The 144,179-nt window shown below is 40.9% G+C and overlaps 1 protein-coding gene and 1 non-coding gene across 2 annotated transcripts; one reads left to right on the top strand and one right to left on the bottom strand.

Annotated features, from left to right (window-relative positions):
- The first annotated feature begins 2,670 nt into the window (after window positions 1-2,670).
- Window positions 2,671-2,789, top strand: LOC145390515 (5S ribosomal RNA). The gene has a single exon (XR_013895663.1). It is a non-coding gene; the product is annotated as a 5S ribosomal RNA (ribosomal RNA).
- A 44,254-nt stretch (window positions 2,790-47,043) lies between these two features.
- LOC145390340 (sulfotransferase 1 family member D1-like) lies at window positions 47,044-131,198 on the bottom strand. The gene is made up of 7 exons (XM_080265298.1): window positions 130,994-131,198; window positions 113,055-113,227; window positions 109,532-109,658; window positions 109,006-109,284; window positions 104,312-104,367; window positions 48,805-48,942; window positions 47,044-47,121 (listed from the first exon to the last, which is right to left on the bottom strand). Exons 1-7 carry the CDS (start codon window positions 131,196-131,198, stop codon window positions 47,044-47,046), a joined length of 1,056 nt encoding a protein of 351 aa, XP_080121424.1.
- Between the last annotated feature and the right edge of the window lie 12,981 nt (window positions 131,199-144,179).

Raw genomic sequence — 144,179 nt, 5'->3', positions numbered from 1 at the left:
GGATGGGGTGGAGAGGTATATGAGAGAGGGGTGTGTGAGTTGGGAACAGGGCAGTGAAATGGCAGGGGACAGGGCGACTTGGAGGCGATTTGTTTGTGGCCACCCCAAACGGGATTGAGGCGTCTGGCAATAGATAGATAGATAGACTAAATGCTCCCAACTCTCCAACTCGAATTCTTCACGCTCCTTCTGGCACCTTACCAAAAACCTTTCTAGCAACTTTACCTCATCATCCTTCCCTCCTCTTTCCTATTCTGATGGCTCGGTAGCTATTTCTTCTACTGATACAGCAGATCTCTTCGCTCACTTTCTCCTCCAATTCTACGTAGATTATTCCGGTGCTGTTCCTCCATCACTTTCCCCCTCAGACACCCTCATGGCTGACATTAAAATTTCTTCAGCTGATGTCTTTTCTGCCATCACTAGCCTCAATACTAAGAAGGCATATGGGCCTGATGGAGTCCCCCTTGTTGTCCTCAAGAACTGTGCTTCTCACCTACCTTTCAGACTCCTGGTCATCCTCCTTTCAGAATTTTTGGTGAAAGCTTTGCCATTGCACTTGACGTCTCAAAGGCTTTAGATCGAGCCTGGCATACATCTTTAATTTCCAAACTGCCCTCTTACGGTTTCTATCCTTCTATCTGTGCCTTCATCTATAGCTTCCTTCCTGGTCGTTCTATAGCCGCTGTTGTAGACGGCCATCGTTCTTCTCCTAGATCTATCAACAGTGGTGTTTCTCTGGGCTCTGTCCTATCACCAACTCTCTTCCTTTTATTCATCAATGTTCAATAATACCTAGCTCAATCCTGCATCATCCTTGAACTTGCTTGGGGTCTCATTCACTCGGAACTTATCTTGAAAATATCATATTGCATCTCTTGTAAAATCTGCTTCCAAAAGATTAGGTGTGCTAAGCCGACTCCGTACTTTCTTTACCCCTGCGCAGTTTTGACTTTATAAGCGGGTTTTATTCGCCTCTGTTTAGAGTACAACTCTCATGTGTGGGGTGGCTCACCACATACAGCTCTTCTTAATAGGGTGGAGTCAAAGGCTTTTTATCTCATCAACTCTCCTCCTCTTACTTGCTCCCTTCAGCCTCTGTCTCTTCACCGCACTGTTACCTCTTTATTTCTTTTTTATCGCTACTTCAATGGTCGCTGCTTCTCTGAACTGTCTGCTTGTATCCCTCCACCGCTTTGATGGCTGCGTAGCACCCGTCTAGAAACAAACTCTTATCTCTTTTCTGTCCAGCTGTCTAACGCAAGAGTTAACCGTTACTCACAGTCCTTCATTTATGCAACAGGTCAGCTCTGGAACTGTCTTCCTCTGTCTGTATTTCCTACTTCCTATGATCTCCAGTCTTTCAAACGCAGTGTGTCCAGGAATCTCGAAATGAACGGATCTTGAATTTGGCTCTTTTGTTTGGTTTTGTTTTTTCTTGGAGGGAATGGTTTGCGGGCTCCTGGCCTTTGGTTCCTTCTTTCTTGCATGAAGAAAAAATTATGATTTCATCAACAGCCAGTGCCTCCCCATGTATTATACAGTGATTGGAATAGCAGCTGGGAGCAACATCCTTAGTATTCTTGACAACACCTTTCTTTCCTCTAACCATTGCTGCAGCCCCATCCGTGGCTGCAAAAACACGTTTGATCCAGCTCAGATTATTATTTACCATAATTACTTTATTTTGGTGGATATTTCCTCTGCTGTTGTCTGCACACCTAGTGGTAAACAGAATATGAAATGTTCTGCTATTTTTTTTGACTGTCAGGAAAGCGGCAGAAGGCTAAGTGCTGAGCAACATTTGCAACATCAGTGGTTTCATCGAACTGCAGACCAAACCAGGGTGCTGCCCTGAGTCTTGAAAGAAGCTGATCCTTCAAATCTTCAGTGACTGCCACAGATCGACGTTTCACTGAGGAGTCAGAATCTTATCAAGTGGTTTCTTGCATCCATGAAGATGCTGTGCAGCTATTTCTAAGCATGGAAGAATGGCTTTCTCAGCGAAAATGAAAGGTTTCTTAGATATCGTAACCCCCTTTGTTATTTCCGCTGATTTCACTAGAAGGGGCTTCTCCCCCTTTTCTCGATGGACCATAACGCTATCGAAGGAGAACTGTTGCTTTTTGAGCTCAGCTTGAGTTGGTTCAAAGAACTCCTTTGAAATATATTTATGCTCATTGTGTTGCATTTTCAGATGAGACAGCAGCTTGGAAGGTACCAGATTTGAATGTTTATAGCCTACTTCGCAAAAGAGAAAACACTGAGCGCCTGGATAAGAATCTGATCCTCTTCATTTGGCATATAAAATCCTTACTTCACTTCGTCATTATTCCACTTCTTTCACTTTGATTTGAATTGAATGGACGTACTTGATGGATATTGTCTTTTCTGCTCGAAACTCGTTTCACTGCCATTTTTCGGGATTGGTAAAAGTGATCCAATTGTGTGATCTTCCTGTCTATTTTCATCACTTGTTGTTTGCCTTTTACCCAGCTCCTCAGGTCGTAGTTCATCAGTAACACCGGGTTTATTGCAGTACTTGAGTAGAGCCATCTGCAGGGGAAAAAAACAGTCTCCATTATTTTTTTTTTTTAATTACAAATCCTCCTTTGGCGAAAGCTTTGCCATTGCACTTGACATCTCAAAGGCTTTCGATCGAGTCTGTAAGCCAACGGCCATACCACGTTGAGTACACCGCTTCCCGTCCGATCAGCGAAGTTAAGCAACGTTGGGTCTGGTTAGTACTTGGATGGGTGACCGCCTGGGAACACCAGATGCTGTTGGCATCCCTACGTGTCAAGTGGAGTTGGTGGAGGATTAGTGCCCCTCCCTGTAAAACAATTAACTCTAAGCCCTTGGCCACCCCGTTCGGGATACATGGCGTCTGGCAATGAAAAAAAAAAAAAAAAAAATCTGCCTTACTATACTCTGCAATCTCAGTGTATTCTTGCATATAAATGATAATAATAATAATAATAAATAGCTTTAGTACCGTCTATCCTGGAAAAAATATCCTGCGAAGGGGCTAGCCACTATGAGTGACCCTGAAATAATTATATAATGCACCCAGTCTGATACTTCTCGTCCTCTACATGCCACACACACACATTAACTCATATATCAAGACATCGCGACATGCCGGTGTGGATGGAAGGAAACACGACACGGGTATGAAGATCAGAGTTAATTTCCTGATTATTTTCATTGTTGTTTCTTCAGGAGAAAGAAGCGACAACGAAACTAGATGAGGAATTGTCTGATCTACATGTCCATGTTTCCTTTCATTCACCTATCATTGTGTATTTATTTTTTAACAAAATCACAAACAGGCAATGCCCAGTTACTGTGGCAAAACCACACAACACTAAAGTAATACAGTGAATAAGAAATAAAGTAAGTGTAAGACAGTAGACAGTAGAATATAATCATATGGATGAATGATAATTACAAACCTAACCTTAAAACAATCCTGAGTATATTAATATAGTAGTTGAATAGCCTTTAAGACAAACTACGAGCTAATACAAGATGTTACTACTCACCAATATGCGAACGATTTTGTGTGGTTAAATCGGGATCCAACTTGACTGAGGGAAAGTGAAGGCAGAAAGAGGGTAGCACTGTATACTTCTGCTACTAGCGCCGGTGACACGTCTAATACGAGTACACCGATGCGGTCCACTAATGCGCCACATCTCAAACCCTTGAGGCGCGAGTTCGGCCACAAACTGTCGTGAAAAGCAACTACATCAAATTCCTCACAGTTTTCCCAACACTTTGGGGCATTATCGCCTTATTTTGGGGAAATGGCTCGGTTGATTATCACTGCTCTAGCTGGCATACGAGAGATGCTACTGGAATGCTATATTCTGGCTAGTACCAGACGATTGTATTGGGCTAAAGAGAGGCCCTTAATAAAGAGTATTACCGAAGGCTGTTTGTTGCCCTTCAAATTCGAAAAGTATCTCCTGAACTGAATAACATCGTCTTAGGATGGAAGGAATGTAATAAAAATTACATCATCGTGCTGGATACATTTATTTTTTTTTATTCCTTGTTCCTCGTCTTCTCATATCACTCATTTATGTTTGTTATTGATCAATTAGTAGCCAAAAAGAATAAGTATCTCACTACAGTGCAAGATCCATTATACACTTCGTTTAACAGCCCTCTCTCTTATAAAAATTACAAAAGAAATATAGGAATGCCAAGATATATCAATAAAAAATATATTTAAAAAAGAAAGATTGAACAACCGAAGGCAGCAGAAAACAGATAAAAGAAAAATATAGAACAAAAAGAGAAGGATAAAGAAAAACGCTATAAAAACGGTAAGCCATCCATTACTGGAGGCACAGGAGAGCCCAGGGGTTGGCTACCGTAATGCAAATCACTTAAACCAGGGATTACTCTGCCCTGATGACGGCTTTTCATATTTTTTTTTTCTGTCTTCTCTCGGATTTGAAGCATAGATCTCTTATTTCAACTCGATGAAATGAAAATGAGTGGGAAAAAAGGAGATTTTTAGTAAACAGAACAAAGAAAACGAATGAAATCAATATTTGACAGAGAACAATAATAAGGAAAAAAAGAAAAAAGAAAAACTACATTTACGACGAGGGTGGTCTTTCAAGCAACATCGACATAGCTGGAAAAATAATAACTTCCTTCAGTATTTCAAAGTGCTTGCCCACCTCAGAAAGAAAAACAAATATTTTTTCCTGCACACTGACTAGACTGTGTGATTAAGAAGAGAGCCTGTAAATCTTTCCATTAGTTGATTGTCAGACGCTTCCTGCCCCATGAAATAATGACGGTCATTTGATTAATGGACGCCTGATGTGTGTGGATTTATGAACTGCCTGCGTAAAAAGACAATCGTATCACCTGCCCTAAGTCGTTTTATATACAGGGGAAGGATAGCGAACATATACTGTAGAGTTAACATTGCTATTGTGGTAAGGGTGATGGGTGGATGACATTTTCATTTTACCATGAGTATTATCATACAAGTACGATTATATTCAACTTAGGTAGGACTTCTTGTAATGATAGTGCTACTGGAGACTCCATCTAAATCCCTCGGCTCGGTAAGTTGCTCCTACACTGAATGACCGTCTGAAAACACAAGTAGCGATATTTCAAAAGTTGTGTTGTTGAACAGTGGCTGATTTGTGAGGATTTATGAACATCCACAAGGAAAAAAAAATATTGAATCACCTTCCTTTCGATGTTGTACATATCTGAACCAAAGAAGAAAGGTAATAGCCTGAGATGACAGGTTCGAGGGCGTGGAGAGTAAGGAGTGATATCAGAAGCAAGTGTTGTCGGTTGTAACTGATTCACGAACAAGCGGGAGGAAAGTAGAGGTATGAGGGTGAGGTGTGTATGGGGTGGTTGGTGATTCAGCCCAAGAACGCCATAATTATGTTGGTGTTGCTTCCTCCACACGATTTTATTCACATCAGAGGAATCTCTCGATCTCGCGACAGGAAAGAGTATCGGAGCACATTATGGGGTTTTGTAGTTTAGAACACGCGAGACCACATCTTTTTTACGCTCGAACTGGCGGAGAGAAAGGGAGTGTTCGTTTTAGGTGTTCTTGCCTAATTGTTCTTACCTAATTGTATCTTTACAGGAATGAGTCAAGCTCGTACTGTCCCGTGCATTAAACCATTTTTATCATTCATATCCTTAAATTTGTGTGTGTGTGTGTGTGTGTGTGTGTGTGTGTGTGTGTGTGTGTTTCTTTTAGCAAAATAACCCAAACAGTACTTACCCCTTTTTAACCAAACTTGGTGCAAAGGTGGAGGAATTGACCATATGGAAACTACTGGTTTTGAGAACACTAAGTCAAAGGTGATGGTCACAGGTCTTAGTGAATCGTTGACCTAACAAAATCAACTTAAACATTTTTTTTTTTTTTTGTCCAGTTTTGACCAAACTTGGGGAAAAGTTGAGGGCAAGGCAATAATGGAGCAATTCCATTTCAAGAATACTCAGTCAAAGGTGAAGATCACAGAGCAAGGTCAAATCTCGATCCGTGGCTTAATTATTAACGACATAACCTAAACAGTTTTGTTCCGATTTTAGCCCCACCTGGTGGAAGAACTGAAGGTTAGCCAATGAATAAAGCCATTGTTTTTGTGAACTATAGGTCAGAGAGGTCAAGGTCATCCTGTAACGTCAGCTTTTAAAGTTTTCGTCTGATTCTGACGAACCTCTGTTAAATGTTTACCAATAATTCAGTAATCAAGTAATTTGGTTTTGAGACCCACAAGTGAAAGGCCAAGATGACTGAGAAACGTCAGAGACAAAGGTCACATGGCAACTTCAACTGCGACAGTCTTGATTAGATTTGAACCAAATTTGGTGGAAATGTTAAGGGTCAGGCAAGAACGAAGGAATTCAATTGACAACACTCATTCAGAGGTCAAGGTCACGGGTCAGGTTCATTGTGCGTTGTATTTTGTCTAAGTATTAGCAAAATAACTAAAGCAGCTTTGATCTGATGTAGATCAAATAATGAACTGGAGGACGAACCTGTTCTTTATAGTGCCAACAGGTTTAGGTCAAGGCCACATGGCAAAGTCGATGCAAACGATTTTATCCGATGTAGACTGAATTTTGTGGAAATGTTCAAGTAAGATTAAGGATCACGAGATTCGATTTTGAGAACGACCAATTAAAGGCCAAGGTCACCGGTAATGGCTCAAGGTCAAGGTTACTGGGAAAAGTCGACTCAGAAAATACTGATCTGATTTGAACCAAAGTTAATGGAGCAGTTGAAGGTTAGGTAAGAATAAAATAATTAGAATTTGAGAGTAATCTGTTGAAAGTCAGAGTTACAGGACAAAGTAAAATATTGGGTCGGGAAGCTGGTTGGTGAGGGCGGGTGTTGCACTCAGTGACTGCTGCTTGGTGTTGTATTCTTGCTGTCTCCACGTGATTGTATTGAGCTTTGGAGAGAATTTCCATCTAAGGGGTGGTAAAAGAAATTGAACATTCTTTGTATTTCAGCACAAGCGACGGCAGAGATTCGAGGATGAGGAGCCTGAGAGTAAATGGAGAGGATGCAGCCGGGAGGGAAGCTGTGAGAAACACTTTGTTCTTGGAAAGATTAACTGAGACTGACGATGGCTGTGAAGAAGCAGGTGATGATGATGAGGAGGAGAAGGAGGTGGAGGACAGCGGTAATTCAGCTAGTAGAGCTGATGATGGCGATGATGATGATGATGATGATGATGATGTATGTGTATGAAATGGTGATAATGCTGGTACTGTATAATGACCGTAACTGAAAACAGTGAGAATGACAGGGGTATTCACAATGTTAGAAAGACTACTACTACTACTACTGTACTACTTCTACTACTATTACTACTACTACTAACACTACTACTATTATTACAACAACTGCTACTACTACTACTACTACTGTACTACTACTACTATTAATAATTTATAATTACAAGAAGAAGAAGAAGAAGAACTTACAAATAAATGGTATTTAAAGCCCCATCAAAAGTATAGAGGTCCTAACCTTGTCTACATTTACAGCGAGTGATCAGTCGCCCTTCCCTGAGTGTCACTGTGTAAGGAATAAGCACCAACCATTTCTCAGATGTCAGTATTTATTGGCCATATGCAACTGCAACCCATTATCCCACCTAAATCACTTGACCATCCCCACATGCAATTGCAGCCCATTATACCAACTAAATCACTACACCAACACCACATGCAATTGAACCCCATTATACCTCACCTGCAGTGGTGCCTATACCAATCAAATTTGCCTATTCAGGCGACCTAGGCGTACCGGTGCTCCGCCTACCTAATTAATGGGCTTATAACCGAGCGGGCGACCTAGCTCGCTCTCCTTTTCTCTCTCAGCTTCACCCGGGTGACTACCTGCCTTGCTCTCCGTCTGTCCTGGTAAACCTGGCCACGCGGTATGACTTTACATATACAATACACTTAAACACATCAGCTCAGCACTCCCGCTCCACACTAAATTCATTGCTCATATATTAGTCTGTAACTATTTATCCAGTTAATTGATCTACACATGCCGTGAATGTAATTGCCTTGTACAACTTTGAAGTCATGCGGTAACTGTGAATTGTTCCAAGTCAATATTCACTGCCCTGACTATTTCTTCCCAGCACATTTGTGTTTATGTATCCTTACCATTTGTCTTGGTGTAGCCTCTAGTAAAATTCCCCCTAACCAAAACGCCACAGTATTACTTTCAGGGTGGATTGTCAGTGTCCCTGCACGGCGAGGCGACTAAATGGGGTTTTTGTGTCTCCAGTCTTTCTCGCCTTACTGTTCTGTTCAGCTCTTTTGTCCTAACTCTAGATATTTCCATTTTATTTCTGGCCTTTAATACCTCGCGCGGGCGGAGTCCGACGAGGTATTGTTTCTGGTTGTTTCTTTGTTTGTTTCTTTGTTTGTTATCACATTACGGAAAAATGGCAGAACGAAATTACATGCAACTTTCATGATATGTGGGCACTGGTCCCCAAAGAAAGTGATTACATTTTGGAGGTAATCGAGTGACCTTGAAAGGTCAAAAGTAAGGTCACGGATTTTCAGAGGGCTATAACTTGAAAACGGTTAAAGATAGAGATAATTACTAATAGAACATACAGGAACTCGTAATATAGGCTTTCATTTGGCGCGAAGACCTCTGACCATGAAAGGTCAAACTCAAGGTCACGGATATTCAGGGGGCAATAACTCGAAAATGTTTGAAGATAGAGAAATATTTACTATTATCAACATATGGGAAATCCCATACTGGTTTTTAATTGGGACCTTGACCTTTGACCGTAAATGACCATGAAAAGTCAAACTCAAGGTCAAGGATATTCAAGGGACTATAACTCGAAATTCGTTGATGGTATATTTACTATTATCAAGGTATAGGAAGTCTCATATGGGCTTTTATTTGGCAGCATGACCTTTGACCTTGAGTGACCTTGAACGGTGAGAAGCAAGACCATCAGAGGGCGTAACTTGAAAACATTTGTGCCATTACCGTAGACTTTAACCCATTAATTCACAGGGTTCCTGTGCGAGGGATTTTGCTGGAAGGGTACTAAGTGTACTACCCTCCGCCTATCGGCTCATAGTCGCGAAGCTCATAGGTCCCTACCCCAGGGTTCCTTCCTTTATTAATTTTTGAAAAACCCCAGTTCCGTCCTATATTGAGGACGCTGGGCGCAAATGGGTTAATAGTGCAATGACACTAAATGGCAGAAACGAGCCAGTATTTAACAGCAGTAAAATAACTGCTGTCTGGCGAGGTTTGTTGTGCCTGGCACCACTTGTTTTCCATCTACTCCTACAGTGCCATCTTGTATAGCCGTATCATGGCTTGGTGCTAATTCTTCATTATTCCTTCATTCCTTCCCTCTACTCCTTCTTTTCTCCAATAATATAATTACCTCATATAAAAAGATTATAACTGAATGTGGAATTGAAGCTGTTGTGGAAAGAGATCACCCCCAATAAAGTGAGAGATTGATCTTCCTGTGTTGTCAAATAATGATTCATATTATATTCTGATGTGGAGTTACAATTAACCAGTAAGATATAATCCCGAATTAACAACAATTATTTCCACAACGTATGCCGAAGATGGGAAGTTGCTACTATCTTCCCTGCTTCGTACAGTCATAATATAATTTGATGTGAAATTAAAACTGATTAAGTGATTCCTTCCACTCCCCTCCACACACGTAATATTACCCATACGGTAGGTGACTTATTATTTTCTCACTACAACTAAAGTGATGTAGAGATTCACTGTTTCCTCCTTCTTCAGTTAATATTAAACTGGATGTGGAAATAAAATCGTCAGGGTAATAAATACTCCTCACATCCCACTCTGCAATTATTGGCATAGAAACTATTATTTTCTCATCCAATATCAAAGTTTTCTACTCTTTTCCCTGTCTCGTCGGTTCATTTAATAACTGGATGCCGAATTAAATCATATAAATCAGATATGAACCCCATTTGTCAACGATAATTTCACCGTCACATCTAAGGTACTGCATTACATATCTCCTTCCTGGAACAATACAGTTATGTTGCATAATTCACATCATAATTGGATATGAAATTAACATCGTCCACGTAAGTGACGGCCTCCATTTAGGACCGATTATTTCCCCACAATATATCTAAAGTTGTCGTGGATGATTGTGATCCTCTTGGAGGTTATGGTTTAAGTATTCAAATGGAGAGGGCAGTGGTGATGCCAAGGTAAATGGAGACATAATGTATTAGTAAATAACAACCCTTCCAACCTGATGACGTCTTCAAATTTGCTCTTAAAACTACTAGACAAATATATTCATATAAGGGAAAAATTATCGAACTAAAAATGTTCGATGTAGCCTTCAATTACCCATTTAATTCTAGGCAAAATCACGAAGTTGAATATAACGTTACAGTAGTGAATGAGTTAAGTAGAATAAATAGCCCGATACTGAAGGAGGTGGTGGATGAAATAAGATAACTGAAGCAGCATAACATAAGTGATGACAGCCAGCATGTGACTGAAGACACTAGGGACATTGAGATTATTCATTTTGATGCCATATTCTTGTTGGCTTTAAACATTTCGTCACGTTCTCTTCCCAGCATTGTATTTTGCTTGTTATACCTTGACCATCTCAACCCGTGACGCCTTTTTAGAGGCACGAACATCTCTAGGAGCTGCTCTGTCTGTCTGTCACTAACTAATAACATTCGAACGCGTGTTGCTTCACTGCCGTAGACTCCAGCGACTACAAACGAGCCTACACCATACCATACAACATCACACCACACCTCACCACACAACACCACACCACACCAACACCACACAAAATCACACTTCCACACCACATCACACCAAGGGCATAAGCTCTGAAGCTTCCGCATCTAGTACTTTTGTACTTTTTTCTTTTTTGTCATACTAACACTGGGCGATTTCTTTTGACTTAGGAAGGACGTATAGTAGTAAAAGTGTTGATGAAGGCCACAATCTTACATGTCAAGTTTGAACTGTTTTACATGGAATGAACAAATTCTGCTATACGTGGCAAAAACGTGAAGATGATGTCGTGGATCAGATTTCATAAATTACATATACAAACTGTATCTATAAGTAAAAGACATACCTGTACTGTCAATAATATACTAGAGAGCATTAACCTTTTGGTTATGGTGGACTTCTGTGATCAGCTTTAAGAACCCTTCATTCCTATTAGGTATTTCCACACCCGCCTGCCCGATGAAAGCGCGAGTTGGGTAATATTTTGTTCAACTTGTATAAATGAATGTCGGTCTGTCTGTCTGTGAACAAAATAAATACAACGATTTTTGGCCGATTCTAACCAACCTTTGATGGATGAGTTGAGGTTCAGCCAAGGAGTTGACCTATTGTTTTATAGAACAATAAGTCAAAGGTCAGATCCAGCAAGGTCAACTTAAGCAGTTATATCAAGTTGATACAAGACTTGGTGGAAGGGATAAGTTTAAGGCCAGAACAAGGGCATTCGAGTTTGAAAACAATCGGCGAAGCGTCAGGATCACGGGACCAGGTCAAAGGTCTGCCCTTGTGTGTGTGTGTGTGTGTGTGTGTGTGTGTGTGTGTGTGTGTGTGTGTGTGTGTGTGTGAAAAAAGTGCCTAAACCTGTTAGTAGTCGATGCAGAACAAACCTGGTGCAGTGGTTGATGGTTGACCTGTTGTTTTTTAGAACAATACATGCAAGGTAAGGGTTACAGGGTCAGTGTTGGACCCAGCAAGGTCAGCTTAAGCAGTTTTTTATCCAGCTTAGATCAAACTTGGTGGAAGGGTTGAGAGTACCACAAGAACAAAGGGATTCCAGTTTGAAAACAACCAATCAAAGGTCAAGGTCAATGGACATTAAAATTTGAGCCTTGTGGGTCTGTGCGAGAAGTAATTAACAAACCTTTTTCATTTAATTAGGACCAACCTTGGTGGAAACGTTGAAGGTCAGCCAAGGGACTGGCCCATTATTTTATAGAACGATAAGTTAAAGGACGAGGTCGTATGGCAAGGTGAACTTTAGATTTAAGGGATTCCATTTTGAGACCAGTCATAGGCTGAGATTACAGGGCTGGGTCAAAGGTCAAGATCACATGGCAAGGTCAACTTGAACTGCTGATCCGATTTGACCTAAAGGTGATGGAAGGACTGAGGCTCAGACAAAAGTGAGTTTTTCAAGAAAACTGGTCAAAGGCCAAGACGACAGGGGAAATTCAAACGCTTTGTCAGTGCACCGGCTGAAAGAAGCGGTTGTTACATTCTATGATGCTCCTTCTTGTGTATTATATTTTGCTGTCTGCAGACAATATTCACCAGCTTAGGTGAGATTTTTCACCCAGGAGAGGTTAAATGTATCCTTCGCTTACATTTTTAGTACAAGATTTATTTCCAAAGTTGAATAAAAGCGTTTGAAAGTGGTAAAAAATAAATAAAATACGTAAAGGAACTGAAAGAGTTAAGGAGAGAATGTTATGAAGTGTACAAAGCCTGTTATGAGTAGAATCACCATTACCATCACCATCATTATTACCCTAACTCTCTTACTTACATTTACATGGCACGGGAAGAAAAGGTTAACATCATGAAGCACGTGACACCTTATAATATCTTCTTGCAACCTTCTCACACTTTCACGCAGCTTAGGGAAGACTTCTTATAAGGAAGGGGTTAATGCAGACTATATATAACGCCTCCATTAGAAATGTTCTCTCCAAATCAAGTACAATTATTAGGTGCCAGCAGGAACCAGGTATAAATAATGCTATCACGTTGGCCGCATTAAAGATATTCTTTGCCTGTTAAGACAAGGATCTGAAAGGAAATAAAGAAATCGCATATTCAGTAATTGCAGTAATGAACCTTGAACAATGACACGCAGTAAAGACACAATTTTTCGTGAAATGGAGAAACACGCCATTACTGAAAACACTTGAGTGGACGTGCTGAAGAGTGTCATAAAGATAAATCTGAATTACTTATCCTATTAACTGCTACGATGACATGTATAGCTTGTTCTTGCTACCGTTCTCGCCACCGTCAGACGATATATAGTTAATGATAAACCCTAAGTCTATAAACCCCCCTCCCTCCCCGTAGAGAAATGGAGAATGGTGGTTGCTTAATATCTCCAGTTCGAAACATACTTTCTTTGGAGAATATAATCGTCATGCATTTGGAAAAACATATCATCATAGCGAGGGAATTCATTATGGCGAAAGGAACTAAAAAAAATAATAATAATAATAAAAAGCGCAAATATAAGGCACTATGCCGGTATAGAGGTTGATCAGAGGTAGTGTGGTATAAATGCAGTACAGAGAGCTAGAGAAGATATATGATATAACGCAGATTCCTGCTGTGACTCACGTGCACCTAAGGAGATTGGATGGGGCAGGTGTATAAACTGTATATGTTGAACCAAGAAGCAGCCATCCACCTTAGGTATGTATATGTAGTATAAAAATGGTATCGGTTAAACCCTTATTACCGTAGTTAGAGTAATATAAACCGTAGGGGAGAGCTTATGTCTCTAGGCCACTCTCCCCTAGGCCCTGCTGGCCACTTCTTGAATTTAAGACGCAGGGCACAGCTATGTCCGACCCGAGACTTCCACCACGGTACCAACGAGGCGTTACATCGTACTAGAAGAAAAAGGGAAGAAGATTTGTAGTAGTGCCAGGAGGGAATGAACATGGTAATTCTTTGGTCGAGCTCAGTGGAGAACAGATTTTGGAGAAAAAGAAAGAAGAAAGAAAATAAATCCTGTTCCGGCAAAAAAACATGAACCCCACTAATTTCATTCTGTCGTCTGGCAGTAAGTTAAATGATTTTACGAAAAGTGATCGAAGCGAAATTATTATGGGATCGTGTTTCTAACCCGTCATAACGAAGTATCTTCATTAAGGTTAATACACTATGCTCTAAAATTTTCTGTTCCCTCCCCCCCACCTGTGTGTGTGTGTGTGTGTGTGTGTGTGTGCCGGTAGGAACTTGCTGAGGTATGGTGGCTTGTGACGCCTCTCACTGACGGTTGATATAGTGGACGGTGCCAGTAGAAGTGACGTCACTGGTACTGGCACATCCCATTGGTCGATGTAGGATAGTGGGCAGAGCTTAGGTGGGTGATGGGCTTATGTTAGGAGTACCTTCTGTCATTACCATGACTTTAAAAAGATGTCGTTGTGCTACTCAAGGCTTGAGCATGTGTAGATGAGTAAGGAAAAGGGATGGAGAAAGAAAAATAAAAGATGCTGGTTGATTACAAGTCATATAATAGACTACGGATCAGTTTCCGTATTATTACTTACTGTTTTCTTACATCCAATATGTTGCTGGTATCTATATGATATTGACCTAAATTGTATACCTGGCTTACAAGAGAATTTTTTGGTGTAACAGACAAAACAAATCGCAAAGGAGAGGTTTCACAGACTGTATTCAGCCTGAAAAAAAAAAAAAAAAAAAAAATGAAGAGGCTTAGCTGACCATTATGTAGTGATGTCAAACATCGACACTCAAATGACAGAAGTGTGAAGCATGTGCGGAACAAACAGTATATGGAAAGAGAAAAGTATATGAAGAAGTTTAAGAGAGAGAGAGAGAGAGAGAGAGAGAGAGAGAGAGAGAGAGAGAGAGCTTACATGGCCAAAAGGGGAGTGGCTAAATGTGCAAAGTTATGCAGGCAAAGAGAAAGAAATTGGGTGAAGTAAACAAAAAAAACAAAAATGTTCTGGAATGAAGTGGATTAAGTAAGATGAGTGTGCATAAATAATATAAACAGACAGGAACTGAAAACTGGTATATTTCACCTAAAGTTGTCCCGGATTTTCGCTTTCCTGCATCAGAGGAGTAGACTGTAGCACCAGTCGAGCAGGGCAGTACTCTCAAGGTGGATAGAAAACTAATGATAGGGAGAGCTGGAGCTCCCGTTTCATCAGCCCTCGGGACTAGTTCCTGACCATCCCCCTTTGCTAAACTTTATCAGTGTCTCAATAACACAGAGAATTGGCCAGCATGCTCTCCAATACAAGTCTCTCTAACTGTCAACACCAAACTACATGCACAGTACACACTACATTTTCTTTTCAAAATTAAAAAGAAAAACGGCACAATCAGATCTGGCCTCGGAATCGCCAAGGGGGGGGGGCATAAATTCCCCCACTATCCCCCGTCTCCCGGTGACGACTCAGAGAGATGCCTGCAACCACTGTCTGACTCACTTCTTCATTTCTGCAACATACGCGGCCTTTACTCTAACTTTCTCTCTGTCAAACATCATCTCTCCTCATCCAAACCTCACCTTCTCTTCCTGTCTGAGACTCAGTTGTCTGAGGCAACTGAGAGCAAACCCTTTTCTGTTTCCTCCTACTTTCTCTGTACTCATTTCAAAGCCAAAGATGGCTGTTGTGTATATGTACGCAACGACTTATCTTGCTCTCGTGTTCCTGAACTTGATTCTTCTAAATTTTCTACTCTCTGGCTTCGGCTTTCTTATCATTCTATGATTAAATATATCTGTGCTGTTTATTTATCTCCTAATTCTACTGACTATGAAAAATTCTTCGACTATCTTACTTCTACGATGGAACACATTCTATCCATTTCTCCTTTCTCTGAAATCTCCATTCTAGGAGATTTCAATGTTCACCACCACCTTTGGCTCTCCTATCCTTTCATTGATCCACCTGGTGAACAAGCCTACATCTTTTCTATCCTTAATGACCTAGAGCAGCTTGTACAGCACCCTACCCATATCCCTTACTGCCTTGGAGAGAGCTTCAACATACTTGACCTCTTTCTTATAACTAATCCTTCTGCTTTCACTGTTAATCTTTTCTCTCCGTTCGGCTCCTCCGATCACAACCTAATTACCTTGACCTGTCCTAGTGTTCCGGTACGGCCCCTCCAAAGAAACGTCGAATGTGGCACTTTGGAGTTGCAGATTGGGAGGCCCTCAGGCAGTACTTCTTTGATTTTCCCTGGAATGATTATTGCCTCCATGGCCGGGAGCCATCTGAGTGTGCCTTGCACATTATGGAGGTTATTCTCTCAGGCATGGAAACATACATTCCCTTCTCATATCCCTTGACTAATGCAAGAAAGCCTTGGTTTAATCATGCTTGTTCTAATGCTGTCCGCAACAATGAGAGGGCCTATAAAAGGTGCCAGAGCCAACCCGCCCCTGAATCACATCTTTGCTCATGTTTCTGCCCGGAATTGTGCTAAGTCTGTTCTTCGTTCTGCTAAAAATAATTTCATCCGTACTAAATGCTCTCAACTCTCCAACTCGAGTTCTTCCTGTTCCTTCTGGCACCTTGCCAAAAACCTTTCTAACACCTTTACCTCATCATCCTTCCCCCCTCTTTTCTATTCTGATGGCTCTGTAGCTATTTCTCCTACTAAGCAGATCTCTTCGCTCAGACTTTCTCCTCCAATTCCACCTTAGATGATTCCGGTACTGTTTCTCCATCACTTCCCCCCTCTGACTTCCTCATGGCTGACATTAAAATTTCTTCAGCTGATGTATTTCCTGTTATCATTGGCCTTAATACTAACAAGGCATATGGGCCCGATGGAGTCCCTCCTGCTGTTCTCAAGAACTGTGCTTCTGTGCTTACACCGTGCCTAGGTAAACTCTCACCTTTGTTTGTCAACTTGTACTTTTCCTTCTTGCTGGAAGTTTACTCTCATTCAGCCAGTCCCAAAGAAGGGTGACCATTTCCAACCCTCTAATAATCGTCCAGTTGCTTAAACGTCTTTATTATTTCTTAACAGAAAAATTTTAAAGCATCTTTCCTAACACAACCTTCTTTCTGATCGTCAGTATGAGTTCCCTCAGGGACGCTCCACTGGCGATCTTCTCACCTACCTTTCAGACTCCTGGTCATCCTCCTTCCGGGACTTTAGCGAAAGCTTTGCCATCGCACTTGACATCTCAAAGGCTTTCGATCGAGTCTGGCATAAATCTTTAATTTCCAAACTGCCCTCTTATGGTTTCTATCCTTCTATCTGTGCTTTCGTCTATAGTTTCCTTTCTGGTCGTTCTATAGCCGATGTTGTAGACGGCCATAGTTCTTCTTCTAGATCTATCAACAGTGGTGTTCCTCAGGGCTCTGTCCTATCACCAACTCTCTTTCTTTTATTCATCAATGACCTTCTGAGCTGTACATCTAACCCTATCCACCTTGTACGCTGATGATTCCACCCTTCACCTTTCCAATTGGTTCCTGCAACGTCCATCTCAGCAGTAACTTCAACAGACAAGGGATGAGGCTATGGCACACCTTATGTCTGACTTGGCACGCATCTCTGACTGGGGTAAAAATAATTTTGTTGTTTTTAATGCATCAAAAACTCAGTTTCTACACCCATCAACCCGACATAATGTTCCACCGGAGTAACCACTAATGTTTAATAATATCCAGCTCAATCTTGCATCATCCTTGGACATGCTTGGGGTTTCATTCACTCGGGACCTATCTTGGAAAGATCATATTGCATCTCTTGTAAAATCTGCTTCCAAGAGATTAGGTGTGCTAAGCTGACTCCGTATCTTCTTTACCCCGGCACAGTTGTTGACTTTATACACAGGTTTTATTCGCCCCTGTGTAGAGTACAACTCTCATATGTGGGAAGGCTCCCCACATACAGCTCTTCTCAATAGGGTGGAGTCAAAGGCTTTTCGTCTCATCAACTCTCATTCTCTTACTGGCTCCCTTCAACCTCTGTCTCTTCGCCGCACTGTTGCATCTGTCTCTTTTCTATCGCTACTTCAATGGTCGCTGCTCCTCTGAACTGTCTGCTTGCATCCCTCCACCTATACGACGAGCGCGTAGCACCCGTCTAGCAACAAACTCTCATCCCTTTTCTGTCCAACTCTCTAATGCAAGAGTTAACTGTTACTTTCAGTCCTTCATTTATGCAACAAGACAACTCTGGAACTGTCTCCCTCTGTCTGTATTTCCTACTTCTTATGATCTCCAGTCTTTCAAACGGAGTGTGTTCAGGCATCTCGAAATAAACGGATCTTGAATTTGGCTCTCTTTTGTATTGCTTTTGTTTTTTTTCTTGGGAGGAACGGTTTGCGGGCCCTGGCCTTTGATTTCTTCTTTCTTGCATTAAAAAAAAAAAAAAATCACGTAGCTGAGTGGCAGAATATGACGTACAGCGGCTCTATGTTCTTTTCATTACACTTCTTCCTGACAAACATGTTACTCTATTGTTATTCTGATTTTACAACTACGCATTCAGGATGAAGAAGGGGCAATTCTAAGCCAAGGTGATGTAAGAGGAAGAAAGTATGGTACAGAAGTGGTTAGTATGTAAGTCTACAGAGCTTACAAAACGTCTGTGGTACACAGGAGGTTAGAAGAAAAGATAAGGAAGGCCTTGGAGGAGGAATGTGTTAGTGAGAATGATGTAAGCCGTCATAGAGAAGGACTTGCCTATATCAGTCTGCTGACATACTTCCTTGCCGCTGCCATATGATTTGCTTTCAGCTTGGAATAGCGTTGTAGCACTTAAGGTAAATATAAAAAAAAGTTCTATCTGCATCTTCCGGTTCGTAAAGTATCTCGAACTGAGTAAAATCTGTTTGGTAGTAACAAAAATGTGGTTGTGAGTGAGTGTTCTTGATCTTCATAACTTCCGTACGATGGCGTCTTTTTTTTTTTCTTTTTTTTTTTCACCGGGCTATTTTATGCAGCTTATGAAAATTTTTTCGAACCTAAGATATTAGTTACAAACTTCATGAAACCCTAAAGTACAATAGCCCTCCCTTAAGGCGAATAAAATCGCCTGAGAACAACTACAATAAAATACAAAAGTAATCCTTGGGGTAGTCCCTTGAATTCTGCGACAATTTTATTCTTGTTACCTTCAAATGTTTTTATTCAGTCTTGGTTGAGACCGTTCGAACTGGAAGGGTTAGTTATAGTTGTCAATAATCCTTTTCTTACAGGAGGCATTTACCAAAAAAACGAAATCGTCTGATCGAAGCAACACTAGACTATGTCACTCGTACTGAAAGGGTTAACCCCTTAGGGCGTCACTTTCGTGACGCTTGGGAGCAAGGGATCATACCGCGGGGCATCGCTTTTGTGATTCTGTGTTATTTTGAATTCACCCGGGCTTCCAAGTGGGGGCTTGTATCATCTATCAGTACTGCCAATGTCCAACACTAGTCAGAACTCCTAATCTCATCTGTACTCCCATCCATTGTTGACAATTTAGCCATTTCTCCCCGTTCTTGACTCCCCTCCCTACCCCCCCTCCATTACACTATCCTCTCGCCTGCCCGGCCGTGCTACGCTAAGTAAATCTTCCCTGGAATTTTTCACTGATTTCATCCATTGAAATAAGCCCTATGCCCTATTCTTATACCAAATAATATATACAAGAAAGAAATAAGGTAAGTGAGAGTGCCATACACCTGGAATTGGCTAATTATCACCTGACAACACCTCACGTGCACTCGTTCGCTAATTTTCGCTGTTTTTTTCCCATTGAAATATGCCATATAATCTATTTTTGTAATAAATATACATATAAGGAGGGAAGGGAGAAGCCTAAGTGATATTTACATTCACCTGGAACTACCTAATTTATAATGTATTGTCTAGATTTCCTGCCAATCATTTCAGTGAAATACATAGCTGTTTCAAGAGCTACGTTGGTAGTGCTGAATAACCCTCAAGTAGGCCTCAACCCGGGCCGGCCCTCTTATCAGTTCTCTCTCAGATTCCGAAGAGGAGGTACGGCTCATCCTCTTGCTGACTTCAGGGCCTTTTTTCACCCCCATGCAAGGGCCCTGTGACCTTTACCCCCTACTAAACCTTGTGTGGAAAGAGGTAAAGGGCTGACAATTGATAAAAGAGTGACTACGATCTTTCTATTGAGTAAAACAGTGCAAGTGGAATTGTAAATAATGTGTAAATAATGTGTAAACAGCAAGTGAAAGTAATGAATGTAAATATACGTGAAAAATGGAAAATAGTTTTATAAGTTACTTCAAGTGACAGTGCATAACACAGTGTAAATAAAATAGAAATGTAAATAACGTAAATAAAATAGAGAACGTAAATAGAAATGTAAATGAGTAGTATTATAAGAATACGAGTATATACCCTAGGAGTAGTGAAAGTGAAAGTTTCACTATAGCATGTCTGAATACTATGAGTTATGAGAGTGAAGATGAAAGTGACATTCACTCTCAATGCCAGTATACAGGACGAGAAAGTGAATGCTACGTATTTTACTGAAAGAAATTGAATCCCTACAGTGGCAATAAACTAATACTACTGAAGGAAACTTATGGATAAAGACTGTAGATATATATAAGTGTTATGTAGTTATAGAAATATAAAGTGTGAGGGGTTTTATGAATAATAAATGACAGAGTACCAAGAGCGAACTAGCGGAAGTGCGGCGGTCAGACGCGCTCATAATTTTCATTGCTTTCACAGTGGTTTTTTTTTTGGAGTATGGATCCCAAACTACTTGAAAATCATAGAGTAGTATTTATAGTGTTAATATCTGGCTGTGGGAATCATATTACGGGTTGTCGGGAACTGTAAAGTGGAGACTTCGTTACCCAACTTCAGAGGTCTCCACAAGTCCTACGGTAACGACGAAGGCTCAACAAACATTCCAGGAGAAAGCTGAAGGTATGTGCCATAAGCATATATAATTTTAATATTCTAGGACTAATAACTGATTTTTGGCAAATATTTTTTGAGAGTCTGTCGGAGCCCGAATAACCCCGCGGCACACGCAAAACATCGGTAAACATGCCCGCGGTGTAGGGGTTAAGAAAGCGAGGTAAGACAAGTAGGCAGACACTGGAGCCATCCCAGGCTCCTGTGGCTCAATCTTAACTGGATAAAAGTCTGGTATTAGCTAAAATACAATACTAAAAGCGTCTCACCACCATGAGAGGGTTAATTTCACCATTATTAACACAATTAGGCTATTGAAACTCGATTTCAGTCGAATGAAATCGTTGTTGTTTACTTAAATAGATTGCCAGATTTGTCCTGACTGTGAGAAGGTTAACTTTGACTAAACTGCCATATGTCTCTTATAGTTATTGAGCTTTGACAAATGTTTAATATTTATTTATGATGCTAGTCGTGAAGAAGTGCTTTGGAAAGGGTCTAGAGTCGTACTGCTATCTTGTTATGTCATGGAACGTCTGGAAAGATGCTGCACAAGGTCGAAAATTTCTGCCAAGTTACGGTAGATGAACTATGCGAGTAGGTTATAACACAACAGGGTGTACGGAAAGGTAAGATTCTTCCTGCCTACATAACCGCCTCTGCTTCTTCTTTTACCTCCACTCTCTGTGAGTATGGCTTTTGTGTAGACTGACATATTGGACAAATATTAGAATTTCTGCTCTCTCAGGAGTTTTCTCTGCCACCCATTATAGCCTCAGTAACAAGTAAACATAAAGCGGCTCGTGACTCAAACAATTTGGAAGACAGTATGAAGAGCTCTAAAATTCTGTACTCTTTGTCATATTTCAATAACCTTTTAGTATTTTCTGCATCATGCATGAAAACATGTTAAATTTAGCTTTAACATGAATATTTTTTCTCCTAGAATTCTTAGGCAACAACAACAACAAAATATATGGAGAAGTATAAGTAACATCAAATTTCATGCAACATAAGTCTCGAAACTTGTGCCGAGTGTACATCTGCAGTAAAAACAAGTCATATATCCGTGGCTCCTTATGACCCTTAATGTACCTCAAGTTGTTTACCATTTCTCAATGAACAGTGATGATATTTTGGAACAGAATGTATTCTTTGTCGTTTATAATGTTTTATCTCAGTAATTTGAAAATATTGGTTGGTTGGTAAATGAAGTAGTTCGACTCAGTCACCACAGAATAATGTTTGCCCGGGATCATTTTTATATACTGGTATTTGATGGCCAATAAAAAGTACAGACTAGAGTCTACACACTCATATTATGATAATGCAGTGAATCACGTGGGCCATATACATCTCAGAGTGTAAAGAAGATTCCATTGTATTTGGGAGGGGAAGAAAAAGGCGTAGATACTTCTGAAATTCGAAGGTTAGATTTATTGTTACAATAAAAAAAAAAAAAAATCGTAGTAACATCAGAGGAAGCATTTCCCTCGCCATGTCGTTGGGAATGTGGGCAGGATTGCAGGACAATAATGACTGACAAGGAGAGCACTAAAAAACTGCGGGACTTCGGACCGAAATGTTAAAAATGAGAGCGCGTCGGTGTTTACATGACCCTATTTTTTTTTTACGATAGTGTGGTGGTGATAGAATAAGCCTGAACTTTCTGTGCTGCTGGTGAATCAACTCTGCTATGTGGGATGCAGGCTGATCATACCTAACAACAACAGATGTTCCATAAATGACCGTCATGTATTAAATGCTTGCTTATACCGTCGCGTACTCAGTCTCAATAATACGGAAATTCCTGCCAAATCAGGAAGCAGGGGTTAAAGGAAGGGCAGGTTAGTAAGGCAGTAACTGTCAAGGAATGCACTGAAACAAAGGCAGTAACTGTCAAGGAATGCACTGAAACATTGTGGGGTTTACCGCCAAATCGAGAGGAGAACACAGAGGAATGAAAAATGTAAAGAAGTGTATTTCATGAGAAGAAACAAATCGACTGGAGGACGACGGTGATGGATCTCAAGCGTAACTGACTAGGATAACACCAACGGGCTTTGAGGTGTACTGCAGAACTGGTAGGAAAGAAAGGAGGAAAGGGTAGATGGTAAACAGGTACTTGAAAATATCCAAATATCTTGGGGTTTACCATTACATTAAAATGTGAGGAGAGAGATATAGTAATGACTGGAAACATGCTAAACATCAAAGTATTGCAAGGTTTCTATCCAGTTCGGGATGAGGGAAACTGGGGAAGGATAAAATGGTGATGAACTCTCTTACGGAAGTTGGATGATGGGTTTGAGGGCCGTGCGTGGTTGACAAAGAAAACACTATAACAGTGTGAGATTTACTGCCAAATTATCCCCTTTTACTAAGCATTGTTCCAATTTCCAGTGATGGATGTAACTGTGTGGTTGTAGCGAGAGCGACTAAGGCGACAAAAGAGTGAAGTAATTTATTAACTGGCACTTCATATTGTGAGTTGCCACGTGAGGACATTCGGTTGCACTCAACTCAGGCCAACCGTTTCTCACACCAACCTCCACTGCATACTGTTGCAGCTTATCTCCCACTACTCTCTCGGTCTTTTGCTCCTGCTTCTAACCATCTCATTCTGATACTCTGTGATTTGGTTGAAAAATTAAGATTATAATGAAGCACTTTGGAGAAAGCATATGACAGGGTGGATAGACTAGGATTGTGGAAAGTGTTAAGAATATATGGAGTAGATGGGAAGTTGTTGAATGCTGTGAAGAGTATGTACGATGGTGCGAAGGCTGCAGTGCGTGTGGATGGCGAACTAAGTGAATTTTTCTCTTTGAAAGTTGGGTTGAAACAGGGATGTGTCATGTCTCCATGGTTGTTCAATCTGTACATGGATGGGGTAATAAAAGAGGTACAAGGTAGGGTAGTGGATGTTGGAGTGGCCCTGGTGAGAGAGGATAGTGTTTGGAAACTCCCTGTGCTGTTGTTTGCAGATGATACTGTGTTGTTGAGTGAAGACGAAGGGGAGCTGCAAGGCTTGGTGGATGAGTTTGGGAGAGTGTGTAAGAAACGGAATCTAAAGGTGAATGTAGGGAAGAGTAAAGTGATGGTCTTTGAGAGAGGTGAAGTCAGTGAATGTACAGCGAGGTTGGATGGTGAGGAATTGGAAAATGTGAGTACGTTTAAGTACTTGGGTAGTGTGATGAGTAAGGATGGAGGTTTGGAGGGTGAAGTGCTTGAAAGGGTACAGCAGGGAAGAAAGGTTGCTGGTTCTTTGAAAGCAGTGATAAGAAACAGGGAAGTGAGCATGGAAGTGAAAAAGTTACTACATGACAGTATTGTGATACCAACTCTAATTTACGGAAGTGAAGCTTGGAAGTTGTTGGAAGGACACAAGTCAAGAGTGAGAGCAGTGGAAATGAGTTATTTAAGAGGAGCCTGTGGAGTCACATGGAGAGACAGGCTGACGAATGAGGATATAAAGGAGCGTTGTGGTGTTGATGTGGATGTGATAGGAAGCGTTATGAGGAACATACTGAGGTGGTTTAGCCATGTGGAGAGGATGGAGGGTGAAAGACTGACGAAGAGAGTGTATGTGAGTGAGGTGGAGGGGGAAAGAGGGAGGGGGAGGCCGAGGATGAGATGGAGGGATGGGGTGGAGAGGTATATGAGAGAGGGGGGTGTGAGTTGGGAGCAGGGGAGTGAAATGGCGGAGGACAGGGCGACTTGGAGGCGATTTGTTTGTGGCCACCCCAAACGGGATTGAGGCGTCTGGCAATAGATAGATAGACTTTGGCATTAACTGGGGGTTTGGCTGAACCTGTCAGATTTTGAGTCTCTCTCTCTCTCTCTCTCTCTCTCTCTGTTTGGCTAATTAATAACAACTTCATTTTCATGATGTAAAGTAATGCAGGAACAGATATTGGTTCTTGAAAAATACTTCACATAATAACTATTATAATATCATGTACTGTGTTTTGGGGGGATAAAATAAACAGAACAGTTAAATACTATCCAGTCTTCTTAAATTAATTGGATTTTCTTGTTTTTGACTCTATTCCCGTAAGGACGTTAGTATATGGGAAGTGTTTTACCTGCCTGTGTGACGCGTGTTCCTACCAATGTATACTGTACACTTTTATGTATATTCCGCCTCATAACAAAACTGCCATGTGAGGGGGTGAGGGATTCTCAAAAGCCAGGGAACTCCATTTTTTCAGCGAGAGTAGTGAGAAGACGACATTTTAGAGCTGACTTGTTTGTATTCTCTTCAGCTAGAGGGCGCCATTTTTGTCTCCGTCGCTACGATTATTTAAGTTGGTCTACGGTAGTTGGGCACTTCAGTGATGGAGGTGTTTACGAAGGCCGTATTTAACCTGTCCGTTGTATAGGAAAGTCTCTCATAAATCGTCTTTTAAGGGAAACAGCCGGTTAACCTGGTGAATTGGATATTTTTTTTTCAACACAGCCCAGTGGCCCGGTAGCACAGTGGGGTATAGTGAAAGGATGAGTACTGTATTGTCCCGCCATCAATCCTACTCATTGCCAGTCACTAGGAAACGATGGGCTCGCTCCTCATTAACGCAAGCCTGCAAACACACCCATACATATAACACGAGATGCTGGTTTATCTCCTGAAGATCGATAGTCTAAAATTATGTAAATGCAACAGATGATGGCCTCTCGACATATAAACGATACTTTGTGCGTGTATACATGCATTCATCTATGCAATAAGTGTACACTTCCATACTTAGAACTCACATACATACATGCATACCGTTCATGTCCTCTCTAGCATGACCTCCCTTGTAATATCTGCTTCCAAAAGAGTAAGTGTGCTAAGCCGACTCAGAGCCTCCTTTACCCCTGCACAGCTATCGACTTTTTACGGGGAATCTTATTTGCCCCAGCGTTGTGTTCAATTCATAGTGTGGGTGTGCTCGCCACATGCAGTTCTCCTTAAACGCGTGGAGTTAAAGGCTTTTCGTCAAATCACTTCGCCTTCTCTCACTGACTATTCAACCTCTTTATCGTCGATGCACAGCTGAAACTGTATTTACTATGGATACTTCAATGGTTGCTGCACATTTGAACTGTCTTCTGAACTACTAGCTGGGCGCCTAGCACCCGTCTGACAGTACACTTGCACCCTTTTTCTGTTCAGTTCTCTAATGTTTGAGTTAGCTGATAGTTCTTCATTTATGCAACTGATCAACTGATCAACTGTTTGCCTTAGTATGCATTTCCTTCTGCTTATATCATTTAACCTTTAAAGATTAGACATAGTTTGTTCAAGTATCATGATTTGAACAGACCTTGACTCTCTCTCTCTCTCTCTCTCTCTCTCTCTCAGACTGTGCCACTGCTTATGAATAATAGATTAATTTTTAGTATATAAAGAAATGTAAGAACAGATATTGATTCTGGAAAATTGTTTTACAAAGCAAAACTATTAAACTTTATCTACGGCGATTTTTTTCGCCAGGAAAAAGCAAACGGTAAAATCATGTTCAGCCAAAGCTTCTTCAGATAACCGGATTTTCTTGTTTTGAGTATTCCTGTGAGGATGTTGGTATATGGAAGGTGTTTTATCTGCCTGTGTGGTGCTGTGTTCCCACCAGTATGTGCTGTACAATTTTATGTTAATTCCAACTCAAAATAAAATTACCATGTGGTATGGAACTTTATTGTTTCAGCGAGAGTAATGTGAAGACAGCATTTCGGAGCTGACTTGTTTGTGGTGTCCGCGGACGCCATTTTTATTTCTGTTGCACTCAGATTATTTCAGTAGAGCACTTCGGTGAAGAAGGGATTAATGAAGACTGCTTTTACCCCCCCCCTCCCCCATTGTAAAAAGTTTCTCCTTGGCTGAGAACCATCGTCTGCTGGGAGATATAAGTACCATGTCGTAATGAAACGGTTAACATATTCAGTATAGGATACCGACCAAGTGGTGCAGTACGGCAGGTACAGTGAGAAACTGTAATTGTATGGTCCTGCAATCGACCTCTGTCAATCCATCCATCTACATGCAGGCGCCTTAATCCCGTAAGGGGTAGCCACAAACAAATCGCCTCCACTCTCCCCTTCCTTTGTCATTTGGCTGCCTTCCCTCCAGCTCATATATCTCTCCACTTCATCCCCCCCATCTCATCCTTGATCTTTCTCACGCTCTCTCCCTCCCCACCTCACTTACATACACTGACATATGCTCTCATTCTTTGCCATCTCCACATGGCCAAACCATCTGAGAGTTTTTCTCTTGACAATCACATCTACAGTATATCAATACCACAGCCATTCTTTACTTCCTTATTTGTCTGTCTATGTCTCTGTGTACCGGCACATGCTTCTTTCATATAACTCGCTTCCACTGCTCTCACTCTTGACTTGTGTCCTTCCAACGGGATCCAAGCTTCGTCTCAGTAAGTTAGAGCGAAGGTCATTATATTGTCATACGGCGATTTTTTTCTTCTGAGCTAACTTCCTTGTCTCTTATCACAGCATTCAGTGAACAGGTAACCTTTCTTCTCCGTTGGTTGCCCTGCCAAACACTTCATTTTCTAATCTTTCACATTAACTATGTGCTTGAATGCACGTAAAGTCTCTGACTTCATTTTTCTCAAAACACACAGTTTTACTCTCATCTACAATCACTTTTATATTTCATGCCCTACAATCACTCTCATTCTCAGTCAGCAAGCCTTGCAGGTCACATTCATCTTCACTTAACAATACAGTATGGTCAGCTAATAGCAGTACAGGAAGTTTCTCACTCACTGTTATCAGATGGGAAATAATACGATCTCTCCTGATATGTAGTAGCCTACAAACACACAAATACATACATACATATATAAATATACAACACGAGATGGTGTGCTCTCTCCTGAAATACGATGGTCTACAACGAGTAACTAAAACAATAGATAATTAGCTTTCGCTCTATAAACTGAATTTTACAAATACATACTTACAAAACGCGTTCTTTCCTATACCTCTTGCTCAGATTTTTCATCTCCGCATGGGGTGGTGGTGCAAATATATGTGTGTGTGTGTGTGTGTGTGTGTGTGTGTGTGTGTGTGTGTGTGTGTGTGTGTGTGTGTGTGAATCAGTTGCTAGCGATGGAAGACCCAGACCTTAATATCCAGGCTGAAGTCAATACAAAGGTGGCGTCGTATTATCAGTAACTCTTAACACATCCTGGCGATTTACTTGGGTCTACAAGATCTCTCGTAGTGAGTGTTAAGCAGCCCCATTAGCCCTTGCAGTACAATGACGCCTTCCTTTTATTTATTCTTCCAATCTCCAGGTAATTTGTTTCGCTTTCAGAAATGTCTTTCCTATTGCATGAGTTAATATTCCCTTAGAAGGAAAGTGACACTATGAGTAAAAGATGGAGGTAAACAGACATAGATAGAAAATCAGACTGACTGAGTGAGAATGATAGATATTATTATAGAGATAAGCACAGAGAGAGGGAGGGGATGAAGGAAGTAGAGAGGGAGAGATAACATACAGTAATTTGTTCGGAGAGAGAGAGAGAGAGAGAGAGAGAGAGAGAGAGAGAGAGAGAGAGAGAAGGGGGATTAAGTGGCAAGCAGAGTGAGCAAGGGAGAGGTAATACAATTTGCTCTAATTCTCTAATCACAAAGCTAGTATAAACAAAAACTATTGTAGTCATAATTACAAAGAGGTTAATTATCCTATATGTCCGAGTTGTCACTTGGTATATAATAATTTGTTGCTGTGAATGTTGCCGGCCTTACACACAGATGTAGGTATTAAGTTAGTTAACACTGGCTCTGATGTAAATGACAACACTAATCGTCATAGTAATTAGAGAAGATTAGAGTTCCAAATTAACTACGCTGTATAAAGTTTCAGCTGAGGGATCGATTGAAATGCTTTTATCTTCCCGAAAATTATCCCATATCGGATTCGTTTATGTGAAGCTACAGAATGTGGTGAAAGTTTTTGGCGTAGTTGATAGAGCCAGGATTCCGAGGGCTTGAATGATGAGTGGTGGAAACGTGGCCCATTGGACTGGGCAAACTTGGACTGTGTGGACGTTTCTACTCCTCACCCTGCCCTAAAATGGGAAAGGAGGTCCACATGATGATGATGATGATGATTAGGGTAAAAAAGTATATGATGATTATGATGATGGTGATGATGATTAGGGTAAAAAAGCATATGATGATGATGATGATTAGGGTGAAAAAGTATATGATGATAATGATGATGATGATGATGATTAGGGTAAAAAAGTATATGATGATTATGATGATTAGGGTAAAAAAGTATATGATGATTATGATGATGATGATTAGGGTAAAAAAGTATATGATGATGATGATGATGATGATTAGGGTGAAAAAGTATATGATGATGATGATGATGATGATTAGGGTGAAAAAGTATATGATGATGATGATGATTAGGATAAAAAAGTATATGATGATGATGATGATGATGATGATTAGGGTAAAAAAGTATATGATGATTATGATGATGATGATTAGGGTAAAAAAGTATATGATGATGATGATGATGATGATGATGATGATGAAGGTAAAAATGTATATGATGATGATGATGATGATGATGATGATTAAGGTAAAAATGTATATGATGATGATGATGATGATGATGATTAAGGTAAAATGTATATGATGATGATGATGATGATGATGATGATGATGGTTAAGGTAAAATGTATATGATGATGATGATGATGATGATGATGATGATGGTTAAGGTAAAATGTATATGATGATGATGATGATGATGGTTAAGGTAAAAATGTATATGATGATGATGATGATGATGATGGTTAAGGTAAAATGTATATGATGATGATGATGATGATGATGGTTAAGGTAAAATGTATATGATGATGATGATGATGATTAAGGAGATAGTTTTCGACACTCTCCGCCTCGATGGGTCTCCCTGTGAGGAGTAAAATCGTATGGCGTTAGCCAGAGACCCAGAGTAAAATACCAAGTGTTTCTATGTGGCTGAGAGGGTAAAGGTTAAAAACGACCTAATATTTAGGTCGTTTTTGGCCATACCTACTGTTGTACAACACCTACTGTTGCAAACAACTCTTCTCCAAAATGAAGTACACGAAGTCTCCCCTACGCTCCCAGCTCTCCGACCGTCACCTCAATGACATTCTTCTCTTGTCTACTTCATCCATCAAGCCGGACATTGAATCAATTCTTCATGGCAAGCAGCACCAGCCATTTCATTGATTTGCATGTTTTCCAATAAAATTCTTATATGTAGTCACTTCTGTGCTCTCATTTGTCACTCTGGCCCACGGGCTGCTCCCGAAGGACTCATCTGGCCCTCGCTCTGAAAAGGTTGCCTGCCCCTGACACATGATTGTTTGATCACTAAAATGTAGCAATAATTGTAGTGCATTTCGTTAATTTGAGCTACTGAAGATTTCAGTTTTAATTTTCATCTCTATCTATGGATTTTACTTCAAGGTATAGCTAAACACCGAAATAATCGCCGAATTTTAAATTTGACAAACCAAATTGTTAGTAGTCGCAAAATGGGTGGTGATGTGTTCCTTTACTGTGGCTTTTTTACCGTTATTAGTGGTTTGATTGTGCTGCACTCGGGTGAAATAACACTGATGGACCCTCTATGCGACTTTTTCGATTCCCCTGTGATGCATCAAGAAGGAAATTATGGGATATTAAGGTGTGAAGACAGCTAGCTGGTCTGCGAATGAGCATCGTCTGCATTGCTAGGCAACTTTTATTCATTTTAGATGTATTTGGCCCACATCCACATAGAGGAGGTAAACCTAGATAATATCCCGATGGAAACCGCAGTTACAGCTATAAAAGAGAACAACAATGTTTAACTTCAACCAAAACTCCATGAAACTTAAAAACCGCGGCAAAATAAGTAAACAGTGCTGGTGTTAATCGATCTAGCGTCGTCTGGCAACTCAACCAGATCTTTGTATGTCTCGAAATTAGCCTAGCTGATACATAAGAAAATCTCATTTTATACAGCTTTACTTATTCAGAAAACACCACTTGTGCAAACATAGCATAACAGATATGCAAAACGCGCCGTATAATATGAAAAGCAGTTAAGTGGCCTGGTGTTATCTAGCAGTGATCACTGATCCTTATACGTACTTCAGTGTCAACAGTGTTGCCAACCATGGGGAATTATCCCCAGATTTAGGGAATTCGGGGTTCAAATGGGGAAATGGGAAAATCGGCTTTCAATCTGGGGATTTTTTGCCAATGGCAGGATACTTAACCCATAAACTGAGCTGTAGAAATTGAAATAGGTTATATATAATTATCGTAATTTCAGAGTGACTTTATATTTTCTAAAATGAAACAATAATTCATATGTTTTTCTTCATCAGTAAAGTCAATATTTCGTATGCATTCGAATGAACGAAAATGGGTGACAACAGCAGCAGCAGCAGTAGCAGAGATCAGCTGACTGTTAATAATGATAATGATGCCTTCCACTAACTGTACCCATTATTATTTTTCCTGTCCAGAAGTAACTGTACAGAAAAAGAAATTAGACATACCCTAAGTTAACTCAAGAGAAATTTGAGTGATGTTAGTTTGTGTAATGTTTTTCTTCATTATTTTGGGATACTTTGACGAAGCATAATCTATGTTTGTTTCGCAGATTGCATATTCCAAGGCTATCCCAAAAGCAATATGGGTGATATTGTTTCTACCATTCATAAGTGTAGTGTAATACTACCCAAGAGTATATTGTTGATACTATATGCTTACTGTTCGTCATAACACAAAAAGTACATATCTTCTATAGCCATTGTATTTATTTCCCTCAAAATAATAGGATATCTCAGTACTGGAACTTGATTCTCCCGAAATTGCCCCACTTAAAATACAGACAAGATACGTAAAATCCATCCTAGACAATTTACCTACCAACAAAGCTCCAGGCCCAGATGGAATTCCGCCAATTGTTTTGAAAAAGTGTTCCCCTGGACTTGTCTCTGTCCTAGCTAAATTATTCAGACTATGCATACGTACTTCTTTATTCCCAAATTCATGGAAAGAAGCTAATATCCACCCAGTTCCGAAGAAAGGAAGTTCGTCTGACCCCTCCAATTACAGACCAATAGCTGTCACATCTTCTCTTGGTAAGGTATTTGAAACTTTAATTAATAAGCATATTGTTAAACATCTTGAATCCAACAACTTAATTAGTGATAGACAATACGGTTTTCGCCACGAAAGATCCACCATTGACATACTCAATCTCTTAACTCATACCATCCATCAATCAATTGATCTTTTTGGAGAAACTCATGCAGTAGCTCTTGATATCTCTAAAGCTTTCGACAGAGTATGGCACCGTTCCCTGCTGTCCAAACTCCCTTGCTATGGACTAACGTCTTTTGTTCCTTTGATTTCTTCTTATCTTAGTGACAGGAAAATAAGAGTAAAAGTAGATGATGTATATTCGAATTTCCACTCAATTAACGCCGGCGTGCCGCAGGGATCAGTTCTGGCGCCAACCCTATTTCTGGTTCATATTAATGATCTCTTATCTGTCACTCACAATCCCATTCACTGATATGCAGATGACTCAACACTACATAGTTCATTCACACTCAAGACATCCATTTACAAAGTCTAATATCTCTACCTCTCAACTCAGTACAGCCATCTCCATAAATCAAGAGCCATCTACAATCAGTGAATGGGGACAAAACAACCTTGTCTCTTTTAATGCTAGTAAAACTAAATATATATAGTTTACTAATAGACAAATATTGCCAGATTCGTACATTACCTTCAATGCTACTAATATTCCCATCTCCAAAAGTATTGAAATTCTTGGTGTCTCACTTAACAGTGCCCTCAGCTGGACCTCTCATGTCAGATCACTTGCTAAAACCGCCTCAAAGAAACTTGGATTATTGTACAGAGTCCGTAACTTCTTCGCCGATGAGCAGTTAGCTATAATTTATAAGAGTCTTCTTATAAATCATGTGCACTCTCAGCTTGAATATTGCTCACCCTTGCGGAATGGTTGTGGAGAGGTTGCATTAAGACAACTAGACAAAATTCAGAATAAAGCCGTTAGAATCATTAACAACCCTGCCATTACATATAAACTACCTCTCCTGCAAGTAAGAAGGAATGTTGCCTCCCTTGCATTATTTTACAGATATTTTTTTGGCAAATGCTCAGACGAAGTTGCGTCCATGGTGCCACCTCTCCATGCCTTCCCTCGTGCTACACGGGCATCTGGTAGCACTCATAACTGGAATGTCACTCAACCATATTGCAGAACTTCTGCCTATCAGAATTCTTTCATTCCCCGAACTGCATCTCTTTGGAACTCGCTTCCCCAGAGTTGTTTTCCTCCAAATTTCAACCCACAGCTGTTCAAGTCTAACTGTTACAGATATTTTATGAACAGAGGACACCAGTAATCTGGTGTATGGATGATTTTTTTTACCCATTTGTTTTTCCTTCCTCCGTTCTGTTATTTATAAAAATAAAAAAAAAATAGGATACACAGTTGGAAAAAACTGTAATTTAATAAATCAATTGTGAATAACCATTTCTTCTTAATATGTTTGCAGTATTCTGTCTAGTAGACTACACCTGTACAATAATAATTAGAGATTATATTATTACTGAATGAGGAATTTTGGGGAATTTTAGCCTAGAGCTGTGGGGAATTTTGGTTGTCACTGGTTGGGAACACTGTTCAGTAATGCCCAGCAAACATCCATTCGCTGAGCCAACATGCTGGCTGTCCAGTCTCTCTTTCTATTGGGTTTCTAGCTCTTAAGTGCGTAAGATGTCGTATGCAAGATATATCACAAAGGAAACGATGCTATACTTCCACCACCTCAACTTAGCCTAATCTGCCATTTCTCCGTCTTGAAACTTGAACTGCAGCTAAAAGATCAACATTTTAATATGGTGTTAATCACAAGATGCGCTATGGGAAGGATACAGAGCCGTAGTATTGTCTTATTCTGCCACTGAGCTACACAGTGTAATCTTCAAAAGGACGAACATATCCGTCAAGGTTAGGTGGATGAATTATAGTAAATCCTAAACCCAAAAGTATACGTTCCTCTCATACATATAGCCAGTACCGTACAACCTTCAACATTCACACACACCTGTCTCCTTGCACATACCCATTTCCCATTCATACTTAGCCAGAATGGAGAAGTGTTTACCCGTAAGTGGAGACTGACGACATAGATATTTTTCTCTGGATGACGTAAGATGATTTTACTTGATACAAAGAAATCTCTCCGTCTAAGGGTTAAGTCTGTCTTTCAGGCTCCATCAGCAGTAGGTCTGATCCCTGCAGTGGACTGTGTATGGAAAGTAAAAGAGAGGGGCCAAGATATAAAAGAGACAGCAGAAGCGATGACAAATTCTCAGTTCTGACAAATTCTTTGAAACAAGTGATATTAGTAGAACGTGTCTGAAATTTCCGAATCGCAGCTGACTACATTTCCAAAGTACGATGCAGGCTAGGCTCATAGACAGGTGTCTGGTAAATAGTGTCTAAAAATTACGAGCTTGCCTACTCCATAACGAACTTGGTTTAAGTATTACAGCCTAAAGATGCTCTGCCATTCTGTATTAACAACAAATCTTAACAGTCTCCGTATTACCTTTCTATGCTAATCGGGCATTGCGTCGCTTCTTTAATGCATCAAGTCTTCCTCATCCTTCATCCTTTAGATCTTCCGACACCGAGACTTTGCCTCCTCTCTCTCGCCTAAACACGTTTCAGCGACGTCTTCCCGAGTTTGGTCTGATGGATACACCTCCCCTCCTCTCCCTTTTCTCTCCAGCATTCATTCTCTCTCTCTCTCTCTCTCTCTCTCTCTCTCTCTCTGAAGGTTAAGTGTTCCATTACCGGCTTTCAGTCTCACCCTTGCTCTTCTGGATCCCCTACCTCCACTCTTTTTATCATTCTTTTCTTCTCTTCTCTTCCTTTGTCTGGCTTCTTTAATACTTTCTCCATGTTTTGACATCGTTGTTTTGTTCTTGCCATCTCACTATAATTCTATGCTTCTTTTATTCCACACCTCCCCGTTCTGAACCTGTCAGGGTAACCCGATGGCACTTTGATAGGGCAGACTGGGATGGATTTAGAAATTATCTTGCTGACATTCCATGGTAGTCTTTCTTCTCTAGTGATCCCAATTCTACCCAGTCCCACATTTGTGACTTAATACTAGCTGGTATGGATTTATTCATACCAAGTCAACAGTTCACTAAAAGATCGAACTCTCCAAAATGGTTTGATGGCAACTGTGCCAGAGCAACAGCCCAAAAGTCATTACCATATAACTCTTACTTAAAATAAAAAACATCTGAATCACTCTCTCAATTTAGAATTGCCAGAAATCATGCAAAAGCTGTATTAAATCTATCTAAATCAAACTTCCTTCAAAAGCAAGCATCAAAACTACTTAACAACCCTAATGACAAAAGAATATTCTGGTCAACTCTTAATTATTTCAATAATAACTTTAACAAGTCATCTTCCATTCCCCCACTAAAATCTTCAGATGGCGACATTACAAATGACCCGCATGGGAAAGCAGATATCTTTGCCAGTACATTTGCCAGAAACTCTACCATAGACGATACCAGCCAGAATGTCCCAGTACTGGAACTTGATTCTCCCGAAATTGCCCTACTTAAAATACAGACAAGATACGTAAAATCCATCCTAGACAATTTACCTACCAACAAAGCTCCAGGCCCAGATGGAATTCCGCCAATTGTTTTGAAAAAGTGTTCCCCTGAACTTGCCTCTGTCCTAGCTAAATTATTCAGACTATGCATATGTACTTCTTTATTCCCAAATTCATGGAAAGAAGCCAATATCCACCCAATTCCGAAGAAAGGAAGTTCGTCTGACCCCTCCGATTACAGACCAATAGCTGTCACATCTTCTCTTGGTAAGGTATTTGTAACTTTAATTAATAAGCACATTGTTAAACATCTTGAATCAAACAACTTAATTAGTGATAGACAATATGGTTTTCGCCACGAAAGATCCACCATTGACATACTCAATCTCTTAACTCATACCATCCATCAATCAATTGATCTTTTTGGAGAAACTCATGCAGTAGCTCTTGATATCTCTAAAGCTTCGACAGAGTATGGCACCGTTCCCTGCTGTCCAAACTCCCTTGCTATGGACTAACGTCTTTTGTTCCTTTGATTTCTTCATATCTTAGTGACAGGGAAATAAGAGTAAAAGTAGATGATGTATATTCCAATTTCCACTCAGTTAACGCTGATGTGCCGCAGGGATCAATTCTGGCGCCAACCCTATTTCTGGTTCATATTAATGATCTCTTATCTGTCACCCACAATCCCATTCACTCATATGCTGACACCCATTTACAAAGTCTAATATCTCTACCTCTCAACTCAGTACAGCCTTCTCCATAAATCAAGATTTATCTACGATCAGTGAATGGTGACAAAACAACCTTGTCTCTTTTAATGCTAGTAAAACTAAATATATACAGTTTACTAATAGACAGATAATGCCAGATTCGTACATTACCTTCAGTGCTACTAATATTCCCATCTCCAAAAGTATTGAAATTCTTGGCGTCTCACTTAACAGTGCCCTCAGCTGGACCTCTCATGTCAGATCACTTGCTAAAACCGCCTCAAAGAAACTTGGATTATTGTACAGAGTCCGTAACTTCTTCGCCGATGAGCAGTTAGCTATAATTTATAAGAGTCTTCTTATAAATCATGTGCACTCTCAGCTTGAATATTGCTCACTCTTGTGGAATGGTTGTGGAGAGGTTGCATTAAGACAACTAGACAAAATTCAGAATAAAGCTGTTAGAATCATTAACAACCCTGTCATTACATATAAACTACCTCCCCTGCAAGTAAGAAGGAATGTTGCCTCCCTTGCATTATTTTACATATATTTTTTTGGCAAATGCTCAGACGAAGTTGCGTCCATGGTGCCACCTCACCATGCCTTCCCTCGTGCTACACGGGCATCTGGTAGCGCTCATGACTGGAATGTCACTCAGCCATATTGCAGAACTTCTGCCTATCAGAATTCTTTCATTCCCCGAACTGCATCTCTCTGGAATTCGGTTCCCCAGAGTTGTTTCCTTCCAAATTTCAACCCACAGCTGTTCAAGTCTAACTGTTACAGATATTTTATGAACGGAGGACGCCAGTAATCTGGTGTATGGATTTTTTTTTTTTACTCATTTGTTTTTCCTTCCTCCGTTCTGTTATTTATATATATATATATATATATATATATATATATATATATATATATATATATATATATGTATGTATATTCCTTCTTCTCTTTATTTGGCTTCTTTAAGCTTCATGTGCACCTTGATGTCTGTGTAGTATTCTTGCCACCACCAGACAGTTTTATGCCCGTCCAGTTCTGGCTTCTCTTCCCTTACCTGGATTCCTTAACAATGAAGCTTGTGTGACTCACTTTCAGCTGACTAAAGTGATGCTTTTTTTTTTTTAATAACAGAACAGAGGAGGGAAAAACAAATGAATAAAAACAAATAATCCATACACCAGATTACTGGCGTCCTCCATTCATAAAACCACCAATACTACAGTTATACTACTGTTATAACCACTACCAACACAATTATTATTACTACGACAACTAATATAAAGTTCTTTTTTACCCGAAAGTGTCCCAAAAGCGCTGGAGATAAGGATGATCGCGGGTGGGGGGAGGTTGTAAGGAGTTGGATTTTCCTTAAAAGGGTTTTGAAAGTAATTCGGGATTATTTTTCCTTGATGATGACGATGATGATGATGATGATGATGATGATGATGATGGGTGGAGGTGCTGAGTGGTGGTGAGTATTTGGGCATTGGCGTAGAAAGGCAAAATGAGGATGATGGGGAGGAGGTTGAGGATGATGGGGAAGGGATTGAGGATGACGGAAAGGAGGCTGGGAGGTGCTGGATTTTTACAAATTTTAGTTTTAACAAGTTTCTAATCGCTTATTATATTATTTCTTTTTCAGTGTCTTTTTTACAAGCATGTTCGACGTTTATATACATAATAAGGGCAGGCCCACAGGCAATTCCAATCGATAACACGACACGAAGGCAACTCTTTCATTACATCCCAATTCATCAGAGTGACGCCCCACACGTATTCTGCAACAGGTAATCTTAAAGCCTTTGGAAAAATTAAGATTAAAAAATGCGAAAGAGCTGAAAATAAAAACGCTTTGAATCATCACGACGACTGCACAAAAAGTCTGACATTCCAGGCCTTGACCTACGCCGACCTGAGTGTCAAAGTGACAACCTACGCCGACCCGACCTACACCGACCTGACCCTCAACGCCCCTCTCAACTCCTTCAGCGCCATCCTTAACGCCCCTCTCAACTCCACCAACATACATATAGCCAGTACCGCCTTGAACACCATCCTCAAGCATCGCCACAACTCCAGGTCGGACTGGAGTGAGAGCAACAGGCGGCGGAGTAGCCCGAGTAGCTTAGGAAAAAATCTCTCAGGGGCAAGAATACCCCGGAGGCAAGAAGACCCGAGGGCAGGAAGACCCGGTGGCAGGAAGACCCGAGGGCAGGAAGACCCGGGGGCAGGAAGACCCGAGGGCAGGAAGACCCAGGGGCAGGAAGACCCGAGGGCAGGAAGACCCGAGGGCAAAATGCTATCGGGGACAATAATACCCTCGGGGCCAGCCAGAAATATGGAGACCTTAAGTCAAAAAAAAGATCCAGTGCCAAAAAAAGACCCAGTGCCAAAAAAGACCCGAAGCCTTTTTTGGCTGAAAAGAAGAAAGACACCCGGGTAAAAAAAAAAAAAATGGGTCTGAAAAAAGACCTGGGTCAGAAAGAAATACAAAGACCGGGGTCAGAAAAAAAAAAAAAAAAGAAGAAGAGAGAGAAACCAGGTTCAGAAAATAAATCCGGGTCAGAAAAAAAGAAGAGGTCCGGGTCAGAAAAAAAAAAGAGACCAGGGTCAGTAAAAAAAGAGAAACGAGAAAGAAAAAAAAAAAAAAGGAAACCAGGTAAGAGAAAGAACCGGGTCAGAAAAAAGAGAAGAGACCCGAGTCGGTAAAAAAAGAGACGCGGGTCAGAAAATAAGAAGACACCCGAGTCAGAAAGAAGAGAAGAGACCCGGGTCAGAAAAAAATGGAGAGACCCAGGTCACAAAAAAGAGACGCGGGACACCAAAAACAGACCCGGATCAGAAAAAAAAAAAAAAGACCGGGGCGAGAGGAAAAAGAAGAGACCCAGGTCAGTAAAAAAAGAGAAACGAGAAAGAATAAAAAAAAAAACTCAACAAAAAAAGAGACCTGGGTCACAAACAAATAAAAGACATGAGTCACAAAAAAAAGATACGGATCAGAAAATAAGAAGACACCCGAGTCAGAAAGAAGAGAAGAGACCCGGGTCAGAAAAAAATGGAGAGACCCAGGTCACAAAAAAGAGACGCGGGACACCAAAAACAGACCCCGTCAGTAAAAAAGAGACCCCGTCAGTAAAAAAAGAGACCCCGTCAGTTAATAATGAGACCCCCGTCAGTAAAAAAGAGACCCCCGTCAGTAAAAAAAGAGACCCCCGTCAGTAAAAAAAGAGACCCCCGTCAGTAAAAAAAGAGACCCCCGTCAGTAAAAAAAGAGACCCCCGTCAGTAAAAAAAGAGACCCCCGTCAGTAAAAAAAGAGACCCCCGTCAGTAAAAAAAGAGACCCCCGTCAGTAAAAAAAAGAGCCGGGACAGAAAAAAGAGAACGGGTCAGAAAAAAGAGAGACGCGAGTCAGAAAAGAAGAGAATCTTGTCAGAAAGAAGCGAAGAGATCGTCGTCGGACAAAAATAAAGAAGAGAATCTTGTCAGAAAGAAGCGAAGAGATCCTCGTCGGACAAAAATAAAGAAGAGACTAAGGTCAGCAAAAAAAGACCTGGATCAGAAAAATATGAAAAGGCTCAGAAAAAAAAAGAAGAGACCCGGGTCAGAAAAAAGGGAGAGACCCTGGTCAGAAAAAAAGAGACACTGGTATGAAAAAAGAGACCCGGGTCTGAAAAAAACAAGAGACCCGGGTCAGAAAAGAAGTGACCCGAGTCAGGAAAGAAGAGAAGAAACCTGGATCTGAAAAAAAAGACCCTGGTCTGAAACAGAGAAGAGACCCGGGTCATTAAAGAACAAGAGACAGGGTTAGGAAAGAAGAGAAAAGACCCGGGTCTGAAAAAAAAGACCAGGGTTTAAAAAAAGAAGAGACCAGGGTCTGAAAATAAAGAAGGGACCCGGATCATTAAAGAAGAAGGGACCCGGGTCAGAAAAGAAGAAACCCGGGTACGGCAAGAAGAAACTCGGGTCTGAAAAAAAGAGAAGAGACCAGGGTCAGAAAAACAGGAAGAGACCCGGGTCTGAAAAAGAGAGGAGACCCGGGTCAGACATAAAAGGAGACCCGGGTCTGAAAAAAAGAAGAGATTTGTCTGAAAAAAAGGAAAAGACCATGGTCTGAGAATAAGGAGAGAGACCCGGGTCTGAGAAAAAGAAGAGACCCGGGTCTGAAAAAAGAAGAGACTCGGGTCTAAAAAAGGGAAGAAACCCGGGTATGAAAAAAAGGAAGAGCCCGGGTCTGAAAAAAGGAGAGACCTAGGTCTGAAAAAAAAGGAGAGACCCAGATCTGAAAAAAAAGGAGAGACCCAGGTCTGAAAAAAAGACCCTTGTATATATATATATATATATAAAAAAAAAGACCCGGGTCTGGAAAAAAAGAAGAGGCTAGTCTAAAATAAAAAGGAGAGACCCGGGTCTGAATGAAAAGAAGAGACCAGGGTCTGAAAAAGAAAAGAAGATACCCACGTCTGAAAAAGAAGAGACCAGGGCCTGAAAAAAAAGAGACCCGGGCCTGAAAAGGAAAAGAAGAGGCCCGGATCTGAAAAAGATAACAACAGACCGGGGTCTGAAAAATAAAAGAAGAGACCGGGGTCTGAAAAAAATCAAGAGACCCGGTTCTTAAAAAAAAAAATCAAGATGCTGGTCTCAAAAAAATGAACGGAGGAGGGTCTGAAAAAAATGAAGAGACCCGGTTGTGAAAAAAAGAGAGACCCGGTTCTGAAAAAATGAAGAGACCCGGGTCTGAAAAAGAAGACCCGATTCTGAGAAGACCGGGTCTCAAAAAAGGAGAGACCAGGGTCTGAAAAAAGGAGAGACAAGGGTCTGACAAAAAGGAGAGAACAGGGTCTGGAAAAGAAAAGAGACCCGGGACTGAAAAAGAAGAGACCCGGGACTGAGAAAAAAAGACCCGGGTCTGAGAAAGAAAAGGAGAGACCCGGTTCTGAAAAAATGAAGAGACCCGGGCCTAAAAAATAGAAGACACCCGGGTCTGAAAAAAAGAACAGACCCTGGTCTAAAAAAAGATGAGACCCTGGTCTAAAAAAAAAAAAAAAGAGCCCCGGGTCTGAATAAAAAAGAAGAGACCAGCGTATGAAAAAGAAAAGAGACCCGGGTCTGAAAAAGAAAAGAAGAGACCCAGGGCTGAAAAAATGAACAGATGCTGGTCAGGAAAAAATGAACAGTTGTGGGTCTAAAAAAAAAAAAAGACGGGATATGAAAAGAGAGACGCGGGTATGAAAAGAGAGACGCGGGTATGAAAAGAAGGAGAGACCGGTGTCTGAAAAAAAAAAAAAAATGAGAACCAAGTCTGAAAAAAAAAAAAAAAAGATCAGAGTCTGAAAAAAAAGAGATCAGAGTCTGAAAAAAAGGAGACCCGGGTCTGAAAAAAAGAGACCCAGATCTGAGAAAAAAAGAGACCTGGGTCAAAAAACAATGAAGAGATCCGGGTCTGAAAAAAATTAAGAGACCCGGGTCTGAAAAAAAAATAAATAGACACGGATCGGAAAAAAGAGACCCGTTTCTGAAAAAGAAGACACCAGAGCCTGAAAAAAGAAGAAAGAGACCCGGGTCTCAAAAAGAAAAAGAACAACCCGGGTCTGAGAAAAAAGGAGACCCGGGTCTGGAAAAAATGAAGAGACCCGGTTCCGAAAAAGGGAAAAAGAGACCCGGGTCCCCCCAAAAAGGATAGACCCGGGTCCGAAAAAGAAGAGAACCGGGTCTGAAAAAGAAAAGGAGAGACCCGGGCCTGAGAAGAAAGGAGGGACCCTGGTCTGAAAAAAAAATGAAGAGACCCGAGTCTGGAAAAAAGGAAACACCCGGGTCTAGAAAAAAGAGGAGACTCCGGTCTGAAAAAATAATGAAGAGACCCGGGTCTGAAAAAAAGAGACCCGGGTCTAGAGAAAAGGAAACCCGGGTCTGGAAAAAAGGAGAGACCTGGGTCTGAAAAACATGAAGAGACCCGGGTCTGAAAAAGAAAAGAGACCAGGATCTGAAAAAAAGGAGGGACACGGGTCTGAAAAAAATAAAGAGACCCCGGTCTAAAAAATGAAGAGACCCGAATCTGAACAAAATGACGAGACCCAGGTCTGAAAAAAAATGACGAGACCCGAGTCTCAAAAAAAAGGAGAGACCTGGGTCTAAAACAAAAAAGGAGGTACGCGGGTGTGGAAAAAAGGAGAGACTCGGGTCTGAAAAAAAAGGAGAGACTTGGGTCTGGAAAAAAGGAAGAGACCCGGGTCTGAAAAAGAAAAGGGACCCAGGTCTGAAAAAAATGAAGAGACCTGGGTTAAAAAAAAAAATTAAGAGACCCGGGACTGAAAAAGAAAAGGAGAGACCCGGGTCTAAAAAAAAAGAAGAGACTCGAGTCAGAAAAAAAGACGAGACCAGGGTCACAAAAAAATGACGAGAGCCGGGTTTGGAAAAAAGGAGAGACCAAGGTCTGAAAAATATGAAGAGACCCGGGTCGGAAAATAAATTAAGAGACACTGTTCTGAAAAAATAATTAAGAGACCCGGTTCTGAAAAAGAAGACACCAGGGTCTGAAAAAGAAAAGGAGAGACCCGGGCCTGAGAAAAAGGAGATACCCGAGTCTGGACAAAATAAAGAGACCTGGATCTGAAAAAGAAAAGACCCGAGTCTGAAAAAGAAAGTAGACCCGGGTCTGAAAAAATGACGAGACCCAGGTCTGAAAAAAATTAAGAGACCCAGGTCTGAAAAAAATTAAGAGACCCGGTTCTGAAAAAAATGGAAAGACCCGGTTCTAAAACAAAATGAAGAGACCCGGGACTGAAAAAGGAAAGAAGTGATGCAGTGCTGAAAGGGAGAGATGCGGGTCTGAGAAGAAGGAAAGACCTAGTCTGAAAAGAAGGAGAGACCCAGGTCTAAAAAAAAAAGAAAAAAGAAGAGACCCGAGTCTAATAAAAATGAGTCCTGCGTCTCAAAAAAAATTACGAGACCTGGGTCTAGAAACATGGAGAGACCCGGGTCTGGAAAGAGGGTAAGACCCGGGACTGGAAAAAGGGAGACACCCGGGTCTGAAAAAAAAAAAAAATGAAGAGACACGGTTCTGAAAAAAAAAAAAAAAAAAAAAGAGACCTGGTTCTGAAAAAGAAGACAACAGTGTGTGAAAAAGAAAAGGAGAGACCCAGGTCTGAGAAAAAAGGAGAGACGCGGTGCATTAAAAAAAAAAAAAAAAAGACCTGGGACATAAAAAAAAAAAAAATAGAGACTTGGGGCATCAAAAAAGGGCAGAGACCCGGGGCATCAAAGAAAATGAAGAAACCAGGGGCATCAAAGAAAAGAAGAAACCCGGGGCATCAAAATAAAAAGAAGAGACCCGAGTCAGGAAAAAAAAAAAAGTCTCGGGAAGAAAAGAGACACGGGTCAGAAAGAGACCCGTGTCAGAAAATAAAAAAAAGAGATCTAGGTAAGATAAAGAAGAGACCCAGGTCACTAATGAGAAGAGATCCGGGTCACAAAAACAATGAGACCTAGGTAGAAGTAGTAAAGTAGATGGCGCAACAGCGAGAGAGCTAGATAGCAAGATAGAAGTTTTTTTGTTTCTTGTTATCCATCTATTATACAATTAATGATGGGTATGTACAGTATGTATGTATGTGTGTGTGTGATAAAACATCAAACCCTGACAATGTTTTATAAAGAAACATTGAAGACACAACCACTGGGGGCTAGTAGCCGATTTTCAAAATTCGGTGCAGATTGATGTCCTCTGAGGACGAGGTGTGTATTTTAGCAGGCGTTGTAATGAGCAGGGTGAATATTAAGTAAGAGAAAATGTGTGTAAATGTACAGAAACAAGTAATGCAGTGGGTGTAAGTGTAGTAGGTAGTTATAGTAAGTATACAATGCTCATGGGCCCTTTGGGCCCTCTCACACATGGAGGGCTTTCGTGCTGCACGCCCGCTTTCTCATGCTTTGCATTCATTTCCTCGTGCTTCTCACTCGTTTCCTCACGCTTCGTGCATACATTGCGATCATTTCAGGTAATCCGAGTCACGTTTATGTGCTGTTCTAGTCTAACAACCACCAACGAAACAGCGCAGGAAACGCACAGTAAAAATGCTCAATTCGGCGGCTCTGATCGTCGAAAAAGTATAGGGTTGTGGCACATGGCTCCAGTAGACTCGATTTCTAAAATTCCGGGTACTGAATGAACTGATTTCCGAACCAAACTTTGATCACGCTTAACTCTAATAAAAAAATCATCAATCGAGAAACCTATTTTTAAAAAAAATCTACGGTGAACGCAACCCTAATTTCATGCACTTACGCCGGGAGCGGCGTTTTTTGGTCAAAATGTGATCAATCATTAAATATAGTAAAAGTTTTTCAATCGTGATGGGACCAAATTTTTCCCATCAGCGATTTTTTTTGCGATTTTTTTGCCAATTTTGGTGCGATTTGAATGGGTATTCTCGGCTGCCCATAATACACACACACACACACACACACACACACACAGCTACTGCTACAGTATATTAGTAAGTGTAGATAGACCAATACACCAAGAAGCTGTAAATGTATTTATAAGTGTGTAGAAGCATAAATATAGAAAAAGTAAATATGTCATTAATGAGTAAGGGTGGAAGTTACAGTGTGTAAATGTAGCTGTACGTGAGCACAGACAAACACAGGAGAAAGTGTAAAATGTAACCCAGTAAAGGTAGGCGGGCGGTGTTGATTGTGGTGATGATAGACACGGATATACAGAAAATATGAGAAGTAAATTAGTGAGGACGTATGGAAAGAAGACGGTATAAAGAGTAGGCAAGTGTCAATGTAGTGGAAAGGTAGGAAATATTGGAAGTAAATGAGTGTAGGTATAAACATAGCATAAGGCGTCAAGTGTAGCGTCAGCGATGGCCCGAGGAGTATGTGATTGGGTGGGGAGGATATTTTTGACCAACTTGATCCACTTATATATATATATATATATATATATATATATATATATATATATGAGCCTCTGGTACAGTGGTAGAGGTTGCGTTTTGTATTCTGGTGAACCAGGGTTCGCACGTCACCAGGGTAATAAACTTTAGGAGTGTTCACCAGGCCACGTACTGCGTTGGCGGACACAAGGGATGCTGTGGTTGAACCAGTTTCGCTTACTATAAAGTATGCTTGCACCCAGTCGGCTTGAGTGGGCCAATTACACTTGGTTTACAGACTACACACATTCAAAGCCACTACAACACTACAATTACACTTACAAGCACTTCCCACCCTACATACAATCTTCACCAGACAGCCTAAGCCACTTGACACTGGCTGTATCGTCCCAACTTCGGTCAGGATAGGCCGGCCCTGCAGTGGATACTCAAACGGCTGATGACGATAATGATAATATATATATATATATATATATATATATATATATATAAGCACTGTTAGCCTGTACTATGGATAAGCAGTATATTGATTATCATTTTTCACATCCCTTGTACTAAAGAACTAATAACTAAACAAAATATTAATGCTACTATAGACATGGTACAGATAAGGAGAAAAGAAATCCTGGCTACTTGGGCAGCCTTACCTGCACGTTCTGCAACATACAGCCTACTGTACAGATGCACACATCCTCCTTCCATCCTCTTCCTGAATCAACTGACTCGTTCTGATCACGAATACTTCGGTGGGCGGTGGGGGTTGCACTGGGGTGGCGATGTAACATAATTGTTCGCTTCGGTGTGACTTGTACTTGTACACGGACAATTATAATTAAGTACAAGTTTTTGATTACTTGTACTCGGCATTTTAAAAACTAAAATACGTGTACTTAAGTAAAGCCACCTGAACTTGGACCCAAGCTTGAATTATTGTTGACAAGAAAATAGACACCGTGTAAATTATTTAGTAGTTTGATTAAACCAATTGACCCAGTCATGACATTTGGAGTTATTTATGACCAGACCAGTAACAGGAGTGCATACAAATTTGCCCCGACCCCCCCCCCCCCTTGCCACCGTTCTATGGGTGAATGGGGTCCTGGTCCAGGCACCTTGATTACTATGGCACCGGGTACTTGATTTTTGCTTAGACTCTTCCCCTGACAGGAGGGAAACTAGGGTATTTTGTATTTTGTCCTCCAAATATATAAATAAAATGTAAAAAATATTTTGTTGTCTCGGAGACCTCTATTTTTATTTAAAAAAAAAAAAAAAAAAAATCTGCACTCTCCATTTTTGACCAACTCAGCATTTTTTCACCAACACAGAAACAAACATTGGGGAGTAAATCCCCCCTCTCCGGTCTGGTCATCACTTACGGTAGAAGTAAGATAGAGAAGCCTGGGACTCGTCTACCTAAATTCTTTAACCGTTTATACTTCAGCTGCACTCTATTTCCCTTTCCTTCTCCTTTATCCCTTTTTTTGTTTAATTCCCTTCCCTCTTTTTCTACGTTCTCCTTTATCCCATTTTTTGTTTCATTCCCTTCCCTCTTTCTCTACCTTCTTCTTTATCCATCGTTTCGTTTCCTTCTCTTTCCCCTTTTCTTCCTTCTCCTTTATCCCTTGTTTCGTTTCCTTCTCTTCCTCCTTTTCTTCCTTTTCCTTTATCCATTGTTTTGTTTCTGTAATGCTATGTGAAAAAGGCCCGACTACTCGGTCCTAGAACACCTAACGTTTAGCGGGGTACTCTTTCGAGCCCGGGGCTTAGTGCAAATAAGAGAGAGGCAGGACACAAAAACTCCAGGCAATAACCTTTACACGTGTATTCCTTCAGTCACACACAAGACAAACAGTAGATAATACAACACAGTATTTGGTGAATTATAATCCTTAACTAGATAGTCAGTATCTTGCAGGATACTAGTTCAACAGGCACTGAGGATAACACTCTAGGTTTAGTGTACAGGTTTACTCAGAACACAGGGTCTCGGTGCACGTGGGGGAGTTGGGGGTGAGTCTCACACGGGGGAGGAGAGGGGCGACTCGCTGAGGATCTGATTATAGTTATAGTAATATAAAGTGGGAGTTAATGTTAGAGCGTTTGACTTGTTATATTCTGGTAGCAAGTGGGTTTTGGTAATTTATTATAACACGATTCTAGGTTTTCACGTACGTGGGTAATGCCGAGAGGAGATTCAAGAAGGGAGGGTGTAAGGTACTGAGAGTCTCGTTATATTTATAGTAATATGAGGGGGAGGGTATTACTAACACTTTCTCTTCACTCTTTTCTGGTAGCAAGGGGCATTTGGATATTTTACTAATATGAATCCCTCGGGTTGAGTGTCTTACTGGCTTCATATTCGGACGTCACTCCGTGAGTCTGGTTCACCAACACTTAGACTCTGCACTTGCTACTATTATTCCTCCCCGTGGTATAATTCATTCCCCTTCTAACTTCTCGTGAACACTTGACCTGTTATTCGGGGTGCACTATGTCACTACAGCACTGTTACACTAACTTGGGGCAATATCACACTTAACATGAGTCACTTATACGGTGGGGGCGGCAGGGAAACACGCCGGCGACAATTTTGCAGGGACTGGGGCACCGCCAGGGGAGGGCGTGCCGAGAGGGCACGGGACGACTTGCAGGGGCGTCTTCTCTCGTCCGGGGCTGCAGGTGGTGGAGGGGCCTGTATTCTCCGGGTTGGGTACAGGGGTGTGGCCCTCAGGACTGGGGCCAAACAGGTCCAGAAATCTCTGGCTCAGGTTTTGGCCACAGGTGGAGGTCTTCCGCCATCAGGGCGTAGGGAGGTCTCGCCTGGGCGTCCTGGGGAGGGCCTGGAGTGCCCTAGGGCTGTGGTCCCCAGAACCAAGCGGTGCCGTCAGGGAGGGACTGCGGCACCAACCCAAATCAGGGTCCGTCAGGTGGGTCTTCTCCAGGGCCAGACGTAGGGAGCAGAGGCCAGGGGAAGCGTCAGGCCCGGTTAGGGCCTCTCTGGAATTCTCCTGCGTCCTTTGCGTCGGGAGTCTGGACCCTCATCTCACGCTGGGGCAGCGGGACTGCTCTCGCCTGTCTCCGGTTGTGGGGCCCAGCTACTGGCCGTGGCTTCCCAAGGGCACGATTATGAGGTGCCAAGGCCCGGCTACTGGCCATGGCCTGGGAGGGGGAATCAGCGCGCCTGTGGACACCTTCGGAGTGTCTACCAGCTGTCTGACGAAGGCGGGAGTGGCTACAGGCTGACTCCTACAGGAGGGGTGGGGAGTAGCCACAGGCCGACTCGAGGGCAGCACCTTTCGAGCGGCTACCGGCCGTCTGACGAAGGCAGAAACGACTACAGGCCATCTTCTGCCGGAGAGAGAAGCGGCTACAGGCCGACTCAGGGGCAACGCTTTCGGAGCAACTACCGGCTGTCTGACAAAGGCGGGAGCGGCTACAGGCCGACTCCCGCAGGAGGGGGTGTAGGGTGGCTACCGGCCGTCCCTAGAAGGACACCTTCTGAAGAAGGCGGGAGCGACTACAGGCCGTCTCCTGATTACCCTCAGGTCGGTTGTTTACCGATTCCCTTACGAGGGCCGGGCGGCTACCGGCCGTCCCAAAGAGGAAGACACCTTTGGAGAGGCTACAGGCACACTCCTGTTGAAGGCGGGAGTGGCTACAGGCCAACTCCTGAGAAGCACTGTTTGGAGCTGGATAGGCAGCTCCACCCCGATCTGATCCGGCGGTACCTCTCCCCGAAGGTAGTGTCGGATTCCTGCTAAGGCGACGGTGAGGCGGCTGCGTGTCATAGGGGCGCACGGCCCGGGCTGACTTGTGCCGTTGTCGCACTGAGTCTTGCGGTTCGGCTGCGGCTCCTCTGTGGGGTCCTGGTGGGGATATCGGGGAGTTTCCGGGGGCACTATGCTGCAGTTCACGCATTTTAGTTTCATTCCCTTCCACCTCTTCTTCTTTCTCCCCTGTCTTTTGTTTTGTTTCATTCCTTCTCTTCTTTTCATCCTTGTTTCTCAGTTTCCATTTTCCCCCTTCTTTTCCATTTTCTTTGTCCTTTCCTTTCCTTTTTTCTCCTTACTTTTTCTTTATTCTGCCTTTCCATTCATTTTCTTGTCTTCTTTCGGTCTCTCTTTCACTTTGCATTCTTACTTTCCTTTCTCTCTCCTTTCCTTCTTCTCTCTATTACAGCAGTAAAGCAATAAGAGCCATATGGAGCAAGGTAGAGCCGCCTGGTTTTGTAGAAACTTTGTAGCTTCTTGTAGTGTGTTTTGTAGATCAGTTATACTTATATCAGACTCTTGGACGAGCGGTTGGTATACGTGAGTAGTTTTGTAAGTAGATAAGCTTCGTTCCCTTTTGTCATGCAATGACAGGAGAGGTAAAGATTAGTATGGGACTATTTTTATTTGTCTTGGAAATATTAACAAAGTCTCTCACACACGAGTGAAGTATAAAGTAGAGTCCCGCTAGCTACCTCCTTGTCTTGCTCTATCTCTGCCACCCTCTTGACCCTGTTGCTAGTCTCCTTTTCTCTCTCTCTCTCTCTGTACAACTTTTCGCTACGATCGCCAGCCCCCTTCTCCTCTCTGATTCCTATATTCTCGTTTAGCAGGGATCGTGTCAACTGTTGTTGAAATGTTCTAGAAGCCTGTGTGTGTGTATGTGTGTGTATGGTCACAAGGCGCTGTTTGTGGGCTATTGTGCTGGTGTGTTCATTCTGGAGAGGTGCTTAACGTCACTTCCTTTGGCCCCTAGGTTTGACATTGACCTAACCTCTAGACTATACTGTATTAATTATGTTGCTGGTTATTATGTATTAAGATATTTTACAGTCCTGACACTGGGATTCTAACAAAGGTGTTTGACATTCAACCCAACATACTTGGAAAGCTCCTTTTTATATAGCTTTCTCTCCTTTTTGTATTCTTTTTCTTTTCTTTTTTTCAATTTATTCTCCTTTATTTTTTTTTGCTCCTTTTCGTCCCTTCTATTTCGTCCATTCTTCTTATTTCTTTCTTAATTATTGTCGTTTTTATTTTCTACAATTATATCAACATTTTTTTTTATTCTCTCTGTCCTGCATTCGTTATATTGTTTTTTGTCTAATGTTTTTTCTTCTTTGTATTTTTTTCTGACTATTTCTTTCTTTCTCAGTTTCTTTCTTTTGCCCCATTACTTCTCCCTTCCTTTTTGTTTCTTTCTACGTTATAATACATAATCACATACTGCAGGACGTGCAGTAAGGTTAATGTTTTCAGTAGTTATCTGCACCACTTTATCATCATTACCACCTTTACCGTCATTACCACCTTCACCATCATCACCATCATAACCACCTTCACCTTCATTATTATCATCGTCATCATCATCATCATTTTTTTAAAAATTTCTTTTAATTCTCTCCAGACTTAACTTATATTGCCATCACCATCATCACCACCACCATCAAAATCACATAACATTCACCACCATCACTACCACTACCATTTATATATATATATATATATATATATATATATATATATATATATATATATATATTGTTACGGAACAGAGAAAGATAATGTACACTTTAAGTGAGAATACTAAGAGTCACTACTGTCCCGTAAAGTTCCAGGTTCAAAACAAAAGAGTTAGGTAAAATTACAAGTTAAAGTTTAATGCTCAAACTAACAACAAAACATTCAGGACTCATAAGGATAATGTAATGGCAAATAAACAGGTTAAATATATGGTTAACTGCAATAGCCTCTATTAACACGAAGTTAGCAAGAGTAAATTTATCTAAGTCAGCCCTGATACATAATCACATACTGCAGGACGTGCAGTAAGGTTAATGTTTTCAGTAGTTATCTGCACCACTTTATCATCATTACCACCTTTACCGTCATTACCACCTTCACCATCATCACCATCATAACCACCTTCACCTTCATTATTATCATCGTCATCATCATCATCATTTTTTTTAAAATTTCTTTGAATTCTCTCCAGACTTAACTTATATTTGTACAGGGGAGGACAGAGATGTGAACAAAATGAGGAGCAGATCTAAGTGGCAATGATGCAGAGACTGAGCTCATTATATAGGGGCCGGCAGAGCTTGATACAACTTGTAAGAAGGACGCGCAAATGAAGCCATGGGGACAAAGAGATGAAAATCCTGCACTCAACAACAGAAATGACGACTTACTCTACTATAACGGTAGAAGGGGGGGACTGAGGCAGAACACGCTCGTGATCAAACATGCAGCATACTGTGCGCTAAAATTACACAAAGGATGATGAAATCATAGGCTATGTAACAATATATATATATATATATATATATATATATATATATATATATATATAAGTACCCTCGCGTCCAACACGCGTTAGTCCAGCACGATTCGGGTCCAGCATGGAGAGCAATTAATTAGTATTATTTAATACGATTTAATTACTGCAACACGAGTGTGTTAGCTTAACACGCACAGAGCTCCGAGAAGTGGGCGAAATCCGTAGAGTTCACTCTAGCACGATCACCCCCGGTCCAACACGGTCATACTGGACATTCCCATGATGATGATAGCCAATGAAAACTTTTGATCAAGTAGCCTTCCCCGCCCGCTATCGTGACGTGATCGTGATGCCGCCCAATTAAAAATGCTTCTGGTGTCACGCGATGTTTTGTTTAAATTTCTCCCGCCACAGCGCCACTCAGTCGCATAATTGCATTGGAAGGTGCTTTTTTCTTGCTGCATTTTCTGCCCTTGTTACTGCATTTTACCCTGCTCACGATGCCTAGGAAGCCTTCTGAGAACCCCAAGAAGCGTCGGCACCTCCCTCAGGCCACCAAGCTAGAAAGCATCGAGAGGAAGAAGAAAGGGGAGAGGAAAGTTGACATTGCCAAGGCCTACGACATGAATGAAGCCAACGTGATCATAATAAAAAACTAAGACAAGATCCTGGCAGCCGAAGGCTATCACACGGCACTTCATACCAGGTTTGCCGAGGATACGATGGTAAATCGGAACGGTAACGTGGTAAAATTGCCGACGATACCACGGGCATTTGGAATTCATCTGGATGGATTCCTGCCGAGGATACGGGCAAAACAGTGTGACCAAAACCCAGGCGACTCGACAGAGAATGTATCATACTACAGCATTGAACATTTAGCCTGACACTGAATGCATATTAATATTTTAGAATAAATATCAATCGTTTTGAAACCCTTCTCATCGGCGTGCGTACCAATTTATAAACAAAGTTGCTTCTCCTTATTCTCTACCGAGTCAGCGACAGCGATCGCTTTCCACAGTCACGAGACGGGGCTCTGGCAACAGTGTGAGAAGCATGCACTTTGCCGAGGATTACAATGCTAGGACAGGCAGAAGCAGGACCTTCCATGGCTGTGGACGAAGATAGTGATTCTGAGTGTGATTTCGAAGGATTTATGAGGAGGAGCAACAGCCATTACCCGCTAGTGACGCCAGCAGCCATCCTCTGGGGACCCAGTAGGACTACCTACAGCCTTGGATACCACCTTCCATTCCCAGCAAGCCCACCAACACTATCCTAAAAGGTTAGTTATCATTCATAGCACAGTACCATTTATTATAATTACTAGTACCAATATATGTATAGGTATATGGTAGGTATTTAGGGTGACTTTTCCGAGGGTTGCTGACATAATTCATTTTTCCCCATAAGCTCTATTGTTAGTCCAACACGTTTTTGGTCCAACACGTGACCCATGCATGACAATATTACCGTGCTGGACGCGAGAGTACTTATATATATATATATATATATATATATATATATCTATATATATATATATATATATATATATCCGACTCTGGGCATAGGCTTCACAGCCAGCTCCCAAGGGTCAGTAGTCCTCCTGCGTACCATACACCTCTACATGTCACCATTGCTGCATGTGATCAAACCCAGAACTACATTTTAGCCTCACAAGGTACAAGAGAAGTAGAAGGCTATATGAAGTAAGGTAGAGCTGCCTGGGACTCTACCGCAGATGTACAGTTAACACCTTTACCTTTTACAACCCATTTTCTTTCTTGCCTCCCCCTTTCTGTCTTTTCTTTATTTTTTTTCACGTCTTATTTCATTCTTTTCTTTTCTTCCACTATTTTCCTCACTATAGTTTTTGCTAACACCTTCTTCGTTTCATCTTCGTCTATTCTTTTTTTTTCTCCATTCATTCTTCATTCTCTTTCACATGTTTCTCTCTTTCCGTGGTCAGTTTGTGGAATTTCGCGGCTGGGCACCCTCTAAACGAAAGCGTTTTTGTATTCCAGGTGCAGGAGTAGACGACGTAACAGAGGCTGTGGATGACGTTTTTGAGAATGCGGAAAATGACAGCCTTGTTATCATTCATACAGGTACCAACGATGTCATGCGAACCCGATCAGAGGAGCTGATGGAGAAGTACAGGAAGATGATCCGATGCTACAAGGAGGAAACCAACCATATATTAATTTCAGGCATACTACCAAGGATTAATGCAGGGAATGCCTTCTTCAGCAGAGCATTTAGTATTAATAACAGAGTCCAGTCTCTTTGCTTACAGGAAGGAGTTCAGTTCATCGACACGTGGAACCAATTTACGAGCAGCGTACACTACTTACGAACGATGGACTACACTTGAATGCCGTTGGTTCTGCCCGTCTCAGTCGTTTACTTAATGATGCTGTAAGTTTTTCTGGAGAAAAAACATGCATCACGGGAGGCAAACGTAGATGTCATACGATCTGATAAATCAATAAATAATGGAAGCTCCCCACATCAGAAAGGAAAGCACATTAAAGCAATCCTTGCAAATGCTCGTAGTCTACGTAATAAATTTTCTGATTTAGAGGCCCTTGTCTTTACCGAAGATTATGATGTAATTGGAGTAACAGAATCGTGGCTAAATACTGAGCAGAGATATTTTTCTAGCAGAGTTTAATTTACCAGGCTATCACATTTTCAGTAATGAAAGGAAGAATCGAGCAGGGGGCAGTGTGTTGTTATATGTTAAATCAGGATTTCATCCAGTCGAAATTACCAAACCACGTATTGAAAACATTGACACTATTTATATTCAGCTTAGAAATGAATATTGTCATAAAATCATTCTTGGGTTAATTTATCGTCCACCTGGTCAGCCACTCAACATTGATAATGAAATCTACAATCAAATTGCTGAACTATCTTGTATATAAACCACTGTAATATTTGGTGACTTTAATTTACCAGTTCCAAAATGGGGAGAAGCACTATCCTCACACACAGGGTCAGACCTATATACAAACTTGCAGGAAAGTTCTCTGTATCAATTTGTAAATTATCCGACACGTGGAGCTAACATCCTAGATCTTGTCTTAGCTACATCAGAAAATGTAGTGAGTAATGTTATTGTAGGAAAAGAATTTAGTACAAGTGATCATCGCATAGTTACATTTAACATTAAATTCAGTGAAGACAGTGTCAAGGCCAGTTGTGAGAAAGTGCCCGACTTTAAGAGAGCAAATTTTAAGAAATTAAAGTCAATTGTTGGTGCAGGTGACTGGCATACCATTGTCGTAACTTTAGATATCAATGACGCATGGAGTTACTTTACAGAAACTCTCAATAGTACCATCAAATTATGTATTCCAATGTGCAACAGAAGGTCCGCCAAAAAATCTAAACCCAAATGGTGGAACTCCAATATTAAACATTGTCTAGAAGCAAAAAATCTTGCATATAAGAATTATAATACCACAAAGAGTCAAAGTGATAAAAATAAATACGATGCCCTTCGACAAAAAGCCAAAAAATTAATTAAACGCAGTAAGAAAATCCTTGAGACACATATTGCAAGTATCAGTAAATCAAATCCCAAAGAATTTTTCAGTTACATGAGAAGCAAAAAGGTAATAACTCCATCAATCGGTCCCTTAGTCACAGATAACAGAGAGCACACTGATGAAACTATGATGACGAAAATTCTTAATACTTTCTTTGCGTCAGTATTTACAACAGAAAATATACATATAATTCCTACTGTTTACCCCATTCCTGTAGATGAGGGCAACATAATCACTGACATTACAGTTAGCGATCACGACGTACTGCTTGCAATATACAAATTAAAAGAATAAAGCACCAGGACCAGACAAAATATCGCCACGTGTAATGAAGGAACTACAGAATGAAATATCAAAGCCTTTAGCTGAACTTTTTAACTTATCACTTAAGAGCAGTAAGGTGCCACATGAATGGAAGCTTGCTAACGTAACCCCAATATTCAAAAAGGTCAACAGAGCCCAAACAGAAAACTACTGTCCAATTAGTTTAACATTGGTGGTATGCAAATTGCTTGAAACTATTTTCAGAGACAAGTTTGTAAAACACTTAGAAACAAACAATCTCATAAAAGATTCGCAACATGGTTTTCGTAATAATCGCTCTTGTCTCACGAATCTGCTTGACTTTTTCAATGATATACTGAACGTGTGACAAGACTAAATCTGCTGATGTGGTCTACCTCGATTTTCAAAAGGCTTTTGACAAAGTTACACACAAAAGACTCCTTCAGAAGCTACAGGCACATGGTTTCAGTGAGTGTTCTCGGGTGGGTAGAAGATTGAGTCACCAGACGAAAGCAAAGAGTTGTAATAAATGGAAAAGAGTCAGACTGGATAAACGTTACAAGTGGAGTGCCGCAGGGTTCAGTGTTAGGTCCTATTCTTTTCTTAATATATGTAAATGATATTGACAAAGGGTTGTGATGTAAGATTTCAAAATTTGCTGATGATACTAAAATAGGTAACAGAGCAGATACAGCACTACAAAGACAGGTAATTCAGAGAGATCTTGATCAACTGTTTAACTGGGCCCAAGTCTGGCAAATGGATTTCAGTATTAATAAATGCAAAGTGTTAAACATTGGCAGTAAAAATGTAAGAGCAAGTTATAGCATGAATAATGTCCAACTTGATAGGATAAACCATGAAAAAGACTTAGGAGTTATAGTAACAAACGATTTGAAACCAAGCAAACAATGTACAGAAGCTGTGAAAAAAGCCCATAAATTGACTGGATTCATAGGCAGAGCATTTGAATATAAATCCGATATTATCGTCCTCATTTTGTGTAATTCCTTAGTACGCCTGCACTTGGAGTATTGTGTTCAGTTTTGGTCACCATATTATAAAAGGGTATGGAAAAGCTTGAAAGAGTGCAGCGAAGGATGACAAAGATGATACCTATATTGAGAAATAAACTGTACGAGGAACATTTAGAAGCCCTGAATCTCTTTACCCTAACAAAACGGAGGATATGAGGAGATTTAATTCAAGATAATCAAAGGACATGATAACATGGCTGTCGATAAATACTTCACAGTTGATCGCTCGAATAACACTAGAGGCAATGAGCATAAAATAATTGGCAAATGATTCCAGTCGCATGAAGCTAAGCATTTCTTCTTCAACAGAATTGTAAATATATGGAATAAATTGCTCTCCAACGTAATAAATTGTAATACAGTACAAACCTTTAAAGGTCGCCTGCATAAGTATTTGGCATCCAATCCCTAGCTTAATATGTTTACTACTGAATAAAACACTTGTGTATGTATAATTCTATATTTTATTTTATTTAAGTTTTTTAGAGCCTGGATCAATTTATTAAATGCAAATATAGTATATGCAATGACTAGGATATGCACAGATAGCCCTGAGTTAACGGTCACTACTCATACTTTCGACCTGTGATGGGCTGTGGATCACTGAGGGGTCCCTGTTAGTTACGTGGCCACCATCGGGATTTTTTTAATGTGCCAGGGGTAACTGCTCCAGGAGGTGACTTGTTTGCTTGTCTCGCATGGGGAAGTTCCTAGTCTCAGTGGAATGAATGGAGCTGGGGCCTGATTGACAGCTGCCTACCTTAATAGTGCCAGGCAAGGCTGCCACACCACCCCTGAATATCCACACTGTGCACTGTGCAATTTCCACACTGTGTCCGCAGACGCCCCGTCAACTCAACGTACCCGTACATAGCGACATGCATTAGCTATTTATTTATTCAATTATTCATTGTACTTTACTACTTTCTCTTTCAGGTTATTCATACTGGTAGCTTATAGATAATGTATTATAGAATGTAGCTTTTCCTTTTCAGTCTTTCCTATGAAATTTCCATGTCAGTTTATCCATGCTGCATGGTGTTTTTTTTTTTTTCTTTTCTTTTTTTCTTGCCAGTTTTAACTGGAGGGTTTGGAGGCGGGGGGAGCCTTCTTGCTTTACTATCGTTATCCTTCAGCACGTAGAGTTAGATTTTGTAGTCATAGTCTACTCTGTAACAAACAGCCTCGAAAGGACCATAAGGTCTGTTGCTGTTTGGTTTCCTTTGTACTCCTTTGTACTTTGTACTCCTCTGCCTTTCTTTCTTCACTACCATACAGCAGGAATGCAACATGAGAAGTAGGAGCCAATGTGAAGTAAGAAGGAGCGGCCTGAGATTCTAACAAAGGTGTCTCGAGTTCCACCCGACCTGAGTCTTAGCTCATTTTTAGTTCTTTGTCATTCTGTTTTTCTTTATTTTCCTTTATCTCCTTTTATATCCTTGTTTTGTTCCGTGTTCTTTTGTGCTTCTCCTTTTGTTTTCCTCATTGTTAATCATGTTTAATACTTTCTCCTTTCTTCTTGTGATCTTTTGATCCATTTTCTATTTTCTTTGGCCTATCTATATCCCATCTTTTGTGAGTTTCTTTTAGTTTTCATGGATTTTCACTCTTGTATTTTTCCATTTTCTACCGATTTGTACTTTCTCGCTTTCTACCTTTTTTCCCTTTTATTCTTTTTTTCCCCTCCAATCTCTCTTATAATACAGCATCACAGCTTACAAGAGAAACAGGGAGGGAGATGAAAGTTTTTTTTTTTCTTCAATAACAGTAGACTATTGTACATCACCAGCACCACCACCATCATCAGTATTATCCATAGTCATCTCTATTCTCATCAAACCAAGCTCCATGACCCCCACCATCAAAACAACTACCATTATCATCAGTCATCAACATCACCATCACTGCCTAATTACAATTTTTTGTTGAAAATTCGACTCATAAATAATAGCAAAGAAAAACTTCAAGTCAGCAAAACTAAAAATGAAAAAAGGTGTAATTTTGTGTGATAAGCAATATACATTCCTCTTCTAGTGTTATATTCACTGTGGGTATCAGTATACTGCAAAAATGCTTACATCTGTGTCATCGTCATCCGACATGACTTTCCTGCTTGCTAGGCTCAAAATTTAGTTTAATGACTAAAGCTGCCCTTCACATTACTACTGCCATAAGCTGCCAACAAGGAAAAATACACTGAGCTTAATCTGTATGTGTGCAAAGTAAAATAAGTAAGTATAATACTTCGCACAAACCTAAAGGATCGCTAAACACACACACACACACACACACACAAACACACACTCATCACCAGGCTTACCAAAAAACTGGCAAGTGGCAACCTCGAGACAGACTGGCGTAGTGTTTACTATACACATGCTTCATTTTCATTGGTTAGCTGAGAAGCATGGCCGACTTAGGCAGCCAATTATAATTTAGTAGCCTGGTTGGTAAAATTCTGAGGACCAGAGCTTCCCACTCTGTCCAAAGCGGGATTTTTTAAAGTGCTCACTATGTCACGATCCACATTCAAACTGAAATGTGACATATATGTTAGTGGCGTACGCCACTGGCTTCTTTAAGATATAAGGTTGCCAATACTGAAGTTCGATTTGCCACGGCCAAGTATTACACAATCAGAGGCGGAAATATTTAAGGACTTTCGGTAAGGCATTAGAATGGCAGTATAACTTAAGCCAGAAAAATGGAGAAATTTGATTAAAATTTTCAGATCAGAAATGATCATCATATTTCCCCACCTCTGTGTCCACCTTGGAACTTTATAGTAAATATATTGGCTTCTGAAAAAGGGGGGCGTACGCCCCTCACGCCCACCCCCTGGATCCGGGCCTGACAGGTGTACCCAGTTTCCACCTTTATTAATTATATTTCATTTTTCTTCTTTCCTCTCTTTACTCTCTTTCCTTCTTCATTATGCATGTTTTGTTTTAATGCAGTCCTTTTCCTCTCTTACCTTCTCATTTTCTCCAAAACTTTCCTCTTTCTTAATGTTTTCTTTCTCCTTTCCATTTTTTTTCTCTCCTTTCCGTCTTTCCTTCCAGTTTCTCTTATTATTACTTTTCCGTCTTCCTTTATTATATTATTTGGTTTTGTTTCTACTTCCCATTGTTTCTCTGTCCATTCTTTATTCACAATATTACAGTAAACCGATAAACTACACAGAGGTAAGAGCCAATGTGAAGTAAGGTGGAGCGGCCTGAGATTCTAACAAAGGTGTCTCGAGTTCTGACCTCTCTCTCTCTCTCTCTCTCTCTCTCTCTCTCTCTCTCTATATATATATATATATATTGCTGCTCCTTTTTGTGGTTATTTCTCATATCTCTTCTTCCTCCTTCTCCTCCTCCCTCTCTCTCTCTCTCTCTCTCTCTCTCTCCCGTTAATTCTCCTCTTGTTAAACTTCTTTCCTTCTTCTGTCTTGTCTTTCCTTATTTCTTTCTCCTTTCCTAATATTGTTCCTATCTGCCTTCTATGTTTTATTTTTAAAATTATCCTTATAAATTTTTTGCTTTCTCCCATTCTTCGACAGTTGTTTGTCAGTTCTCTCATTTTTTTTTTTCCTGTGGATATTTTTCTCTTCACATAATTTTTGTCTTCTTCCCACTCATTTTCTCCGTTTCCGTCTCGTTCGCTGTCTTCCTGCTGTCTTGCTGCCTGCTATTAGCGTGTCAGCAGGTAGCAGAGAGGCAGGAGGGTAGTTGAAGGGGTGTATTTATCCTCACTACTAACCTACTGTACACTGGATCCACAAAGTATCGGTGTACACTTGGCGCCAAACACTTTGACACCACGGACGTTGGCTGTTGGAAAATGCTGGATGATTTTTGACCACGTTGGTAACCTTGCTTACATAAGGATGCCATATATCGCTGGCTTGTGACGTTGTCTGGTCGGTGTTGTTATTGTATGTATATTTAGATGATAACACATTAATGGTCTGGCAACTTTACAGTTTGTATTGAGCATTTCACATATCATTGTATCCCTCATGTGCCATACTTTTGTGATCCACTGTACTGATCAGGTCAGATATCATCGTACCCCTCATGTGACATACTTTTCTGATCGATTCTACATTATCATCATCATCATCATCTTAATTACCATTACCAGCATCACCACCATCACCTCCACTGCCATCACCAGTAACACCACCGTCATTATCATCAGCAGCACAATTTTAATTATTTTTTTACAAAAGTAACAGACATCATCATCATCATCATAACTATGACCACCGCCACCCGCTTACGCTTACCTACTTTAAATCAAATCCGTAACTATAATGTATCATTATAATCTGCAAAAGAGGTAGGATGCGAGATTAAGTAAGGTGGAGCGGCCCGGCACTCTGCTGCAGCTGTATTGAGTTCAAACCGCCACCCATCTTTCCATGCTTTCCTGCTTTTTATTTTACTTTCTCTATAGTCTTAAATTCTTACATTCTATCTCATTTCTTTGTCTTTTTTATCTGATTTGATATTCATTCTTTTCTCCATGCTTGCAAACTCCTTTTCTGTCTCCTTTCTTGTTTTCCCTCTCTTTCCTATTATTGTACATGATTAATGCTATAGCTTGCCACATGGACTCAACATAGTGGCACTGGCGGAATTTAAACCATATTGATGATACTACCCGTGATGACCGCTGCCCACCACAGTTCATAAGTACCATCTTAGTTATTGGTATATATATGAAGTACCGTAGGTAAAGGTTAGCCCATAAACTAACATACATCTCCCTCACCAACATCATCACCACCACCATCATGATTAGTTCCTTTAGATCAAGTCATAAATACATTGCATCATTATAGGCTACACGAGAGGTAGGAGGTGAGGTGAGGTAAGCTGGAGCGGCCTGGGACTCTGCTACTGGTGTCCGGAATTCGATCCTTAAGGAAAGAAAGACAGAAGAGGGAGTGTAAAGTTGTCCGTAGGCAGATGGACAAGGAAAGAATGAAAGAAAGGAAGCCAGAAGAGGATGGAAGGAAAAAAGGATGGAGGAGAGGAAAGAGCAGACACCCGACAGCAGCACTACATCGAGTGAGTGGACGGTGAGCGCCTCACACACACACACACACACACACACACACACACACACACACACACACACACACAGAGGTTCAGCCATTCAACACAATGACTCTCATGTATATAGAAAACAGTGCAGAGCAGAGGGCCAGTTTATTCGACGCTTCACCAAACCTGGCTTGTTTAGGTTATTCCTGAAGATGCCAGTTTTCCCGAAACATTGAATAACCTAGGCCTCTGTTCTGCGCTTGCTGTTTTCTCTATACAGACTGCTACAGTCAAAGCTTGGGTTCACAGTCACAATGATTTCCTTATTTTTCTTCTTGATACCAAACGAGTTTATTCAGTTAATGGGATAATAACTTGTAGTGACGGGATTGATGAACGTTACATCTGGTAGCTTTAGGTCGAGAAATAATGTCAAATATATTATAAATTCTGTTACTGGTTACAAGATTATAGTGAAAAAAGACCTCGTTGTGAAAAGATTACCAATGTAACTCCGCATGGAAAATTATGTCGGTGCCGTTACAGATATTGATATATTAATCCACTCAGTAAGGTGATGTTTTTTGTAAATACGTATATACAGTACAGTATACAGTCTAAAGCCGCATTTTCGCTGGCCACTTTGGGCCGGTTTAGGCCGGTCTGGACTCATAAATGATAGCGAGAACGGGCTAAGTGCTCTCAACTCTCTAACTCGAATTTTTCCCGCTCCTTCTGGCACCTTGCCAAAAACCTTTCTAACAACTTTACCTCATCATCCTTCCCTCCTCTTTTCTACCCTGATGGCTCTGTAGCTATTTCTTCTACTGATAAAGCAGATCTCTTCGCTCAGACTGTCTCCTCCAATTCCACCTTAGACGATTCCGGTGCTGTTCCTCCGTCACTTCCCCCCTCTGACTTCTTCATGGCTGACATTAAAATTTCTTCAGCTGATGTATTTTCTGCTGTCACAGGCCTCAATACTAATAAGGCATATGGGCCTGATGGAGTCCCTCCTGTTGTTCTCAAGAACTGTGCTTCTGTGCTTACACCCTGCCTAGGCAAACTCTTTCGCCTTTGTCTGTCAACTTGTACCTTTCCTTCTTGCTGGAAGTTTGCTCTCATTCAGCCAGTCCCAAAGAAGTGTCACCATTCCCAACCCTCTAACTATCGTCCAATTGCTTTAACATCCTGTATCTCAAAAGTTTTCGAGTCTTAACAGAAAAATTTTAAAGCATCTTTCCTATCACAACCTTCTTTCTGATCGTCAGTATGGGTTCCGTCAGGGACGCTCCACCAGCGATCTTCTCACCTACCTTTCAGACTCCTGGTCATCCTCCTTTCGGGACTTTAGCGAAAGCTTTGCCATTGCACTTGACATCTCTAAGGCTTTCGATCGAGTCTGGTATAAATCTTTAATATCCAAACTGCCCTCTTACGGTTTCTATCCTTCTATCTGTGCCTTCATCTCTAGCTTCCTTTCTGGTCGTTCTATAGCCGCTGTTGTAGACGGCCATCGTTCTTCTCCTAGATCTATTAACAGTGGTGTTCCTCAGGGCTCTGTCCTATCACCAACTCTCTTCCTTATATTCATCAATGACCTTCTAAGCTGTACATCTAACCCTATCCACTCATACGCTGATGACTCCACCCTTTACCTTTCCATTCGATTCCCGCAACATCCATCTCAGCAGTTACTTCAACAAACAAGGGATGAGGCTATGGCACACCTAATGTCTGACTTGGCTCATATCTCTAACTGGGGTAAAAATAATCTTGTTGTTTTTAATGCATCAAAGACTCAGTTTTTGCACCTATCAACTCGACAAAATCTTCCACCGGTATACCCACTAATGTTTGATAATATTCAGCTTAATCCTGCATCATCCTTGAACATGCTTGGGGTTTCATTTACTCAGGACTTGTCTTGGAAAGATCATATTACATCTCTTGTAAAATCTGCTTCCAAGAGATTGGGTGTGCTAAGCCGACTCCATTCCTTCTTTACCTCTGCACAATTGTTGACTCTATACAGGGGTTTTATCTGCCCATGTGTAGAGTACAGCTCTCATGTGTGGGGAGGCTCCCCACATACAACTCTTCTAAATAGGGTGGAGTCAAAGGCTTTTCGCCTCATTAACTCTCCTCCTCTTACTGACTCCCTTCAACCTTTGTCTCTTCGCCGCACTGTTGCATCTTTATCTCTTTTCTATCGCTACTTCAATGGTCACTGCTCCTCTGAACTGTCTGCATGCATTCCTCCACCCCTACGACGGGCGCGTAGCACCCGTCTAGCAGCAAACTCTCATCCCTTTTCTGTCCAACTCTCTAATGCAAGAGTTAACCGTTACTCCCAGTCCTTTATTTATGCAACAGGTCAACTCTGGAACTGTCTCCCTCTGTCTGTATTTCCTACTTCCTATGATCTCCAGTTTTTCAAACGCAGTGTGTCCAGGCATCTGGATATGATCGGATCTTGAATTTGTCTCTCTTATATTTTATTTTTCTCTTGGAAGGAATAGTTTTGCAGGCTCGTTGCCTTTGGTTCCTTCCTCCTCACATAAAAAAAAAATAATAATGTTGGTCCGATCCTGTCTGAGCCTGCTATTGGCTGCATGAGTGACTGGGCGTGGCCTAGAAGAATGTAAACAATGTCGGGGAATGGCGCTGATTACACAAATTTCATGCTTCCCCTCGATTTTTATCTCGGTCATTAATGCTTTAATAATCTTATTTCATGCGATCTGTAGTAATACAAAGCCTCTACTTCATGGTAAGATTTATTTGGTTCCCTTCCTGGATGATCACGGGCTCTGCTAGCGTTAAAAGTATAATTTAAAACAAACCTTATTACCAAGTCCGGCATTGTCGACCATCGATGTTTACACCCTGCCATGGACGCTCCTCACCTCCTTCTTGGCTGTTGCTGATACGCATACGTTTCTGTGCAGACCGGTCTCGCCACAGTGTAGAGACTCAAACAGTGTGCTCATCTCTGGACCAAAATAAAGTCTGTTTTGTGCAGGTCATCTATGATTGGTGGCCTTGACCCGTGACGTCACCTGGATGGCTGTCTCGCTCACAGGAGCAGGACAACAGTGTGTTTTTACCAGCCATTTGTGATGCATAGCCTGCTTTTTTTTATACGTTTCATCATGTTAAAATACTTTTCACGATGTGCAGTGTGTTTGGGTGTTCAGGGAAGACATCTGATAGCAAGTTTCTGAGATGCTTTCGCATGCCAAGTGATAAAATCAACAGGCAAAAATGGATACATTTGTGTGGACGGAAGGACAAGGTTTCTCCCACTGGCTGTGTCTGTGAAAGGCTTTTCAGCTCGGAACAGTATACAAAAGATCTGCAGAGCAAGTTGCTGGAGACACCACCACCAATCAGAAGAAGACTGTTAAAGTCTGGAGCAGTCCCTGATCAAAATCTGCCTTATAAACAACAAGGTACGCAGTGAGTGAATAGTTCATGGTGAAAAATAACTGACTACAGTAAGATTAATAATTATTAGGGGATTTATGTTCAAGTATGAGCATCAAATGTTCATGTAAGATGCTTAAAGGATTTACTTCTCCCTATGCAATGCATTATCACCAAGAACCCAAGGGGTGTGTGTAACAAGCTAAATAAATTAATGTGGACCCAGTCATGACAAACGTACCTCTAGGGCATTATCAGTGCACCATAACTATATTTTCATTTAACATACAATTATTTATACAATTTCCATGATGAAATGGTGATAGGTTCAATGTAATATGAGTAAGCGGTATAACGAAACAGTTGGTGAATGCAACGAAATATAAATGCTACCGACCTATATATTTGACAATAATTCTTGTAATAACTTATAATTAATTGACACCCGTGTAAATACCGACGAAAAAAAAAAGGAATGCTAGAAAATTACAGAGAGAGAGAGAGAGAGAGAGAGGGAGGGAGGGAGGGAGAGAGAGGTATTCCCCTGAGACTTAAGCATGGTAAATACCCGCAGGTAAAACAGATGCGGCCTCTCTCTCTCTCTCTCTCTATCTCTCTCTCACGCATGCACGCAAACATAGCTTTACACACACACACACACACACACACACACACACACACACACAAGATATGGAGTCAGGACAACACGAGCTAAGCTCAATTCCTGTATACTACAAATTGGTAAATACACACACACACACACACACACACACACACACTATATATATATATATATATATATATATATATATATATATATATATATATATTGTTACATAGCCTATGATTTCATCATCCCTTGTATAATTCTAACTTATGATACAGTTTTGTTCATGACTGCATCATCCTTTGTATGATCCTAATGTACAGTATGCTGCATGTTTGTTCACGATTCGCCACGTGGCGTCCATAGTGACCAGGCTTGCGTGTTCTACCTCACTCCCCCCTTCTCCCCATTATAGTAGAGTAAGTCGTTCTTTCTGTTGTTCAGAGCAGGATTGTCAACTCTTCGTCCCCTAATGCCTTCATTTGCGCGTCCTTCTTACAAGTTGAATCAAGCTCTGCCAGCCCCCTATATAATGAGCTCAGTCTGCATTAGTTGCCACTTAGATCTACTCCTCATTCTGTTCACATCTCTGTCCTCCCCTGTACAGTATATTATTATTTTTGTGAGTGCTCAAGAAGTCTCCAGCCATGTAGCTGCTGTATAATATGGTTATAAGTGTTATTACCATTTTTCTTGTACTGTATAGCCTAAGGCGTTAATTCGTAAGCCTGGTAAAGTTTTTGTGATTCGTGTTGGTTCCATACTGTCAGCCAGTATTAGTAATATTTTGTATCTGTAATAATATTATATCTTGCTTTAACTGAGCATTATCCAGTTTTCTCATTTTATCAGGGCTGACTTAGATAAATTTGCTCTTGCTAATTTCGTGTTAATAGAGGCTATTGCAGTTAACCATATATGCAACCTGTTTTGACATTATATTATCCTTAGGAGTCCTGAATGTTTAGTTGTTAATTTGAGCATTAACCCGCGGCATCCCGTCGACGTACTTCCACGTCCTCACGTTTTGTCACTGCCAATCCCGTTGACGTACTTCAATGTCCTGCAATTGCAAGGTTCATATTTTCCACAATTTTCAAAATTCGCGCGAGATTTTCGATTCGCCCACCTACCCAAGCCTCCCCTACCTGCCGCCAGGCGGGCAGAATCCCAGACCCCACGTGACCCACGCTCGCCCTTGTCTCGGTCACTCACCTGTTAGCAGTGACCCAGGTCAGACATGGCGCATAAAGGTCTCTCAGACGACGAAATACAATCCACCCTGGATGCCTTCACTGGAGATAGTGATTCTCCACTTGATGATGATGTGGTGGATCGAGATTACGTGCAGCCTGAGGAGGAAATAACAAGCAGTGATGAGGAGGTCCCTTCGCCCCGGAAAAAGCGGTATGTCACATATCATAAGGCAAGGGAAGGCCAGCCTGCACCCAAACCACCTGCACGGACCTCTCTCCATCCCCTAGAGAGAGATTCTGATGAGGACGAGGACGAGGACGAGGACGGCGGCTTAGGACGTGATGTTGCCTCGTGGTTGGGGAAGGAAAAAATCTCACCCCGAGGATCAGAAGGTGGGGCGAGAAGGCAAATAAGGTATGGTCCTAGTGTTTTGTCTGGGGAAGGCGAAAGTGGTGTGGTGGGAGTGCGGGGTGAAAGGGAAAGTGGTGTGGTGGGAGCGCGGGGTGAAAGGGAAAGTGGTGTGGCGGGAGTGCGGGGTGAAAGGGAAAGTGGTGTGAGGGAGGCAGCATGAGCACGTGATGCACGTAGGCCTAGGGGAGAGGAGGTGGAGCCACTCCCCAGCACGTCTTTCGCCACATAATATTCCCAGACTTCCTCCCCACAGCCCCAGGATGTGGGGAAAGGAAGGAAAGGGAAGGGAAAGGGTAAAGGAAAAGGGAGAGGGAAGAGAAGTGCGAGTGATGAAAGGCACTGCTCTCCACCTCCCCAACCTCCCCCACCACCACCAATGTTGCGTTGTGCCTTCAGCCATGTTTCAGAGAGTACCATAACTTCCTACACTACTGAAACTGTGTGGGATGGCGATATGACGCTCAGTATAATGGTAAGGCCAGTCAGTATTTTCTAAGTCTTATATAAAGTTGAAACGGGTGTAATGTTTGCAGGAAAGTAATGTATAAGTTGAGAAATAGTGTAAGTTGAAAGAAGTGATATCAAAACTACACCCACTGTGTAAATCTGCGAAAATATGACGCTCAGTATAACACTCTGGTCAGTAAATATGTGATAGCAAGAATATAAAGTGGAAATGGGTGTAATGTTAGCAGGAAAGTAACGTATAAGTTGAAAAATAGTGTACGTTGTAACAATTGATGTCACGAGTACACCCACTGTGTATGTAAATCTGCGAAAATATTATGCTCAGTAGAACATTCTGGTCTGTAAGTATGTGATAGCAATGATATAAAGTGGAAAAGGGTGTAATGTTAGTAGGAAAGTAATTTATAAGTTGAATACTAGTGTAAGATGAAACAAATGATATCGCGATAACACTCACTGTGTAAATATGCGATAATATGATGCTCAGTAGAATAGTAAGGTCTCCAATTATGTGATAGCAATTATATCAAGTGGAAACATGTGTAATGTTAGTGGAGAAGTATTATATAAATACAAAAATAGGTTGTAAGTTGAAATAATACTCATAGCGACTTCACCCTCTGTGTTATTATGCGCTATTATTACGCTAAATATTTACGTAAGGCCTGAAACTATCTCAAAACAGTTCTCTAAAGTGGAAAAGTGTATAATGTTATTAGGAAAGTATTATGTAAGTTGAAAAAACACAATACGAGTTGAAACAACAGTCACAGCGAGTTCACTCACTACGTAAATAAGCGCTAACATTACGCTAAATGTTATTGAAAGGCCTGTGAATACGTAAAAACAGTTCAATAAAATGTAAAATGGTATAATGTTATTGGAGATGTATTATGTAAGTAGAAAAAATGATATGTATCATGATTCAGCAATGTTAGCGATTCATCGTGAACAGTTTGGCTGATTTCGCTCGGTTCGCACGATGGTACAATGCTTATTTCACCTCTGTTTTTGTATAAAATCCAATTTACTCTTGTATCACATGTTTTTATGTTTGTAATAAATACATATCTACTTACTTTCATTGGTTTCCCAGACTTATAATACCATAGAAAACGTGAGAGCCTCAGACCACCTACAGAGAACACGGTACCAGGTGTGACGAAGGTATACCTGTTTAGGCCACTTATGGACCCCGGTGAACATTTTCTTCGTGATTGACCATTGTTTCTGACCAAAAGCGAAAGTTTTAGCAAAAAAAATTTGGGTCCAAAAATGGTCGGGATTGGGGGGTACCAGTGGTGAAAAAGTGGTCGGGACGGGGCGGGTTAAACTTTAACTTGTAATTTTACCCAAGTCTTTTGTGTTGAACCTGGAACTTTGCGGGACAGTAGTGATTTTAGTATTCTCATTTGAAGTGTTCATTATCTCTCTCTGTTCCATAACATTAATTTGGCGACCTCTTATCAGGATATTCAGGATATTATCATAAGGATATTGCTTGCTATTTTGTGACTGTGATTTATTCATGATGTCTACTATTACTACTCTTGAAGCTAAAGATTTTTTGTCAAATGTGCAAACAATGTGTGATGTAGAAAACAGAACAAAGAATGAACTTAAGCTTGTTGCTCAACAATTGGGAATTGCTGTTCACTCTCATCATTCTAAAGATCAAATTGTTGGCATGATTAATAAAAGCTTGTTTAATGTAACTCCTCCAGATGAGCAAACGCAGACTGAAATAGCTAAGTTACAGCTAGCCCTGCAGGAGGCTCGTGCTAAGGAGGCTGAGTTTCAGGCTCGTGCTAAGGAGGCTGAGTCTCAGGCTCGTATTCAGGAGGCACAGGCACAGGCTCAGGCACAAATTGAACTTGCTTGGATTCAGGCAGACCATGAGTATCGCATGAAACAAGGTGGAACTGGATCATCTAGCTCTGATGATTTTGATGTGGCTAAAAATGTTAAACTTGTCCCTCCTTTTAATGAATCTGATTTAACAAAGTATTTTCAGTTGTTTGAGAGGGTAGCTACAGGTTTCAATTGGCCCAAAAAGTATTGGCCAGTACTCCTTCAGAGTGTTCTCACCGGTAAAGCTCAAGTAACTTATGCATCTTTGCCTCAGGATCAATCTGATAATTATGATGTAGTTAAGAGCTTGATTCTTAAGGCCTATGAGCTTGTTCCTGAAGCCTATAGAGTAAAATTTAGGACAACTTGTAAGCAAGATAAGCAATCCCATGTTGAGTACGCAAAAATCAAAGAAGCTCTGTTAGAGCAGTGGTTAAATTCCAAGAATGTAAATTCTGATTTTGATATTTTTAAGCAGATGATTTTGCTGGAGGACTTCAAAAGGTGTATTAATAAAGATGTAAGCCTATATCTCGATGAGAAAAGAATAGATAATTTGTCTGATGCTGCAGTTTTAGCTGATGAATATGTTCTCACTCACAAGAGATATTCTAAAGAAAAAAGGAAAGCTGAGAGTAAGTACGTTGCCTCTACTCAGAGTACAGGTAACAGGAAAGAGAATAAAGATGATGTTTCTCAGGAAGTAAATATCAGCTCCACCTCTAGATTTCAGAAAAGTAAATGTACTTATTGTAGTAAGCTTGGTCATACTACGGAGAAATGTTTCAGGAGACAGCATGATGTGAACAAAAAGGAGTCTTTAAATATTCAGTCAATTGGTCTAGTGTCCACCCTTGAGAGTTCCCAGAATTCTTTAACCGAGTTAACTGAACCTGCTTTGAGGGGTAAATTAAATTCTCATGATGAAGCTCCTCTTTTGAGCAGTAACGTGGGTGACACTCTCAAGAGTTCATGTGCTAATTTCCTGTCTGATGGTTTTGTCAGTCCTCTGGACAGTAATGACAGGAAATCAGTTAAAATATATCGTGATACAGGTGCTTGCCAATCCCTTATGCTGACCAGTGTTCTAGGCTCGAATGTTAATTCCTCTGATGAAACTGTAATCTTACAAGGTGTAGGGAATAATTAATTCTCTGTCCCTCTGTGCAGAGTGAATTTAGAGTCTGGTTTTGTTAATGGTTTCGTTATGGTTGGGTTGATTGAGACACTCCCAATGTCAGGTGTAACTTTCTTACTTGGAAATGATATTGGTGGAAGTCAAGTGTGTCCAGCTCCTCAGTTGTCTAGTGAACCAGTGACTGAGACCCAGGATTGTGATGTCCCTGATGTGTTCTCTGCATGTGCTGTCACTAGGGCTAAGTCTAGAGTTACTGGTGACTTAGAGGATAATGATGATGATGATGTTATCCTAGCTGACACTTTTCTTGCTAATTTTGACTACTCACCAGATGAGGCAGTACCCCGTAGTGTTGAAAATTTGTCTCGTCAAGAGTTGGTTGAGTTGCAGGTTGCTGACCCTGAGTTGAAAGGTCTAGCTAACTCTGCTTGCAGTGAGGAAGAGTCAGCTGGTGCTTCTACTTGTTATTATATAAAGTCAGGAGTACTTATGAGGAAGTAGAGACCCCCAACAGCATCAGCTGACTGTGAATGGGAGGTTGTACATCAAGTTGTCATCCCACGTGTTTGTAGGCAGGATATCATTAGAGTGGCTCATGATTCCAGTTTGGCAGGACACCTTGGAGTGAGGAAGACTGTGGCACGCATTTTGAAACACTTCTACTGGCCAGGTATCTTCAGAGATGTTTCCTGGTATTGTAAGTCTTGTCACACCTGTCAAGTTGTGGGGAAGTGTAATCAGACCGAAAAGGTTGCACCTCTAGTTCCCATTCCTCCTTTTGAGGCGCCATTCACCCGTGTGTTGGTGGATATTGTGGGCCCTCTTCCTAAGACTTCTTCAGGATTTTCTTATGTGTTGACCCTGATTGATATGGCTACTCGTTATCCTGAAGCCATTCCACTTAGAAATATCTCAGCAAAGAACGTGGTTAAGGAAATGCTAGGGTTCTTCACCAAGTTTGGTCTGCCCAAGGAGGTACAGTCAGACTGGGGAAGTAATTTCATGTCAAATGTTTTCAAGCAGTCTCTGAAAGAGTTGGGCATCACCCAGATCACGTCTTCAGCTTACCATCCCCAGACCCAAGGAGCGTTGGAGAGATATCATCAAACACTCAAATCGATGCTCAGGAAATACTGTTTGGAACATCAGAAAGATTGGGATAAAGGTCTTCCATTCGTTGTATTTGCCGCAAGAGAATCTCCAAATGCATCACTGGGCTTCTCACCCTTTGGACTAGTGTTTGGCCATGAAGTAAGAGGACCCCTTAAGCTACTCAAGGAATGCTGGCTGTCGGAGGAAGATGACATCAATCTGCTGGAGTATGTGATGAAGTTCAAAGAACGGCTGTCCACTGCTTTACAGCCGGCGAAAGAGAATTTAGGAGCTGCTCAGGAGAAGATGAAGACTTGGTATGATAAGAAGTCCAGGTTACGCCACTTTCAGCCAGGAGATCAGGTTTTGATTCTGCTACCAGTGCATGGGCAACCTCTTCAAGCCAAGTTTAGTGGTCCTTATTTCGTGGAGAAGAAACTCAGTGATGTCAACTATGTCATCGCCACACCAGATTGTAGAAAGAACAAGCAACTTTGTCACATCAACATGCTAAAATTATATCACAGGCGGGACAAAAATAACCCAGTCTGCACTGTAGCTGTTCCACTCGAGTCTGCAAGTGAAGCTCTCCCATGCAGTATGAACCTGAGTGATAGTTTGGGCAAGAATCCTGATATCATGAATGATCTCCAGACTAAGCTTTCTCATCTAGCTCCCGAGGAAAGGCAGGAGTTTTTGGCATTACTGCAGGAGTACCCGCAAGTGTTCCGTGACACTCCAGGAAGAACCACTGTGTTGATGCATGATGTCGATGTTGGAGACGCAAAGCCAATTAAACTGCCTCCTTACCGTGTGAACCCAGTGAAAGTTCCTCTCATCCAGAAGGAGCTTGGCTACCTGTTGGACCACAAGATGATTGAGCCCTGTCAGAGCGAGTGGAGTTCTCCTGTCACTCTAGTCCCTAAGCCAGGTGGGTCACAGCGGTTTTGCATCGACTACAGACGTGTTAATCAGATAACCAAAACAGACACCTACCCTCTCCCTCGCGTGGAAGATTGCATAGACAAGATCGGAAAGGCTAGGTACATAAGTAAGTTTGATTTGTTAAAGGGATACTGGCAAGTACCTATGACTGAACGTGCTAGGGAGATCTCATGTTTTGTAACACTAGGAAAGACTTTTGCATGTTCTGTAATGCCATATGGTATGAAGAATGCACCAGCCACTTTTCAGAAGCTCATGAATGTTGTAACAGAGGGTTTGGCAGGGTGTGTTGTTTATATTGATGATGTATTAATCTTTAGTGACAACTGGAAAGATCACCTATGCCATGTGAGTAAATTTTTTGAGCGTTTGGTTCAGGCTAATCTTGTAGCTAATTTATCAAAGTGTGAGTTTGGTCAAGCTAAAGTTCAGTACCTTGGGTACGTAATTGGTGATGGACATGTTGCACCACCAGGAGCTAAGGTTCAGGTTATAAGTGATCATCCCAGACCTAAAAGTAGGAAAGAGCTACAAAGATTTTTGGGAATGGTAGGTTATTGCAGGAGATTTGTTCTTAACTTTTCAATTCTTGTGACACCACTTACAGACCTACTGAAAAAGGGAGTTAAATTTGTCTGGACCGATAACTGTGAATCCTCTTTCAGTAAACTTAAAGCTATCCTATTAAGTCAGCCAGTGCTCGCTACTCCAAATTTTGCTAAGCCTTTTAAGATGGCTGTTGACGCAAGTGATACAGGAGCTGGGGCTGTTTTGCTGCAAGAGGATGATCAGGGTATTGATCACTCTGTATCTTATTACAGTAAGAAGTTCACTCCACCTCAAAAGAACTACTCAACTATTGAGAAAGAGCTTTTGGCCTTGATTTTGGGTTTACAGCATTTTTCATTTTATTTGTGTTCTGGTTTTCACCCCATAGTCATTTATACCGATCATAACCCACTGAAATTCCTTGGTAAGTTTAAAGATCAAAATCAGAGATTGACAAGATGGAGTCTACTTCTTCAGGAGTATTCATTAGACATACAACATGTCAAGGGGAAAGAAAATGTTATTGCAGATTGCTTATCTAGACTTTAGACAGATTGTTTTAGAGTAATAAGAAATTTCCTTTGTAAATTTCTTTTTCTTTGTGGGGAGGTGTTACATAGCCTATGATTTCATCATCCCTTGTATAATTCTAACTTATGATACAGTTTTGTTTATGATTGCATCATCCTTTGTATGATCCTAATGTACAGTATGCTGCATGTTTGTTCACGATTTGCCACGTGGCTTCCATAGTGACCAGGCTTGCGTGTTCTACCTCACTCCCCCCTTCTCCCCCTTATAGTAGAGTAAATCGTTCTTTCTGTTGTTCAGAGCAGGATTGTCAACTCTTCGTCCCCTAATGCCTTCATTTGCGAGTCCTTCTTACAAGTTGAATCAAGCTCTGCCGGCCCCCTGTATAATGAGCTCAGTCTCTGCATTAGGTGCCACTTAGATCTACTCCTCATTCTGTTCACATCTCTGTCCTCCCCTGTACAGTATATTATTATTTTTGTGAGTGCTCAAGAAGTCTCCAGCCATGTAGCTGCTGTATAATTTGACTATAAGTGTTATTACCATTTTTCTTGTACTGTATAGCCTAAGGCGTTAACTCATAAGCCTGGTAAAGTTTTTGTGATTCGTGTTGGTTCCTTACTGTCAGCCAGTATTAGCAATATTTTGTATCTGTAATAATATTATATCTTGCTTTAACTGATCATTATCCGGTTTTCTCATTTTATCAGGGCTGACTTAGATGAATTTGCTCTTGCTAATTTCGTGTTAATAGAGGCTATTGCAGTTAACCATATATGTAACCTGTTTTGCCATTATATTATCCTTAGGAGTCTTGAATGTTTAGTTGTTAGTTTGAGCATTAAACTTTAACTTGTAATTTTACCTAAGTCTTTTGTGTTGAACCTGGAACTTTGCGGGACAGTAGTGATTTTAGTATTCTCACTTGAAGTGTTCATTATCTCTCTCTGTTCCGTAACAATATATATATATATATATATATATATATATATATATATATATATATATAGCGAGAACTCTAAGAGAGTGGGAGGAGGCGGAATGTCACCTGAGACCGCGAGACAGAATCAGTTTCCAAGTGATGTAGACACTAAGAAAAGTAGGAGGAGCCATATTCTGGGAGCGGAGTAAGCTATGTATGAGCACACTGAGTCTCTACACTGTGAGTCTCGCCTAGGCTAGTTTGTGGGGCAGGACTGCTTTGGACCTGTGTATACCGGTCTAATTGTCTCGCCAGAACAGCAATAAGACCGGTCTAAACCGGTCAATACCGGTCTAAAAGCCTCGTGAAAACGCGGCTTAAGTCTAGTAATACCAAGTAGGTTCACTTTCCCTCAGTGCGCAGGGAGGCGTGGCTTGTGTGTGACGTCAGTCGGATTAAGTAATGGAAAATGAATAAAAGGGTAGACTCAAATAAAACATTTAAAATAAGGGAAAACGAAGAAGGGGAAGAAGTGTGGACTCGTTTAACCGTATAACATTGCAGTAGGTTCCCTCATACCCCTATGCCTTCCCCCACACCCCCATACCTTTCCTCACACATTTCAGTGCAGCGTCCAACCACTCACCGCAACGGTCAGGAGTCAACTGAACTTCGGTTTCGCGCAAGCTGACGTCACTCCGATGCTCCGCCCCCTGCGCCAGCTTGGACCCGTTTTAGATGGAAGTGATCAGTCTTTGTATTAGTAGACTTAGGTATACAGTATTTACACACACACACACACACATATATATATATATATATATATATATATATATATATATATATATACTGAGTAAATGGAAACGCACCAGTAGGTTACCTGTGGGTTATTATATAAAATGTTCGACATAACAAAATGTAGTTCACACAGTGAGTCCACCAATATCTCCTACAAGTTTACGACAGAACATAAAACGTAAGGTATGGACACTGGAAGCTGCAGCTTCGTTGTATGTCAGAGATGTGTTGTCAGCTGTGACTTTTTCCCATTCAACTGGTACTGTTACTTGCATGAAACAGGTAGCTAACCTTTACTGACAATAGCTGAGTTTATGTAGGTAATTTAACTGTAACTTAAGGTGGAATGAGTAGGGAAAATACATATTAAAGCCTACTTACAAAGAGAATACCCAACATCCATTATCCCTGCACTGCGATATTACCTCTGACAATTCAGTTCAACCATAGGGGGAGGCGGTGGCTCAATCGGTAGAGAGGAGGCTTGCAGTCCTGAAGGACCCAGGTTCGAATCCCGGCTGGGGCAGGGAACAGTTTAAGGATTTGAATTTCATTAAATCAGGCTTTACTGATCTACCAGAAGACCCGCCGACATGTCGTAAAAATACCCCCGCTAATACCAATACACCAGTCCTGCATGAGACAGCCCTAGCATGTATTCAATATGGACGGTGGGTGTTAGCGCCGAAGTGGTGACATGTAGAGGTGTATGGTATGTAGGAGGACTGCTGGGCCTTGATAGCAGGCTGTGAAGCCTATGCCCAGAGTCGGACACATAAAAAAAAAAAAAAAAAATGTGCGTGTTGTTGCAAATGTTGACGTGGATGTGCTGGAAAGCACTGGGAGAAGTACCTTGAGATGGTCTGGCCGTGTGGAGAGAATGGAGAATGTGCGATTGATGAATAAAATGAACACAACGTCCCAAGGGCTAAGTGTAAAACTTGTTCACTTGGAACTATTTAATACTCCGAATATAAATGGCCCCCAGGAACAAAACAAAAAAGCACCGCAGTGCTGGACGGATTAACTACCTTCACAACGAGGACCTCTTGATGGAGTTTAATCTTCCTACCACCAAATTATCTGTATTCAGACAAGGAGATAACAATATACATTAAATTACAACGCCAAACTAAGGATATTATCATTTTCAATCTGAACACTGTTTCCCAGTGTGGGTAAAATGCACTGGAAGCAACAAAAAAGAAAATAAGCTAATAAATGAATAAAAAAATTACGAATAAATAAATCAGACAATTAATTAATATGTAAGTATATGAATAAATTTATTAATGTAATGTTGCCTTCGAACAGGAAATCTTGTTAGAATATCTTCGTGCTACCTGCAGACGATTTTATGCAGGTCTTGAAAGTCCCTTCAGAGCGAAAGGTTAAAGGATGGTTGTTCCTAATCCCCCAGGTTCGACTGAAGTATTGCGGGAGAGAACAAGAGCTTATTATATATGACATTCTCAGGGTATTCATTTCTCTAAATCTACTTCTCGCACTTCGTACAGCAGCGATACACATGACATGCTGATTATTATTATTATTATTATAATTATTATCATCATACTTCCCCCGTGATCATTCTATTCAGCTTTGGAAAAATCTCGTAGGGGAGACAATGATGACAGAAAGTTTTGCTTATCATTCCAGTCAGAAAAGTTTCACCTGTTCTACATACAGCAAACTACAGGAAGAAAATTTACAACCAAAAATTCGTAATCGCAATGAAATGGTCAACCTCTGAAATACGATGATGACTGTTTCCATTTTTTCAAACATTTCGTCTAACAATTTAATTTATCCAGGTCAGCTATACCTCTCCAGTTAACCCTTTGACTGCAGTAAATTTCTAGTAGCTGAAAAAAGACTCTCCGTCGAATTTGGAATGAAATAAATTGTTTATTCTCAACCAGGACGATAGCTGTGAATCGTGTTAACGTTGCAGTGCTGGGGGTTTGATGAGCCTAGTGAAATAGTACCTTCTTAGTCGAAATAAGGGGTGGGTAATTCCCTGCCAAGCGAAACAATGGAGACAGATGCAAGCCCTACAGATTCCATTACTGTGGTCAGATTTTTTTTTATTCTGACTGTTTCCAGACAGTATTACGGAAATTTGTAATGCGCTGTTAGAGTGAATGAGATCTATTCTGGTGATGAGCAGCTATATCCAGTTCACCATTTATATATGCCTGTATGAGTACATACATTGAAATTATAATGTAACTATATACACACTCCTACGAAGGCAGGAAAACGCTAGTTATTTAAAATAAGAAGAAATACCCAATACTCTTTCTAGAGAATTATACCTATAATATGTTTGGCACGTTAGTTTATTCTACAGAAAATGAGGAATAAGTCATACAGTATCTAAATTTTAGAATGAGATGAATGGGAGGACGGGGAGAAGAGGTAAGCCAGAGGAAAAAAAAAAATTAGTGATGAGAAGGAAGAATGGAGGTCCCTTTCCCGAGAACATCCCTCATATGATGCGGCGTTAGGTAACTGACAGAACGCCAGGTAGCTGATAGGTTAATAGATGGACACTGATGAATCTCTTTATACACCTGCCTGCCAGTTTGGACCTTTATGCGTGAGACAACCACTAGGGAGGCAGTAGCCAGAGACTCAAATGTCTGGTACCGCTGTGTGGGAGGGGTGGGGTTAAGGGAGGAGGAAGGCTGGGCGAGCTGATAGTTCCTACCCCTCCCTCTTCCATCCCCATCCATCTCACACAGTTACCGGATAGATGAATATTGGCTACTGCTTCGCTGCCACTTGTCTGACATTTACTATCTCGAAGTGGTGAGCGAGTGTATAATGCGGGACCATCACAAACTAAACAATGAGATCAACAACAAAATTAGTACAAAGAAAATGGAAAACAGGAAGGCCTTTGTAACAACACTTTATCACTCCAAAGACACCTCTAGACTCTACAAAATATTTAACAGTATCACTAAATCACAAACATGCACTTCCAAGACCCACACCACCATCACCTCCAACACCCAACACATCACTTCCTACAAAAAACAAGCAAACATTCTTATAAATCACTATAAAACATAAGACCCAACACGGACAAAGTCTGAAAACAAACCCCTCAACATGGACTGACCTTTCCTCTTGATCACAATGCGAGCCCCTTCACTCTGAACAGACACTTAACATTGTCAAGAAAAAGAATCCTACAAGCACAGGGCCAGATGGTATCAGCAACCTACACCTAAAACAGTTAGGAACACAAGGCACCAAGACTCTGACAAACATCAGCAACTACTTATATTCTCACTGCAGCATTCCAATACTGTATTTGAAAACATGGAACAGTCATCACTATAACTAAACCAATGTCCCGACACTCCCTTCTTTGTACAGACTTGTAACACTACTTAGCACACCATCCATAATAGGTGAACGTCTCATTCTCAACAAGTCATTTCCCATATCCCCCTTGCTCCTTCATGGCACGGATTCAGAGCAATACACTCTACAAGCACCTTACTGACTAATCTCACGCAACGAGCATCGAATGGCATCAACTCCACGACACCAGCGCAGAATACACTCCTCACAACAGATAAGTAAAGCTGTAGATGCCATCCCGCGATGCAAAGCAATCACCAAGATAATGAAAACTGGATATGGAGAACAACACTAAACGTTGGCTTGCCAACTATTTATTTGGTAGATAAGCAAATGTTACATTCCATGGCAAGTCATCATGAATAAGAAATTTCCCTAACGGAGTTCCATAGGGCTCTCTTCTCTCACCCATACTCTTCGGACTATACATACATATTCCCACACCCCAACCACCTACAAACATTGCCTCATTATGCAGATAACATCACCATAATAACCACACACTTGGTTGCAGACACAGACTGCACATTGAAAAAGGACTATCTGAACACACTGCAGACTTGTATGGACAACAGGCTGAAGATTGCCCCAGCCAAATCCAGCACCACATTCATCATCAGCAGTAAACATGACAACAGGTACTCCCCTCACATAACACTTAACAATGTACAGTCATAAGAAAAATATCGTTAACCCTAAGGATGCTCGATGCAAAACGAACGTTAGATGGGCTATGTGGGCGGGTCCTCGCTGTTCGCCCCTCCCCTATCTAGTGTTGCCATATCACAATCCCATTATAAGAGTTGGAATAATAAGCAAGAATGAGCCATATGGCGGGGAAATATATAGGACGTGTTTGCGTTACCCTGACTGCCCCTGCCGGGGATTAAAAACGAAACTCGGCAGGTTTACTTCCCTACTAATCAACACTTATTATCTATAGAATACAACAAATAAATTATTTTTAAGGGTATTAAATCCATAGGCATCGACTTTTTTTTATGATAGTCTAGCAGGGGTGCATGAGTTCATTTGTGTTCCATTACAAATCATAATAGATAGATAGATAAATAGATAGATAGAGAGACAGATAGAAGCAGGGAGTCAGATGATGAGAAGGTATTGTGTCTGCGAGAATCGAGCAGTGCTAAACATGCTTACACACTCTTAACTCGAGGAATGCTTGATAGGCACACGACAGCGCCAAGTGACCATACACACGCATACACACATACTCACACACAGGCTGCTAGAACTTTCCACTCACAAGGAACACACGTGACACACCCCTGCTACACCAGAATTTAGGAAAGAGAGCTCAGAAGGAGACAAGCCTTAGAACAGGCAGGTAATGGGGAGAAGGGCTTAGCAACTTGAGACAGAGAGAGAGAGAGAGAGAGAGAGAGCGAGACAGAGACTTGTTAATATTTCCAAGACAAATAAAAATAGTCCCATACTATTCTTTACCTCTCCTGTCACTACATGACAAATGGGAAGCTACTCCAAGATATAAAAACCGCTCGTCCATAAGTCTAATATATATATATAACTCAACCAAAAGGAACCACAAAGTCATTCATGACATTTAGTCTTTATGACATTTGGTAGCAGCGAACGTATACGAACCTCGTCTACGAATCAACATTGAATTCCTACAAAATATCAAGATTGAAAACAAAAAGAATACCTCTCTCAACCAACAACACAACCAGCTCCTGACAGTATTCTCTCCAACCAGCCCCCTCCGTCTCCCAGATCATCATGCTGATGCAGAGGTGAAGGGATAACACGACGCCTTGCAAGTAGTTTAACAAAATATTGATACGATCTTGCAACTTCTACGACAAACCAGCGAATCTACGGACATCGTCTCCGAATTAAAAGCAAATTTCTACAAAAGCAGGCGAGACTCTACAAGATTAGCTTCAGTTCTACAGTGAATCCCTACAAAATACAGCCTACAATGCAAATAGTCTACAAGTCTACAAAACAACTCTATAATCTTCACGTAACTTCAAGCAGCAACAAGAAGAATATAAAACAAAGCAAGTAAAGAAGAGGAAAGACCGAAGCAACAAGCCCCCACCACTCTCTCCCGCCTATGCTGACCCAGAGGTCAAGACACGCAGCAAAACACCAAGTCCATATTCACAACTCATCTTACTCACCCGTCTTCACTCAAGTTACTCATCGCTACTCATTCACTCACCACAGCTACCAGTGTGGGAAGCCGACGTCACCATGTGCTGAGATGACATCACAACGTGAGTCTGCCATGCCAAGCAACGTGTGACTGACACCAGGCACTTCTCACCCACTACTCATTACTCATTATTCACATAGCTCCTACTCATACTCATTTATTTTCACAGTTAAGTTGGAAATTCGACGTTCTATGCTGAGGTTTGCCTGGGACAGCCGTTAACCACCACAAACACCAGGCCATGGAATTTCCTGAGTAATATCGTCCATCAACACACCACTAGAATTATCAAGAGATCTTCAATCAAACCAGTATTTTTCTTCCGAGATCGACTTTTGTACCGACACACCTCTACGATCTGTATCAAGTGGGTAAAATTATACTTGCTCATTTCTTCTCAGTGCTAAAATTAGCTATATTCAACTTATTTACTCATCTATTTTGCTAGGACATAAATAAACAAGAGGCGTATTTCATAACACCATATCTTAATGACAGGAATATTTTCGCCACCCCCCACGTTAATACCAGATGACACACAATTAGCCACAACAACAGACTCACAATTAAGAGAGCCCCAAGGCAACACACCAGATAACACACAAATTGCCACAACATCAGACTCACAATTAAGAGAGCCTCGAGGCAGCCCACCCCTTGTACAAACCTCACAACACACTAAAGATAAAGAAACAAATACGGGAGTTTCAGATGATGAGTGGGAAACCCCCTCTGACATAGAGAGTGTGGACTTTGCCGCTGCCTTGCACACGTATGCCAATATACTTAACAGGGTTCACCGGTCCGGTCATACATATTCCACCATTCCCTCACACAACGATAAACACGTCCAAGTTGAATTAACAGGGCAATCAGTGAAAATGGATCAAGAAACTAATACCGCGGATCTAACAACCACACCTCACGTGTTTGTGTATCACGAGGATAAAACTGCCCCAAAATTCTCTGGCACAGACAAAGATCGCATTGATGTCATTTCATTAGTCAGTCAGTGCGAACAAATGTTCATCAAGCGCCACATACTAGATGAACAAGAGAAAATTGCTATTTTTCATCTTGCATAAGCCAGGAAAGATGTCCAGCAAGCAATTTATTGCGCTCAGATAAGCTCCATCGTGCTAGGACATATGATGAATTTAAAACTGAATTTCTGAAGAAATTTTCTGGAGGTATGAACTTCTTGCCAGGTATAATTCCAGAATTACATAAAATTGTAGATCTTGTAAGGGAGCACACTACAAACCATGTACTCAGTGAAATAACTGCTGATGTCTCCACAATCAAGAGAACTTTGTTAGCTACACTGGAGAATTCTAATTGGATAACAGATGATGGAAAGATGTCCCCAGACCTTGTCGTGGACATCATTGGTTATGTAGCTGCCTTGTGTAAATTACCTGATAGGACCCTTAAGATCGCCAAGACGATCGCGTACACCCCAGGAATGTGCTTGCTAGACTTAATGAACGAGGTAGAGATGCAGTGCAGTAAAGCAGGTGTGGTCGACACACATGCACATTCTGGTAGAATCAGGGTATCTGAGACAGTATCAGCTGTGAAAACATCTACACCGACCCCAAACAGAGAACAAAATCGATCGCGACCAGAAATGAGGCAGCCCAAACAAACAAAAACGCCTAGACCTCGTTCCCAGACGCCTTCCTACAGGCAGTTTCATAAGTTTTCGCGCAGCCCGAGCAGGTCTCGCGCCATAAACAACACTTCTTATGGGAAATCACCTCGTAGGTCACAGTCAAGGGATAGGTCCATTCTATGTCATTATTGTGCAAAACCAGGACACACAAGGTATGAATGCTTTATCAAGGCAAAAGAGGACAAACAAAAGACACAAGGATTTGGTCCTTACTGTAGGCATCATAGAAACCAAGGGCACTGGACTAGTGATTGCAAAACAGTAGAAAAAATTGTGTCTATGTTCAAATCGGGGGAAGACCAAGTCATGACAAAAAACGAACAAACGTAAAGAAGAACAAGGCTAAACTTCACATAGGAGGCATGTTGGGAAATGAGTGTATCTTGATACCAGCTGTATGTGAGGATCAAAACGTTTCCTTATTTTTAGATACAGGCTCTCCATTGAACTTAATAACACATGAAGAACTAAATAGAATTCTTAAAAATAAAAAGAAAGTAACTTTTCTGGATGAAGCTGATTTAGATTTATACACAGTAGATGGACAAGAGATTACAGTGAAAGGTATGATAAGATTAAATCTCAGTTTCACAGAAACTACAAGACCATTCTCTGCATTTTTCTATATCGTTGAAAACTTGGCAATTAAAGCTCATATGTTACTGGGCTTAAGATCCATGAGAGCTGAGAACATAACTATACTCCCACAAATGAATGGAATAGACTTTGATAATGAATTCATAGAGGAAATAACTTCAGAGCCCTCACCGATTGGTAGAAGAGAGCCAAAAAGAATTGGTAATATTAAAGGCTTAAACAAACATACACAAACAGATGAGTGTATAGTTCCACTCCCACCAACAACCCCATCCTCCAGAATTAGTGACCCAGATAACAGTACTGATTTATCAATTTTTCCAGCCCATCTCACTAATGATTTAGTTATACCACCTAATTCATACATGAAGGTTACCATAAAGAGCAAATTACGGAATAGTACTGTTCTTGTCTTAGAAGAATTATGTAAAGTAAAGGGATTGTCAGTAGAAAACGCATTATGTCATACGAACGACGAAGGGCAAACTCAGATATTCATAATTAATCACATGAATGGGGAAGTTCAGTTGAAAAAGGGAACTTGCATAGTTAATATTGAAAAATGTCCCGCCCCTGTGAAGGAAATAGTTATAGCTGGAGTAACAAGTGAGATAAAATCTACGGATACAGAAAGAATAAAAGAGAATTTAATTCACTCAGGTGAATTTGATGAAGAAAATGATTTGTTAACCCTGCTGGAAACACACAGGGACACCGTAGCATTGCCCGGAGAACAATTAGGGTGTACTAACTTGATTAATCACATGATTAATGTGCACCCAGAAACACCACCAATTTTCGTACCAGCTTACCGCATACCACACTCCCAACGTACACTTGCAAATCAGTATGTTGATGAAATGTTAAAACTTGGAATTATTGAGCCTTCAGTCTCCCCATGGAATGCCCCCCTATTCTTCGTGCCCAAACGAAATGGAGAAATGCGTGCGGTAGTAGATTACCGTAAACTAAATAATCACACAATACCAGACAGATTTCCCATGCCATTGCTAAGCGATGTTCTACAGAATATTGGTCCTGAGAATAATATATTCTCGACCATTGATCTCCTAAACGGCTACTATCAGATTCCGGTATCTCAGGAGTCACGTAAATACACTGCCTTTTCAACAAACAGAGGCCATTATCAATATACAAGAATGCCAATGGGACTGAGGACAGCCCCAACACATTCCAGCGTCTTATGAATTAAGTATTGTCCGGAATTTTAGGACAAGGAATATTTGTTTATCTTGACGATATTATAATCGCAACGAAGAATATTAAGGATCATCTAAGGAAATTAGACTTACTCCTACAAAAGCTTAGTGAAACTGGATTAAAAATTAAACTTTCTAAATGCAAATTTTGCTTTAAGGAAATAAATTTCTTAGGCCACAAATTAAGTTCTGATGGTATTCACACCACTGATGACAAAATACAGGCAGTGAGAAATTTTCCTGAACCCACTACGACTGACGAAGTTAGACAATTTTTAGGTCTTGCTGGGTACTATAGGTCATTTGTACCACAGTTCTCTCATATAGCCTTTCCTCTATTCCAACTACTCAAAAAAGATGCTGTATTCCAATGGGAAGAAGAACAAAAAAGGGCATTTAACAATCTAAAAATTAAACTAACAAATGCACCTTGTTTAGCATATCCGGATTACACAAAATCATTTCTTATTTGTACAGACGCATCAGTTAAAGGATTAGGGGCTGTACTGATGCAGGAAGATAAAAGAGGAAAGAATCAACCAATTGCATTTGCCAGCAGACAAACAAGAGGTGCGGAGAAAAACTATTGCACTACAGACTTAGAGGCACTTGCAGTGGTTTTTGCATTACAAAAGTTTCGAGATTTGGTATATGGTTACGAAATCCACTTATTCACCGACCATAAACCACTGGTGGGTATGTTTAAAGAAAAACTCCTTTCTGGGAGGAGAGCAAGATGGAAGTGTACAGTTGAAAACTACGATGTACAAATTCATTATATACAAGGTAAAATGAACATAGTAGCTGACGCATTATCTAGGAACCCGAACACAATTCAGGTCGCGGCGTTAGATCTCAAAGGAAATATCCCAAACCACGAGGATATCGCAAAGGCACAAAGACTTGACCCAATATGGTCTAAAGTAATATCTATCTATCTATCTATATACCTAGGCTGCTTCCCCCAAGGAAAGGGAGGTAGCCGAGACAGGACGACTCACTCTCCATTTACTCATCCATTCAAACACATTCATTCGCATCTTAGCTCCAAAGGGGAGAACGGACAGATCCTCACCGCATTACACCGCACAAGGGTCAACTGCGCAATGCAATCAGTGACATCCGCAGCAGGGCCCGACAGCAGAACTGGTTTACCCCTGCCACATCATAACAGACCCATCCCTTTACCCGCACCTGACCTGACTAGCTGATCAGACCAAATGCGGGAGAATATCCCCTCAGGGCTGCGTCATCACTTATTCATTCACAATTTCTCTCCATTTATTTCTGTCACGCACAGCCACTCTTCCTTGCTCAACAGACATCCCTCTCGCATCCAGCGCTCTCTTCACACTGTCCATCCATCCTATTCGTGGTCTTCCTCTCAGCCTTACACCTCTCACATCAGATCTAGTTATCTTTTTCACCAATCGCTCATTATCCATTCTCTCCACATGCCCAAACCATTGCAACACCCTCTGCTCAACTCTACCAGCCATCTCCCGAACAACTCCAGTTCTCCTTCGCACTTCATCATTTCGCACTCGATCCATATGCGTCACTCCACACATACTCCTCAGACATCTCATCTCCATTACATTCAAACTTTTCCTCTCTGCTACACCCATATTCCATGTTTCAGCCCCATATAATGCAGTCGGTACCACAACACCCTCATACAGCCTTCTCTTTACATCCATTCTAAGTGAACGACATTTAAACACTTTTTCATTCCTCCCAGCACCTTTCCTACTTCATTTATTCTAAACTTCACTTCTGCATCTATTCTTCCATCCACAGCAACATGTGACCCTAGATATTTAAAACAATCTACCTCCTCAAGCAACTCACCATTCAAAACTATATTCATCCCCCTGCCATCTATCAACCTCGTACACTTCATCACTTTACTCTTATTCTCATTTACTTTCAATTTCCTCCTTTCACACACCCTTCCAAACTCCTCTACCAGCTGTCTCAATCTCTCCTCTGAATCAGTCACCAGTGCAGTATCATCTGCAAACAGCAGCTGCTTCAGATTCCACTCTCCTCCATCAACATTTACTAGACTCAGACCACCTAAAACTCTTGCATTCACCTCCCTTACAACACCATCCATGTAAATATTAAACAACCAAGGTGACATCACACATCCCTGTCGCAGCCCCACTCTCACGGGAAACCAATCACTCACAGCATTTCCCACTCTTACACACGCTCTACTATTTACATAAAAACTTTTCACCCCTTTTAGTAACCTACCATCAAGTCCATACAATCTTAAAACAGTCCACAAAGCCTCCCTATCAATTCTATCATACGCTTTCTCTAAATCCATAAATGCCCAAAACACATCCTTGCCTTTCGCTAAATACTTTTCACACACTTGTCTCACAGCAAACACCTGATCAACGCATCCCCTCCCTCTCCTAAAGCCACACTGCTCATCACTAATCACTCCCTCTGTACCCTCTCTAACTCTCATAATTAACACTCTACCATACACTTTACCTACAACACTCAACAGACTTATACCCCTAAAGCTAGTACATTCATACTTATCACCCTTGCCTTTATACAACGGGACCACACAAGCACTTGCCCAGTCAATTGGCACCATACCTTTCTCAAAGTACACATTCAACAATCTTACTAACCAGTCAACAATAGTCACTCCACCACCCTTCAGGCATTCCACAGCACACCCATCCATACCTGCAGCTTTCCCTGTTTTCATATCCTTTACTGCCTTCTCCACTTCCTCCTTCGTGATCAAAGAATCATTCAACTCTCCCAACACATTCCTTGCACCCTTCTATCCGCCACAATCTCAGCCACCCTTTCCTCCTCTACATTTAACAATCTTTCAAAATACTCTGCCCATCTCTTCCTTACTGCATCCATCTCAGTTAACATCCTTCCATCCTCTGCTTTTACTCGTTCTTCCTTCCCAGACTCTCCCTTTCGCACCCTTTTCACCTCCTTCCAAAACATTTTCTTATTCTGTTGAAAATTCTCTGTCAGCCGCCTACCCCACCTCTCATCTGCTGCCACTTTAGCATCACGCACAGCCCTTCTCGCTCTATTCCTCTTTTCCTTATACCTTTCATATGACATCTCATCCTTCCTCTGCAGCCACACTTCATATGCACATCTCTTCTCAGCCACAGCCATACTTACTTCCTCGCACCACCATTCACTTCCTTTTCTTACACCACCATCCACACGTCTCACACCACACACCTCTTCTGCATGCCCCACCACAGCACTCTTAAACAACTGCCATTCCTCCTCCACGCTGCCATTTTCCCGATCTTTCACTGCATTCCATTCATCTTTCAATTTCTCCTGATACTCTATCTTTTTCTCTCTTTTATCCAACTCACTCACTTTCAAAACCTCCCTGCCACACCTAACCTTCCTAGCTCTCACCCATCTCTTACCTACTCTTAACTTTCCCTCCACCAGGTAGTGGTCAGACATACCTCCACCCTCCCCTCTCAGAACTCTCACATCCAACAATCTTCCTATTACATTCCTAGACACAACCACATAGTCCATCAAGGCTCTATCAACAAACCTTCCACCCTCCTGTCTCACCCATGTATACTTATAAATATCTTTCTTCTCAAACAGCGTATTCCCAATCACCATCTCTCGCTCAACACACATCGCTATCATTCGTTCCCCATTTTCATTTCTTCCAGGCACACCATGCATACCAACTACGCCTTCAACTGCTACATTTCCCACTCTAGCATTCAGATCTCCCATCATTACCACATTCACATTCGCTCCAAAACTCTGCAGACACTCATCAACATCATTCCAGAAAGACTCCCTCTCTTGTTCATCCCTTTCACTACCAGGCCCATATGCACTCACAAACACCCACAACTCACGTTCAAATTTCGCTTTCACCCACATCAGTCTCGATGACACCTCCTTCCATTCAATCACACACTGCTGTACTTCCGGACTCACTAACAAGGCCACACCTTCTCTTGCCCTTCCTCTTTCAACACCTGACAATCTTCCATTCACACTTCCAAACATAGACTCCCCCTTCCCTTTCATCTTCGTTTCACTCAAAGCTAACACATCCAACTTTCTTCTCACAAACATTCTCCCAATCTTCTCCTTTTTAGCCTCAATTGTACTACATCCACGCACATTCATAGACCCAATCTTCAGGGTACGGGGATAACTCCATCCCCCATCCCTTTCTCTGGCCTGTCTCTTTTTAGGAACTAAAAAACAGAGGAGGGGGTCCCTAGTCCCCTCACCCCGCCCCTTTTAGTCGCCTTTTACGACACGCAGGGAATACGGTGGCAGTATTCTTCCTAACACAACCTGGCCGCAGAGTAGTAGTAGTAGTGGTGACATGCTAGAGGTGTATGGTATGTAGGAGGACTGCTGGGCCTTGATAGCAGGCTGTGCAGCCTATGCCTAGAGTCGGACACATAAAAAAAAAAAAAAACAAAAAAAAAAAACACCCCCTAGTGCGGCCAGGTTGTGTCCCCCCCGCCACATATATACATGTTAGAAAGTGGAGATGACATACAATTACCCAAACTGCATGTCCCACTTGAACAATTCACAATGGTCAATAATACATTATACAAAATTAACTCTAAACAACCAAAACGCCAAAGAAATACTAACCAGTTGGTAATACCTAATGACATGATACCCCAAGTATTACGATTGATACACGACAGCCCACATGCAGGACATCCTGGAAAGGATAAGACATTCAACCAAGCCCAGCTATTATATTACTGGCCTTCATTACGAAAAGATATAAACAATCATATAGACAGATGCGAATCATGTGCGAAACACAAAGGATACCCAATCACACCTGCACCGATGGGTAATTACCCTATACCACATCAACCATGGGACGTTGTCGCTGTTGATTTACTCAAGATGCCATTATCATACAATAATAACCTATACTTATTCGTTGCAACGGATCATTTTTCCCGTTATGTCATTTTAGCTCCAATTAAAGATAAGACAGCAGAGACAGTAGCAAAGGCAATAACAGATAATGTAATATGTCGCTTTACTACCCCAAAGGTATTAATAAGTGATAATGGAGGAGAATTTAATTCTGAGATCTTACAAGAAATATGTAAACAATACAACATCAAAAAGGTTAACGTTTTGGCCTATCACCCAGCATCGAATGGGTTGGTAGAGAGACAAAATAAAAAGGTATTAGATGTGCTACGACACATTCTCAGTGAAAATTATGCAAGCTGGGATGATTGGATTCCCAGAGTAGAGGCCTCAATTAATGGGTCTATAAATAAATCCATCGGTGACACACCACATTTCATTATATATGGCACAGATAAAAAATTACCATATGAGCTCCTAGAAGGTGACAGCATGCCTATATACAATTACGATGATTACTCTAAACTCCGTTTACGTGAATTCCAGGACATTCACAAAAGAGTCAAAAAACAATTAACGATGTCCAAGGAAGAAATGACGGAGGCATTTAACAAGAAGGCAAAAGATTCACCTATCAGCTTAGGAGACATTGTTTACGGTGTCATTTATACGAGAGACAATAAATTATCCCCAAAATTTGAGGGCCCATACAGAGTAATTAACATAAAAGCAAACAAAGTTTTAATTAACTCACTTTCAAGTGGCGAGGAGAAACAAGTTCATATTGACCATTTAAAACGAGTTTCAAGGGAATTATCACATAATTATTCAGCCTCGGATACAACCGAACAGGTGAACGTACCTCAAGAAACCAAGCAAGAACACAACAATGATTACAACAAGAAGTTAAGGTCATATACCAAACAATCGAACATAGGTGTGTAATACCTGAAACTTTATCCCACCAGTTGACACCAGTGTAATGCTGATTATGTTGTATCACCGGTATTCACCAGTGTAATACCTTAATGTATTTCTTACCTGTTGTGGGTATTGATCAACTCACCCATGGATATACACGTGGTACTCGACTTAATATAGTGGATGGTAAATATTTATGAAAAGAATGAATTGTGGTAGCGTTTGTAGTGTTTGGCCGAGTTTAGATTTAGTCGATACCTCAGGTGGTTGTCGTTCCCTCAGCGAAGGAATCTTGAATTGGAAGGGGAGTGAATTTGGCTTGAGGACATAATTTCCTTGATTAGGTATATTAATAAAGAAAAGAAAATGCTATATACTTTACTCTACTTTAATAATTCTGTTAATTTCCACAAAACTATCATTTCTTTATTACATGACCCTTTTTAGTATGGGAGAAGATTGTAAATGTTACTAAGGCTTTTGGGTGATCATTCCTCTAACATTATTACCAGACGAAACAATTTGATACACTCGAGATATGGAGTCGTTGTACTTTACTTTCTTTTTTGGCCGTTACTCTTGGGCTCAACATTGGCCTCAAGACAGGGACACTTTTACGGATATGATTTGTCTGTTCGGGCTGGCATAGCCTCGTATCAATAAGAATGATTATTTGTATTCATCTTTCACCCATATAAGGTATTCTCCTCATATAATTTTCTCGGTTCTCACATCAAATCAGTATTGTTTTTCCCGTTTCACCATCGACAATGTTATATAATCACTAGAAATACATAATCTCTCGGGCCTGTCTAGCCTCGAGGAATAATTAAAAAAAAGAAATACAATCACTAGGAAAGCCTCAATCACTCGGGCTTATTTAGCCTCGAGGTACAACTTAAATATCACATTATTGTTCACAATCAGTAAGTTCCCTTCCACGCTCCTGATTATAATTTTTTCTAATAAACTAATTTTAAAGAAAGAGAACAGTTGATGAATTTGAATTCTCCTTTCCGTTACAGAACATATCACTTCTATACTTCTATTCCTTATCTACAAAAAAAAGAATTCCCTTGATAGAATCATTAATAACACAACAAATACCTTCGGTTTGTAATAATAACTCGTGAGTGCTGTAAGTGTAAGTGTAAAAGTCTATGGGCAATACTTGGGAATAATGGCGTGCTCCCACGGTCGTCGCCGCCGGTGTCTGGGGACTAAACGAACGTCTGTTACACACGATGTCTGGGCAGCAAGTCACTACGTTAAACTCTCAACAATATTACTTCTCATAGTTCATAATAAGTAAGTATTAAACAAAGAAAAAGAGGGGGAGGAAGAAGAAATGTGGACGACTCACCTAAACGAACGTCTGTTACACACGATGTCTGGGCAGCAAGTGGGGTATGTCGGGCACTAAGGACGCCACTGCTCAAGTCAAATGAGGTGGTGTTTTTGAAATATGGGGGGTTTCAATTCTCTTTACAATTTATTTAGCAGTGTACCCATGACGACAAGACTTTTGATTGAATTGGGGAAAATTTGGGATTTATCCTTACTTGAATTAGATACTGATTCTATCACTATTTCAATTTGAATCTGAGAGCAGCTCATGCCATCTAGTGACGGCCAAGATAAACGGGACTTTAAATCCTCACCAACGACATGATTTAGGCCTTTTGGACTGTTAATCTTACATACTTGTGTTCTAACAGCTTCATTAGCAAACATTTCACAACTAGGTTACGGAAAGAATTGTATATTCATCATTACTCTGTTTAAGGTTTAAACTCGGCGCCCAACAACGACGCACAAAGGGAGGGGATCAGCTGCTCGCATGTGTCTTTCATTACTCGGCTTGACTAAGGAATTCCCATAGCTCAGCATCTACAATTACATCACCCACTGCATAGATACAGAGGTACATACATATAAAAATAGAGTTAGCCCTACAGTAATTATTAATATATGAATTACTACTTAGAGTAGGAACTTATAAACTAATATTCAGGTTACACCCTATCTAACTTAAAATTACAGTACTACTAAACACATACATGAATATCAAATGTGTGGCACTACACGGCTCCCACGTTCGGAAAACAAATTTTACCCAAGTCAATTTTCTATGACATGTGCATGGATAGAATGTTGTTACTCTGATAACTGCTATAAACATTTTGAATTGGAATACTTTTCCCCACAATCGGTGGCACCTGTCGGTCCACATTAAACACCTGATGCGTACCTCGGAAGGTCGCTTACTCACTACATTAGGAGGTATGATCACTCCTTACTCGAGATGTTATGAGGGAATTTATGCCCCAGTCAGCCTCAGGTTTTGGAGGAAAGCTTGTCGCTCACCTGAGCTCGACAGGGTCTCTCGAGATTGAGATCACCACGGGAGGCGCTTCCTTACACTCTTCCATTCACAATCACATTCACTCAGTCCTTTCGTTTCCAGCTTTCCACCCGCGAGAGGTGAGCGCTCATTCTGTCCTGAAGACTCCACTACCTCACAAACCGTGCTAACTGTAAGGTGAGGGGATCAGCTGCTCCCCTCGAAGTAAGGCACTTCCCTGTTCCAACAGGAACTCTTCACTCTTTTCCTTTTTACACCCTCTCCTCGGGGATGAGTCCACCCGGAACATAACTTTAAGCAGTTATGTTTCACAACATTCGTCACATGCACTTATCCACTTTTCTAACACTCCTCTATGAGTCTCCGAGGGGCAATCCTCACTGCGGTGGTAATCGCTCATCCTCGGGCTCCGGGCGAGCTCCCGCTGCAGCGGTTCTAAGAGCCATTCCTCGGTACCGTAATATGGTTTTACCTTTTCAGCAGCCCTTTGTATTTTTTTCCACTAAATACATTTTCAATGATATAAACACTTCCATCTAGCAGTACTTCAATCACTTTATACGGGCCGTCCCATTTGGCATTCAGTTTTCTACAGGTACCCGGCTGTATGGTCTCTTTTTTCGCCCACACTAAGCTATTGACTTCAACCTTCTGTGCTTTCCTCCGCCTATTGGCCACCTCTCGGTATCGCCTCGTCATCCGTTGGGTTGTATCCTTTATGAGTGTGTGTGCTATCGCCAGGTCGTCCTCCTCTGCATCCACAGAAGGCAATAAGGTACCAATGAGGCGAGGGGATGGCGTGAGAAGAAGGCATAATAAGGTTGTTGTCCCGTGCTCGAGTGCACCGCTTGATTTATAACGGTTTGACACGATTGAAGCAGCTGAGGCCAACGTAAGGGATGTCCATTGCAGAGAGACGCTAGGATGCTTTTCATTGTCCGATGCATCCTTTCAGTGGTAGAGTTTCCCTGGGGATGATAAGGGGTAACGTAGAACAAGTCCACCTGGTTCCTCCGGCAGAACTTCTTGAACTCTCCACTCGTGAACTCTCCGCCGTTGTCCAGCACGATACCTCGTGGCGTCCCAAAGTCGGTGAAGTATTGCCCAAGACAGTGTATGATGTGTTGTGTATGTTTATCTCTGATGGCATAATATTTGACGAACCTACTATAATGATCTATCACAGTAAGGACATAGCGGTAACCCTGAGATCCAGCAACCATATCAGTCAAGTCAATCCCGATACGTTCCAATGGTTTACTTACAGGCGGGAAACCTTTCCAAGGTTGCTGTAACCCAGTTTCACCTTTGAATCTTTGACAAGTGGGACATTGTTTCACATACTCGCATACATCTACCTTTAGATTTGGCCAATAGAATAGTTCTTCGGCTTTCTTAATAGATTTCTTCTGACCTAGATGTCCTGAGGTTTCGTGCGCGTGTTTGATTGCTTCTCTACTGATTGACTTAGGAATCACCAAACAATATTGGATGCTACCATCACTTGTTTCACGGGCAAAATATAATAGTTCATCAATCAATGCGAACTGGCTCAACATAGCTTTCGGTAGTCTTTTAGCAGGGAGCTTCTCACTACGCAAGTACTTAACTAACTCATCCCACATGGGTTCTTCTCGTTGCTTAGCTCTCATCTCGTCTCGACTAAATCCAAGCCAGTTGGTTTCTGACTGGTGGAATATCACTCTGACAGGTCTAGATAGTTGATCAGCGACTACATTATATTTACCCTTGACATACTGCACGTTGTAGTCGTACTCACGCATCTCGAGAATCCATCTGTTCATACGTGGGGATTTGGTTTTTCGCTTAAATATACTAGTAAGCGGTTGATGATCTGTCAAGATAGTAAAATGAGAACCCCACAAGTAATGGTGATAGTTACGGCATGTGAGAACAACTGCCAATGCTTCTTTGTCTGTTGCGGAATATTTTCTCTCGCAAGGATTGAGCTTTTTGGAAAAGTAACCAATTGGCAAGTTGGAGTTGTCTGGTTGGATCTGACTCAATACGCCACCAATATGAGTGTTACTCGCGTCGGTGGTTACAATGAATGGTCGAGTCACGTTGGCTCTTACCAATACTGGCGCATTCACTAAGCTCGACTTCAATTGATCAAAAGCAGATTGACACTCATCTGACCATTCGAATGCTATTCTGGATCTGGTTAAGTTAGTTAGGGGAGCTGCTATTTTTGCGAACGAAGGTACGTGTTTTCGGTAGAATCCGCACATTCCAAGGAATCTCCGGACTTCTTTTACTTTGGTGGGTCTTTTCATTTTGTTGATAGCCTCTATGTTTTTTGGGTCCGGCGTACTCCCGGCTGCTGAGATTTTATGGCCAAGAAAGGTCACTTCTTTTAACCCAAAGGTACATTTACTTAAATTTAACTTGGCCCCATTCTGTGAGAGTAAAGTGAATAGTTGCTGTAAGCGACTCAACAACATGGAGAAGTCATCAGCCCAGATTATCAAATCATCTAAATAATTCTTTACCCATCCTTGCTTCAACAATGGAGTAAGAATGTCCTGCATTCGTCGGGAAAATATGGCTGGTGAACATTTTAGTCCGAATGGTAAGCGCCTAAATCTGTAAAGTGTGACTCCATCACTGAATGTGGTTAAATCACGACTTTCCTCGTCCAACATGATTTGAAAATACGCCTCACGCATATCAAGAGTCACATAGTATTTATGACCTGCAGCCTGCTCGACTAACTCTTCCAGTCTGGGCAGTGGATAGATATCCGTGGCTAGGTGTTGATTCACGTGGCGATAATCTAAACACATGCGCTTGCTGCCGTCCGGCTTGTTAACTAATACAATAGGAGATAACCAGGCAGCTGTTGATCTTTCAATAATTTCTCTCTCTTCCATGTCTTGCAACATTTCAGCGATCACCTGTTTAGCTTGCTCAGGGTATCGATAGATTGGTCCACGGCTGGGCTGTGGATCTGCTACTTTAATGTGAACGGAGGGACCGCTGATGGTTCCTAGTTCTCCTTTTTCCAAAATGAAGAGAGGATCGTGTTGCAGAATTACATTAGCTAATTCTTCTTGTTGAGTCGAATCTAAGTGTGGCCATGTCTGTTCGTCAATTAGCTTTCGGAGTCGTTGAACACGAGTTCCACTTTCATCTGTTCGATCACTGGTAGGGATCAGATCATTTTGGATTTTGGTTACTGAGTTGACTGGACTTACAGGAGGATCGTCAATGATTTCATATGAGCCTAGAATGGTACCTATCCGAAACAGTTTGTCTTGTTTGGCTCTATTATTGAGGGGCAAATAGACTAGGCCCTCTGAATTCACTTGTAATAAGTAAAGGTGACTATTGTGACTGAAACGTGCTTGTGGGTAAAATAGTAAAGTGGTTTTAGGCTCCTCACTCACTGGCACGGCAATGAATTTGGTTTGATATGGGGTGAGTCTCTCTACTGTTACAAGATTAATTTGTTTCAACTGTTGAGGGTTCCTGACGGCTCTGATAGGTGTGGCCTGGACTCGTTCAACTTTTCCTTTTCGCCGCGGAACGTAGTTCACGACGTACGGGGCTCCTCCCCACATTAGCGCTCGTTGTGCACCATTCCAGATCAACGGAGATTGTCCGAGGACATCACATCCCAACAACATTTCAGTAGTCAAGTAGGCGTTCGGAACGACTGGACACCACTGTTGAACTTTCTCATCTCCCACTCTAATATCTACTTTGACCATACCCAGGATACGGAGTGGCGCTCCTGTGACTCCCTGTAATCTCGGTGGATTTCCCCTCGTGTTTATTTCTGTTCCTAACCGCTTCGCGGTGGCCTCTTTAATTAAGGTATATCCACTCCCTGTGTCAACAACAGTTTCCACTATTTTATCATTCACGTTGACACTTATTGTGGGCGATGTTATACCGGCGGTTAGTCAAATAGCCTGATGGGGGAACTTACTTTGAGTGGCAGTCTGCCTCACATTTGGACTGGGTGGGTGAAATCTGTTATTGCCCCGCATCGCTGCGCTGCGGTTTATGCGCCCTGGGCAATCGTTACTGCCTCTACGACATCCCAACCTACGGCAATCAAAACAGTGGCCTGGTGGTGGTTTGGCCCAACATTCTCGCAACGTATGTGAACTCTTCAAACAATGACTACAGTATTTTCGCCTCGGTGTTTCAGTAGATTGTTTTTGATTGAGTTGTTCTAAATTTGTTTTCAAATCCCTTAATTGAGCTCTCAATTCAGTCACTTCCTTGTCTGACTCGGCTTGGCAGTTATCATGGGATGGTCTTGGTGGATTATCAACTACATTGGTATCTGAGGGATTTTCACTTTTATTGTCTCTATCCGGCATTGCATTAACTCTGGTGGTATACCTCTCTTCGAGAAGCTGCCTTTCATTTTCGATCCTGTCGATGAATTTACGGATTGGATATCCGTCATCAAGGTAAGCTTCCAATTTTTCCCTAGACTCAAGTGGAAGACCATACCACAGTTTCTTCTTGATCCGTTTATCTCGCGAGGGAAACCTTTCTTTCGGGAACTTTGTTTCGAGAGCCGCATGCTTACACATGAACCTATGTACAAACGCCTGGGGTGATTCCTCCCAGTCATAGGTCATGTTCTCTAACTCTTGCCAAGCTCGATCTACACTCAACTCGATGGCAAACTCCGCATTCAAGAATTTTTTAAGCTCGGGCCATGACAGTGCAAAATGTTTCTTTTGATAGTTATGAATAAAAGTGGCCAATTCAGAACCCATTCGACTCTTGGCAACCTGAATTCTAGTTGCGTTGCTAGTGTGAGTCTGTTCCACCGCCTCACAAAACATTTCAAGGCGAGATGTAGCTTCTATCCCTTGTAGCTGATTCAATTCCAAAATTGGGATATCGCGCGGTTTTGTGAGAGAGTGGTGTGAACTCATAATGTATGAACAAGGGGTCGAGTGTGAAAGCAGCGTTCTGTTAGTAGCACCGAACTGTTCCTCAGCCTCATCCAATTGAATAGTTACATGATCTCGCCCTACTCGTGACGGACGATCAGCTTCCGACTGCGTCTGAGCAAACAACTGTCCATATAAAGACATGGTGACTAATGTACTATTCTTACTCACAAAAAAAAAAGGAAATTAAATTTTGAAATATTGTTTCTCTTTACTTTTCACTTCCCTTCATTTTCTCACCAACGCCACTAATTTGGGAACGATGAGTATCCCACCGCTATTGCCACCAGTGTAATACCTGAAACTTTATCCCACCAGTTGACACCAGTGTAATGCTGATTATGTTGTATCACCGGTATTCACCAGTGTAATACCTTAATGTATTTCTTACCTGTTGTGGGTATTGATCAACTCACCCATGGATTTACACGTGGTACTCGACTTAATATAGTGGATGGTAAATATTTATGAAAAGAATGAATTGTGGTAGCGTTTGTAGTGTTTGGCCGAGTTTAGGTTTAGTCGATACCTCAGGTGGTTGTCGTTCCCTCAGCGAAGGAATCTTGAATTGGAAGGGGAGTGAATTTGGCTTGAGGACATAATTTCCTTGATTAGGTATATTAATAAAGAAAAGAAAATGCTATATACTTTACTCTACTTTAATAATTCTGTTAATTTCCACAAAACTATCATTTCTTTATTACATGACCCTTTTTAGTATGGGAGAAGATTGTAAATGTTACTAAGGCTTTTGGGTGATCATTCCTCTAACATTATTACCAGACGAAACAATTTGATACACTCGAGATATGGAGTCGTTGTACTTTACTTTCTTTTTTGGCCGTTACTCTTGGGCTCAACATTGGCCTCAAGACAGGGACACTTTTACGGATATGATTTGTCTGTTCGGGCTGGCATAGCCTCGTATCAATAAGAATGATTATTTGTATTCATCTTTCACCCATATAAGGTATTCTCCTCATATAATTTTCTCGGTTCTCACATCAAATCAGTATTGTTTTTCCCGTTTCACCATCGACAATGTTATATAATCACTAGAAATACATAATCTCTCGGGCCTGTCTAGCCTCGAGGAATAATTAAAAAAAGAAATACAATCACTAGGAAAGCCTCAATCACTCGGGCTTATTTAGCCTCGAGGTACAACTTAAATATCACATTATTGTTCACAATCAGTAAGTTCCCTTCCACGCTCCTGATTATAATTTTTTCTAATAAACTAATTTTAAAGAAAGAGAACAGTTGATGAATTTGAATTCTCCTTTCCGTTACAGAACATATCACTTCTATACTTCTATTCCTTATCTACAAAAAAAAGAATTCCCTTGATAGAATCATTAATAACACAACAAATACCTTCGGTTTGTAATAATAACTCGTGAGTGCTGTAAGTGTAAGTGTAAAAGTCTATGGGCAATACTTGGGAATAATGGCGTGCTCCCACGGTCGTCGCCGCCGGTGTCTGGGGACTAAACGAACGTCTGTTACACACGATGTCTGGGCAGCAAGTCACTACGTTAAACTCTCAACAATATTACTTCTCATAGTTCATAATAAGTAAGTATTAAACAAAGAAAAAGAGGGGGAGGAAGAAGAAATGTGGACGACTCACCTAAACGAACGTCTGTTACACACGATGTCTGGGCAGCAAGTGGGGTATGTCGGGCACTAAGGACGCCACTGCTCAAGTCAAATGAGGTGGTGTTTTTGAAATATGGGGGGTTTCAATTCTCTTTACAATTTATTTAGCAGTGTACCCATGACGACAAGACTTTTGATTGAATTGGGGAAAATTTGGGATTTATCCTTACTTGAATTAGATACTGATTCTATCACTATTTCAATTTGAATCTGAGAGCAGCTCATGCCATCTAGTGACGGCCAAGATAAACGGGACTTTAAATCCTCACCAACGACATGATTTAGGCCTTTTGGACTGTTAATCTTACATACTTGTGTTCTAACAGCTTCATTAGCAAACATTTCACAACTAGGTTACGGAAAGAATTGTATATTCATCATTACTCTGTTTAAGGTTTAAACTCGGCGCCCAACAACGACGCACAAAGGGAGGGGATCAGCTGCTCGCATGTGTCTTTCATTACTCGGCTTGACTAAGGAATTCCCATAGCTCAACATCTACAATTACATCACCCACTGCATAGATACAGAGGTACATACATATAAAAATAGAGTTAGCCCTACAGTAATTATTAATATATGAATTACTACTTAGAGTAGGAACTTATAAACTAATATTCAGGTTACACCCTATCTAACTTAAAATTACAGTACTACTAAACACATACATGAATATCAAATGTGTGGCACTACAGGTGCAACTGTTCCAATAAAATCTACAGTACATCATTTACGAGAATTAAATATCGATTTAAACTCCTTCTATACATGAAATAACAATCAACCGTAACGCACATCATCACTATCATCGACCACAGCATTATAGGAAATTAATAGATTTTTTTTTTTTCGGTAGGTTACGATGAAGGGACTTATGCTATGGATTCTCCTCTACATAGCAAGAGGATATGCGCACTTAGACCCCAAACATATAGTACGACAAGGATGCCTCATAGCTCCAACGGCCACGACTACAATCGTTAAGGACGTCATGAGTACTGAAATAAGTCTAGATTACTTGTATGACTTACCTACTTATCTAGACAGACTTGCGACGCCGATGCGAACTCTGGACTTCATGATAGGAAATTATGTTTCACAAGCACATAACACCAAGGAAGTGAATGAAATGGTGAAGTTAGCGAAATGGAAACTAGAACAGGCGAAGTCAACTATGCTCGTCATGATCCAAGATCTCCCATCTTATGGAACGGAGGTACTGAGCGACAGGAACAACATCACACGTACTCGCCAAAAGCGCGGTTTGTTCGACCTGGGCGGGGCAGTTCTTGGGAACATCTTTGGATTGGCTACAGAGGATGACCTTAAAGAAATAAACAACAAATTTAATAAGATAGCTCAGGTACTAACATACCAAGATAAATTCATCACAGGACAGAACTCAGCAATGAAGACAATTGTGAAAAATCTGAAACAAGCAGAAAACGTAGCTCTCGAGAGTGTAGATAAAATAAATGAATTAGAGGGAAATGTTACCCTTTTCCAGCACTTCTCCATCATCACAGAACATATTGACACGATTCTACTACAATTAGAGAACACTAGAGATCGTTTCAGGGCACTTATGCAAGGACTTTCGAATGCTGGTGATGGCAAGATCACAATTGACTTACTCCCAGTTCATGAGCTACGTCAGATAGTTAGTCAAGGCATACATAAACATAAATTGAAGCCGTTGTTCCGCAGTAGGGAATTTATGCAATATTACCCGTATTTAGAAGCAACACTAACACCAACATCAGTGGTAGTTCATGTACCATTCATCACTGAAGACCTGTTCACAGTATACCAAATACACCCCTTCCCCTATAGAAATAACAACACTTTGGTCATCATCAACATCAACACAGACACCGAACTCATCATGGTCTCCAAGAGACGGGACACTGTCACTTTCGCAAGTGGGTCAACGATTGAACGAAAGTGCCGCACATCCTTACATGCTGTTCACCTTTGTCCTGCGTACATTTTCACGTTTCAGCCTACTGATACAGTCCCTTGTGAAATGGCTATCATCAGAAATGACAATATTCATCATCATTGCAACTTCACTTTTGCTCCAGATAAACTTGTACACCATCAACGCATTGGACACTCACAGTTTTTTTATTTCCCTCATAACACATCAGTTTACATAGTCTGTCCAGATATACCACCATCTCATACATCGGCATCAGGATTATACATAGCACCAGACTACTGTGCGGTATTTACACCAGCCATGTCTACTTTATCCACCATCAATCACTACGCCATTCTCAGTCATACACACAAACATTTCCACCCACTGCCTGATATGAACTTAAACATGAGCACAAGTATTAAGCTGACTTCACCTAAGTTTGAAACTATGCAGCTGATCAATGAAACAATGAAGCCCTGGGAAGATTTGAGTTTGTGTATGTTCAACCCATATTATGTGTATAGCCCAGCATCTACTGTCTTTATAATCGTCTGCATTGTAGTTGCAGTACTGCTGTTCGCAATGCACAGAATGCATGCAAGAATTGCTAATTTGGAGTCATTATTTAGTGGAGGGAGAGTTAACATCACAGTTAACCACTCTGAATGAAGTGTATATATTTTGTATATAGTATTAATTATATATATTAAAAAAAAAAATACAAAGAAGAATGACCCATATATGGCAGACCAGTACCATTATCTTTAAATGAAATATTAATAACTCTTACCATAACCTTAATTTTAAACTTTTTTTTTTTTTATTCTTGCATGTATGCATTTCACTATAATAACCCAAGTACATACTGTATTACAGTTAAATAATTTACTTTAATGCATTTATTCAAATATGTATACAACTTGTTTAAAATGTAATATTACTAAATAATCACTATTTACTATGAATAATATATGTATACAATATTCATACAATTATGTTTCTTTTACAATATTATGTATTTCACTCAATTAGCTTATAAGTTCATAATAATGTGTATATAATATATATTAATATGTATTAATTAATCTGTTAGGACTATTAACTGTCGATGGTACGCCATTTTCGCGCGGCCGAGCAATGTGTTCCATTACAAATCATAATAGATAGATAGATAAATAGATAGATAGAGAGACAGATAGAAGCAGAGAGTCAGATGATGAGAAGGTATTGTGTCTGCGAGAATCGAGCAGTGCTAAACATGCTTACACACTCTTAACTCGAGGAATGCTTGATAGGCACACGACAGCACCTAGTGACCATACACACACATACTCACACACAGGCTGCTAGAACTTTCCACTCACAAGGAACACACGTGACACACCCCTGCTACACCAGAATTTAGGAAAGAGAGCTCAGAAGGAGACAAGCCTTAGAACAGGCAGGTAATGGGGAGAAGGGCTTAGCAACTTGAGACAGAGAGAGAGAGAGAGAGAGAGAGAGAGAGAGCGAGACAGAGACTTGTTAATATTTCCAAGACAAATAAAAATAGTCCCATACTATTCTTTACCTCTCCTGTCACTACATGACAAATGGGAAGCTACTCCAAGATATAAAAACCGCTCGTCCATAAGTCTAATATATATATAACTCAACCAAAAGGAACCACAAAGTCATTCATGACATTTAGTCTTTATGACACATTTGTTTGCTTTAGATGGGTGGTTAAATGCTTCAGATGGATGCTTCAGACATTTAGAGGCTGTTTTGGAAGCAGGGGGTGGGCATACAAAATATTAAAGCAATGAGACTGAGCACGTATTATCATTTTCCTTCTACTCAACATGTATTATATGTAGAAAGCAATACATATCATTATTACATTGAAATTTACTAACTTGGCTTCTATCAGCTGAAGTACTATCATATGTCTGGCCTGGGTGAAAAGGTAAGCACTGGAACCCAGAATTGTGCAGCGGACGACACTGGATTACAATGATGGTGAATATTTTCAATTTGAGAATGCAGTTCAATACAGTAATAATTTATTCTAAAAATATAGTCCAAATCTTGGCCGTTGAAAGCGTGTGCGATGACAGTTTAGTCATGTTTACAGGACATGAGAAAATTTGTGTCTAATCAGTAACTGGCAGCTGGAGGTGGAGGGTGGGGGAGTTGGGGGCAGAAGGCGGAGTAGACTTGTTCGAGATTCCCCCCTTCCCTCTGTCCAGGGTAGAGGGGGGAAGGAAGGGGTAACCCCTGAGCAGAAATTAGTACGCGTGACTGTACATCAAAAGGCGGTGCCTCCCCAGACTCAATGCACTAAGGGCAACTATAAGGCCACACTTTGGGGAACAAAAAGAAGCACTCTCCTTACTCTACAAGCATTAGATAAGTAATGTCATATGCCTCCCCGGCATGGGCTTCCATCCTATCTAGTGCCTACCACAACATCTTGCAGAGCACACAGAACAATGCTTTATGCATCACCACTGGCTTCACCAAAATCACTGCCACAGCCTACTTGCAACCTGAAACAGAAGTCCTCCTTGTCAGAAACTACCTCGATATGAGGGGCACACAATTGTTTACAACAGCCGTCTCCAATACACAACACCCCTGACCTTATATGAAAGAAACACACAACACACCTAGGCACATAAAACACTCACCACGCAAATAATTATCAAACCCTCTTCAACAATATCCCACCTCCAGATATTCCAACACTAACAATGAAATAACACCTACCTACTGTATTCATGTGCAGGGCAATACAACACCTCGATCAAAAAACCATACTACAACCACCCCCGCCCTCCAGACATCCACCCATCGAAGATGTCCTTAAACTGAGCTGATTGAGTTCACGTAGCTACACTCAGAGCAGGATATCACCCAGCCTTTCTCAACTAACAGTTTAGATTAGAGGGCATTATTTATGGGCAGAAACACACCAGGCTTCTCAGCATTTGAACATTATCCAGCAGAGGAGAGTGGGAAGTAGAACAGATGTGATGTTAAGTGAACTTTTGTCCTTGGGTGTACGTGGGTGGCACCTCCCCGACTGCCTTACTCCCCGTCTCCACCCAAGCCTGGAGACGAATAAAAGATCCTAGTAAGTTTTTGCAGTTAACAAATCTCTATAGAAGTGGTTCAATAATATCACAGATCATTGTCTTTGGTATAAATTTTTCATCATACTACTAACTCAAGATTGGCCATGAAGTGTCAGGTGTGGAAATAAAAGTATAAAGTAACAATCTCATACTCAAATCATGCTCAAGAAAATTTGTGAGTATGGTACCTGGAACTTGGCCTTCATTTGGGGAGTGAAGCGATTGACCCAGTCCCCAGTGGTACCTGTAGGGAGAGAAGAACACAAGATGAACACTGGGAACACTGCCATTGAGATCATATTATCTCATCTCATCTCATCTCATCAGCCGTTTGAGTGTCCACTGCAGGACCGGCCTATCCCGACCTAAGTGGGGACGATACAGCCTATATATCTCTACCAAGTGGCTTAGGCTGTCTAGTAGAGATTGTATGTAGGGTGAGAAGTTCTTGTAAGTGTAATTGTAGTGTTGGAGTGGCTTTGGATGTGTGTGTAGTCTGTGAACCAAGTGTAATCGGCCCCCGCAAGCCAACTGAGTGCAAGCATACTTTATAGTATGCGGCACTGGTTCAACCACAGCACCCCTTATGTCCGCCAATGCAATACATGGCCTGAAGAACACTCTCAAAGTTTATTACTCTGGCGGGGCGCGAACCCTCGTTCTTCAGTGTACGAAACGGTACACTTTACCACTGTACCACAGAGGAGAACATATTATACTAAGTGTAAATTCACCTGGTGGAACTGGGCCACTCCTACAGCTTGAAAACTAAGTAGCAGTTGCATGAATTTAGATGAAATTTAGTAATGAGGTGGACATGAGCCTCCTTCATTAATAGTTAAATTGACCTTCCAATCTGACTTCATTGGCCATCAAATCAGCTGAAATGGGTTATGGATCTTTGTCAGGTAAAACATGTTATTTCACCTTTATCTGTGGGCTCACCTTAATCTCACCCAGCTTATATCTACCTATTTCTAGCAAAGGTTGGTCCATATATTACACCATGGCCTGCATTCTGTTAGTTAAGGAAGGTCCCTGACACCTTTTCATAAGTGGTTTGTTTATTACACCTTACTGTACTCTTCAGTGTTGCATAAATACTTCTAACATCACCATACTGTGAAAAAATAACGTACAGAAGGATACTAACCAGCTATACCCCAAAATAACTCACTAATGTAGAGGTGTTAGGGAGCTTCCTTACTCAATGACAATATGGGTCCATGTATTGTAGGGACGGCTCAGTCAGCATAAACAGTTTCTACTTCCCATAAATCTTTTCTGTTTATCCATCTATAGCCAGACGCCTTAATCCCATAAGGGATGACCGCAAACAAATAGCCTCCATGTCACCCTGTCCCCTGCTATTTTGCTGGCCTCCCCTTAGCTCACATTCCCCTGTCTTATATACCTCTCCACTCCATCCCTCCATCTCATCCTCCGTCTCCCACTCCCTCTCCCTCTTTTCTACGTTCTTACTACTTCCCATAAATCTTTTCATCCTTAATACTCTCCACCATTTTGCTTTCACTGACTGCATGGTTGATTGATAGTTTCATGATGAAGCAAAAATTTCTGCTTTCCCCATCTCGATAGCGTGGCCTTAGGTACTTGTAGGGAGATAGGGAAAGCGATTATGGGTCGCTAAGCCCAGCCAGAATAAAGTAGTGAGACGTAGTCTCAACGAGGTGTGTTACAGCACTCTTGGGTTATGAAATTTATTGCACAGTTAGGGAGTTACAGTGTGGCTGAACATGACCCTGGTGTCGGACCTTCTCTCTAGCCCTTCTCTCCCCTTTATCAGCTCTGAAAGGAATCTCTCCGACATTATATACAGCTCGGAGAGGATGTGTGTGTGTATTGTAATGTGTGGTAGATTTCCATCCCCGTGGACTAACCGACAAGGGCTGGTTACTCCACGTGTCTGAATACGTCATGAAATTCTTGGTCGTCTGGACTACGAGCAAGTTTGAGATACATACGGTTAAGGATTCTTGATGGTCTGGGACAACAAGGTTGTGGATATACATTATATGAATTGACATTCCTAGTGAGAAACTGTGTATGTCCCCAGCAGACATTACATCCTGTACATTGTGTTTATGAGATATATTCTAATGCCTATATAATGCCTATATAATGTCTACATATCGCTCAGTCACACCCACTGTCGTACCAACGACAGTAAATATTGTCATAACATATTAATGCATACTATATACACATTACATTCAAGTTGTAAGGTAATCAAGTCAAATACATGATACTGTAAGGTTACATAATTGGGATAATGTAGTCACTGTAGTTATAAAACTGTACATGTATAATACAGTAGTAATATTAAAATAATAAAAAGGCAAGTCTACTGTAGTCAATTATACAATATGCATGAACCCTCGTCCACCAGCGTGCGAAACGCACACTATATATATATATATATATATATATATATATATATATATAGTGTGCGTTTCGCACGCTGGTGGACGAGGGTTCGCCTCCCGCCAAAGTTGTAAAAACTTTGGGAATCGTTCACCGAGCCACTTGCTACTTTGGCAGACATAAGGGGTGCTGTGGTTGAACCAGTGTCGCATACTAGTATGCTTGCACCCAATCGGCTTAAGGCGGGCGGATTACACTTGGTTCACAGACTAGACACACATCCAAAGCCACTACAACACTACAATTACACTTACAAGCACTTCTCACCCTACATACAGTCTCTACCAGACAGCCTAAGCCACTTGGTAGAGATACATTGGCTTGTATCGTCCCTGCTCCGGTAGGGATAGGCCGGTCCTGCAGTGGACCTCAACGGCTAATGATGATACATATATAAATGGCAGTATAATTAAAGTAATCCTATATTATGTGTAACCCATATTTTGTTATTCTGTATAAAAAATATATATTGCCAATTGTGTAGTTACCCCAGTAGTGAATGGGTGAAATAGAAGATAAGATGATAATGAAAGGAGAGAGAAGCGAGCCGTTAAGAACATAAATTTTTTTTCCTATCAGTTTTGTGGGCTGTAAGGGTGACCCTGGTCCCCAGCTGTGTTTACCCAGCGGTCACTTTTGCCTTCTCAACTGATAACACACCACATGTTTTTCCCACAAATTACACAGAAAGTTCCTCTTGTCCTTGAACTGTGGGTGTGACATAATGTGGGAGGAGCAAAGTAGGGATGTTTGCCAATTAGAAGCCTAAATGGCGCTTTCGTCACGTTCTTGATGGCACGCAATTGGTTCTGTGTGGAGTGTATGAGGCCCTCATTGGTAGCAGGTGCCTCTATTGTTTCTGTATGGACAGAGATTATTTTTAAGACAACCTAGTGGTTAATTAGCTGAGAAAGGCCGAGTAAGTCTCCTTCATAAGCTCCAGGAAAATGTGAAGAGACACATTTTGTCTCTTTTTGTACACACATCCCTGTACACATTTTTGTCTCATTTTGTACACACATCCATGTACACATTTTGTCATTTGTACACATTTTGTCCCATTTACTGTCACGTTACACTTTTGTCACATTGTCTTGCACTTTTCCCCAACACTACTCAATACGTGACTTTGCTTACAAAGCACAGTGTTTGTGTACAATTTCCAATTTCTGGTTCACTCCTCCATTTACACTAGTGTGTGATTTATAACTGAATGTAACCTTCGAAATCTCCACGTTCTTCGAGCTTTGTGAGTACTTAGCTTCCACTGAGTGTATTCTGGTTAGGTAAGAAATAACTTGTTTTATATTTGTATCCTGAGGCCTATATGAATCCTCCATTTTGTAAAACGAACCCTGGTTTCTTCTTTGGTTGTGTATGTTATAGTGTACAGTAAAGTTAAGTTAGTTTTCTTGCACACTTAATCTTATCCCTTTTGGTGCTTAATTAAGGGTTAAGAGTGCACCGTAATATACACCCCATAACAGTATATACAATATTTACTCAGTTTTATCTCACTTGTACAGAACAGTTCTTCTGATTCCTGGTTACCAATCCTTGCTTGCATTCTGTGCATGGCCAAAATTAATACAGTAAATATGATGGAGAAAATTACAAAGATGACGAGCTGGGCTGTATACATAATATGAGTTGAACATAATATAGGCTTACTTCAATTATACTATCATTTACATATATAAACAGCAAGTCCTTCTCATATATATTGTATATTAAACTACAACAGACTTGCCATTGTATTATATTAATATTACTATTATATTAGACATGTACAATTTTATAACTACAGTGACTACATTATCCCAATTATGTACCTTTACAATATTACGTATTTCACTTGATTACAAGTTGATTATAATGTGTATATAGTATGCAATAATATGTTATGACAATATTAATGCATACTATATACACAATTTTTACTCAGCAGACTGAGCCAGGACCACACGATACAAGGGTGCAATATACCATCCATCTTGTGTATCGTTGTATGCCCAGCTTAGCATACAGTAACCTGGTCAATCAGACCTGACATGCTTAACCTATTTTGTCTCACTCGCTTCCATCCATTAATGAGGTGAGTGAAGTTGATGATGATGTAACGACAATGATGATGAACACTAAGACGAAAACAGGGATAAAGACGATAATACTGACGATGATGATGATGATGACAATGACGATGGTGACGTATAACGACGACAACAGACGATGATGATGATGGTAATGAAGGCAATAATAATGATAATGATGCCAAAGGTGACAATGACAATGGACGATGATGATGATGATGGTAATGAAGGCAATAAGTAATAATAATTATTATCATGACAATGATGACTTTGATGATGACGATAATAAATAAGAAGAGGATGACTAAGATTATGATGACAACAACAGCAACGCAAATTAAACTCACCCTTCCTCACAAACTCAGCCTCTCCCGGCACCAGTTCAGGATATTCCGGGATGAGACTGAGGTTAGTAGCAGGTCTGGCCTTCATGTTGGCAAAGCTGGAATGCTGGGCCACCTGCAGCAGCTCGTCCTCCTTCAGGCCTGTGGCGAGGAAGTGGTCCAGGCGCTGAAGTTCCCTCAGCAGATCCTTGTTCATGTCTTCGTAGTATAGCCAGAGGAGGTTTGGGTGGGTTCGTTTTGCCCATGCCTCGCTTAAATGACTCCAGTATGGCCCTTGCAGAACTGTGAAGATGAAGAAGAAGAAGAAGGAGACTAATAAGAAAGAGAAAGAGGGAAGGAGAAGAGAGGGAAAAGAAGGTGAAGGCGTGGGAGAAGAAGAAAGAGAGACAGAAGAAGGAGAAGAAGAGAAAAAGGAAGGATTACAGCAATTTATACCTATCATCTGCATTAAAATAACATCATCAATCAGTTTATTAATTTCTGCAAAGTCCTGTTCTCTCTCTCTGTCTCTCTCTCTCTCTTCTCTTACCCAAATCTCGGCACCACAAATCCAGGAACTCTTCCAGGTCGCCCTTGAAATTCACTGACTTGAGGAGTCTTTGAAGGTGGTAGTATGACACACACACGTCACCCGGATGTCTAGCCACATATATCACCTACGAATGAAAATGAAAACCATCATCACCATCATCATCATCATCTTCATTTTCATCTCCACCATTCTGATTTCAAAAGAAGAATTAGACAGCTTAAGTTTGTAGTTGTCGACTACAGTAGATCAAAACTAACAGTTTGAGAGAGAGAGAGAGAGAGAGAGAGAGAGAGAGAGAGACCAAAATAGATTAAAGTTAGTTACCTAATCTTACTGTGTAGCCACAACAAGGAAGCTTTGCCATAACTATTAATGGTATTTTTTAAAATTATGGCTTTATGGCCATCACTCACTATGTGGGGCATTGGGCCAAAGAGGATTGGGAAAGCAAGTCACCACCAAGCTCAAGCAGCACACATAACTGCCAATGTAGGGGGCCAAGCGTGGTGGGAGCATGAAGTAATATGCTCGTAGATTGGCTAGAATGTAGACGACCCTCCCCCTTGACAATCATATCAGAATGGGTGGAATCCCCTCACCCAGGTCAGCTGCCTGGAGCAAATCATAGAGGTTTGAGTAGGTTGTGTCTCCAAGCTGATATGACCGGGTGTGGGCATTGAGTGTTAGGAAGCAATGGTAGGAAGATCCGCCAAGCCGATCTTTGTAGTCCAAAATGGCAGGACGAGATGGCTTGCCCTCCTCTGCCTGAGGAGGGGAGGACTCATCAACCTCCTCCCCGGCCAAAGAACAAGTTGACGCATCCTCGGCCATGATGGTTATGGAGGCAGAAGAGTCCTGTCTTTCTTGGTCTCCGATGGCAGTTGGTGTACTTTAGCTATGGTATAGTGTTCCTCCTCGTAACATAGGGTTTGGGTGGAGTCACCCCCTCCCTACACTATTGCCATGTTTCCTAACCCTACGATGTATAACGCCTGTGGTTTGTGTAGTAGGAATGATACATAAACATAACTCATACTAATATAACTGTAATGAAAGTGCTGACATGTATCAAGGAAGAATAAAACTATTCTGCATACTATATTATACGATAATAGAGAAACGTGGCATAAAAATTTGGCAGTGTTGCTCTAAAAATATTCTAATTATTATTTACTTCCCCAACACTTCTAACATTGCTAATTAATTTAGCAAGTATAATTGCAAGAAAATTTGAAGGGATAAAAGTGGGAAGAGGCGATCCTTTCATAATTAAAATAAATATATCAAACAGCTCTGGGGTGGCAGCACTCACGCGACACGTGTTTGTGTGTACGCTGTGGGAGGTCACCAACCCCTACAGGATTTAGGCCTATTGGGGAAACCTCTATAAAAAAAACGCGCCGTGACTTTTACCTCAAGGTGAAAGTCGGAAATAAAGTCAAAATTATAATCCATACATAAAAATGGAAGTAAAAAACCATGGATGACACATAACAAAATCTAGCGAGAGAGAGAGAGAGAGAGAGAGAGAGAGAGAGAGAGAGAAATAATAATAATAATAATAATAATAATAATAAAACTTTATTTCCACTAAACAGTGGGTATTCTTATACATTATACAGTAGTACAGCATACAGTATGAAAGTTCTATACACAATATAATACAAGTTGATACATATGGTGGAGAATAGTGACAGAGAGGTAAATGGTTTAAAAGGTGTGGGGACACTTAGGTTAAAAATAGATCAATTAAGGGATTTAGGAACGAAGGCAGTGGGAAGGATTAAGACAGATGGGATTGTAAGATTAGGGAGTTTGAGCAATAGGGTAGAATGTATGCTCTCAATAAAAGTATAGCAATTATCAACGGCTAATTATTATACAGGTGTTGATGGTGGGGGTCTATATTTATAGGAGGTGTTGGTGGTGGAGGTATAGCGGGTGTTGTTGATGGGGGTGTTGTTGGGGGTAGGGGTATAGGGGGTGTTGGTGGCAGGGGTATAGGGGGTATTAGAAAAACGGAGATCACAAGAGGGAAACAGTGTCAAGGTCATCGCTGATGGAGAGGTCAGCTCGGAAACGTGGCAACAGTGCAGGGAGGGGGTGACTCCACCAAAACCCTACGTTTCGATCTGTCAGACTATAGTAGCCAAGTCCAATTCCAGTGTTGGGTCAGTGGTCTGGTTGGCAGTCTTCCAGTTAAGTAAGGCATCCAGCCTCAGCCTCTTCTGCGGTGTCATGGGAGGGGCAGCAGGTCACGGCTGGCTGGTCTGGCACTCCTGTCAGTGAGGAACAGAGTGTACATCATGGGCAAAGCACTCAGGGATGATAAGGAATGGCAGCCCGTTCTCCTCGAAGATCTTGGGGAGAATAACACGCAATGCCAATTTGTGATCTCTGCAAAAAGCCTTTGTCATCGGGATGCACATCTCCACAATGTTGCTTATCTCATCAGGACTCCCATGATCCCTGGCCTGGTGTCCCCGGGCCATGAGACGCTGTCATGCATGGGTAGAACCCTGCATGGTCACGCCTCCTGGTCCAGTAACATTCCAAGCCTCAGGCCCTTGGGAGTCCGAAAGAGACAAAACTCCACTGACTCACCGTCCCTGAAGGAGTGCTGGAGATGTCGAGGGTCTGGTGCAATGACAGCCTGGCAGTGCATGAAAGTATCAGAGTCAGTATCCTAGCGCTTGATGAAACCGTACCCCACCCTGACATTGAATCAAACCATGGTTCCCCTGATATTCTGGTTTACCAGCAGTAGCAGGAGGTGCGTCTTCCATCATGTTCGTCCAGTTCTCGATCACTTTCTGCTGTCTCTGCTCCTTCCAGCACCAGCAATGATCATATTAATGGTATAGAAGGTACATGCAATATAAACAAGATCTGAAGACCCGAAGGTAACTACTTGTGTAACATCAACAAGGGATCTGAAAACAAAGGTGTTGAAGAACTCAAATGTAAATTTTACTTTTGTCTCAATAACTGGCTAACCATATGCTTAACTGCAACCATATTCCTTTCAGAGCATGTGAGGGACTAGAGCTATATATCTGGAAATGTACATCTTTAAAGCTTTTGTGGTTTATACTAAAAAAAATTTTGCAAAGAAAAAAGAGCAAATTTGAATTCGATACTTTCCACTAGCTAAATGGCAAAATATTAAGCCAAAATTATTCAGCACATATTTTTGTTTTTGGATTTTCAACCAGCTAGCTGTATCTCAATTAGTTTCTCAGATATTTCAATTTCAAATATGCATTTTTTTGAAAAAAAAAAAAAAAGTGTATTTCACCATCAAAAATAGGTCAAAGTCATTTATATTTGGCACAAAGACTTGGGTTACCCTATGGCACCTTCATATGTAATATCATCAAGATCGAAGAAAAAAGTGCAAAAAAAATTATACTGACAACAAGAAGCTTCACCCTTTATCTGGCAAAGCCTAATGAAGATTATGCCGCCAAAGAGAGAGAGAGAGAGAGAGAGAGAGAGAGAGAGAGAGAGAGTCACCCACCTTACAGCTCTCAAGAATGGATGGTGGGAGAAGTGAGAAGGGAAGATGGGTTTTGATTATTCTAGGAGTAGGAACGGACTCAGCATGGGCCAAAAATACCCCATTGGTGTCCGGGTCCACGTCTGGATGTTGCTTTAAAAAATTGTCATCCAGAAAACCGGGCAGGGGAAGATCTGGATGATAAATTGAGTCATATCTGAAAAAAAAAAATCTTTGTCTCTCTCTTTCTCTCTCTTTCCACCCTAAACACACCACTTCTTTATGACTAGTGCCATATTCTAGTGTTAATCCTGGCTCAGTGGCAGAAAATGACAATGCTGTGGCTCTACATCCTTTACATAGCACTTCTTCATGACAAGCATCATATCGTAATGTTTTTCTATTGTTATACCCCAGCAGTCAAGATGGGGAGGTGGCAAATTTGGTGGAAATTAGAATTAGAACAAAATAACTATGCTCTGTTTACTTTAACTTACCGTAAAATTTCTCCCTTCAACTGGAATGTGGATTTGTAACATATGAACACTAGAATATGGTGCTAGTCACGAAGAAATGCCGTGGAAAGGATGAAAAAGGACGAAAATATCCACCAATACTCCCTTTACTTTAACCTGGCCCAAATTTCCATCCTTTTGCAGCTTATTTCTGGTAGTTCAGGGGCAGAAAAGGGCAATGCTTCGTCTCTACGACTATAACACGGCACTTCTTTGTGATCATCATCCAATTCTAGTATTAAAAAACCCACTGTTACAACTCAGTAATAAAGATGGAAAGACTGCAATTTTAGTCAAGGTTAACGAAAAGGATGTAGAGCCGTAGTAGTGTCTTATTTTCCAGTAAAAGAGTTCATGAAGGCTGTATCTAACTCCTCCAGTTCCTAACGTTTATGCCAAACTGTAGATGTAGTAGTAGTAGTAGTAGTGGTGGTGGTGGTACTGGTAACAGTATTCGTATTAGTGTGACTCTTTGGTCTTGTAATATGTAAGTCTTGAGTTTTGGTTAAAGTTATTGTGCTAATTGAAGAGCAGGAGGAGTTAAAGATGAATAAAGGGAGTTGATCTTGATTTATTATCTTCAAAGAAAGTCTAAGTTGAGCAGAGTATGTAGTACACAGGGACGTGATTTACTAACTAAGTGTTGTTGAACCCCTCTTCTTATTTCCTCTCTCCAGTACCTGTCGGATCTATGGCTGGCCCCTTTCTGATCTCTGATTCCTACATTCTTGTTTAGCAGGGGTCGTGTCATGTGGGCTATACTGTTGTTGAAGTTTCTAGAACATTATGTCTGTGTGTAAGTATTGCATCCAGTGCACGTCAAGCATTCCTTCACTTAAGGGTTGCATGCTCATTTCTCATTCCCACACCTTGTCTGGTGCTGTCTGTCTATCTATCTATCTATCTATCCATCATCCTATCTATTATGATTTGTATTTATATTATGGAGTGCTGACATTGCTCGGTCACGCCAGCTGGTGGTCCTCCGACAGCAATCATTATTGACATATGCTAATCTATTAATACATAACATTGATTATAATATTGTATAGATATAATATTCATGTTAATATTGCAATGATCCAGTAATATTACATTTTAAACAAGTTGTATACATAATTGAACAAATGCAATATAGTCACATTGGTTATTGTATGACATATTGTAAGATGTGTGTGTATAACAGTCATATGCATATATGCAAAAAAAAAAAAGTAGTTCAAAGTTAAGATTATGGTAAGCGCTATTAATATTTCATATAGAGATAATGATACTGGTATACTTCTATATCGTGTCATTCATTTTATTTTTTTTTTGTAAAATTAATACTATATACAAAATAGGTACAGTTCATTCAGGAGGGTTTACTTGAAATCGCACCTTACCCCCACTAAATACTAACTCCAAGTTTCCAATTCTTGCATGCATTCTGTGCATTGCGAACAGCACTACTGCAAATCCAATACAGAAGATTATAAAGACAGTAGGTGCTGGGCTATACACATAATATGGGTTGAACATACTCAAACTCAAATCTTCCCAGGGCTTCATTGTTTCATTGATCAGTTGAATAGTTTCAAACTTAGGTAAAGTCAACTTAATACCTGTGCTCATGTTTAAATCCATATCAGGCAGTGGGTGGAAATGTTTGTGTGTATGATTGAGGATGGCGTACTGATTGATGGTGGATAAAGTGGATATGGATGGTGTAAATACTGCACAGTAGTCTGGTGCTATGTATAATCCTGATGCTGAAGTATGAGATGGTGGTATATCTGGACAGACTATGTAAACTGATGTGTTATGAGTGAAAGAAAAAAAACTGTGAGTGTCCAATGCGTTGATGGTGTACAAGCTTATGTGGAGCAAAAGTGAAGTTGCAGTGATTATGAATGTCGTGATTTCTTATGATAGCCATTTCACTAGGGACTGTTTCAGTAGGCTGAAATGTGAAAATGTACACAGGATAAAGGTGAACACCATTTAAGGATGTGCGGCATTTTCGTTCAATCATTGATTCACTGGCGAAAGTGACAGTGTTCTGTCTCTTGGAGACCATGATGAGTTTGGTGTCTGTGTTGATGTTGATGATGACCAAATTGTTATTATTCTTAGAAGGGAAGGGGTGTATTTGGTATACTGTGAACAGGTCGTCAGTTATGAATGGTACATGAACTACTACTGATGTTGGTGTTAGTGTTGCTTCTAAATATGGATAATATTGCATGAAATCCCTACTTCGGAACAAAGGCTTCAATTTATATTTTATGTATGCCTTGACTAATTATCTGACGTAGCTCATGAACTGGAAGTAAGTCAATTGTGATCTTGCCATTACCGGCATTCGAAATTCCATGCCTAAGTGCCCTGTAACGAACTCTAGTGTTGTCTAATTGGAGTATAATTGTGTCAATGTGTTCCGTGATGATGGAGAAGTGTTGGAAAAGTGTTATGTTCCCTTCCATGGCATTTTTTTTTATCTATACATTGGTGAGCTATTTTTTCCGCCTTTTTCAGATTTTTCACAATGGTCTTCATTGCTGAGTTATGTCTGGCGATGAATTAATCTTGGTATGTTAGTACCTGAGCTATTTTATTTAATTTGTTGTTTGTTTCTTGAAGGTCTTCCTCTGTAGCCAATCCATAGATGTTCCCAAGAATTGCACCACCCAGGTCAAACAAACCGCGCTTTTGGCGAGTATGTGCAATGATGTTCACAGCGCTCAAATGATGAGCATAGTTGACTTAGCCTGTTCTATCTTCCATTTCGCTAACTTCACTATTTCATCCACTTCCTTTGTGTTATGTGCTTGTGAAACATAGCCTCCTACCATGAAGTCCAGGGTTCTCATGGGTCTGGCGATGTTTTCTAGATAAGAAGGTAATTCGTATAAGTAATCCAAACTGATTTCAGTACTCATGACATCTTTTACGACTGACGTCGTGGCTGTTGAAGCTATGAGGCATCCTTGCCGTACTATGGGTTGGGGTCTAAGTGAGCATATCCTCTTGCTATAGAGGAGAATCCATAGCATAAGTCCCTTCATCATTACCTACCGACAAAAAAAATCTATTAATTTTCTAATATGGTCATGCTGTGGTCGATGATAGTGACGATGCGCATTGCGGTTGACTAACGGAGAACAATAACTTGATTGTTATTTCATTTATAGAAGGAGCTTAAATCGATATTTAAATCATGTAAATGATGTGCTGTAGATTTTATTGGAACAGTTGCACCTGTGTTTGATTGTTTGGTATATGACCTTAATTTAATTTTGTAATTATTGTTGTTTTCTTGATTGGTTTCATGAGTTATGTTCGGTTGTCCGGTTGTATCCGAGGCTGTATAATTATTGGATGGTTCCCTTGAAACTCGTTTTAAATGGTCAATATGAACTTGTTTCTCTTCGCCACTTGACAGTGGCCTAAATAAAACTTTGTTTGCTTTTATCACTCTATATGGGTCCTCAAATTTTGGAGATAATTTATTGTCTCTCGTATGAATGATGCCATAGACAATGTGTCCTAAGCTGATAGGCGAGTCTCTTGCCTTCTTATTAAATGCCTCCTTCATTTCTTCCTTGGACATCGTTAATTGTTTTTTACTCTTTTATGTATGTCTTGGAATTCACGTAAACTCATCGTAATTGTATATGGGCAGACTGTCACCTTGTAGAATCTCATATGGTAGTTTTTTATCTGTCCCATATATAATGAAATGTAGTGTGTCACCTATGGATTTATTTATAGATCCATTAATTGAGGCTTCTACTCTGGGAATCCAATCATTCCAACTTGCATAATTTTCATTGAGAATGTGTCGTAGTACATCTAATACTTTTTTGTTTTCTCTCTACTAACCCATTGGATGCTGGGTGATAGGCTAAAACGTTAACCTTTTTTATACTGTACTGTTTACATATTTCTTGTAAGATATCAGAATTAAATTCTCCTCCATTATCACTTATTAGTACCCTTGGGGTAGTAAAGCGACATATCACATTATCTATTATTGCCTTTGCTACTGTCTCTGCTGTTTTATCTTTAATCGGAGCTAAAATTACATAACGGGAAAAATGATCTGTTGCTACGAATAGGTATTGGTTATTATTGTATGATAATGGCATCTTGAGTAAATCAACCACGACAACGTCCCATGGTTGATGTGGTACAGGGTAATTACCTATAGGTGCAGGTGTAATTGGGTATCCTTTGTGTTTTGCACATGATTCGCATCTGTCTATATGATTATTTATATCTTTTCGTAATGATGGCCAGTGATATAACAACTGGGCTTGTTTGAATGTCCTATCCTTCCCAGGATGTCCTGCATGTGGGTTGTCATGTACCGTTCATAATACTTGGGGTATCATGTCATTAGGTACTACCAATTGATTATTATTTCTTCGGCGTTTAGGTTGTCCTGGGTTGATCTTGTATAAGGCATTATTGATTATTGTGAATTGTTCAAGTGGTACATGTAGTTTGGGTAATTGTATGTCATCCTTACTCTCTAACTTGTATGTAACTTTAGACCATGTTGGATCAAGTCTTTGTGCTTTAACGATTTTATCGTGGTTAGGGATGTCTCATTTGAGATCTAATGCCGCGACATGAATTGTCTTTGGGTTCCTAGATAATGCGTCGGCTACTAGATTCATTTTGCCTTGTATATAATGAATATATACATTGTAGTTTTCGACTGTACATTTCCATCTTGCTCTCCTCCCAGAGAGGAGTTTTTAAACATACCCACTAGCGGTTTATGGTCGGTGAATAAGTGTATTTCGTAACCATATACCAAATCTCGAAACTCTTGTAATGCAAAAAACACTGCAAGTGCCTCTAAGTCTGTAGTGCAATAATTTTTCTCTGCACCTTTTATTTGTCTGCTGTCAAATGCAATTGGTTGATTCTGTCCTCTTTTATCTTCCTGCATCAGTACAGCCCCTAATCCTTTAACTGATGCATCTGTACATATAATAAATGATTTTGTGAAATCCGGATATGCCAAACAAGGTGAATTTGTTAGTTTAATTTTTAGTTTGGTAAATGCTTGTTTTTGTTCTTCTCCCCATTGGAATATAGCATCTTTTTTGAGTAGCTGGAATAGAGGAAAGGCTATTTGAGAGAATTGTAGTACGAATGACCTACAGTACCCTGCTAGACCTAAAAATTGTCTAACTTCGTCGGTCGTAGTGGGTTCAGGAAAATCTCTCACTGCCTATATTTTGTCACTGGTGATGTGAATACCATTAACACTTAATGTGCGGCCTAAGAATTTTATTTCCTTAAAGCAAAATTTGCATTTAGAAAGCTTAATTTTTAAACCAGCATCACCAAGCTTTTGTAAGAGTAGGTTTAATTTATGGAGATGTTCTGTGATATCTTTCTTTGCGATGATAATATCAAGATAAGTCCCTAAATTCCGGACAATACGTAATTCATAAGACGCTGGAATGTGCCCGTGGCTGTCCTCAGTCCCATTGGCATCCTTCTGTACTGAACATGTCCTCTATTTGTGGAAAAGGCAGTGTATTTACGTGACTCCTGATCCATTGGAATTTGTTAATAGTCACTGAGTAAATCGATCGTGGAAAATACATTATTTTATGGTCCAATATTCTGCAGGATGTCGCTTAGCCATGGCATGGGAAATCGGTCAGGGATTGTGTGACTGTTTAGTTTACGATATCTACTGCTGCACGCATTTCTCCATTTCGTTTGGGCACGAAGAATATTGGGGCATTCCACGGGGATCTCAATAATTCCAAGTTTTAACATTTCATCAACATACTGATTTGCGTGTGTACGCTGAGATTGTGGGATTCGATAGGCTGGTACGAAAATTGGTGGTGTATCTGGGTGCACATTAATCTTGTGATTAATCAAGTTAGTACACCCTAATTGTTCTCCGGGTAATGCTACGGTGTCCCTGTGTTTTTCCAACAGGGTTAACAAATCATTTTCTTCATCAAATTCACCTGAGTGAATTAAATTCTCTTTTATGCTTTCTATATCCATAGATTTTATCTCACTTGTCACTCCAGCTACAACTATTTCCATCACAGGGGCGGGACATTTTTCAATATTAACTATACAAGTCCCCTTTTTCAACTGTACTTCCCCATTCATGTGATTAATTAGGAATATCTAAGTTTCCCCATCATCGTTCATCTGACATAATGCGTTTTCTACTGACAGTCCTTTTACTTTACATAAATCTTCTAAGACAAGAACAGTTCTATTTTGTAATTTGCTTTTTATGGTAACTTTCATATAGGAGTTAGGTGGTATAACTAAATCATTGGTGAGATGGGCGGGAAAAACTGATAAATCAGTACCGTTACCACGGTCTCTAGTCCTGGAGGCTGCGGGGGATGGTGTGAGTGGATCTATACACTCATCTGTTTGTGTAAGTTTGTTTATGCTTTTAATATTATCAATTCTTTTTGGTTCTGTTTTACTTATCGGTGAGGACCCTGATGGTATTTCCTCTATGAATTCATTATCGAAGTCTATTCCATTCATTTGTGGGAGTAAAGATATTTTCTCTGTTCTCATGCATCTTAAGACCAGTAACATATGAGCTTTAATTGCTAAGTTTTCAACGACATAAAAAAATGTAGAGATTGGTCTTGTAATCTCTGTGAAACTGATGTTTAACCGGATCATACCTTTTACTGTGATTTGTTTGCAATCTACTGTAATAAGTCTAAATCAGATTCTTCCTTAAAAGTTACTTTCTTCTTATTTCTAAAAATTCTATCTATTTCTTCTTGTGTTATTAAGTTCACTGGAGAGCCTGTGTCTAAAAATATGGAAACATTTTGATCCTCACATACAGGTGGTATCAAGATACATTCATTTCCCAACATGCCTCCTATGTGAATTTTATACTTGCTTTTCTTTACGTTTGTTCGTTTTTTGTCGTGACTTGGCCTTCCCCAGTTTGAAAATGGAAACTAATTTCTCTACTGTCTTGTAATTACTAGTCCAATGCCCTTGGCACCAGTGATACCTACAGTAGGGATCAAATCTTGTGTCTTTTGTCTATCCTCTTTTGTTTTGATAAAGCATTCTTTCTTTGTGTGTCCTGGTTTTGCACAATAATAACATAGAATGGACCTATCTCCTGACTGTGATCTGTAAGATGACTTCCCATATTTAGTGGTGTCTGTGGCGCGCGATCTGCTCAGGCTACGCGGAAACTTATGAAACCGTCTGTGGCCTGGTGTTTGTGATCGTTGCCTCGACAAGTTAGGTTGTTTGCTTTGTCTGCTTTCAGGTCACGATCGATTTTGTTCTCTGTTTGGGGTAGTTGTAGCTGTTTTCACAGCTGACACTGTCTCATGTACTCTCATTCTACTAGAATGTGATTGTATTTCGATCGCCCCTGCTTTGCTACACTGCATCTCTACCTCGTTCATTAAGTCTAGTAGCACATACCTGGGGTGTACGCGATCGTTTTGGCGATCTTGAGGTCCTATCAGGTAATTTACACAAGGCAGCTACATAACCAATGATGTCCACGACGAGGTCTGGGGACATCTTTCCATCTCCTGTTATCCAGTTTGAGTTTTCTAAGGTAGCTAATAATGTTCTTTTGATAATGGAGACATCGGCAGTTATTTCACTGAGCACATGATTTGTAGTGTGCTCCCTTACAAGATCTACAGTCTTATGTAATTCTGGGATTATACCTGGCAAAAAGTTCATACCTCCAGAAAATTTCTTCAAAAATTATGTTTTAAATTCATCATATGTCTTAGCTCGGAGAAGCGTAACTGGCTTAAGCAAGTTTCCTGCCGGTCATCTTTCCTGGTTTATCTAAGAGGAAAAAATAGCAATTTTCTCTTGTTCATCTGTTATGTGCCTTTTTACGAAGATCTGTTCACATTGATTGACCAATGAAATGACATCAAATCGATCTTTTTCTGTGCCAGAGAATTTTGGGGTAGTTTTATCCTCATGATAAACGTAAACATGAGGTGGGGATGTTTGATCCGTGGTATTGGTTGTGTTATTCATTTTCACTGGTTGCTCTGTTAATTTAACTTGGACTTGTTAATCGTTGTGTGAGGGAATAGTGGAATAGGTTTTCCCTGTGAGATGTAAGTCTTGAGTTTTGGTTAAAGTTATTGTGATAACTGAACAGCAGGAGGAGTTAAAGATGAATAAAGGGAGTTGATCTTGATTTATTATCTTCAAAGAAAGTCTAAGATGAGCAGAGTATGTAGTACACAGGGACGTGATTTGCTAACTAAGTGTTGTAGAACCCCTCTTCTTATTTCCTCTCTCCACTACCTGTCGGTTCTATGGCTGGCCCCTTTCTGATCTCTGATTCCTACATTCTCGTTTAGCAGGGGTCGTGTCACGTGGGCTATATTGTTGTTGAAGCTTCTAGAACACTGTATGTCTGTGTGTATGTACTGCTTCTGGTGCACGTCAAGCATTCCTTCACTTAAGGGTTGCATGCTCATTTCCCATTCCCACACCTTGTCTGGTATTCTGTCTATCTATCTGTCTACCTATCCACCATGCTATCTATTATGATTTGTATTTATAATATGGAGTCCTGACATCAGTATTAGTAGTGGTGGTAGTAGTAGTGGTCCTCTTTTCGTTCACCATTCTCCTTTCAGGGATAGGGTGGGATCTGAGGGACATTTGTATAACCAGGCAGAGGAGTGGCCTGTCCACTTCAGTGCCACTGTGGGAAGGCGTCCCTCACTGTACATACTCAATGGACGACACAGGAGACTAAGCAACACTTCATCCTTTACTATGATTTGACGTGTTGCTGATAGGCAAAACAAATCGCTAAGGGAGAGGCGTTACGCAGTCCTGGTCAGAGAGAATATCGCTTGAATCAATGAAAAATCGGAAGACATAAGAATACAGACAAACAAGAAGCGGTGCCAAGGCACAGCAAACCCATCCCGGGCAGTCCAAGGCACAGCAAACCCATCCCGGGCAGTCCAAGGCACAGCAAACCCATCCCGGGCAGTCATTTTAGTGGTGACATTTAAACTCAACAGGAAATCTAGTCAAATATGACACCTATCAAATCTGGAGTAAAGCTGGTGAAAATTTACGATTTTATGCCCATTTGAAATTTTAGGCCCGACCCACCTGACACTGACCCCCCTACCGCTAACTGGGGGGTGACGCCCCTGATGTAATAGGCATGTTACAGGATGCAGATTTGAAAGATGCACCTTTTGGTTTTGGTTTCATGTCAGTTATGGGGATTTTTTTTTTTTTTTTACAGCCTGGGCCTTGGCCCAAAATTTAATCAGGTGATCAGGTCATGGCCCATCATCCCTGTAATTTTAGTCAATATCGCACCAGTAGTTCTCACGTGAAGTTTAACAATCAAACAAACAAACAGACAGACAAACAAACAGAGTGAAAACAATACCATCAGAGTAATTTACATTCAAATTAACCTGGATTACCACAACTACTACTACAAACCATCACCACCACCACTGTTGCAACTACTGCTATTACAACTACTACTACTAAACACCACCACCACTACTACCCCTACTACTACACTTCACCACCACTACTACCCCTACTACCACTACTACTACTACTACTACTACTACTATTAAAACTACACACCACCATAACTACTACTACTATTATTACTACTACTGCTTACTATGTGTTAGCTTTTATTTTATTTTTATTTTATTTTCATTTTGTTTGGACCTTTTTATTTTTTTATTTTTTATTTTCTATGGTAGCTAGCTTTTATATTTTATTTGGACCTTTTTATTTTTCACTGATGCTAGCTTTTATATTTCACCCAGGACCTCTTTTTAATTGTACTCATGATTGCTTTTATTTTTTACCTTGGACATTTTTTTATATATCTTATTGGTGCAATTTTTTTTTTCTAATATGATACTAATGTGTATGTGCACTGTGATGCCGTTAGGTCTTTTAATATGATTTTTCCTTTTATATGTAATTGTACAGTACACCACCTACTATGCAATGTGCAATATGTACAGTATTTTGTATATGTATGTACTACCGCTACTGCTGCTGCTTATACGATACTGCAGCTGCTACTATTACTACTACTACTTATGATGATGAAATGTATTATTTTCTCTGTATCAAGAGATACGAAATAAAGCCGACTGATTGAGTGATTCATTGACTGACTACTGCTGCTACACACCACCACCACCACTACTGCTACTACTACTACCACCACTATCACCGCTACTACTAGTACTAGTCCTGCTACTAATACCACTACAACTACTACCATCTCCATCACTACTACTACTACTACTGCTGCTGCTACTACTGTTACTACTGCTACTACTACCACAACCACCACCACCAACAACACTTCTACTACTACCACCACCACCAACACTACTACTACAACAACAACAACAACTACTACTACTACTACTACTACCACCCCCACCACCACCACCACCACTACCACTACTACTACTACTACTATTACTTTTTTTTTACAAATCACCTCCATCCATTGGCGAATTATACTGTGAAGATCTAAACCAACCATCCTAATACGGTTCAAAATTTGGAGTTGTAATGTGAAGGTTAACACTAACCCTCATATTACAATCCGTTGGCCCCAGGCACGCCAATGGCTGTGGTTACCAACCATCTACTATTACTTTTATTACGGTATTTTATATTCATTAATATTACAGCGTCAATAAAGACATTAATCTACTTCCAGTCAGTTGTCTATGCGACTCTCGAACAATAGCTTCGTTATCCATACCCGCCTAGAGACAGGGCTGAAGGCTGATGATCTTGTGCCCCTGAGACATAGGAGTGCAGAGCTCACAAGGAAGAATGACAGTCGACATCTCATCCAGGCCATAACAGAACTCTGGAGTTGATGCTTCTTCTCAGAAAGAACCTCTGCCAGTCTTGAGTAGAATCTCACCGTCTCTGGACCCATCCCACCTGATGTTGTGAACACAAGGGGAGTGAATCGACCGTGGTCCACATGGATCCTTTCTTGATAGTTTCTTTTTTTTTTCTTGTTCATTCCTTTTGTGTGCAGCTTCGAGAGTCAGTTCATGATGACATGCTGCCATAGGATCAAACATCCTAATGTCGAAGAATGCCCTCTGCCCATGTGTCCAGAAACCTCGAGCACTGACATCCACTATTACTACTACTACCACCACCACCACCATTACCACTACTACTACTACTACAACCACCACCACCGTCACTACTACTACTACTACAACTACTGCTACTACCAGTGAAGCAGAATCAAGTGATGTTGGTGCCTACTCAAGGAAGGGGGATCGCGCTCTGAGTGGCTTGTTAATGGCTGTGGTGAAGTCAAGGTCGTGCGTCATACACCACACCATCTCCTGCGTCCACGTCGTGCCGCTGCGGGGAAACGTCATCACCACTATGTCATCTGGCCGAAACCTGGCCAAGAGAAATGAAGATCGTAGGAAAAAATCATCCTGTAAAATCAGAAAATATGAGCTGACTGGCACTGAGAGTTTCCTATCGCAAACTAAGACAAAGAACTATGAGAAAGGAATCCAAAGGAAAGCAAACAGCAACAGACTTAATGGTCCTTTCGAGGCTGCTTTGTACAGAGAAGACTATCACTGTGATATCAAATTCTACAAGTTGAAGGTAAGGATATTAGAGCACGAAGGCTCTTCCCCACCCACCAAATCCTCTAGTCAAAGCTGGCAGGAAAAAACAAGAAGAACCACCACACAGCATGGAAAAACTGACAAGGAATTTTCATAGGAAACACTGAAAAGTGGTAAACTATATTCTGTCCTACTATATCTATGCACTACAAGTGTCAATAAGCTACAGTTATAATAAATTACATGGTATTTCCCTGCTATAGTTTCATCACGATCTGAAATTGAGAAAAACATCTTACAATGTAATTAAGTCATGAAGGCGTTTAGTTGGGGATTTGAAGAGAGATAGTTATCTAAGAGATTTTTTAATGTCACCACTGTGCTGCAGTCAACGACATCCCTGGGCAGTTTATTCCAAATGTTAACAACCCTGTTGAAGAAAAAATGTTTGGCTTCGTTAGACTGGAAATGCTCTCCAGTAATCTTATACCCATTACCTCTTGTGCAGTTTGAATGATCAATTGCAAAATACTAGTCAACATCCATATTATCAGTTCCTTTAATAATCTTGAATACTTGAATCAGATCCCCTCGTAGTCTGCACTTTGACAGGTTAAATAACTTTAGCTCATTTCACCGCTTCTTGTATGATTTGTTCCTCAGTCTGGGTATCATTTTTGTTACTCGCCGCTGCATTCTCTCCAATTTTTTCTATATCTTTCCTGTTATAAAGTGGCCAGAACTGCACACAGTGCTCTAGATGTGGACGCATCAAGGAATTGTATGGGGTAAGGATGATATTTTCAGATTTGAACTGATCTACCTATCAACCCAACTAGTTTGTTAGCTTTCTTTACAGTTTCTGTGCACTGTTTACGTGACTTCAGATCATCTGTTACAATTATTCCTAGATCCTTTTAATAGTTTACATTCATGAGTTGAGAATGATTCATTGCATAACTATACTGTATTTTCCATTTTTATTTCCAATGTTTAGAACTTTACATTTATCAGTGTTAAAATCCATTTTCCATTTTTCCTCCCAATTAAGCAATTTATCAAGATCCCTTTGAATCAGTATTCTCTGTTCTGGGGTACCTGCTGTATTACCAATCTTTTTATCATCAGCAAATTTTGATATTTTACAAAACAAGCCCTCATCAATGTCATCCATATAAATCAAGAACAATATAGGACCCAAAACTGAGCCTTGCAGTACTCGACTTATATAATTTTTCCAATCTGATTCCTTACCATTGATTACAACTCTATGTTTACGATTCGTAAGCCTGCTTTCAATCCATCTTAGTACAGTGCCACCGATATCATAGACATGTAGTCTCTCGACAAGTTGGATATGTGGAACCTCATCAAATGCTTTTTGGAAATGAAGGTAAATGACATCGACTGATTTAGTGCCGTTGTACATGTTGATAATATAATTGAAAAAATCAAGTAGATCTGTAAGACATGAACGCTTATTTCGGAATCTGTGCTGAGTCTTTGATGACATTGTTCTGTTCTAAATGCATGATCAATTTATCTCGAATTATGATTCCAACAACTTGCAGACAACTGATGTCCAACTTATTGGTCGGTGACTGCTGCGTTAGGATTTGTCTCCATTTTTGAATATTGGAGTTACATTTGTTAATTTCCAACTGCTTGGTACAGTGCTGCATCTGAGAGAGATATTGAATATTTGTTAAGGGTTTCACTGTTTCTTCTTTTGCCTCCTTTAAGACTCTTGGAGATATTCTATCCGGCCCTGGTATTTTATTTATCTTTAGTTTATTTAGTGCAAGGAGGACATCTCTCTCACTGATAATAATTTCTTTGAGTGTGTTGTTTTCATCTATGCGTGGGGAGGACATTGTTTGGTTTCAGCATGGACTTTCAATTGTAAATACCGATGTAAAGAAATTATTAAGAATTTTAGCCATCTTGCTTTCGTTATTTGTATGCTCACCATCTGCTGATACTAGTGGTGCTATTGTTGGTGTTAATATTTTCTCATTTCTGATATAACTGATAAATTCTTTGGGGTTTGATTTACTGATGCTTGTAATATGCACTTCCAGGTTTTTCTTACTTTGCCCTATTAACTTTTTAGCATTTCAACGTAAGTTAAGGTAAATATCTTTATCCTCCTCATTATTAGTGGATTTGTATTTCTGATAAGCAAGTTTCTATGCTGAAAGACTTCTCTTAAAATTACTGTTCCACCATTTTGGCTTATTACTTTTCACTGGTCTTCTATTACGCATCAATACACATTCATTAACTGCCTTATTAAGGACTTCTGTTAACTGTCCATGCTGTGTGTATATTTGTACTTTTAATAATCGGTTCCTATTCATTGCTATGTAAAGTTAGCTTTATTTTGTGAAAATTGGTTTTCCTGTAGTCAGGGATCGTCTCGTAACTAAAATTTTGGTCAGTGCAAGAAACTGAGGTTGAATATGACTATGCAATGATGACTATAGCCTGTTTCAGCGAGTCTGATGCACAGATTTTGCCGGCTGAGGACAGGTGGAATTGGTAATACTGTGCGATGCTCTCAGGCTATGATTGGTCAATTCCTGTCGTGTTTGCATGTGCACCAAATTGTCTTTGTATTCGAACCAAAACTCATTCATTTGTAAGATACCGGATTGCACAGATACAATTTAAATCAATGATATCTTTAATGTGTGCCTTTTGAATTGTTAGAGATAAACCTGAATGACATTGATAACAAATTTTAGTAAAGTCGCAACTGGACACATACGGACAACAGTCAGCGACTGATTTATTTGTTTAATTGTCATTTCATTATGTTTGATTTCGTTCACACTGCACGTGGTTTAATTATAGCAGCATAGGCCTAGTTCAACTATTATATTCTCATGGTGTTTGCATTTACCTTACTTTCCTTTTTTCCACCATTAACAAAAATTCGGTTCATTCTACACTAATGTAATCCATTACTTTCCCGGCTCGGGGATAGAGATATACCATGCTCGAGGAGAGGGTGAATGGTGACCAGGAATAGTCTCTCTCTCTCTGTCTGTCTCTAATGATACTTAAAAAAATGTTCAGGAAATTTTACACCTAACTTATTAATGTAAGGAATAATTTCACTGAATTTGACTATGAATACAAACATAAATGCAGTATTTTAAAGCTACTGTTACCTATGAAGGTAATGATATTTGTGTATGTACAGTATATTGAGAACAGCATGTACTGGCCCCGGTAAGGTGTGTGTGTGTGTGTGTGTGTGTGTGTGTGTGTGTGTGTGTGTGTGTGTTCTTACCTTACCTAACTGTTCTTACCTAACTGCATCCTTACAGGAATGAGTCAAGCTTGTACTGTCCCGTGTCTTAAACCACTTCTATCATACGTAACCTTAAATTTATTAATTGTTTTGGCACACACTATTTCATTCATTAGTGCATTCCTCTGATCCATTGCCCTATTTGAGAAACTAAATTTCCTTACGTATTTATCGTCTCTTTTTTTTTATGCAGTTTTTTGCACTGTCCTCTTGGTGATGCTTCCCCATAGGTTATATATTCATTTATGTCTACTTTATCCTTCCCTGATATGCATTTATATAGCATAATCATGTCTCCTCTTTTCCTTCTCTCCTGTAGTGTTGGCAGATTCAGTTTTTCAAGTCTTTCTTCGTAGAAAGATCCCTTAAGCTTGGTACGGTACCCATCTTGTACTGTAGCGGCCCTTTGAACTTTTTCAATCTTATCTACGTGTTTTTTGAGATGAGGATTCCAGACTGCTGATGCATACTCCAGGGTTGGTCTGATGAATGATATTATTATCTTTCTCAGTGTGTGTGTGTGTGTGTGTGTGTGTGTGTGTGTGTGTGTGTGTGTGTGTGTGTGTGTGTGTGTGTGTGTGTGCTTACACAAATCATAATTATTAAAAGGTAAACTAAGCATATCTCGGGTAAGGTTGTATATTAGTAGATGTGGTAATGAAGGGCATGGTGTAGACTGTGACACTGTGCAGTAGTGGTAGGAAAAACATTCCAGCCTTCACAGGACATCGGAACCACCTTGCTATGAACGTCTGAATTCCCGCCATAGTCGCTAACTGTGTCCGTATGTGTCCAGTTGACACTTTACTTAGTTTTCTCATCAATGTTGTTCAGGGTTATCTCTTGTAATTCAAAAGGTACATACTTATCATTAAAGATATGGCTTTATTCTGTATCTGTATAATCCGGTATCTTAACAAATAAATGAGTTTTGGTCGGAATACAAAGTCAATTTGATGCGCAGTCAAACCATTGAGCTCTATAGTATGCAGAGGCTTTCTCATGGGTAGCACCGTGAAGTTTGTGTAACTGTCGCCAGGGGCCTAGGGTGGCGTTGTTGTTGTTTATGCACTACACCCGATGCCCACGCCTTTTGAAATGAGCCGATGAATTCAGAAAATAGTGCCATGGCAAACTGCTTAGCTTACGTAAGTAACAGCAAAACAGAAACAACAAGCTATAAACAGTGATCAAGTTGCATTTCCATGATGGAGGCGATGAGTGCTGGTGTTTCAATATGACGGTCAAAGTTACAAGCTTGCTGCAGAGATAGCCTCTCCATATTATAGAGATCGGTGGTTAAAACACGATGGGAATTGACCGATCACTGCCCGAGAACATTGGGCAGTGTTATCAATTCCACCTGTCCACAACTGGCAAAATCTGTGCATCAGACTTGCTGAAACCGACTATAGTACTGAATTCTTCCCCAGCCTGAACATTATGAACTAAGTTTTCTGATGTTGCTAGTATAAGATCTAGGATATTTTCTCCATGTGTGGGTTGCTCTACAAATTTATATAATGAGCTTTCAAGCAAGTTAGCATACAATTAGTCTAACCCTGTGTGTGAAGATGAGGATCCAGTCCATCTTGTTACTGGTAAATTGAAATCTCCAACAATTACTGTATTTTGGGTGCAACAGACTTCTGCCATATATTCATGTATTTTATTATTGACTGTTTTATGCATACAAATCCAAGAATTACTTAACCCAGCCTAATGTAATGGTAAATTGAAGCTCATTTACCTCTCTCCTCATGAAATTAGGAGAGACAGAGCAGAACTAGACTCTGAAAGTGTAGCACAGCCCTCTTCCAATAAAGTATCCATTCATCGTGGGGGACTTTCATATAACCCGAATTCTTGATGAAATATCTAGGCTTATGTCTTAGACTAGGATTTTTTTTTTTCCATTTTGGACCTCCCAGACATGGCACATACAGAAGAAGAAGAAGAAAATGAAGTGAGAGAGAGAGAGAGAGAGAGAGAGAGAGAGAGAGGGGGTAGGAGAGAAAAGCTCTGACTTTTGAAGAACCGCATTAAAACTCAAATACATATTTACTGTAATGAGTAGTCATCACTAGTCATATACTCTTTAGATCTCTGATTATTCCCCATCGTCACAAATACAGTATGTCTTATTTACCTACACGTCACTATGGTAGGTAGGTGGTGGCGATCATCATCCACTCACCTGATGTAGTGCTGCTTACATCCCCCTTCACCTTTATCATTCATTTTCTGTGTCTGCTCTCCTCTCTTCCTATTTCTCCCATCCTTCCTGTCACTTTTATTGTTACTCATTCAACTTCAGGTGGCTCTAAGCTGAGTGACAAGCCTATTGGTTTCCTTTAACCCATCCCATCCAGGCGACATTTATACAGGTCCTCCCGAGGCTGTCCGGGGGTCATGTATACATGATCTAGTAATTCGCGCCATTGTTTGAATATTCAGCTGCTTATTTACACCACCCGAACCCACTGGCAACCCTCCCGTACACATCCCGGTCACCCTCCAGTTGCCTGCGTACCTCCTTGATGGACAGACCTACGCAAATATGTATTCCTGTGTCTGGACCCTTGGGTGACCTCCTGCGCCCACCAACTTCAATGCCAATGAAGTCAAAAGGCCCTCGCAGGAAAGGCCTAAGTGATTGTGTGATAAGGGAGGGAGTTTGATATACCATTATCACAGACTGTGAGTAGTGGAAAGTAACTCCTCCTCTGAGGAAAATGATATTGCAATGATGAATATGGAAAAGTACGCATCAGAGGAAGAGAGTGATCGTGAATTCTCCACTGTGCACTGATACTTTCTGTCTGCACGATCATCAGCCTTTTCTGATGATGAAGGGTCAGATGTAGTTAATGATCCTGCAGAAGGTGATACACGCATAGTGAAGAAAGTGGCTGGGAAGGTAGAGAGTGAAGGAAGGGAGGAGGTGGAGGCTAGCGGGAGGAGGAAACGCCACAGGCTGAGCCACCGGCACAAGAGCAGCCAAGAATGGAAATTTCCACCCACACACCATCTTCACCACCTTCACCCACACAGCCTGCATCACTATATTCACGTGCCTCACCACGCTGGCCTGCATCACTACAGGCCTCACCACATGCATCACCATGCTGGCCTGCCTCACAATGTGCCTCACCAATCCGGCCTGCCTCACCACGTGCCTCACCACACCAGCCTGCATCACTACAGGCATCACCATGTACCTCACCAAGCTGGCCTGCCTCACCACACCAGCCTGCCTCACCACGTGCCTCACCATGCCAGGCTACATCTCTAAAGACCTCACCATGTCAGCCTGCATCACTACAGGCCTCACCACGCTGGCCTACCTCACCACGTGGCCCACCACACTGGCCTGCCTCACCACGTGGCCCGCCACACTGGCCTGCCTCACCACGTAGCCTGCCACACAGGCCTTCCTCACCATGTGCCTTATCACCACAACCTGGCACATCAGGTTATGTTGGTGCAGGTGCACGTTGACAGGCACGTGCCATCACCACCACGATCACCATCACCAGCATCATCACCTGCCTCATCTAGTGGTGATTCAGTGGACTTGCCACCACGCCGCCATGCTAGGGGCCATGGCAGGGCACAGGGCAGGCCACGTGCACGGCAGACATGACAGGAACAGAGGACTGGTAGGTTAGAAACTTTTGTCTGGGAGGAAGGGATGGGGTTTCAGCCTGAGGTAAATGTGTTTGATGTCACAAATGTAGGTGTGTAGCCAGAATTTCCCTGCAACAGAGCTTCTTCTGCAGTGGACTTCTTCCTTGCTTTTTTCACTACAGCTGTGATGGAGTTGATTGTGAAAGGAGTGAAGAGTTTCAGGGATTTCTGTTGCAATTGGGCTGAGACCTCACACCTGAAAGAGAATGTGAAAATGAAAGAATGGAGTGCGACGAGTGATAGCGAAATGTATGTTTGGGTAGCACTGACAATGTTGATGCCTCATGTTAGAAAACATCTATCTATCTATCTATATACCTAGGCTGCTTCCCCCAAGGAAAGGGAGGTAGCCAAGACAGGACGACTCACTCTCCATTTACTCATCCATTCAAACACATTCATTCGCATCTTAGCCCCAAAGGGGAGAACGGACAGATCCTCACCGCATCACACCGCACAAGGGTCAACTGCGCAATGCAAGCAGTGACATCCACAGCAGGGCCCGACAGCAGAACTGGTTTACCCCTGCCACATCATAACAGACCCATCCCCTTACCCGCACCTGACCTGACTAGCTGATCAGACCAAATGCGGGAGAATATCCCCTCAGGGCTGCGTCATCACTTATTCATTCACAATTTCTCTCCATTTATTTCTGTCACGCACAGCCACTCTTCCTTGCTCAACAGACATCCCTCTCGCATCCAGCGCTCTCTTCACACTGTCCATCCATCCTATTCGTGGTCTTCCTCTCAGTCTTACACCTCTCACATCAGATCTAGTTATCTTTTTCACCAATCGCTCATTATCCATTCTCTCCATATGCCCAAACCATTGCAACACCCTCTGCTCAACTCTACCAGCCATCTCCCGAACAACTCCAGTTCTCCTTCGCACTTCATCATTTCGCACTCGATCCATACGCGTCACTCCACACATACTCCTCAGACATCTCATCTCCATTACATTCAAACTTTTCCTCTCTGCTACACCCATATTCCATGTTTCAGCCCCATATAACGCAGTCGGTACCACAACACCCTCATACAGCCTTCTCTTTACATCCATTCTAAGCGAACGACATTTAAACACTTTTTTCATTCCTCCCAGCACCTTTCCTACTTCATTAATTCTAAACTTCACTTCTGCATCTATTCTTCCATCCACAGCAACATGTGACCCTAGATATTTAAAACAATCTACCTCCTCAAGCAACTCACCATTCAAAACTATATTCATCCCCCTACCATCTATCAACCTCGTACACTTCATCACTTTACTCTTATTCTCATTTACTTTCAATTTCCTCCTTTCACACACCCTTCCAAACTCCTCTACCAACTGTCTCAATTTCTCCTCTGAATCAGTCACCAATGCAGTATCATCTGCAAACAGCAGTTGCTTCAGATTCCACTCTCCTCCATCAACATTTACCAGACTCAGACCACCTAAAACTCTTGCATTCACCTCCCTTACAAGTAACACCATCCATGTAAATATTAAACAACCAAGGCGACATCACACATCCCTGTCGCAGCCCCACTCTCACGGGAAACCAATCACTCACAGCATTTCCCACTCTTACACACGCTCTACTATTTACATAAAAACTTTTCACCCCTTTTAGTAACCTACCATCAAGTCCATACAATCTTAAAACAGTCCACAAAGCCTCCCTATCAATTCTATCATACGCTTTCTCTAAATCCATAAATGCCCAAAACACATCCTTGCCTTTCGCTAAATACTTTTCACACACTTGTCTCACAGCAAACACCTGATCAATGCATCCCCTCCCTCTCCTAAAGCCACACTGCTCATCACTAATCACTCCCTCTGTATCCTCTCTAACTCTCATAATTAACACTCTACCATACACTTTACCTACAACACTCAACAGACTTATACCCCTAAAGCTAGTACATTCATACTTATCACCCTTGCCTTTATACAACGGGACCACACAAGCACTTGCCCAGTCAATTGGCACCATACCTTTCTCAAAGCACACATTCAATAATCTTACTAACCAGTCAACAATAGTCACTCCACCACCCTTCAGGCATTCCACAGCACACCCATCCATACCTGCAGCTTTCCCTGTTTTCATCTCCTTTACTGCCTTCTCCACTTCCTCCTTCGTGATCAAAGAATCATTCAACTCTCCCAACACATTTATTCCTTGCACCCTTCTATCTGCCACAATCTCAGCCACGTTTTCCTCCTCTACATTTAACAATCTTTCAAAATACTCTGCCCATCTCTTCCTTACTGCATCCATCTCAATTAACATCCCTCCATCCTCTGCTTTTACTCGTTCTTCCTTCCCAGACTCTCCCTTTCGCACCCTTTTCACTTCCTTCCAAAACATTTTCTTATTCTGTTGAAAATTCTCTGTCAGCCGCCTACCCCACCTCTCATCTGCTGCCACTTTAGCATCACGCACAGCCCTTCTCGCTCTATTCCTCTTTTCCTTATACCTTTCATATGACATCTCATCCTTCCTCTGCAGCCACACTTCATATGCACGTCTCTTCTCAGCCACAGCCATACTTACTTCCTCGCACCACCATTCACTTCCTTTTCTTACACCACCACCCACACGTCTCACACCACACACCTCTTCTGCATGCTCCACCACAGCACTCTTAAACAACTGCCATTCCTCCTCCACACTGCCATTTTCCCGATCTTTCACTGCGTTCCACTCATCTTTCAATTTCTCCTGATACTCTATCTTTTTCTCTCTTTTATCCAACTCACTCACTTTCAAAACCTCCCTGCCACACCTAACCCTCCTAGCTCTCACCGATCTCTTACCTACTCTTAACTTTCCCTCCACCAGGTAGTGGTCAGACATACCTCCACCCTCCCCTCTCAGAACTCTCACATCCAACAATCTTCCTATTACATTCCTAGACACAACCACATAGTCCATCAAGGCTCTATCAACAACCCTTCCACCCTCCTGTCTCACCCATGTATACTTATAAATATCTTTCTTCTCAAACAGCGTATTCCCAATCACCATCTCTCGCTCAACACACATCGCTATCATTCGTTCCCCATTTTCATTTCTTCCAGGCACACCATGCATACCAACTACGCCTTCAACTGCTACATTTCCCACTCTAGCATTCAGATCTCCCATCATTACCACATTCACATTCGCTCCAAAACTCTGCAGACACTCATCAACGTCATTCCAGAAAGACTCCCTCTCTTGTTCATCCCTTTCACTACCAGGCCCATATGCACTCACAAACACCCACAACTCACGTTCAAATTTCGCTTTCACCCACATCAGTCTCGATGACACCTCCTTCCATTCAATCACACACTGCTGCACTTCCGGACTCACTAACAAGGCCACACCTTCTCTTGCCCTTCCTCTATCAACACCTGACAATCTTCCATTCACACTTCCAAACATATATTCCCCCTTCCCTTTCATCTTCGTTTCACTCAAAGCTAACACATCCAACTTTCTTCTCACAAACATTCTCCCAATCTCCTCCCTTTTAGCCTCAATCGTACTACATCCACGCACATTCATAGACCCAATCTTCAGGGTACGGGGATAACTCCATCCCCCGTCCCTTTCTCTGGCCTGTCTCTTTTTAGGAACTAAAAAAACAGAGGAGGGGGTCCCTAGTCCCCTCACCCCGCCCCTTTTAGTCGCCTTTTACGACACGCAGGGAATACGGTGGCAGTATTCTTCCTAACACAACCCGGCCGCAGAGTAGTAGCACCACCCCATAGTGCGGCCAGGTTGTGTCCCCCCCGCCACAGGGGGGGACACAACCCTATTAAGAAGAGCTGTATGTGGAGAGCCTCCCCACACATGAGAGTTGTACTCCATACAACAATTTTTGGCTCGTGGACGATATTGCTGCAACGCCAGTGATTTTGTTTTCTTTTTATGGGAGGAAGAAGCAACCAAAGGATACGAACCCACAAAACAGTTCCTTCCATGAAAAAAACAAAAACAATACAAAACAGAGCCAAATTCAAGATCTGTTCATTTCGAGATGCCTGGACACACTGCATCTGAAAGACTGGAGATCATAGGAAGTAGGAAATACAGAGGGAGACAGTTCCAGAGTTGACCTGTTGCATAAATGAAGATTGGGAGTAATGGTTAACTCTTGTATTAGAGAGCTGGACAGCAAAGGGATGAGAGTTTATTGCTAGACGGGTGAGTCGTAGAGGTGGAGGGATGCAAGCAGACAGTTCAGAGGAGCAATGACCATGGAATTTTTTTTTTTTTTTAATGCGATGAAGGAACCAAAGGCCATGAACCCAAAATAAGAGTTTCCTCCAAGAGAAAAACAAAATACAAGAGAGAGCCAAATTCAAGATAGAAGAGATAAAGAGGCAACAGTGCGGTGAAAAGACAGAGGTTGAAGGGAGCCAGTAAGAGGAGCAGAGTTAATGAGATGAAAAGCCTTTGACTCCACCCTATTAAGAAGAGCTGTATGTGGAGAGCCTCCCCACACATGAGAGTTGTACTCCATACAGGGGCAAATAAATCCCGTAAATAAAGTCAACAACTGTGCAGGGGTAAAGAAGGTATGGAGTCAGCTTAGCACACCTAATCTCTTGGAAGCAGATTTTACCAGAAATGTAATATGAGCTTTCCAAGATAAATCCCGAGTGAATGAACCCCCAAACACGTTCAAGGATGATGCTGGATTGAGCTGGATATTATTAAATTTTAGTGGTTACTCCTGTGGAAGATTCTGTCAGGTTGATAGGTGTTAAAACTGAGTCTTAGATGCATTAAAAACAACAACATTATTTTTACCCCAATCAGAGATACGAGCCAGGTCAGACATTAGGAGTGCCATAGCCTCATCCCTTGTTTGTTGAAGTAACTGCTGGGATGGACGTTGCAGGAACCGAATGGAAAGATGAAAGGTGGAATCATCAGCATACGAGTGGATAGGGTTAGATGTACAGCTTAGAAGATCATTGATGAATAAAAGGAAGCAATCAGAGAAATTACCAATATGCCGGGAATCGAACCCAGGACTCTCAGGTGAGAGCCAGGCAGCATACCACTACACCACGACCAGGTAAAAGTTTACTCACGTTGTCACAATCTTGTAACCAACGTCCCTCCGCCCCCCACTGTGGGCCTGAAGAGGGTGAGTTAACCCCCTCGCACTCGGGCAAGTAGATGCTTTTAATCTATCCCAAGCACTTACGGCAAGTCAGAATGAAGAGAGGACCTGTATTTTTACACAGGAAAAATCATCAGAGAAATTACCAATATGCCGGGAATCGAACCCAGGACTCTCGGGTGAGAGCCAGGCAGCATACCACTACACTACGACCAGGTAAAAGTTTACTCACGTTCTCTCTTCAAAAGGAAGCAAGTTGGTGAGGAACACCACCGTTAATAGATCTAGGAGAAGAACAATGGCCGTCTACAACAGTGGCTATAGAACGACCAGAAAGGAAACTATAGATGAAGGCACAGATAAAAGGATAGAAACCGTAACAGGGCAGTTTGGAAATTAAAGATTTGTTCCAGACTCGATCGAAAGCCTTTGAGATGTCAAGTGCAATGGCTAAGCTTTCGCCAAAGTCTGAAAGGTAGGTGAGAAGATTGCCAGTCGAGCGTCCCTGACGGAACCCATACTGACGATCAGAAAGAAGGTTGTGATAGGAAAGATGCTTTAAAATTTTTTTGCATTAAGAACAGACTCAAAAGCTTTTGAGACACAGGATGTTCAAGCAACTGGACGATAGTTAAGAGGGTTGGGAATAGTCATCCTTCTTTGGGACTGGCTGAATGAGAGCAAACTTCCAGCAAGAGCGAAAGGTACAAGTTGAAAGACAAAAGTGAAAGAGTTTACCTAGGCAGGGTGTAAGTGCAGAAGCACAGTTCTTGAGGACAACAGGAGGGACTCCATCAGGCCCATATGCCTTGTTAGCACTGAGGCCAGTGACGGTAGAAAATACATCAGCTGTAGAAATTTTAATGTTGGCCATGAGGAAGTCAAAGGGGAGAAGTGATGGAGGAACAGCACTGGAATCGTCTAAGGTGGAATTGGAGGAGAAAGTCTGAGCGAAGAGATATGCTTTATCAGTAGGAGAAATAGATACAGAGCCATCAGAGTAGAAAAGAGGAGGGAAGGATGATTTGGTAAGTATATGCCATGTGACAGATATCTAGACATCCTGAGGTACTTACATTTTTCCATGAATATGAGCCCACATCCAAACGATACAGTGTGGAAAATTCGCTTGATTCTGGAGATGATGAAGGAAAAATTTCAATCTTTTTTCAGGCCATTCCAGAAGGTTGTCATCGACGAGTCACGTGTTTTGTTTAGGGGACGTCTTGCTTTCATTCAGTATATTCCCTCAAAGAGACATCATTTCGATATAAAGTTTTTGTATTGTGTGATTGCAAGACTGGGTGTATACAGCGAGTGATGTGATCATGTTGAAGGACGATCCCCATGGTTTCTCTGGCTCAGTTGTCAAGAAGCTAATGGACAGGTATTTCGGTGGCATCCATATCCTTGAAACTGATAATTATTACACAGCACCAGGTCTTGCAAAGAACCTGCAAGAACACCAAATTGGATCGTGTAGCACTGTCCGTTCAAAGAGGAAGCATAGGCCATTCTTTCCCAAAGGCACCGTGAAGGGGGTGTGCAGGACCTTGAAATCAGGTAAACTCCTAGCAATTCACTGCCATAATAAGAGAAAGGTGAATGTCCTCTCCACGGTCCATGAAGGTAAGTTGATTGACACAGGGAAGGTCAATATGAGAATGAGGCAGCCAGTCTTCAAGCCTGATGCTGTTATTGACTATAACGTGAACATGCGACTCGTTGATAAATCAGATATGCAGATCAGCACCATCGACTGTCTGAGGAGGTGTTGTAAGTGGTATAAGAAGGCACCCCTACAGGTACTGGACGACTCCCTGTCTAGCTTCCGTAGTGAGCAGACCTCTGGCCAGTCTCTCTCGAGCTGTGGACTCTGCCTCATTTACAGAGGAAGATTTTTGGGAGTTTTTCCTGCTTTTGCCATTGCTGGACTTAGTCTCATTTACTGAAGGCGATTTTTTGTTGTTGTTCTTCTTGGCTTTTGGCGAGACTGTCCCTGACGGATAGACCCTGCCTACTTGTGTGTGTGTATTTACCTAATTGTATTTACCTAATTGTGATATACAGGAAATGAGCTACGCTTGTGGGGTCCCGTCTCTGTTTCTCAATAAGTCAAATTTAGTTTTTAACTCGTTTAAGTTTTTAGACTGGACGATCTCTTTGTCCAGGCTATTCCACAGGTCTATACATCTATAAGGAAAACTATATTTCTTGATATCCTTCAAGCAGCTTGGTTTCTTCAGTTTCATTCCGTGTCCTCTTGTTACTCTTTTATCCCATAAAAACAGATCTTCTTTGTCAATTTTATGGTCCACCATGGTCCTGAACACTGCAATCGTGTCTCCTCTCTTTCTCCTTTCTTCTAAGGAGGGCAAATCCAGCTTTTTCAGCCTCTCTCTGTACGACAGATCTGCCAGACTGAGGACCATTTTGGCGGCTGTTCTTTGTATTCTCTGAATCTTGTTTATATATTTCTTTTTGTGTGGGGACCACACTACTGCTGCTAATTCTAACGTGGGGCGAATCATGGCCACTATAAATTTTTTCATCATCTCCTCATCTATAAAATAAAAGGATACTCTTATATTAGTCAGGAGTTTATACGTCTCTCTAACTGCCTTGTTAATGTGTTTTTCAGGTTACAAACTGTCCTGGACCAGCACTCCCAAATCTTTCTCTTCTCTCGCTTTTGTGATTGGTTCATTACCCATCAAATAATTCAATGATGGCCTCTTGATACTTTTACCCATTTCCAATATTTTACATTTTTTTTTTTTTGCATTATATTTCATTTGCCACATCCGGCTCCAATCGTGCATCCTATCCAGATCCTCCTGCACCATTTTACAATCCTCCTCAACCTCTACCTTCCTCAAGATCTTTGCGTCATCAACAGACAGACTTACATAACTGTTCACTCCATCTACCATATCATTTACATAAATCAGGAACATTACTGGCACCAACACAGCCCTGTGGGACTCCACTTGTTACTTTCCTCCATCCAGACATCCTATCCTTTATTACTGTCCTCATTTGTCTGTCTCTCAAAAAGTCTCTCATCCATTCCAGGAGGTTCCCCTTCAGTCCTCCTATATGCTCTAGTTTCCACATTAGCCTCCTATGAGGTACCTTGTTGAAGGCCTTCTCCAAATCTAAATACACACAATCCACCCAACCATCTCTCTCCTGTAGCACGTCAATCGTTCTTGAGTAAAAACTCAACAAGTTGGAAACACATGACCTTCCACTTCTAAATCCAAACTGACTATCGGCCAAAATATTCATCTCTTCCAGATATTTTATCCATCTATCTTTCAGAATTCTTTCGCACAATTTTCCGACCATGCTGGTTAGGGACACTAGTCTATAATTCAGGGGTTCTTCCCCGTTTCCTCCCTTATAAATTGGTACCACATTTGCCCTCTTCCATTCTTGAGGCACTTTCCCCTCTTCCAGAGAACACACAATTAAACTGTGAATCTTATCCGCCAGTTGTTTTCTGCATTCCTTCAGTACCCAATTAGAGATTCCATCTGGTCCTGGGGTTTTCCTTACATCTTGAGTTTCCAGTAATTTATACACTTCCTGTACTTCTACTTTTATATCTTTCATCACTACATTTCTAGTCACTCCCGCCCCTTCCACAAACTCCTTTTCATTTGTGAAAACTGATTGGAAAATTTGTTCATTATTTCTGCCTGCATTGCTGCATCTTGATAGACCTCTCCTTCTGCTTTCGGTTTGGTGATTCCTTCCTTTTGTTTCAATTTGCCATTGACAAATCTATAAAACAGTTTGGGTTATCCTTACATTTGTCTATTATACCTTTTTCAAAATTCCTTTCTTTCTCTCTACGAATTCTTGTGTATTCATTTCTAGTTCTAATCTTTTGTTCTGTTCTTACCTCTCTTTCTCCAATTGTTCCACGCCGTGTCTCTCTTTTTTTGCTATCATACACCTTCTATTAAACCACTCCTTTTTCCTGTTTTCTTTCCCCCTTACTCTTGGCACAAATTTTTCCACTCCTGAATTATAGAAGCCTAGAAAAATATCCCACTTCTTCTGTATCTCTCTTGATTCTCTGAATTTTTTATAATCTGCATTTTCGAAAAATTTTCTCAATCCTGTAAAGTTTGCTTTCCCAAAGTTGTATCTTCCATGCCTGTAAAGCTCGTCTCTTGGCTCCACGTTCCCTGTTATCATTTGGAACTCAATGACCACATGATCACTTTTTCCAATAGGACACAGTATTCCAATGATTCTATTACATCGGGTTCTTTGGTAAACAGTAAGTCTAGTATTGCTGGTGTGTCCTCACCTCGGAACCGTGTCTCTTCTTTGACCCATTGCATCATCACACTGTTCATTGTTATATTTAATAATGTAGTGCCCCATGAATCTTCACTGCCTCCTGGGTCCCATTCCTCCTAGTTCACCTCTTTACAACTGAAGTCACCCATTAAAATTATGTTGCTGCTTTTCTCAATCATTTTCTGTAAATAACTAGCCATGTCTGACAACATTTCCTGGTATTCATCACTCCATGCCCTTGTCTTTGGGGGAACATACACTACTGCCATATCTCTCTTACTATTCTCTCCAGTTTCTAATATCATATTTATCACTTCGGCCCTGCCTTCTCCCATTTCCACGGTATGTGTGTTCTTACCTAATTGTTCTTACCTAAATCTATCTTTACGGGAATGAATCAAGCTTGTACTGTCCCGTGTCTTAAACCATATTTATCGTACATATCCTTAAATTTGTGAATTGTTTTGGGACACACTATTTCATTTGGTAGTGCATTCCATTGATCAATTGCTCTGTTTGGGAAACTGAATTTCCTTACGTCTTTATCACCTCTCTTCTTATGCAATTTTTTGCAGTGTCCTCTTGCTGATGCTTCTCTATATGTTAAGTAATCATTTATGTCTATTTTCTCCTTCCCTGATATGCACTTATATAGCATTATCATGTCACCTCTTTTCCTTCTCTCCTGTAGTGTTGGTAGATTCAGTTTATTTAGTCTTTCTTCGTAGCTTAGGTCCCTTAAGCTTGGTATCCATCTTGTAGCGGCCCTTTGAACTTTTTCTATTTTGTCTATGTGTTTTTTGAAATGAGGACTCCAGACTACTGATGCATATTCCAGGGTTGGTCTAATGAATGATGTTATTATCCTTCTTAGCATGTCTTCATTTATATATGTGAATGCTATTCTCATATTTGCAAGCAGTGTATACATGTTCCGTACCTTCTCGCTGATGTGGTCAGCGGGAGATAGTTTGTTATTGATAATCAAACCTAGGTCCTTCTCTCTTTCTGATGTGTGTAGGGTTTTATTTCCTAACTTATAATCCCAATCAGGTCTTTTTCCACTTTTACCAAACTTGATTACATGACACTTGTCCACATTGAATTCCATTTGCCATGTATTACTCCATTCATGAAGTTTATTCAATTCTTCTTGTAGCTCTTTACATAAGTCTGTGTTAGTAATTTTCCTTTATATTTTTGCATCATCTGCAAACATATTCAGATAGCTCTCATTTCCAGTGTTACTGTTTATATCATTTATATACACTAAAAACATGATTGGTGCCAGCACTGAACCCTGTGGTACTCCACTAGTCACTTCTTTCCATGATGAGTAGTTTCCTCTTAGTACTGTTCTCATTTCTCTTTTTATGAGAAAATCTTGCATCCAACAAAACAGTTTGCCTCGAATTCCTCCTTGATGGTACAGTTTCCATAAAAGTCTTTGGTGTGGTACTGTGTCAAAAGCTTTCTTGAAATCTAAATAGATACTGTCCACCCATCCTTCTCTTTCCTGTATTGTGTTTGTTACTCTGTCATTGTAGCTCAACAGATTAGTAACACATGATTTTCCTTTTCTGAAACCAAACTGTCTTTCTGTTATCATACTGTGTTCTTCTAGATGATTTACCCAAGCTTTTCTTATAAGTTTTTCTAATACCTTGCTTACAACACTGGTCAGTGATACTGGTCGGTAGTTGAGTGGATTTTGTCTATTTCCTTTGTTGAATAATGAGACAATATTTGCTTTCTTCCAAATATCAGGTAGTTTACCTTGACTCAAGGATTTCTTGAAAATTTAAAATAATGGTTTACTTAACTCCTTTGCACATTCTCGTAGTACCCAACATGAAATTTCATCAGGACCACTTGCTTTTCCTCTGTCTAATTTACTTAACTCCTCCTGTATTACTTTTTCTGCTATTTGTATATCTGGTAGAGTGTGTGGACATGCATGTTCCACATAGTCCCTTTCAAAATTTTTTTCTTTTGTAAAAACTGATTGGAAATTCTTAATTAGTGCTTCACAAATATCTTTCTCTTGCGTATAAGTGATTCCCTCGTCCGTAATGGATTGTATTATATCTTTTACTTTGGTTTTGCTTCTGATGTAGCTGTAAAACAGCTTTGGTTGATCACTACTTTTATTTATTATATCCTCCCCAAACTGTTTTTGGGCTTCCCTCCTTATTCTTGTATAATTGTTTCATGCCTGTTTGTAATTATTATACGCCCTTTCACTATTGTGTCTTCTGTATCTATTCCACAACAAATCTCTTCTTTCTTTTTATTTTTTACATTCTGTATTGAACCATTTCTGTATTTTCTTATCTGCTTCTTTGTGCTGTGGGATGTACTTCTGGACTCCTGTTTCATAAATTTCACAGAATATTTTATATACACCAATTAAATCTTGTCCTCTAAGCTCATTTTCCCAATCAATTTCTAAGAAGTACTTCTTTAGGTCTTGATAATTTCCCTTTTTATAGTTTAGGCTCTTTTTGTAACTTTCATTGCTGTTAACTATGTCATAT

The sequence above is a fragment of the Coenobita brevimanus genome, chromosome 14 (genome assembly GCF_032717465.1).
Source record: "Coenobita brevimanus isolate Jiangsu-jjx chromosome 14, ASM3271746v2, whole genome shotgun sequence".
In the NCBI taxonomy this organism is placed as follows: Eukaryota; Metazoa; Arthropoda; class Malacostraca; order Decapoda; family Coenobitidae; genus Coenobita; species Coenobita brevimanus.
This window is presented reverse-complemented; position numbering and strand designations above follow the sequence as displayed.

What these genes read in the sequence shown, in the direction of transcription:
- LOC145390340 (XM_080265298.1), bottom strand. Translation starts at nt 131,198, where the DNA reads ATGGTATATCAAACTCCCTCCCTTATCACACAATCACTTAGGCCTTTC. An exon ending in TGTGTACGGGAGGGTTGCCA is followed by an intron (nt 113,228 to 130,993) that starts GTGGGTTCGGGT and finishes TTTATCATCCAG; the next exon opens with ATCTTCCCCTGCCCGGTTTT. An exon ending in TTTGTGGTGCCGAGATTTGG is followed by an intron (nt 109,285 to 109,531) that starts GTAAGAGAAGAG and finishes TCATCTTCACAG; the next exon opens with TTCTGCAAGGGCCATACTGG.